Source organism: Archocentrus centrarchus, chromosome 15 (genome assembly GCF_007364275.1).
Source record: "Archocentrus centrarchus isolate MPI-CPG fArcCen1 chromosome 15, fArcCen1, whole genome shotgun sequence".
NCBI classification, from domain to species: Eukaryota; Metazoa; Chordata; class Actinopteri; order Cichliformes; family Cichlidae; genus Archocentrus; species Archocentrus centrarchus.
Genome location: NC_044360.1, coordinates 11186818 through 11330996, shown reverse-complemented (window position 1 = coordinate 11330996; position 144179 = coordinate 11186818). Strand labels below are relative to the sequence as shown.

Genomic DNA, 144179 nt, shown 5'->3' with positions numbered 1-144179 from the left:
TTTATGCTTCTGGGTTAAATCTACGCTATAGGTACGGCGTAACTGTAGACCCCTCTGAAACCCTACGACGTAATCTATGCTGTAACATACAAGTTTCTCTTTTGCTCTTTCCTCTTGTTTCTGGTGCCTCTTCTTTCCTTTTATTACTGAGCACCCTGTCTGTGTCTGTTGTTGTGTGTGTTGCAGACTAGTGCCTTTTGTGTAGTCACATTATATTCCTGTAATCACAATTTTGGTTTTTGGTTTGTTTACCTTAATTTGTTTTTTTCCACCCCTTGGGTTGCTGCTCTGCCCTAAATTTAATCTGCCCTTATCCTGTCAGCTTCTACAAGCACGTATAGTCTTACATGTGTCTCCTGGGTCAGTTCATCTTCAACCTGTTCTGTCTTCCAACTGTTCCCTGTATTTTTTTCTTTTTTTGTTCAAAATTATACTTCACCCTTGTTTTACCTGCTACAAATATATATAGTGTTTTTTTTCTCATTGATATTCATTATTGTATTTTATGTATATTCTGTTTTTTTTATTCATTGATAGCTGTATTTTATTTTACTTTATTCTATTCTATTTTATTTTGTTTATTTATTTTATATTTAACTGCTGTTCTCATTCTGTTCTTCTCTGTACTTGAGCTGCAGTAATGTGCAAATTTTCCCGTCATGGGATCATTAAAGTTTTTATCTTATCTTTTGAATTATTATTTGTTAGGCTTTATTTTTTTCTGGATTTTCCAGCTGTTACTGTGTCTTTGCCGCCTGCAATTTTTTACCTTGATTTTAGTTGTGTTTTTCCTGCATCTCTGCCAACCGCCATTTAGGATGTGAACTGAATCTTAAACCTTGACAGGTGGCCAACAGACTGTAACAGGAAAGCAGCACAAGGGCAAATGGAAAAAGTTTGAGATGAATGGAGAGTCACATTTACTTTGTTTCTGGGCATTTTTATGATCTTACTCACTAAACTACAGAGAAGAAATGTTCTTACCATAAAATTGTTAGCATGGCATCTACACTCACCAGCCAGTTCATTGCTTACTGCCATGGCGTGGGGCTGGCTTGGGGTTCCGTTGTCAGCCTTTTAGTGTTTTTTTTTTCCCCGGAAAGGTAGTTATGGGTAGTCTTTGCTCCAGCTCCGCCCTGAAGGTGAGCCTTTTCAGTTCCTGCTTCTCACCTGCTACAGCAGAGCACAGCACAGCTCAATCTGGTGATTAGTAACCAGCTTCTTAAGGACTATCTGAAGCCACAACTCTCTCCCAGATTGCTCTCAGTCAGGGTGGTAATCATGCCAATCTAAACTCTCAGTTTTGATTGTTTGCCTTGTTTTAATATATTGCCTTCTCTGTCTCAGAAGCCATGTTTACCTGAGACACCTACCTTCTGTGAGATTCTTTCCCAGAAACTCTGAGCTGGTCCACGTTCCCTGGAGAGAGAACTGTGGATACTTATCTGCAATACTCACCTGTCTGTCCACCCTCAAACACCCTAAGGAACGCTGGTCCATCCAAGTCCCCCTTGCCAGCTGTCTCTGGAAAATACCAATTAAGAACTGAATATGGTTGAGTCATCCACACTTCACCTCTGCTCTAGCTCCAACTTACCACCTGAACTGTGTCTCACAAACCCCAGTGATTCCCTGGCCCCAAGTGTTTGTTACTTTGAGTAAGCTTGTAAATAAACTTGTTGGTAATAAAGGGCATAAAGTGTGCAACAAAAATATCCCCTAGGCCTTGGAGTTGAGAGAGACTCCGAGATCTGGAATGGGAAAGATCAAGAATAGTAATTTCAGGTGGAAATCTGAGCAACTGTGATGGACCCTGTATTTGTGCATGGGATATTAACCCATGTGAAAAGAAAAGGGAAGCTGAACTTGTGAGACTTGCATGTCTCATGGATTTACTCATCAGTGTTTCCTTTCACCTTTTGTTTTGTTAAATGTTAATTGATTAATACTGCTTGTAATTATGTGAAAAATGTGAAACTGTACATAAACATTTTGTTGCCTAATTGTTATGAGGTACACATTACACACATCTGTTTGTCTAATTCAGGCTCACAAGGGAGCTGGACTTTATCCCAGCTGTCATGAGAGAAATGCAGCGTGCACCCCGAGCAGGTCGCCAGTCTGTTGCAGTAAATATAAAACAAACATTTACATTGTTTTTCATTCGTTTGTTTTTTTAATGCGTCTGCAGGAAATAGGAAAAAATTACCTACTCACTCTCTGTTGCCACCATGATCTTGAATCTTTATTATATACTGATATTTCTGTAAATATAAGAAAAGCTGCAGATGGACAGTTTTGTTTCTATTTTATATTTTTTTGTCATTTTTGTAGAATTGCAAGTGAGCCACAGGAGGTGGGAAAGATTTGAGTTGCGTGACCTGAACACATTTTCAGTTTTTAGCTGACGTTAATATTTTGACTGGTTGTGTATATGATCTGACATTGTGTGGTTTTGTGTTACTATGTCAGATCTTTTGTAAATATAATTTAGAAGATTGGGTTTTCTGCTTACAGTTCAAAAACAAGGTGAAAGGTTTTCAGAAATATGTTTTAGTAATTGTGGAAACACTAGTTCAAAGCTTTTCACCCCAAACTGTGAGCTGGAAATTCTCGCTGCTTTTGATGGATTGACTCTGCTCAAATGAGGGAAGCTTTGTTTTTATTTATTTATTTTTTTTTTTTGCACAGTTGTAGCCTTTGCACAAAGTACTCATAAATTAATTCTCGTACCCTTGCAATATAGAAGCTTATTTCCCCGAGCATGACAGGTCTCTCTTCGAGACTCACTGGTCTCCTGCGTGCTTCTAATTTAATTTGCTGTTGTCCGTAGAGTTTATAATAAGACTTCTGTCTCTGCCTTCACTTTATAACCATGAATTGTCACCAATTAAGCTAGAGTCACCCTGAGAGAAATGACTCACACATGAATTTAATTTTCTTGTCCTGGTGCAGCCTAGCTGTACCAATAAATGGGCACTGCTGTTGTGCTGTTCTTACACTTAAATCAGTCTGAATATATGGACAACATCAGCAGTTTCAGAGAAAAGAACAGTCTGTGCACATCTGAGCAAAAATTAAATTGCACCAGACCAAACATATGATAATATGTTGCAAAAAAAAAAGGCTTTTTGTAACATACTCAATGCAACTGCTTCCTGCCACCTTTCAGTATGCCTAAATTTATGGCATATACAAAAGTGCAAACTCATCCATCCATTTTCTTAACTGCTCATTCAGTTTAGGGCTGCATGGGGACTGGAAGCTGTCCCAGTTGTCATAAAAGCCAAAAGGTTGCGGAGGGGAGGGGGGGTCTTGCACCGAAAAGCAGACAACTATTCACCATTATGGCCAATTTAGACCAACAACAAAGTGTTTTTTCAGAGGATAGTGTAACATGTTCCAATAGAGAAATTGTAGCAGTAATTAAAACTTGTTGAATTCCCTTTAGTTGTTTCAGTTCCTGATTTACTGGGACAGAATAATTGAAGCCACTGAATGACTGTAATAAAGGAACCAAGTTTGCCTGCATGACATCAGTCAAGATTGCTGCTGTAAAAAAAAAAAGAGAGAAAGAAAGAAAGGAAAAAGAAAAAAGAAAAGAAAAGATTTGTGGTTTGAAGTATGTTCATGTTTTTTCTTGCTTGCACCCTTCAAAGTCCAGAAAAGTATTTTTCTTATCAAGTATCAACAGTGATGATGGAATTAACTGATAAATGATTTATGATGAGTTTCAGTGAAATAAATATACAGCACCAGAACACTGAAGAAAGTTAAGAGGGAAAAAGGAGGGAAAAGATCAGCTGGGAGAAAACCCCAGGACATACCCAGTTTTGCTGGAGAGATTACTATATGTAACAATTTTCCACTTTTAACATGTTTTGGTTTAATTTTTTTTTAGCTCTGTACATATAAACAAACTAAAAAATATATATTTTTGTTCCAGAAACGTTGCTATGGTGTCCACCACCAACTGGAAGCCTTGGTGAGACTGGCTGCAGAAAGTCGTTGAAGGTCCACAACCTTGATGCTCACTTTAACAACTTCAAGGGGAATATGTGATCATATTCAGAGTAACAAGGAGAGCACATCCACCAAGATATAATGAACTTTGAACACAGATATCAGGGATCCCTCAATGAAAACATGATGGGAGGCTACATTTGGGGGCTCATATGAAAATGATTTGTTGTACTGTATTCACGTAAATCAAGAAAAACTCTTCATTTAAGCCTTTGGTTCTTTCAAATTTATGCTTGCTGTTTTGTGGCCAAATATAGTTTTTAAAAAAGTTATTTGGGGGTAAAAATCATTCTAAAAGCAATGTTTGACAGGTATAATGGTCATTTTCTATTGTTTTACAATAAAAAAAAACAAACATTATGTGACATTGTGTTACATATCTGATCTGGCCTGGTAGCACTTTGGGATGCCCAGAGGAAAAGGAGAACATTGCTGGGGAAAGGAATGTCTGGAATACCCTGCTTAACTTGCTGTCACTGTGATCCAGCTATGTATGTATTTATGTTACCATAAGTCATATTTATTTGGTCCACATAAAACATACTCATTCAGCTTAGCGTAAGTACACATTTTTCCTTTGGTCATGAACAATATCTGGCGTTCTCCTGCAGTTGGAGAACCGCCTCTGTTTTCCAGAATAAAATTAATTAAGGATGTGGGGGGAGTTGCTCAAAGATAAAAAGCAAATAAAACAATCAAATTTCAAAAAAATTAACATTAACAGTATAGTTGTATTTAAATCTATTTATAGTTTGCACAACATTAGTTGCTTTTTATATTTTCAATGCTGTTAAATTGCCATCTTCTATTTATTCCTTCTTAGTGCTGGGGGGTTGTTAGCAGAGGTCATCTGACATCAAATGAGCAAGAGATTGGCCTTGGTATGCAGCAGGAGATGCAAAGTGGAATGTGCCAAGTGCTGCCACATCATGGGAGCTCACTAAAATTATTTATGTTAAATATGTTGTTAGTTTTATTTGACTTTTAGGTATTTGGTTACTTTGGATTTGGTTAATGTTAAGCAGCCCATTTTGAGGACATGCACTGGCATTGTAATTAAGCTGATTTCAGCCCCCTCTGATGGTCACTGTATGAAAAGAAAATGTAAAAAGAGAATGACAGAATGGCTTCATTCTTCAGCTAAGGCCAACTTCACAAAGCATGCCTTAGTTTAGTTCTTCAGAAATGCTAAGTAAAAAACAGAATCTCCATGTCTTTTATATTTTGTACTAAAATATCAGTCCACTTCAACATTTCAGTGACATTAGAGGATCTGCTGAGATTTTCCTGCTTCCCTCATTCACATAAGAGTTGTAATTCTACGTAAAAAAAAAACAAGCTGGCTCAATCTACATCTGAAATTACTGTTCTTGAGCTTTCTCATTCTTGTCTTTTCCCTCTTTTTTTTTTTTTGTCAATTGTCAACACAGCCTTGTTTACCTGCTGTGCACTCTGAACTGGCCAATATCACTTTCATAATATCATTTGCAACAAGTGTGAACAATTTTGATCTCCAGTCGTGTTTATCTTCCACCTCCTGAGGCAATTATTTTTCATCACAAGTGAATCATTGCGCAAAATGTGTTTTGGTAAGTGTGTTTCGAGTTTTCCAAAAGAAGATAATAATAATAATAAAAAATCAGATCTAAAAATTGTGTTTAACTGGCTGTTTAATTTAGACAAAAGTAGGTGAATGAATCAATAAACTGAGATACTGAGAATTCTGTTTCGAGAATGAAAGTTAGTGATTTAGCAATTCTGAAAAAAATATCAGCCACATATCAGTAATATTTATAACTGAAATGGTGTAATAATGTAATACTTTAGTCAGTAGGAGAGAAAAAAACTATCACAGCCTTTCATAACTGAGCAACAAAAAAGCTAATTCAGTTATTCAAGGTTTACAGGATGTATTGTCACCAGTTCAGTGTGAAGATGCAGTGTGAAATTGGTGGTTGATGCTACTGTAGTAAAGGGAGATGAACCGTTCTGTCTTACAGAATCACAGTTCAAAGGAAAATACCATATTTTCTAATTTATGATGCTGTTCTATTTCAAATTGCCAGTTTTTCTGCCATGACTTTAGAAAAGAGAGAGGTTTTTTTTCCCCAAAGTGCAGTGTCACACTGGCAATGAGCTATTCTTCTGTGCCAGAATGTGTATTTCTTTAAACTAATTGATCTTATCTGTTGCGCTACAAGAAGCAGTTGTGGATAAAGAGCATGCACAGGGCTTAGACACACTGATACTGCAGCAGCATGGGGGAATATAAACCAAGGATGGAAGAAACCATCTTAAAAACCTTCATGTTTTGCACAGATTATGTTTCTGCAGTGTGTCACAGAGAGGAAATGCATTTCATGTTTAAATTGTACCTATTGTGCTCAATTTCCAGCTTCATATTTTTAGTCCTGGTAGTAAAAATAATCCTTAATTATCTTATATTTCACTTCGGTGCGGGCCTTCACAGTTCATCCGATGTGGAGATTCTAAAAAGAAACTAACTAAAATAAATATAATTTCTCATTCTTGGTTGGAAATGGCAATTCCTGAAGTGCATCTCTGCATCATGCACATACATGAATCCAGATCGCAGCAGGTTACCTGTTTCTTAAATATGTTGATTACCTGCCTGTTGTTATTGGATTTAGTTTCAATCACAAGCTTTACAGAATGACTCTGATTTTGGATGCAGACACTAAATACAGAAGAGGTAATAAGGGGAAAGTGGACACAGCCAAGGAGAACAGGTGAGCTGATACACACTAATGAGACTGAGGGAACAAGGAAACTAATTCAATCCCTCAAAAGAGTTGCCTCCCCCAAATAAATAAATAAAAATGACTGGAAAGACAACAGTCCTGGGTCCGAGACCCAGGGACCCTGACAAAAGCAGTTCATCTTTGCACACCGCATCTCAGCTTCAAACTGGTCAAGAACATTTTTTTTTTATTTACTCTATAAATATACTTCTGCTACACATGTACAATGTTGATGACATTAACCTTCTGCTAATGGTTCACTGCAGAGATGATTGACGTTCCTGGCTCGTCACATTATGTATCTAGTGAGCCAAGAAAAATGATAAGTACACTTACCTACATCTTTATGATGATAATTAGATATGCCTGTCACGACACAGTTAAAGCTGCAGGGAACATCATCTGTGTGCTTGCAACATGCAACAACATAACTGGCTCATTTGTATCCAGGTTTGGCTGCGGGTCAGGACAACCACACACTGACAAATATAACCACGTAAATGGTATGTTTGTCTGCAGACTTGTATACTGCATGTGTCTTTCACTATCAGTTACTCAGATATAATCACTGTCATTTTAGTGGAGTCATTAGAGCCAATGAGGCAAATTTCATTGTCTGACTTGGCTCCATTTAGTTTGAATTGAGTCCCATAAACATATAACTCCTCTCTTCTGTTTACAGGTTTTTATTTAATTCTTCATTCCGAGCCGTTCCTGACTGTGGCTCAGTATCCCTTTGTGATGTCAAATGATAATACTGTTTACTGCTCCGTGAACTGAAAACCCTCCAGATAATGAGACATACCAACATGGGTCATCTGCTGAGACAACATCCCTTTGAATTTTCTGCTTGTGTATCCATGGAAACAACACTCTACAGTCTCCCAAACTCTTTTTGTGTTTTACTTACATGGTACATTGATTTCTGGCCAGCCTTGTGTTGGCCAGGGTGTCAAAGTGTGTGTGGCGTGATAATCATGTGTGACTTTTTTTTTTTAACACACTCCACACACACACATTCCAAGATAGTGTTTTCCCACAAAGCTTAAAGGAAGAGCTGCCAACACCTCATCTTTTTCTGACAGACGTGTTAACATGTCAGTCTGTCCTGTGGCTGATAAGGGCTGACACTGAGGAGGGATAGAAAGCGTGGTAAGAGTTCCAAAAGGTAGTTTCTTCTCCTTGCTGTCCTTTTCTCATTCCCAGGGCATTAAAAACTGAAGTACTGCCAAAGCTGGTGGCATCTCATAGATACAAGTGCCCTTTGGCATTGGTGCTATGATGCACTAGACTTATAGCAACAGTGAGAAGAGTCTTTCACTCCTGGCTTGTAAACATGGACACTTGAAGATGATCCCTTGGTGTCAAGTTCACAGAATAAGCATCATTAAGCTTCTCCTAAACCTAGCAAAGTGCCTAATTCTAACCAAACACATATCAGTGACTGCTAAGCAGTGGTCTTGAGATCTTGTTGCTTTTGAAATGATTGCTTCAAAGACAGGGACCGGGTCTGTAACCACTCACAATCAAAGCAACTTGGGTCAAGACGGCTATAAAACAACACGACACAGTCAGTATACTACCAGTTTGCAATCAAATGCTGGTAATTACATGTAATCTGTTTGTCATTCAGATTGACTGCAGCATGTTGACAATCTGTCTGCATTTTAAACTCAGACAGCAGTTATTTGCAAACCTTCATCAATCTGTCTGAGACTGATTGCAGTTGGTCCAAGTTGTATTGCGAGTGTTGGGAGGCAGGTTGCCTCCCACCAGGTTACCTGTGCATAATTGTGATCAAAAGCAGTTGCCCAGCGGTTGAATGTGCAATATCCTCAATCTTTGGGCAACCAGATGGTCACCACAACTATTTGCAATTAGTTTTTCCTAGTTGCAAGAGGTAGCACTTCTATTTTTACTCTAGTGTGACTGAAAGACAAGACAAGGATAATAGTTTTAGTATATTCTTAATAAACATGATGTGTCTCCAGTGTGTGCAGTCTCACTCACTGATAGACCCGATCCCACTGGCTAATATTATATCAGTAAAAAGATATCCAGTCAACATTAATTTCTGGTGCAAATTAGTTACATGGATTTTTTTTTAAGAAACAAGCAATATGAAGCCAACACATTCTAAATATTCCTGTATTTAGTAAATGTATAATTACTAAATACATTGTATAAATTCTAACAAGACCTCCCCTTTGCAGTTAGGAAATAAACATTATAGGATTGCAACATACGTTTTCCATTTACTGCACAAATGAAAAAGAGATAAAATGAAAAAAGCTCTCAGCAAACACCTTTTTGTTATATTTCCTCACAAATAGACCTCAAACTGTACTTAATTGCTTTGATATCTTTGAGCTAAATTGTCAGAAATTATCTTCCACCTTTGTAGAAATGATGCTAATTTTGGGCGAATTTTCAAGAAAAAGTTTGTTTTTACATTAGCGACCCAAAAGTCCACAACCAAATTACTGTGATTCATTTTCAGAGGACACAGGATAAATGGAGTTGTGTCGATAATCACAAGAGCCTATTAAAATATATTTACAAAGAATAATGGTTGTGACTTTTTTCATTATTCGAGCAGCCAAACTATTCCGATCCACTCTATGTGGAATTCATTTCTTTGTTTAACTTTTGAAATTGTGCGGTAAAAAATGAAGAAGCGTACACATACACACACAGATGCATTCAATCAGTTAAACTTTATTTTTACAGCAGCTTGGATGCGGGTTAGTGCAGTTCATAGAAGAGTGATAAGCTGATAATAAGATGGAGCAAAATGTAATAAAACAAATCAAATAGCAAACTGTGTCAAATAAAGTAAAAAGACAAAACAGAAATAAGATTACCTTTAAAATGACCTACAAGTACAATATAAGCACATCAATACACTAAAAACAATTTTTAAAAATTGTTTATTTTTAATAAATTATCTTCAGAGACAAATGTAAGCATGGATATGTAATGCTAAACCATCCTTGCTGATTCTGGCTCTGGTACAAGGTGTGTTGCTGTTTACTGTACGTGATGCAGGGTGCTGGCCAAGAGAGCATTTTCACTACTTTGCCTCTGATTACAGACCAAAGCCATCAGCTACAATTGTCAGGCGAGCAGTCATTTCGTACAAAACAACCATTACGTGGTTTTCTCAGGGACAGAAACAGAAAAAAAAAAATCAGAGAGTACTCAGAAAATAAAATGCAGACAAAAAAAGAAATGTTTCTACAAGGTCTAATAGAATGTTCCAGTCTCATACATCACAGTCATACCTGTGTGAACAAACAGCAACCCTTTTTTCAGTATAAGCACAGACATACACTTACTGTGTTCAGGGAAAACAGCTTCAGGGAATCTCTCCTAATCACCCGCACAGCCAAGGCGAAGTGATGAGGGTAATAAACCTCAAAGGACGCTGACTCATTTTATTGATGAGTGTATGCACACAGACAGACACACATACAAACAATAAACATCACTCTGCTGATTTTTAATCAGAACATTTTTGCCTGCTGATCCGAACCAGTTCAGTCACGTGGGTGCCGGGGATTTCCATCCAGTGTCCCTGAACAATTATTTGTGGATACACGTTACAGTTCCTTTCAGCAATAAAAAACATCATCATTCCTGAAACTAATGGCAGCAATAATGTCCTGGCAATGAGCTGCTTCATAACAGGCAGAATTTAATAATGTTGAGGTCAGAAATTCTCCTTCTTAAGCAGGAATCAAAACCAAGATTCTGTTGATAATGAAGGATAGGTCCCTTTGAGTCTCTGCAACACTCAGTCATATTTTCAAAAAACCAAAATTAACAAAGTTAATTCATCAGACACTGCCAAACAAAGATAAGTTTCTGTGATAGAAAAGGGTATTTACAGCAGCAAAATCCACCTCTGATAAAAGATACTTTTTGAGATAAGATGAATTAAAGTGATAAGAAACTAATGCACGACATTGTGCAAAGCTTTATAGGCACCAAGACTTTGCTTAGTGTGCTTTTGAAAGTATTCTGATGATGTACATTAATCTATTAAGCTTAAAAGTGCAATGTCAAAGTAATATTAGGCGTTATCAGCCTTTACCTTTAGAACAGCACTTATTCCTTTTGGGGGCATTTCTGCACAGTTATTCTGGTATTTTATGACTTGTCTCAGTCCCTCTGTGGATTTAGGTCATCTTTTGCTGTTCACACTTTCAGCAGTCCCAGACTGACTTCATCAGTTAAGATCAAGGGAGGCAAGGCACCTGCTGCTCTCCTTGTTCTTCTTTTCACTTTCTCATTTAAACAAGAAAATTTAAGTTGCCAGAACTCATGTTCTTAGCCAAGTCAACAATAACAGTCCCAAGATGAGAAAATTCAAAAATCTATTTAATCATGTTGTCCTGATATCTCAGCTTTTTTTTAACAGTGATTTAAGTTTATTCTCTGACAGTCGGAAATGAGTATAAACCCTGCAAATTACTACTCTTTTTCTAACCCAGACGGCTGTGCATATTTTTTTTACTGGAATTCTAATTTTTACTTTGTTTCTAGGACTTAGACAAGAAAATCAACAACAACTTCAAGTCTGCACCATCATAATGATGCAATGTCTGCCAATAGTTAGTTTAGCTTAGAAAAGCTGTTTCCTGGTGTTGCACTCCATATTTAGTCACAGACTAAATAAAAGGCCTAAGCATGTTTCCAAATATATCACACTTTTTTTGATTAATTCATTACTGAGTCACAAAAAAAGCATAATAATTTCAATTCATTTTAAAGAAATTTCTCTGATGGTTTAATGACATGTTTTCAGCACATTTGAGCTTAAATGCCATGATACAGCTCTTTTAACCACACTGAGCCTTTTGATCAGATAAAGTAGATGATTTGTAAATGGCTGAAGGCACTCAGCAGGAAATTAAAGCTCACTGCCTGTAATTTACTCCTTATTTGCTAAAAGTCTTTCTCATGGTGAGGTTTTGTACTCATAAGTCTGAGTTGATGTTCTTTCAAACTACATTTGTGATTGCTTTTCACTGAGCTGAATTCTTGCATTGTGAAGTCTGTGCGTTCTTCCTTAACAACCAGAAACTTATGTTACTAAATGCAGGTGCTTGTCATGGTCTGGGATTTCTGTTAGGGTAAGTGACACGAAAATAGCTCTTTGTGTTTTTCTCCCTGTTTTTGTGTTGTGTCTACTGTACAGTCCCGTATCTTCCCCTGGCAGTTGTTAATGTGCTGCATTTGTCCTTTTATCTGCCTCCTTGTGTCCTTGTTCCCTTTTCCTTTTACCTTCTGGATTTGTTTTTGTTTCTTTGCAGGACTTTACTTTTGTTGGGATTATAGCTAATTGGATAGTGTCTGTTTTATTCTTCTGCCTCTTTGTGTTAGAGGGTTTTTCCCCAGCCTGTGTTTGTTTCTCCTTCTTCTTTAACACTGAATGAAGTTTTTAATTCAAACTTTCTATGTAACATAACGTTCTCCTGGCTTGCATTTGGGTCACTTAAACAGAGACAAATCACAGTTGGCTTGAACTCAATCACAATTCTATAGGTATTTTACAAAGGACCTGTTACACTTATTTCCAAGGCAGCTGTAATTGGGACAGTGCATGTGCTTGAGTAGGTGCTGGAATGTATATAACACAGTCATCAGCGTAAAAGTGAAAATGTGCATTCTCTACATTCTGTGTGATGCTGTTAATATAGAGAATAAAGAGGAGTGGTCCAAGGACTGGCCCCTCTTGCACTCCTTTAGTTAAAGCATGAACTGCCTGTTTAAGATCATGCCAAAGCTTTCAATAGGATTTGAGTTCACACTTTGACTAGGCCACTCCAAAAACCTTTAATTTTGTTTTCTGAGCCATTCAGAGGTGGACTGGTTTGTTACAGATCATTGTCCTGCTGCATAATTGAAGTGCACCAGAGACCATGAGAATTCATGCTTCAATCAATTACAGCAAGTTATCCAGGTCCTGAAGCAGTAAAACAGCCGCAGACCATCACACTACCACCACCGTGACTACTGGTATGATGTTCTTTTTATGAAATGCTGTGTTAGTTTTATGTCAGATGTAACAGGACACAAACCTTTCAAAGAGTTAAACTTTTGTCTCTTCATCCCACAGAATATATTCCAAAGAATCTTGGGGATTGTTGAGATATTTTTTGACAAATGTGAGATGAGCCTTTGTGTTCTTTTTGGTCAGCAGTGGTTGGAACATGCCCAGTCTTTCTTATTGTTGAATCATGAACACTGACCTTAACTGAGGCAAGTGAGGCCTGATGTTGTTCTGGGTTCTTATGTGACCTCCTGGATGAGTCGTCAGTGCACTCTGGGAAGGTTCACCACTGTTCCAGGTTTTCTCCATTTGTAAATAATGGCTCTCACAGTGGTCCACTTAAGTCCCAAAGCCTCAGGAATGGCTTTGTAACTCTTTCCAGACTGATAGATGTCAATTTGTTTCTCAGCTGTTTCTGTAGATTGTGGCATGATGTGTTGCTTTTTAAGATCTTTTAGCCTGCTTCACTTTGTCAGACAGGTTCTGCTTAAGTAATTTCTTGCTTCACTGCAGTTACTTTTTCACATAGGGCTAAGTAGGTTTCAATAGTGTTTTCCCCAAATAAATTAAATCATCCTTTAAAAACTGTATTTTTTATTTACTTGGGTTATCTTTGTCTAATTTTAAAATTTGTTTGTGCATCTGAAACATGTAAAAGTGAGAAATATGCAACAACAACAAAAAAACCTCTAAGAAATCAGGAAGGGGCAAATACTTTTTCATAGCACTGTAGGTCTGATTCTGCCTGGTTTACTGCTGTGTATTGTGCAGAAGAGGAAAGGATGTGTAATTTTAGAATTTTTACAGAGTCCTGCAGTGCCCATAGAAGGACATTTTGTGGCCTTCCTTTCAGCTAGAAGCAATTTGGCCATTCTCCTCTGACCTCTGGCATCAACAAATAATTTTCACCCAGGGAACGGCTGCTCACTGGATATTGTCTCTATTTCAGACCATTCTCTGTAAAACCCTAGAGATGGTTGAGAAGATCAGCCATTTCTGAAATACTCAGATGAATAGTCTGATGCTCAATTTGAACTTCAGCAGGTCATCTTGGTCATGCCTACCATGTCTATACTTAAATGCATTGAGCTTCTGTCATGCAATTGGCTGATTAGATATTTGCATTGACGAGTAGTTGAACAGGTGTACCTTAAGAAGTGGGGATATATTTAACTTTATTTACACCTTTCCTTGATGAAAAAACAGCCCCACATTAAAACAACATTGGGGAATATTGCTTTATGAAAGCCAGGCCACAAAACTTCAGCACCACAGACAGCGCCATGCAAGGACTTGACTACAATGGGTCACAATATGCATTTGTAGCTTAGCCTAATAGCAGAGAGATACTGTAGGTGACAGATGTCACTATAAACCTCTGAGATTCAGACATCCTCCTAAGGCATAGGAGAGCCTGTTTCCTGACCTCCTGACCTGTGGGAGATATAGGTGTATGGGGTTAGGCCCATTCATGATTAAAATATTATTTTTCCACCTCTGAATTTAACAACCTTAACAGCACAATTTGATAAAATACCAACAAAAAGCATTGTCTGAACTTAAGAATAACAAGGCTGTTGTTATCAAAGCTGCTGATAAGGGGTGCGCTATTGTCTTTATGGACAAATGTAATTATGAGAAGGAAGTTTTTAGACTATTTGAAAATGCTTTGTTTTATGGAGTCAGTGGAGATATATATAGTAATGACACTTTTTTGTGCTTCCATGCATGAACCGACAGTCAAAATGTTTTTGTTCATGGAGAAGTACAGTTCTGACAGCTCCTGAGTGAATATTTTTCAAATCATCAAATTATCAGTAAAACCAACAACACAGAGGGCTGAGAATAGAGCTTAAAGTGCACTTTGATACCACCGTCTAACCCGTAAGCTGTGTAGTGAATCAAACTTACTAAAAAAGAAAGAAAAATTCCTTGATGCACTTATTTTATGTTCACATAAGACATCTCAAATGAAACAAATGACAGGCATTTTCACACAATATTCAAACTGTATCATTCCTATTTCAATTCTCTGAAGCCCTTTTCCAGAAGGTGAATTGCTTACCCAATTCAGTATCGGGGGCTGGAGCCTAATCCAGTTGCCATAGGGCGACAAGTGCAGTACATACTGGACACACTGCAATTCAATCAAAGTCTTTAGTAACCATTACTCATAATTCATAAAACCTTTGACATTTTATCATTTTATCAAACAACTGGCTTTTCTGGTGGCATGGTTGTGTAAAAGAAAGACTGACTGGTATATATATATGTCTTCATTTTTGCTGGTTTCCTCCCGTACAATCCATTCTTCTCACTCCTTGACGAAAGTTTATCTGCAAAGAACAAGACCATGCCATGAGAATTTCAGGCATTTTAATTGTTACCAAAAAGAGACTTCCATGATTAGTCTATTACATCCAAAGAGCCCCCTTTAACAAATACAATTTGAATCCAGTGTGGGCTCCTACACAAGTAATTTTTTTTCCCCTCATCCTCCTCTGCTTGACTCTTTGTGTGGCATCATGGCTTCAAAGAGTGCTTCAAAGTAGTGGACTGTGAGGTGAACAGAAGATAAACACAGAACTCAGTTTGAGGAGTGTGAGATGTACAATTATGGTTTGGACTGATTGGACTTTGGGGGTTTCTGTGATCCAGGGCAGCAGCTGGTTACCGGGCACAATTTAATCATTTCAAACTTCCTTCTCAAGAGATGTTTTCCACATAAAGTCGCTGATTACTTTGTTAGAATATGAAGAGGTTGTTACAGTGGATAAAGACGCAGTCCCAATGACAGCTCTCATCTGAGTGCCACCTTGGCTTAGGCTCCCGTTGGAACGTTAGTCTGTCACACTCCTGACAGCCTCGCCATGAGAGGTTTCTCACGGATGCGATTCACTGCCTCTCATCTCTCCCTCTCTCTGCTATGAGTGGGCAGACGGGACTAAGAGGAAGATCATCCCTCTGGTTTTAATTAGGCTTTTTAATTACAGAGTGAAGATGCTTTTCACACAGACTTGCACTGATGTAACACATGAGCAGAGGCGATAGCAAAGGGAGGGCGAGTGTTCAAGATCTGCCAAACTGAATTCCCACTAACTATTTGTTTTGATTGAAAGTGAAAATAGATTTCCAATGCCCTTCAAGGTATTTTTGAAAAAAAAAAAAAAAGAAACATGATTTATTGAATTTAGCCTTGGATACATTTGGGTTTATTAATTGTGTTCTGTTATATTTCGATGCTGCCTGTCATACAACCCAATTTTCAAAAGAAGATTTGGCTGCTGTTTAAAATGTAAATGCAAGGATTTGCAAAACTTTTAAATCCCATAATTAATTAGTGCAAAACACCACAGCAAATGTTGAAAATTAGTTTTGCTTTTCAATATATGCTCACTGGGGAGAGAAGAAAGAGACACACATTCTTGCAAGCACTGAAAATCCTTACACCTGCACTTTTGGAAGCAAAGACAAATGTTTCTGATATTTCTCAGAAGGTCTTTTAAGCGGATGCACTGATTTCCACTACAGAGCCACCCGAGGGCCTGAAGATTACAGCTGCTGTTGGTTTTCATCTTCATCTGTTGTGTAGAGATTTCTCTAGAAAACTCTTCCAATGTTATTATGCACTGCAGGTGAAAAAATCCCCCAATTTTTTGAACTTACACTGAGAAATGTTCTTCTTAACTTTAAATATTTGTGCACTTGATCTCAGAGTGGTGAATGCCTACCCATCTCTTCCTCTGAAGATTCAGCCTTCTCTCTTTTTATGGGCTTTCAGACACAATCACTGAGTCCCTGAGCACAAAGCAGAATGCGCAGCATTGTCTAAAGCTTTCGTGGGCTAATGTCACTGTGTTAAGAAAATATCCACCTCTTTACTTCATTAGCTCAAAGGCTTTAATGTCTCTGTAGAGCTATTGAGGGTTAACATAAGGTTTAGTAAGGTGTGAATCATGCCTGAACATACAACAGCATTATACATGTAAGGGGTCTGCATCTCAGGAATTGCAGTAATTACATATATTTCATTTCATGGATTTCAAGGATTACTGACATTTCCACAAAATGCTCTAGTTTTACTTAAAAAGAGGCTTACTCGTCAATGTGATGATTTACTCTTATTACCGTCATCCAGTCAAACTGTAATTGGTGAAAATTCTACCTTGTTTTTCAACATAAAATATAACCATTAAAAGTTAATGCACATGCTGGAGTGAGCTGTAAGTCTGACTGCTGAGGTCTGAATATGCTGCATACTCCTTAACTGTAGTGCAGATATAACAAGAGTCTGATGTGAAAAGAGGAAGAAAGAGAGGATTGTTAAATGTGCATTCTTTCACACTTCAGAACGCCTGGCCAAACATAAAATGTTATTTTAAAATAAAAAGTAATTTAAATTTTTATCTCTGCAGCCCCATTGATTTTTCTGTGTCATGCTGCAGTGGTTAACAAGAACAGTGCTGATCCTCGTGAGCTGGGGTTCTTCTCAGTGGACTTTGCGTGTTCTCCCTTCATTGGTTTCCTCCAGGTACTCTGGCTTCCTCACACAGTCCAAAGACATGCATCTGTGGCTAATTGAGGTTCTAAATTGGCCATGGATGTGAGGTAGATAAAGTCCTGGATGTAGGACTGGTTCCAGAGAAGCACCAGGTTGAGAGGAAGCATGTATGAAAATATAATTTTTAACATCTGAAAGGAATTTCCTTGTTATTGGGTAGGTGATGGTATCGTGATAATATTGTAAGATGCAGAAATAATCTCTTGCAGATCTAATTGCAGATGTAAAGTATATAAAAATATATGTACATTGGTATCTATCAGTCTGGAAAGGCTTAAAAAGCCATTTCTAAGGCTTTGTATTACATTTCTAAGGTGAACCACAGTGAGAGCCATTATCCACAACCAAAATTAATCAACGACTCATCCAGGAGGTCACAAAGTGTGTGAATTAATTCTGCAAAGAAAAGTGGGCCAAAGTTTCTCCACCATGATGCGAAAGGCAAATTGCCAGTTAATGCAAACACTTGCAGTTAATGCAAACAATTGCAGTTAATGCAAACAATTGCAGTTCTTGCTGCCAAGGGTGGCACAATCAATTACTAGGTTTAGTAAGCAGTTACATTTTCACACAGGGCCAGGTGGGTTTGGATAGATTTTTTTCTCTTAATAAATAAAGTAATCATTTAAAAACTGTTTATACTTGGGTTGTCTTTGTCTAATATTTGTTTGATGATCTGAAATATTTAAGTGTGTCAAATAAAAGTAAGAAATGAGGGGACAAATACTTTTTCATGATACTACAGATGCATTTAATATGGACGTCTTTGACGCTTCTTACGACAGGCATGATCATCCAGTTCTAAAGTTCAGCTTTCCACATAGTTTTCTCCTTGCGTGTCTCCTCTGCCACAAAGTTACATCTTATTATTTCTAAACTGAGATGATAAGAAATCAAGAACCAACCCAAAAAAGTCTGGACGTTCCGCAAAGCGCTGGGGTAAGATGTGTCAGCAAAGACCTTCAATAAAGGGCCCAAATGCACAATCTTGTCAGACCTCCCAAAAATAATTAGACCTCACCAAACATAGGAACCTACTTAAAAAAAAAAAAAAAAAAAACATTCTCAATGTTGTGTCAAATGAAATAGAGAACAAAAAATATGAAAAGATGGGAGAACATGGTTTTAAGAAAACTCATCCCAAAGAGTAAAAAGAAGGTGATATTGAACTGTAGATATTGAAAATGATTGTGAGTTCCAGGGAAAGGAGGCTGTAAAAGCTCCAATGGGTGTGGAAAGCAATTGTTAAAGCTGAGAGAGGAAAGTTTTGAAGAAATGAACAGAGGGGACTTTGGTGAGATAGAAAAAATGAGCAGAGACACAAGTGGAAAAAATGGAAAACTGTTCAGTGAAGCCAAAAGCAAGAAAGGGGAGCAACTGAGCAGTGGGTAGAAGTTACAGCAAGAGCAAATGTAAACTGGCCTAAAATGACATTATTAAATTGTATATATAAATGCAAGCACTGAGGTATTGTATTGCTTGTGCAAGAAAATCATTAAAGACCTGCTTAAAAATATTGGTTTTTGTCATTGTTGTCGATAAATGTCAAATGTATGTCCAGCGTTTAATGCCTTAAATGTCTGGAATTCAGAGAAGGTTTTTAAAGTTGTCATATTAAGGATTTTTTAACATTTGTTTTAACAGTGCTAAGGAGTTGGAGGTGTGCAACCTGCCACTTGTAGCTCACTATGGCTGCTTCTCCTCGATTCGTAACACTTTCTTGTGACACCGTCATGTGGTGAGTATCAACTTGAAGAGGGATACAGTGTGGGGTGGTGCACTCTGCCATAAACAATGGAAAATACTGGGAAGAGAAAAAAAATTGCTGATGCAGTAAATTGCGAGCCAAAACAGTGGGCAGTTCTTAAACTGTATAACTTTAAGGTGAACTTCCGCATTAATTCTTTGGACTGTGAGATCATGTATTTAAAAAAAAAAGAAAGAAAACAAGGCTAAGGTTTTTCTTTCCTTTTTCTGACCTTTGTTCATATTGCTGAAATTCATTTCTAGTTTTGAGTTTTCTCGTGAGGTTGAGGGAGGAAGATTTTTTGATGTGAAGAACATCAGGACCCGTGGACGAGTTGGGAGTGTAGAATTGTTTGGGAGGCATGAAAGAAGCCACTGAAGACCAGAGTATCAGAGGAGGTGAAACGGTAATGGGCAGGAAGGGAGGATGCAGAGGAGGATGCAATTATTATTTATTGATGTGATGTACCCTTGGTGAGATAGACATGAGAGTAACCATGGAAACTAAAAAGGGTATGAGTCACAGGAAGCAACATTCAGATGGGGAGAGGGGGTTGAAGGAGGTTTAAACTGTTATCAAAGGCTATTTAGAAAAATTCATAGAAAAAATGTTGTCATTTGAATTACTAGTAAAGAATTTATTCTCAAGATATTCAGGTCTTTTGATTCTGGTATCAAAGATATTAGATTTATTTGGGACATAAAGGTGTTTTCCTGGAAAGCTGATTTGAGTAAATTCAATCTGCCCGATGCAGCACAGCCGCTACTCTCTTTCTCTTTCAGCCCAGCTGAGCTGATGATTTCTAGTTCAACTACCGAGAAGGAATTTGATTTTGTTTATTGTGGATTTCAGACTTTAATTTTAATTTGAAACAAAACTATTTTAACTAATAATTAAGGCCCATTTTAATGTTTGGGCTCCTGGAAAACTCGGGTCTTTTGCTACAGAAATATTTCCTTTAAAAAAAATGCATATTTTATATGTTCTCTTATAACATATGTCATATACATATAACATAACATCTTCATATGTGGTTCCAAGCACAGGAAGCTAGTTAAATGAGTCATTAGGGATATAACTCGATCTCACAAAGTCCCTGAAGGAGTTTATAATCTAAATAATGTACAACAGAATGGTGTAAGAACCAACTCCTAAATTGCAAAGAGGTAACTCTGGAGAGTTTTCTGTAAGACAAAGTGCATGCTGGGAGTGTGTTTTCTGTTTTCACATGCTTCACAATTAAATAATTATTAAAATTATAGTTAAAAAAGATTACCTTATCATAAGCTTTCAGTGTTAGAAAAAGCCAGGCTTGTTTCTGATGCACTGAAATTCATAACCACACACGTGCAACCAATTGACAGGTAACAGTGTTGATGTCCAACAGGTGTAACTGTAGGGACACCTACACCTACATGTTACACCTACAGGAGCCACTCAGAGCTCTGCAGTTATTGAGTCAGCAGAGCACTGGTGACATTTAAACACCATGCACCTCAGCACTTGGTGACCCAAAATTAATTTTATGTGGTCTGCTATTTGGTGGCTGAGTTTCTTTGGTTCCTAAATGCTTCACTGTACAATAATACCACTTGCAGTTGATTGTGGAATATCTAGGAGGGAAGAAATTTCACAAATTAACTCCTTGCACCAGTGGATTACCTGTGGTATGAAACTGCATGCTAATTGGCTAACGATTTGTCAATCAGAAGTTGTTAGCCAATGAGCGCGTGGTTTTGCAGACTCCTCCTACTCATCACATTATTTTTTTACAACCAAACTGGCGATGACCGAAATAATCATTTTAAGGTCACAGTAGCTATGTCCATCTCTTATACTGTCTACAATTTCTACTCTTGGCTGTTTGATGGAATTGGGAGCAAATATCTTTACTGTGGTGTTATCAGGCGCACAGCTCTGACTGTGAGCACACAAGTCCCATCCATCTGCTGTTCACATTTTTTTTTTTATAAGGTGCAGCAAATCAGAAGGAAGCGTCCTTAAAAAAAAAAAAAAAAAAAGAGGTTTTGGCAGTGTATAAACTGAGAGGCTGCTCAAAAGAACATTATATTATAGTTTTATCATGCCCTAACCCTAATCTTAAGCAAAATGTTATTATTTGAATCATGCAACGTTATTCTGGTAATATTGGAAATAAGTATAATAGGTCCCCTTTGAAGAAAAGTAATGTAATGTGCAAAAGTCTTCAACTTTCATTTCTTTATATTTTACTAGGAAAATGGAAAATACGTGCAACAATTCATTGAAACATCTGCAAACATACATGGAAATACAGCATATAAGGCAAAAACAAAGTCTGTACAATTCTACTGAACTTGAAAGTCGATATTTGGTATGACCACCTTTATTCTTCAACACAACCTGAACTCTCTGAGGCAGCTTTCTTGTATTTTTTTCTTTTAAGTAGTCTTCAAAAATAATTCTCCAGGCTTCTTGAAGGACATTCAAAGCTCTTCTTTGGATGTTGGCTGCCTCTTGTTCCACTCGCTGTCTGATGATCCAATCTCATTGTACATCCTGTATAATGACAATACAGGCATTTTATTCTGTTCTATTCTATCCCACACTGCTTTAATAATGTTGAGGTCCGGGCTCTGGGGAGGCCAATCCATGACTGATGGTGTTGCATTGTGTGTTCTTCTATCCAGGTATGCTTTTACTGCATTGACAATGTGTCTGGGATGAAGAATTGAGCCATTAACAATCAGATGCTTTCCAGATGGTATCAACGGACTGAAATCTGATGATACATTTCTGTGCTCAGAATTCCATCAATTTTGCCAAGATCCCCAACCCCACTGGCTGAAATGCAGCCCTAAACCATGAAAGAGCCTCCACAATGTTTTACAGGTGGCTTCAGACACTGTCACTGTTGTACCTCTCTCCTGACCACCTCCATACATACTGATGAAAATTTGAACCAAAAGTTTCGAATTTGGATGCAATACCCCAAAAGACCTGTCGTCAATGATTTTTAATCCAGTTCTTGTATAATTTGGCATGCCTCAGCTTTTTCCTCCTGTTCCCCTTCCTTAAGAATGGCTTCTTGACAGCCACCCTTCCACTGAGGCCATTTCTGATGATACTTCAGTGTGTGTGTGTGTGTGTGTGTGTGTGTGTGGGGGGGGGGGGGGGGGGGGGGGGGGGGGGGTAGTTCCATTTAGTTAACAGCAGTGAATTTAATATATTGCTATTAAATCTATAAACACAGAAGACAGTTTGTATAAGACTGAGCGTATGCGCAATAAAACAACTCTTTTGTCATTATTATGCCTGCCATTACAGGATATAAAACACACCACTTCCAAGCAATGTCACACAAGCAACAGACCATCTGCGGTTTAATACTTTGTGTGTGTGTGTGTGTGTGTGTGTGTGTGTGTGTGTGTGTGTGTGTGTGTGTGTGTGTGTGTGTGTGTGTGTGTATATATATATAAAATTACATGGACAGTCACATAAAGGGTGTTTCTCTGTGTGATTCATACTTCCCATTTTGTTCACAAACTTACAGCAGCATTTCTAACCCTGTGCTCACTTTGCTAATATACCAAGAAATCAAGCATGGAACCACATTTTTTCCCAGTAATATCTGACAAGAAATCTATGTTTTTCCTTGTATTAACTCATTTGTAATAAAACTGGCATGCAATTCTAAATATTTCTCTTCTTTGTTCCAAAAATCACTCACACTTCCACTTGTAATGTATAGTTATTCACAACTGGTCTTTCAATGATATGTCACTTACATTCTCAGCTGAATTTCTAAAATAAATAATAAATTGAAGCACTGGCCCACAGCTGACCTTCACTGCTTTGTAGATGAATGGGGAGGCGCAGTGCAAAGAGAGGTGCACTCTGTATATAGAAGAGGTGACTAAAGAGGACAAGAACAAAGAGAGGAAGAAGAAAGACCATGAATACCAACAAACTGAAAGGTTCCAGATCATTTATAAATAGAGATCTCTGTTAAGTCTCCTCTGTTTGGGGTGACTTTTTCCAAGGAAACATTTAAAAGTTAGGTATTTGGAAAATATCCTCAACAAGTCGAGATGAACTTCTTAACCCTGAATAAAAAATGAGCACAGAACCGGGGGGGGGGGGTCAATTTATTTCTTGTATATGTTGCTTTTTGTCTGGGGTTCAGCGTTAGTGTGGAGTTTTCTTTGAGCAAGAGGCTCATTTATGAAAGTAGCAAACAGGCCAGAGAGGTGACTTTACTGAGTGACACTGTGGGGAAGAGGTCACAGGAGACTTGTTTTTTTAGACTCATACTCTGTGCTGTTTCTTTTGACTGTGATGTCCTATTAGGTTTTTATTGTTGTAACTAAGATGACAGACATCCTTTAACCTTAATGGAATACTTGTTTTTACCAAAACCATGATTTTTTTTTTTTTTTATCTATACACTTAAACTTTTTGTGGCGGTTCCCTGGTCCTCTAGTGTTGGCCTGCTGCCTTGTATTGTTAATAGGAGTGTGTTTAAGTTGGGCAGGAGGCATGTTGAGGTTTCAGGCCTTCCCCACCCAGATTGTCATCTCAGCTACTGGGGAATAGTCTCCACTGGTTCTGTTTAGAGACCAATTGTATGTGCTTACATCTGTTAACCAAACCCCTGCTCCTGTCCCTAGCTTACCTGCCTGCCCACTTCCAATCTGTTAGGGTCATGGAAAAATTTTGTAACTGTCCAGTTTCCCAGACTCAGATCTGAGGATTCCCTTTGGATCAGTGTATTCCCAGCACACTTGCCCACATTCCAAATTCCACTCACCTGGTTCTCCTGTGACATTTGCTGACTGTAAAATAAACTGTTAAACACATTCTGTGAATGACAACTGTCACACTTTTAGACATTTTATTCCCAGCATTAATACTCATGTAGTGTCTTGGGCAGTTGCTTTGCTTAGACAGCTTCTTGATGGCAGTTAATCATATTAGGCATATTACACAGAGTGGTACAAATCAACTCAGCTAGATCTCAGCAAGAAAGCCAGTAATCAAAATTACCAAAATGATGGTCTACAAAAAGTTGACATGGCTATAATTGAAACACAAATATTTTTTCTAAATGCAATTATTTCCAAGATGTGAAAGAAACTGTACATTACATCATTAAAATCCCATCGGATACAAAGCAGCAGTCACAATAAGCGCACACACCGTACAGTCTGTGGTGATTAAACATTAAATATTTCTTAAGCATGTACCAGCACTCACAGGCATCACCATTTCTTGCACTGCAGTGTTTTCCTTGGTAAATCTGGTTTTCAGGTTAATATCCACTTCAATAATGATGCATGGTGTGATTTAGGGAGAAGTGTTGCAGGAGAGGACAAGATGAATGGCCCAATCCAAATTCGCAGTGACAAAATTAGTCCCCATCTTCCATCAGGAAAGTGTAATCAAGGAAATTGAGACTTTTATCTCTGATTATTATCTTCCAAATTTGGTAATCAGCAATGAGCAGATGGGAAGCCTCATTGACTTGGAAAACTGCTGGCAAATATTTTCAAGTGTCTCTTGGCAGTCTCAGTGAAAGATGAATTTCAAGCACAGCTTTGCAGCAAAGAAAATAAATTATTTAATGTGGTTTTAAAGAGTTTTGACAGACAGGCTCAGAGAGTGAAGGGAACAAATATGGATCCTATGTAGAACCCCAATTCTGAAAAAGCTGGACTGCTGCGTAAATGAAAATAGAATGTGATGATTTGTAAATCTCATAAACCCATATTTCACAATAGAATGTAGAAAATGTGTCAAATATTTAAACTGAGAAAATTTAATATCCATCCATCCATCCATCCACTTATCTGGTCATGGGGGGCAGCAGCCCAGTCACCTCCTCCAGCTTATCCAAGGGAACACCGAGGTGTTCCCAGGCCAGCCGAGAAATATGATCTCTCCAGCATGTCCTGGGTCTATCCCAAGCTCTCCTTCCAGTAGGATCTGCTTGGAACACCTCACCCAAGAGGCATCCAAGAAAAAATATACCATTTAAAAAAAAATAAAAATCAGCTCATTTTGAATTTGATGACAGTAACACATCAAAATGTTGGGACAGAGTCATGTTTACCACTGTGTATCATCCCCTCTTCTTTTAACAACAGTCCATAGTGCTGGTTTAGTCCAGTGGTTGAGCAGGTGCCTGTATGCTGTGGAGCCAAATGCAGTGGCCTAGGTTCAACTGTAGCCTGAGGCCCTGTGCATATCTCTACCTGCTTTCCTGCCTCCTCTTCACTGACCTATCTGATATAGGTGAGAAAAGACCCCCCCCCCCCCAAAAAAAAAAATCAAACAGTAAATAGACAAAAAAGAAAATGGTCACAGGAAAATGACTGTCTGTGCCATCTGAGGTGTAGAAAACTTTGGTTTCTAATTTATATTTGGGTACTTATCAATCCTGCCTTTGTGAGTGGAAGAAATAATAGCTCTGAATATTTAATGAAGCTACAACTGTTGATACACAAATGTCCCTAAATGTGCAAACCCATGTCACCTTTGAGACCTGGGTATGAATTCTACTGCATCCTTGAAAAGCCAGGTCAGACAAATTCAAGGAAACACTCCTACAAACAGCTATTCGAAACAAACTAAACTTAAGCTTCTGTTCATGTTGTTACAAACATATTTGACTAGCAACCAGGAGCATCATATCATCTCATCTACAGATTGCTTAACTTAAAAGCTGCAGGATATAATAAAAGTTTGCACAAATGACCTACAGAGAGGGTTTTAGAGGGATGACACACTCCTAAATAAGCAACAACAACAACAACAAAAAAAAACCAAAACGGTCACCCAGGGAAACTACGGAAACATGAAAAACTGATCAGCAAGGCTTTTAAATCCCATGAAGAGACAAAAACACAAAAAAAATACCCGATTCTAGTGTCTGATGTACAATTCAGACTGGAAGTATTTTAATCAGGATTTGTGCTTTTGCATGTTGTGTGTTTTAAATAAAATGTCCAAAACAGCAATGAGGTCTCCCATATTATTCATTTCATATCGTCTCAGACACAAATTATAGATGAGACCTTGTTCGTTAATGTAGCACCTGTTTATTTCACAATGAATTTGCTGAAGAGACTTTTCCGTCTGTGCCACAGGCCTCCAGTTTTGAGTCTTAAGACCATATCAGTACTCAGTACCATTCTAGTACTTCTAGTAATGCTGTCGTGTGCCATACGGGCAGCAATAATTATAGTACTCTCCATAAACTGAGTAAATTATTAAATTACATTTAATCTAACCGATTAAAGAAAAAATAAACTTTCCACTCAGGAGGTTTTATATTCTGCAGTCCTTTATGTGGGTCTGAATGTGTTATCAGTGGTTCACATACCTGGCTGTTAAAAGGTTATGTGAGCTGAAAGCGGCTCTTAATTTCAGGCTGGCTGAGCACAACCAACAGTGTTTTTTAATAGCTGTGCAGACTGAGTGCATGAACCTTTTTAAGAAATGCGCCCAATTAAATGAAGAAGAATCACTGTGCGCAAGTGAGGTTTATTTCCAAACAATCAGTACAATTGAGCCGTAACTTGAAAATGACTGAGGTACATTTACGCAGAAACTCGTCTGAAATTTGTCTTTTTGTTCCTTTTTCTTTAGAAATAAGTTTAATGAAAAACATTGTAAAGCTGTTTTCCCTATCTGGGCTATCCTGTGATCATGTGCCAGCTACTTGTTTCCATCTTCATATCTTCTGTCTACCTTATTTAAACTCATCTTTGCATGATGAAAAGACTGCATCATTAAAACATAATGATAATCCTCTATACCACATAATTTTCCTGGTTATGGGTTTCAGCTTGAAAAGCTGTCCCTTTTTTGTAACTTCATGCACCAGGAGGTTCTCTGCTAATTATACCAATTAACCATCCTGTTCCACTCTCATTTTTGGACGTCAGCATGATAATATTCTCACACATAACAAAGTAATGCTTGTGTTGCCTCTGAAGAAGAGATTTTTGTTTTCAGTGAGGTTATGTATATCTGAAACCAGGCATTTTTCCGAGCTGCTGATTTATATTTTATACCATGAGCTCTATAGTGCAGAAAGTTTTTTTTGTTTGTTTGTTTGTTTTTGGAGAAAGAAAAATGACTGGTGACGGGCTAGTTGGATGATATTCTGTTCCTATTTGAAAAATACCACAGGGCTAAAGATTAAAATTTTTTCATGCAAGACTGTTGTTTAAACTTCATTTGATTATCTGTATTTAAAAAAAAAAACATACTGTAACTTTACTGTATCATACATAATAAGATAGATTATTCAGTATAATAAAGTAATAGAATAAAGATTTGTCTGTGCTTCTTTACACTCATATGATCCTTTCATTCCCTCTCTTTGCTTTTAAAGGTTTCCACAGCAGTAGTGTGGCTGTACTTCCCCTTGAATCTTACATAGTGTAATAATAGCTGCCTTGGGCCCTTCTTTTTAAAACACATGAAATGGATGTGTTCAAAGCTGAGCTGTGTCAAGAGCCACAAAGCACTTTGATTCCTGATTATGATCTAAAGCAACACTATGCCACATCCATTTGATTTAACATGTGAGATGTAAAATATCAGTAAAATTGCACCAGTGGGCTGGTTTAGCTACAGGTGCCTGGCAGTCCAGCCTCATGACAGCAGCATGCAGAGGCTCTGTAGGTGGCAATGAAATCCTGTTAAAAGGGCAATTTCCGAGGTGTCACGTTGTCTCTCTGAGATAAGATCCCTGCCAGGTAACTGAAATAGTTCTGAGTTTGAACTGGAGCCATTGCTACTTTTGCTCAAAGACTGTTTTTGTGTGTTAAAGAAAGGAAAAACATTCTTTTAAAGGCCTTTTTCCCCCATGTCACCTCAAAAATGAGCCTGTTAAACTGAAAGCATGACTAATATGAATGGAACAAATCGTTGCTGAGATTTTTAACACTGACTTATTGATCTGTTGCAGTTTTGGAGTGGTAAGTAATGTAGGTACAATCTGAGAACAAATTAAAGTACTAGAAGAATAAATGATCTGAGGCATAGGGCCACTGGTACTCAATTTTTGCAAATATGATTTATTCTGTTTATCAAGAAGGCATTGAGTGGAGTCGTGATTTGCATGTAATTTGCCAAATATGTGTTGCTTATGAACTTAAGGGAAGATCCTGTAAAATTTACACTGTAAATAATGGGAATGGGTTAGCAAAATGGGTTATTTTCAAATGCAGCCACAATATGCAACAATCAGTATTATATACATCGCATACCATACAACTTAATTATCACTGACTCTTCAGTCCTGTATTAAAAGACTCCAAAGCTCTCAGAGTGCTACACAACCTCAGGAAAAGCAAGCAGTCACAGAACCTGTGGCAAACTGTGGTGGGGTGGTTACTTCGCAGAGTTATGAAATATGTACTACCGGTACTACAATTTAAAAGGAAATTCACAAGTTTATATATTTACTCATTCTGTTACAGTAATCCTTGCATTAGACTTCACCTCAAGTGCCAAATAATTGCCATAACAACATCAAACTTAACATGCACTCACCAGCCACTTTGTTAGGTAAACCTGTTCAACTGCTTGTTAACACAAATATCTAGTCAGTCAATCCCATGGCAGCAACTTAACACATTAAGGCATGTAGAGATGGTCAAGATAACCTACTGAAGTTCAAATTAAGTATCAGAATGTGGAATCAAAGGCAATTTAAGTGACTTTGAATGTGGTATGGTTGCTTTTGCCAGACAAACTAGTCTGAGTATTTCAGAACCTGATGATCTGCTGGGATTTTCACACACAACCATCTCTAGAGTTTACAGAGAATAATCTGAAAAAGAGAAAATATCCAGTGAGGAGGCGTTCTCTGGGTGAAAATGTCATGTTGATACCACAGGTCAGAGAAGACTGGCCAAACAGCTTTGATCTGGTAGGAAGACAACAGTAACTCACCATCTCATGTTTGTCCTTTAGCTAAATTCAAAGTAATGTGTCTGCAGCCCTCAAGCTTTGTAGAACAGTCTGCTGCTTTTTTTCTGTCTCCTACACAGCCAGTGGTCAGAAAACTGTTGCACAAGCTATCATGAGAAAAAAATATGTTTAATAGTTTTCTTTTATTCACTCATAATGGACACGATCGCAGGTGAACATAATTTTTTTTATTAACTGTAATGTGATCCTTCATTTTACGAACAGTAAAATCTTACATTACTGATTTATAGACAATGCAGTGAGAGAGGTTTCTGTCTGGATCAAAGTATTACTATATTTACACTTCAGCTAAAACAATGAACAGCAACGGTCTCGTTCATTTTTTGGAACATTGTCACAATAAATATCCAGGTTTTCAACATGGTTTTCTACTCAAACTGAATAAAAAATAGAAAAGTATGTAAACAAGGAAATTAAGCAATGACGGTTTAAAAATGTAAGGGACTGTACTTGTTCATATGTTAAGAAGCATGAGCACATGTATGTACACTGCTCAAAAAAAATATAAAGGAACACTTTTTAATCAGAATGGAGCATCAAGTCAATTAAACTTCTGGGATATTGATCTAGTCAGTTAAGTACCAGAGCAAGGTTGTCAAGATTGTTAATCAGTTTCATCTGCTTTGGTGTTAATGAAATTAACAACAGGTGCACTAGAGGGGGAACAATGAGACAGCCCCCAAAGCACGAATGGTTTCGCAAGTGGAGGCCACTGACATTTTTCCCTTCTCATCGTTTCTGACTGTTTTTTCACTCGTTTAGCATTGGCTAGGGACAGACACACTGTTAGACACAGTGTTAGTGTCACTACTGGTAACATTAAGAGATACCTGGACCCTACAGAGGTTGCACAAGTAGTCCAGCTCCTCCAGGATGGCAAGGCAACAGCAATAGCACCCTGACTGGTATTAGGTATTGGGATGAAATCCCATTGTCAGACCCTACACTGGTGCAATGGGTCCTGGGTTCCTCCTGGTGCGTGACAATGCCTGGCTTCATGTGGTGAAAGTATGCAGGCAGTTCCTGGAAGATGAAGAAATTGATACCACTGACTGGCCCCCATGCCTGACCTAAAATCAACAGAACACTGGGACATTATGTTTAGGTCCATCTGATGCTGCCAGGTTACACCTGAGATTGTCCAGGGGCTCAGTAATGCCCTGGTACAGATCTGGGAAGAGATCCATCAGGACATCAACCATCATCTTTTGAGGAGCATGCCCCGACGTCGACAGGCATGCATACAAGCACAGGGGGGTGATACAAACTACTGAGTTCCATTTTGAGTTGCTGTAATGAAATTTTGGCAAAATGAACTAGCCTGCTAGATCATTTTTTTCACTATGATGAGGGTGTCTTTGAATTCAGTCCTCTGTAGGTTGATTGGTTTTCATTTCCATCCTTTCGTTCCCACCCATTCCATATCAATGTAGATATCCATCATGATTTTTTTTTTTTTTTTAAATCTGGTGCATTTTCAAAGTGTCCCTTTATTTTTCTTTGATCAGTGTATTTAAGGCGCTACATCCTTTCATTGATGTCATATACAGTGCAGTCTCTGTAAGGGTGAAACTTGTAAGACAAATTGAAGCTTTACAGTTAAGTCATGAAGAGACAGAGTATTAAGCCTTATTATCTACCATTCTCATGAAAAAAGTGTAAACTCTACACACTTGCTTGGGCAGGCTTCAGATCCATCAGTGAGGAAAAGAGCTTTAGTGAGTGCTGAATACATTAGTGAACAGGAGCCTTCGGATGTGACCAACTTGGCGAGAGGCTGCTCTCATCTTTAATGACTGTCTAATTTAGTTTTCAAGAAATATTTTTTATGCAATTTAAAAAGTCAAAATTTAGAACATACTAATATCCTCATGCCAAACTGGTGTAGGGGAGTAAGGCAGGTGAACAGTAAATAAAGTGCTTTATATACTCTAGGAAAGCTATTAGAAATTTTTAAAAATGAAGTAAGTGCTAATATCTAGTGCTAAAGAGGCCGGCTGTTCACAGAGCTCTGTGTCCAAGCACATTAATAAAGAGGCGAAGGGAAGGAAAAGATGTGTCAGAGAAAAAAGTGTACAAGCAATAGGGATAACCGCACCCTGGAGAGGATTGTGAAACAAACCCATTCAAAAATGTGGGGGAGATTCACAAAGACTGGACTGCACCTGGAGTCAGTGCTTCAAGAACCACCAGACGTATGCAAGACAGTCCTTGTCTTTGTCACAGTCCTTGTGTCAAGCCACTCTTGAACAAGAGACTGTGTCAGAAGTGTCTCACCTGGGCTAAAGACAAAAAGGACTGGACTGCTGCTGAGTGCTCCAAAGTTATGTTCTCTGATCAAAGTAAATTTTGCATTTCCTTTGGAAATCAAGGTCCCAGAGTCTGGAGGAAGAGAGGAGAGGCACATAATCCATGTTGCTTGAGGTCCAGTGTAAAGTTTCCACAGTCAGTGATGGTTTGGGGTGCCATGTCACCTGCTGGTCTTGGTCCACTGTGTTTTCTGAGGTCCAAGGTCAATGCAGCTGTCTACCAGGAAGTTTTAGAGCACTTCATGCTTCCTGCTGCTGACCAACTTTATGGAGATGCAGATTTCATTTTCCATCAGGACTTGGCACCTGCACACAGTGCCAAAGCTACCAGTATCTGCTTTAAGGACCATGTATCCCTGTTCTTAATTGGCCAGCACACTCACCTGACCTTAACCCCATAGAAAATCTATGGGGTATTGTGAAGAGGAAGATGTGATAAGTCAGACCCAACAATTCAAAAGAGCTGAAGGCCACTATCAGAGCAACCTGGGCTCTCATAACACCTGAGCAGTGCCACAGACTGATCGACTCCATGCCACGCCGCATTGTTGCAGTAATTCAGGCAAAAGGAGCCCCAACTAAATGGTGTAAGTGCTGTACATGCTCATACTTTTCAGTTGGCCAACATCCTTTTTTTTTTTTTTTTGTATTGGTCTTAAGTAATATTCTAATACTGATATTCTAATACTGAGATACTGAATTTTGGGTTTTCATTAGTTGTCAGTTATTATCATCAAAAAAAATTAAAAGAAACAAATATTTGAAATATATCAGTCTGTCTGTAATGAATGAAAATAATATACAAGTTTCACTTTTTGAATGGAATTACTAAAATAAATCAACTTTTTCATGGTATTCTAATTTTATAACCAGCACCTGTACAGTATATAGCAGTGCTGAGTATAGGAGAACATACTGGACACACAAGAGCAGTGAGAAACCACATACCTCCGCTAAGGCTGAAGATTACTGTACCTTGACATCATGCATGAACTAAGTCTCTGGAGCTAGAAAGTAATTTGGATCTGGATTAGTGGCTCCATAGTGTAACATTAACAAATTTACCTAACATGCAAAAGATCTCTGGTTTGAGACCAGGAGGAGACACAAATCCCTGGAAGGGTTGCATCAGGAAGAGCATCTGGTGTAAAAATATGTGTTAAATTAAACATGTGACTCCATCTGCTGTGGTGATCCCTTGTAAATAAAGGATCACCTGAAAGAAGCTATTACTTTATATTTATTTTCTTGAGATTATCAAGATGATGAAGAATGCATTTCAGTTTGACATGTATTTGTGACAATATGGCAGGAAATGTCTGTTTTGGTTGGGAATCCTTCCAAAAATCTCTGGATCCTGATCACAAGCCAAATCCACTCCAAAAGTTATTCACTTCTAAGTTCAGCCAAACCCCACCTCTTATAAAAATGTTCATGTAAATCAATCTGTAACCCTTTCAAAGATGCTGCTAACAACCAGACATATAAAAAAAGAAATAAACATGACCAGTCATATAAGATTGTAATGTAGTAAAAACAGACACAGATGTGGGTTCACAGACCATATACACTGATCAGCCACAACATCAAAACCACTGACATATGAGGTAAAAAAAAAAAAAAACATTATGTTATTATAATGGCAACTAGGAAGGAATGTAATATATAAGGCAGCAGTCAAACTTGATGTGTTGGAAGCAGTAAAAGTGTGTAGGGATCAAAGGAACTTCAAGGGCCAAATTTTGATGGCTTGTCAATGGGCTGACAGCTTCTCCAAAATGGCAGGGGTGCTCCTCTTACAATATGCAGGAGTTACTTCCCATATCATGTGGATGGCCAGGTATATGTGCATCTTTTAACTGGGGAAGAGATGGCAGCAGGATGCATTAAAAAGGCAATATGGTGAAGACAGTGTTCAGGGAACCCTTAACATTCATGTGGACGTTACTTTGACACCTATCACCTACCGTAATATTTGCAAGCTAAATACACCCCTTCATCACGAAGGTAATGGTAATGGCCCCTTACAGCATGACAACTGGTTTTTCAACACTATTATGTGTCTTATTCCTGAACAACTTTTACAAAGAGTTCAAGGTGGTGACCTGGCTTCTAAATTCCTCAGATTTTCAGTCTGAGCATCTGTGGGAAGTGTTGAAAGAATAAGTCTTATGCATGGAAGCCCCCAGATGTCTTGGTGGATTCAGGGCAGCTTCACAGACCCTGTTTAACAGAACATTATCCAGGTGGTGTTTGAATAGACATTTGTGGTGCTTATGTAGCAGAGTCAGTTTTTTCTTATTTTGTGTCATATCTAGAGCAGCAGGGGAGCTAGGCTAGGCTGCTCTTTGTAACTTTAGCTCTGCATTTAACACTGTACCCCTCACAAACTGGTGACTGGAGGAATGTCTCACTCCATCTGTCCCTGAATTAAATGCTTCTTGTCTGATCGCTCCCAGAGGGTGAGGGTAGGGCACTACATTTCCTCAGCCCTCCGTCTCAGCACCGGCTCCCCACAGAGCTGTGTCCTGAGCCCCCTAGCCTTCACCTTCTACACCCACAACTGCACCCCTGCCCACTCCAGCAACAGCATCATCAAATTTGTCAGTGACTCCACCATAGCGGGGCTCATCTCAGGGGATGATGAGTCTGCTTTTTTGGGATGAGGTGGAGCAGCTGTCTGGGTGGTGTAGGGATAACAACTTGATCCTTAACACCACCAAGATCAAAGAGCTGATTATTGACTGCAGGAAGAAGAAAACATTCGGTCTATTTTCATCAGCAAGGAATGTGTGGAGAGTGTCTCAGTCAGAGGAGGACTTGACCTGGAGCTCAAACACCACATCACATACTGTTTCCTTTCTATGACAGACATTTGAAAAATTTCTAAAGAAAAAAAATTTGCTCCATAGTTACACCAGATCTTTATGTCATACTCAGCTGCTTTAAATATAGTCTGATACTGTATCTGCCTCTGAAAGACAGCCTCTTTATCCTACCAAGCTCAATACCAGGAATCTAGCATTTGGGTAAATGGGCCGCAAACATTGTTCAAATATTCCTGAAAGCATGCCAGGTTATCCATGATGTGCCTATCTGCTCTGTTTGCTTGGCTTTCAAACCTTATGTACTTCTGGGTATCACTTAAGCTTGTTCGAGGTCTGGTAGCCATGGCAAGCTGTAAAACATTACAATGTAGTGATTTGAAAATTACAACAAAATAACAACCTATAATGTTTAAAAAACACACACATACATTCCAAATGTGCATATTCCAAATAACTTTCCGTTATCTTTGCCACACAGTGGGCCAGTTCCTATAAAAGAAACTATGAAAAATTATAAGAGAAGTAGACTGACAGATTCATCGAAATATTGTTATCATCTAAAATATTACAGCGGCACATATAAATATGCAGTTGGGGTCATAAATGACTCACCTGGGTCACTTGAAGTTTAATCTTCTTTCCCTCCGGTTTACATGTGCACATAATGATCTCTTAACAACCAAACAGATGCTTGCAGACTCACGTTTTGCCTAATTACTTATTGCTCACGGATAAATAAAGATGCATGGACATGTTTATGCTTTTATGTTTGTCAGATGAGAACATGCACACTTGTCTTCCAACTGTCTCTACCAGAGAATTAACTGCTGCATGCCCAAAGGTTTGCAACGACGAAGCAGAGAAGCGCTTTTGTTACTCTTGACCTTTTCGCATGCAAATCAGTGCAATCACTCTCAGCATGTGAAGAAAACAGGAGTTGATCCAGGCCTCTTCAAATCCCTATTAATGAGCCAACAGTGTCAAGGAACATTCCCATGTTCCATCTTGGCCTCCCTATCCATGACCTTTTCATAATTGTCCCTCTGGAGAACCGTAGCTCCTCATGGCTAAATACTGAGTGCATCAGATGTATAAAGATGGAGGCCTGCCAGACACTAAATCCACAATCCATCACTCCTGGTACAATTTCCATGCAGCGCTCACTTAAGTGTTACTTCTTTATGCACTCCGGGTTTTTATTTCAGGCACATAATGAGTTATTTGTCTATCCTAAGCCTATAATTGTCACTGTAGCGGCAATAATGTTTCCTGCCATTTCTGTTCACACATACAGGCAGATGCATTGCATCAAAACAGGTGCGTGTGTGTGTGTGTGCGTGTGTGTGTGTGTGTGTGTGCGCGAGAGAGAGAGAGAGAGAGAGGGAAAGAGTGAGAAAGCAGAGTTGTGGTGCCCCCCTGTGGTGGCAGTAGGAAAATATGGTTACTGCCAAAACTGAGTTTAAGTGGATTGTGGCTGCATGCTGCAGCGGCACGTTGATTGAGGGAAACATGAATTCAAATAAACAGACACTCATTCACTGACACTAACTCACAAATGTGACTTCATCTGAATGGTAAGGGCTACTGGAAAAACTACAGATTAGCACAATAAAGCCATAAATCGATTCTCTGGTTGTCCCATAACATGTTGCATGGATGAATAGAAAACTGCACTACGGCTATATATATTAAAAAGATCATATGCCTCGATTTTTGACTGAATTTCCCTTAAACATCATTTATGGCTTAGAAAAAAACCGATTTCCAACATATTGCAGAGAAGAGTTTTTGTAATCTGTCCATGCCGTCTTAATATGACATCATGGCTGAATATACTGTCGCTGTATATTTTCTGTTTTATCTTTAAAGTGCGTATTTTAAACATCTTGCTGTATGCATCTATATTTAAAGCATGTCGTGAGCCTTACACTGTGCAGACACTGTCAAAGTGCCAAATACATACGCATCGTGAAGTCAGTGTAATCTCACAGATAAGCTTTAACAGTACAGCTTACAGAAACACTGGGCTTTATATTGAGACAGAAACGTTGTTCCCATTTCTGTCTCACTGAAGTAACTGTTGCTTGCGGAAACTGTTTTAACACGTCAGGACAGTCTGTATGTGAGACCGTTTATGGTTCATTTTAATGAGTTTTTAACCTGAGGCACACTTCCTCCTGTATGAATGGGGGCCTTCTAACTTTATTGCCGACAGACTGTGACTGCCTTTCAGTAAGTGTGCTCACTTGTGTTTAGGATACTGAAAAAGTCAGTATCGCATTGTTTTTAAATCAAACAGAGTGACTTTAGTTTTGCAACAGCACAGCTGTGATAATGATCCTCTGTGACCGGGCTGTGTGCAGCCTCGGTAGTGCATCTTCTCACCAACTGCGGGCACAGAGCGGCTGTGGCAGCGCGCCTGCGCAGTGCATCCAGGGGCTCGGCGGCGTTCGGTGCTGAAGTGGGGCGGATGGCAGAAAAACAGCGGCGATGGACTTTACACCGCAGGATTCCCATTTACGATGTCGTTAAATAAACACTGGGACGTCGCGCTTTCATACCTATCGCCGTAGGACACTGACAACCCACCACAAAGGGGTAAGGTGATAATTATTCTGCGCTAAGGGTCCACACGGGCTGGCTAGCTGACGTTAGCACGGCGCTAGCTGCTGCTCAGCTGCCACCGCCTCCTCTCTCTGCGAGAGATAGCCGATCTCAGGCTGACGGCTAAAGCTAGCGAGAAGAAAGTGGGTGGTGTTTGATTTCTGTAAAATGTCTGTGCGGCTGTCAGCGCTGTGCAGCCCTCTCTCTGACTGCATTAGCCCTCGGTGGTGTCATCTGGGAGGGAATTCCCTCTGCCGGCCGGCTGGTCGGACCTGCAGCGGCTGGGCTCAGATGGTTCTTGCAGCTGCAGGAGACACCATGCAAAAACAACCCTGCCGAGCAGCTAGCCAGCAGTGCTAGTGCACAGTGGGTGAGAGCAAGGTCCGATGAGTCTGTCTATTGCACATCTGAAGATATGCACAGGCCTTCAGGGAGATGCAAAAGATTCAGTTCTTCCACAGTGCACTGCATAAACAGTCCTGTTATCTTTCTCACTCTGGAGTGCATTTTGCATGTTTTGTTTAATGTACTGCACCGTTAAGAGCTCCTGTAGGTGCACAGTTGAAGCGGCACCATCACTGCAGTTTCCCATGGGTGTTTGGAGTCAGGAGCCCAGGTTATGTTGCAACTGCATCCTGAGAGTCTTCCTGGTTAATCTCATTAGGCATGCACTTTTCATTCAGAGAGGTTTAACACGATGCAAACTGACCTATCAGCATCTGATTTTATTTGCTTCTAGGATGAAGACTCTTTTCCTTGAGGGTGTAAATAAAGCAGTGAAACTCTGTGGTACCATTGTCCACATTTAAATGATCCCGTAAGGCATTTAGTGGTATGTGGTCTCAGCTACATGTCCGCTTGATCTAGGTTTTTTAGTTTTCTGATTTAGTTAGGCCTCATTTCTTGTTTCCAATAATTGATCAGGCAGTCAAACATGTTAGTGAGACTTGAAATTTCTTATTTTGTGTGGCCAATCATCAAATTAAAAATCAAAAACTTAAATGCAGGATATTCATTTTACACTAGCTTAAAGCAGATACGAGCAACAAATATACCACAGTTAACAAGATATATATGTTTTTCTTTTGACCATTCAAATAAGCAGGAAATCATTTCAACTTTAGTATGAACTTAACACCGACAACTGTTAGTAAAACGCTGCCCTCAGGATTGTCAAATAGAGCCAGGCTGTTATATAAGTGAAACAATGACTTGCTATAAGTTTGTGTGTATGGACATATGTGTGGTGTGACATCCATTTCTTTCTTTCTTTCTTTCTTTTTTTTTTTTTTTTTTTTTTTTTTTTTTAATGGAACATGATAAAGGGGGAAAAAAACACTTGAGATAATTTAGAAATGATGTTATCACATACAGTAGTGTGTCCAGCAGAGTAGCTCTAATCCCATTTTTGTCAGGACTGTCTGCAGCACATGTAGCAGAGTAGCATTAAGGTTGAGCAAAAGGCGATGTGGAATCGAGCCATATTGGTGAAATATGTTAAATTTTACTTGTATATTGGAGCACCTGCCTAGTATTTTATACAATCCCCTTGTACTGTCAAAACAGCTCTTACCCTCATGACTGCTTGGGTTGTCTGGCAATATTGGAAGCAGATTATTTTATTTTATTTATTTTTTTATCCTGTGAATTTCACCACATGCTGTGGATGCTCAATCAAATAGTCATTTGGGGAGTGTGATAGCCAAGTCAATCTGATTGTTAAGAGTGACATAATTAGACATTTCTGGACCCAAATGCTCCTTCAGTTCTCAAAAGCATATAAGCATTTAGGTACCGATGATAGCTAAAAGAGTTTTTTTTTTTTTTTTTCTTACTCCTGGAAAGCCATCAATATACTTATTCTTCTAGATGTTACACTCAGTTGTAGCATCTAGGATTCAGTAAAATGTTTACGAGATTGAGTAAAACGTTAAAATTTAGCAGTTATCTACATGTACTATAGTCTTGGATGAAAATGAATAAGTGCCGGTGAGGTTTCGAAGGGTTAGTGAAGTTAGGCTAGTTGTCCACCATGCTGTGATTAAGCTGATATAATCACAGCAGCACTTACAAAGTATTTGAGAAGTTTTAAGTAAAACAGTTTCCAATAAAGGTAAACTTTGGAGGTCAGTCACTGAGGTATCAAACCTGCAAGTACCCGATCAGCAGAGACAAATTAACTTAATTTAAGGCTCTCCCAAGGGTGTATAAGTCAACACCATCCACAAAACAAGGTTAATAATTAATATATTGCGGCATTGTTTAAATTATGTTACCAAAGCTTTAATCTCTATACTGAAATCTCACTTATTTCTGGAGCATTAAAATACTGGTACTGTACACCATGCGTTTTTAGAAAAATTAGCTTAAAAGTGTCATACGTAAAAATAATACAAAAAAAAAAAACCCTGTACAGAAGAAGAATAAGTTCTGATTGGATGTCGTCCCCACCAAGCATTTTCATCTCGTTTTTATTCGTTAACGAACGTGGCAATTAATTGCGTTATCGTTTTTATCATTTTAGGTATTTTTTATTTAGTTATAGTCTCATTATCATCATACAAAAAAGGGTCATTGATGAAAATATTTCGTCAACGAAATTAACACCAATAGAGGGTTGATATATCAGATTGGGCTGTTTGTTGTCTATCGAAAGCCATTCCTGTGCAGTTTTGTAAGTTCGCTGTCTGGGAATGATTGAGCCATATTGGAATTTTTCCCCTCACCTAAATTGGTAGTGGCATCAGTCTCTTAACTCCAAACTGGGCTGAGCTCTGTTGTAAACATTTCCAATAGTAATTCTCTTCATTTGTAGGAAGCACAAAAATAAATTTACATTGTTGCCATCTTCCTAACAAAAACAGAAAATCTCAAAGTACAACGAACAGGCCTTCTCTTAACATGCAGTTATGCAAAATAATTTTTTCATAGACTCTTAATATACAAGGGGAAACTATTGTTTTCAAACCAGTTTTAACTGGCAAGGATGGATATTGATACTTCCCTCACTTTGGTTTTACAGCAGAACAATATTGAGACAGCATGTTGTGTCATATGGGAGAGATGGCAGTGACACATGAACCCTGATTTTTTTTTTTTTTTTTTTTTTTTTTTTTTGCTCTGTGCAGCAATTTATCTTGCTAGACATCACCGAAGAGGAAATGAGCCATGTATAGGCTGGTGGTGGTGGTGGGGGGGGTCAGATCAGAGCTGATTAGGCTGCTAACCCACGATAAATGAGGATGTTTAATGTAGTTTTAGTAAATCTTTTTAGTATTTCATTTATATATTATCTTTATCTTCATTGGGGTTTTTTTTGGGGGGGGGGGGGGGTTTACACGCTAATTGTAGACTGCAAGTTGCAGACTGTTGATAATTTGCATAAAGAGTCTCCAGTGTTGAGGTCAACACCTCTAAGCTGCTGTTATGAGTATGCACACTGTTGGGTCACTAATTCCTGCATGAAAAACATGGAGCATGAGGGCTACCTAAGAGACACAGCAGCCTTAAGGCTTCACTCAGGGATGAAATCTAGCATACATGTATGGCATTTGACATTGATTGAGTGTTGGGTTGCATTGCCAATGAGCTTAATGTTCTGCATGGGCATTATTCGCTGTTTACTGCATTTCCTAGTTGAACTAGTCTTATTCTAACCACATCCTTTAGCTTATCACAAATACAGTATTTTGGTATCAGCATCTATGTAGGTGGCTAAGAGGAAGCTGCTGCACGGAAGTGTCAAGAGAAAACGTACAGCTCTGCAGCTGATGACTGTTTTCAGTACCGATAAATATGCCAGTTTTTTTTTTTTTAACACATTAAAGATTTAGAGTTAAAAAACCTTCCACATAATAGTGGACATTTTCCAGAGGAAATGTCGTCAAATAACTTTACCTGAAACCCCAAAGATTTAAAATTTTAGATAAAGAAAACCATTCCGAATCTTAATATTTTTAAAAGCTGGGATTGTGAAATAACTTAATATAATATTTAGCTGATGACCAAAATTATTTATGATAATTTTTCAGATAGTCAACCACCTAATTAATCAGCAAGTCATTTCACCCCTGACCCCTCATAGTTTGTCCACCAGAAAGCTTTTTTCTTTTTTCCTTTAAGTTCTGCTATGTAAGGGTGTGTATTAAAGGGACAGTTCACCCCAAATTAAATGTAAATTTTTACATTTTCCTCTGGCCTGTAGTGCTGTTTATCTATCTTGATTACTTTGGTGTAAGCTGCCCAGTTTGGGAGATATCAGTTGTAGAAATGTCTGCCCTTGTCTTGAACTTAATGGAAGTAAATGTCACCTGCCTTATGGTGCTTCAACTGGCATCACATTTATAAAAAAAACAAACAAAAAACTTAACAGCAATGTCTTTTTTTAGAAATCGTAGCAACTGTTTTCTTTCCTCTGAATTACACCTGGCAGCTATACAGGATATGACAAGATATAAACTCAGCTGAGCTGAGCTGGGCTGTTAGCCAGTTTCACAGCTATTTTGGCTAGCAGGTGTAGATGATAGAAAATAGTTCTACAACGAGATTCATGAAAAACCAGATCATGATTTTTGAAAAGCGGCATTGCTGCCGAGCTTGAAAATTAAGTTCTGCTCTTTGTAACATTTGCTTTTGTCTGCTTATTTCTTATTGTCAGCGGTCATTTTCACTGAAGATAATTTTTGTGTTTCTTGATGTTTTCTTTTTTTTTTTTACAGATGCTGTACCTTCACTGCGCCCTATGCTCTCAAGTCCATAAATGACCCTTTCACCGAGTTCTGAGGGAGCTTAGGAGGTGACAGTGAGAGAAGCAGAAGTAGCAAGTGAAGTAAGGAAACAAGGGGGAGGAAGTGGTAGCATTTCACCTCAGCTCTCGTGTCCCTTTCTGTGCCAGTCGGTCAGGGATGGTGACACCAGTAACCTCTCTGCCCTGTGGTGAAAAGAACCTCCTCGCCTTGCCCTACAGACGTTCAGACAGCCCCCCAGTCAGTCACTTCGTCAACCAGCCTGCTAGCATCCAGCAACATATTACCTCATGCCATGACTGCTCTGTCTGACCTGTGTTTAGGAACTCACTGATTCATGGTAAGTTTCGTGCCTGTCCAGAGATGTTTTTTTTTGTTTGTTTGTTTGTTTTAGAAACTGAGCTTGTATCTCCAAGTTTACTGTCAGAATGAGGCTTAAGCATTGATAAAGATGTTGTTTCCTTCCACATAAAGTGTGAAATATAAAGTAAAAGTCTTAGACCACAGGGTTAACATGAAAAGTCATTTATTAATAATGAAAGTTTGCGATTGTGGTCTTGGAGGTTCAAGGACAAAACAACACCTACCAGATCTTGTAAGATAATGTCAGCATCAAAGGTGACTGTTGTTACATCTTGATTTAATAGGGGGAAATTTGTAATTGTAAGTGGAGAGTTATTTAAAGCTGTTTTATTTTAAGCGTAGAAGTGAAAGAAAGCTACACAGTGGTTACTTATATATAATCTCCCTTATATATCACTTTGTTGATAGCTGTAAATGGAAAAGATTATCTTTCAGCTTGAAAGTTTATTCATTATCATTTGAAAAGTAGAAGGTGTTAACTCAGAGCCATAAATACCTTATGTTCACATAGCTAATGGTGAGATGCTTTTTCTCACAGTTTCTCAGCAAACGTTTTACCGTCAGGGTGGCATGTTCTTTTTTTTTTTTTTTTTTTTTTTTTTTTTTTTAAAGTGGCTTGAGCCTTTTTTCCTACCACAACAAAGTCAAAATGCATGCAAGCTGTTACTTGTGTGCACTTGTGACATCATTATTTTCTTATTTTACTTTTTGCATTTGGCACCTCATCAAAGAAAATGCCGTTTGCACAAATGTGAGGTTGAGGTCTGTACAGGGTGCAAACTTATCTGCAATTTGCATGCGGCACTAATTTGTGAAACAGGACGCTAGTTCCATTTGCATTGATTTCGTGAAACACTGGCTGATAGTGAAGCAAAGTGTATGTTTGGATGGTTATTTCTGGATAATTTGACATCCTTTATTTTGATATTTTTTAGTATTTGCAAAATCTACTGCATGTATGACAGATCTTATTCTGAAGCTTTCTTTTTCATGTGTTTTTTGTTTTTTTTTCCCTTCTGATGTTATTGTTTGTATTTCCACTCCTTATTTGCATGGCATGTCAGTGCAGCCTCCTTCTCTGGCTTTGGAACAAAGGCACACCCTCACTATGGTTTGCATCTAGCAGCCTGTTTTTCCATAGGAGCCACCCAATTGCTAAACAACTGATGGCTGCTCCACTGGACATGCAACGGCATTTGCATATCAGACTCATCTTTTCAGCCGTACCTTTCATGCACGTTCATAGAATCAAATAACATGTCTGTAGACTAGAGGGAACAAAAAAAGGAGAGAATTCATTTTTGGTTTTTTTGTTCTTTTTTTTTTAATCTGGCTTTTAATAAAAAGATTTTCATTTGAAATATGGCATTACAGGTAGGAGTTCTTATTCATTAATTATACTTTAGATTGTCACACTGCATTTAATTATATCTTTAAGGCTACACCCCTCAGTGAAGTAAATCTATACTTTGGATATGATATGATATAAGAAATTTTCTCTTTGTAAACAAGTTAATTTGGAGTTGGTGGATGGTGTCATACCCGGGGAATATCGCGCTAGGGTTGGATGAAAATGTGTTTTGGTTTGAATATACTTTTTTTTTTTTTTTCCCCCTATATTCAAGCTTTAATATCTGTGGAACCATTCACCTGATCTGTTTTATAGACTATTGTGTGCATTAAATGTGAGACAAACAAAACAAAATGTCAGTCCCCTGCAAATCTGTGGTTTCTCAAGGCCTCCAAATCTGCTGTCAGAGATCAAGAATCAAGCGTCCATCGTTCTGTGTTAACTTGAGCTACGCTCCTGAGAGTCTGTGTTCATAGAGCCATACTCATAACAGCAGCCATGCCATACAATAATTTTGAGTAAATATCTGGTACTATGGCTGCCATAGTACCAGATATTTACTCAAAATTATTTTTGAATGACCTAGCTCAAGTACTTTTCTGGATAATGGAATTTTACAATACCCAATATTGATGAAACACAACACTTGATGCATTGCAGATGAGTTGCATTCATGAAGGCAGACTAACTCAGACTGAATGTAATGTGTTGGCAATCTGTCTGCAATTATAAATTAGATGGCAGTTGCAAAACTTTGCCAATCTTGATGAGGGTAATTTCAGTCCAACCAAGTTGGGCCGGAATTCTTTGGTGCGATCTTGCCTACCACGAGTCAACCTGTGCACTTGTCTTGCGGTCGAAAGTGGTCACCCAGAAGTTGAGGGTATTGCACTCTCAGCCTCTTTATTTATTTTATTTTTATTTATTTATTTTTTCCTCCTCCTATTCGCAGAGAGGTAGCTGTCCTATTTTTACTCTAGTGACACTGAGCATTAATGACTGTCCAAGATGACTTTAATTAAAGGAGAGCACAGTGTGACTACAGAGTTGCTAGGTGCACACTTTTGTTTCTTGTTGCTATATTTAGGCATCGAGAACCATGCATAAAGTAGCTGCAATCACAGTGGCAAAGAAACCTTGTTAACCCATAAGAGTTCATGCATATTTCTCTTTCAAGGGAAACTCTATTCACAATTTCAAAAAAATCTTTTTAATTACAAACTTATTCAAGCAAATGTCCTTAGCATGTGAAACTGTGACACCGGTGTCACAGTGGGTTCTGATGGGATATGTCCAAACAGAATGTTTTGATGATGATGTTTTACAAAACTATGACAAATAAGTTCTCCCTGTGCATCTCTAGAGCACCTTTTAAATAGAATGTCTAAAACTATACATTTAAATTAAAATGACAAAAAAAAATTCTGTCAATCTGTAACATTTCTTTGGTAGAACCAAATAGGTTAGTGAGCTTTAGAGCTGCATCAGTTATTTAAAAGGATTTTCTAGCTGTTTGGATAAATGATTAGTCGTAGGATTCCTTCTGGTGTTAGACAGTTTAATAAAAGAAGTGAATACCTCTGAGAATTTCTTTTTACTTTATTGACTTCAGATGTAGATTAGATTAGATTAATTGAGGAAATAACTGGCTGATTGATCAGCAATTTAATTAATTGCAAGGCGTTTCCCCAATGAGACTTGTGCATGTAAAAACTGTTTTTTTTCCTAGTGGGACACCTAATCTATTGAGCAGCATTCATTAAAATTGTATTCTCACACAGACTATTTCAATAAGACACTAGGGAAAGCTTAGCTTTACACTCTGAAAGACATTTGTCTAAATATCCATTCAAGAGCTCCAAAATGAAAATTTGCCAAAATCTGACAGAGGGATTTGGTTTTAGTCTTCAGAATCTTTAAAAGTGAGTGAAAGTCAGTTTGAAGTCATAAGGAGAATGAAGGCAAACACTGCATGTGGTGTTGCTGTAGGATATCATTGGGTTTGTTACTCAGTCCAAAACAAATGGCATGATTGAATCATTTGTACAGTGATGGTCCTGATATTGTGTTTAAATGGCTTTGGTGGTCCCTGGGTAGTTGAGTACTGTTGTGTTTTAGGCTATCGAAGCTGTCATGGAGCAAGAAGCTGTTGGACAGGTCGCCAATCTATCGCTGGGCTAACACAGAGTGTCATGTGTCATTGTCATTTTAAAGCAAAAGATATAGCAGTACATTTTTAGGTTTTCATCATGTTTCCCTGTTTAAAGTGTCATCTTCTCTCCTTGTCATTGGATTTTGCACATTGCACATGACAGATGTACAAGACCCGAGTGGGTTAATATGAATCTTCCTGAATTCGTATGCGCCTGTCTGTGTTTGTGACACACAGATCCTGTTTTTTTGTGTCCGTTGAAATTAATTTGTAATTTCTGTCAAAGGTGAGTGAAAGACCTGGCTTAATGCCAGAAACCCTGTAACGTATGAAGAAGGGAAAATCCCCTTTTCTGTCCTGGCTGAATGCTCTCCCTCATTCCCTCGCTATTTCCAGTACACACAAATCCAACTATCACACAGTTTCCATTTTTTTTCCTCCCTCTAATAGAAAATAGAAAAGGTAGACCACAGGTATAAAATGTTTAAGTGCTTTTTTTTTTTTTTTTTTGGTCATCTTGTGCACGCATTCACTGTGAAGCCCCGGAGTGTGAGTGGAGTGGAGATGAGGAAAAGGCAGGCGGCTCATATTGAGGCCCCACCCCAGGCCCCTGGACAGCCCCGACCCAACACCTGCTGCCTGTGCTGGTGTGGCTGCTGCAAGTGTCTCTGGTAAGAAAGTACAATACTTTACAATACTACAGCACTCACATGGTATTTTTCTTTTCTGTCTGTCCCATTCACATGAATATCTCATAGACAGGCCTTGAGAGAATTTTTTCATATTTGGCACAAAAGGTTCCTCCATACTGTGTGCTTTTTATCAATCTTATGAGCTAATTGCAAGTCATGTTGTGCAACATGGATGTACTAAACTTGGGTTGGATATCAAGTTTGAGGCATGTAAACTGTACAGTGATGATCCCTCCTGCATTGACCCACGCAGCTCTTATTCGCCCACTGTTTGATTTCATTACTTGGTTACAATAAATGCTGGAGAATAGAATTTAGAAACATGTTTTGCACGTTTTGCAGCCTAAACCAAAGCTAGGCCAAACAGTTGCAAATTTTACACAGCTGTCCAAGAGGATAATTTTTTAACCACAGCAGGTGTACACTGCCTGACTAACACCAAAAAAGCTGATAAATGCTACCATTTTAGCTGGTAGCATTTATCAGCTAAAATGCCAGATAGTTCCCTCAGGAGCAGGTAGAGACCGACAAAGAACTAAAACAAAGAATATTATTCATTCTTTATTCACTCTTACACCATGCACGGCCCCAGTCTCACTGCTGCAGCTTGCTGCTCTGTCACTCAGTGAACAGAGTTGTGTCTGTGCCGGGAGACTGCAGAGCAATGCTGGACTGTAGTAGGATGGACTGAAGTGTGATGATCACTGCCATAAGAGAGAGCTGGTGTGTCTATACACACTCACCGGCTTCTTTGTTCACTCTCTTGGGTACAGCTATTCCACTGCTTATTAAGCCAGTCACATTGCAGCAGCTCATGGCATTTAGTCATTTAGACATGTTCAAGGCGACCTGCTGAAGTTCAAACCGAGCATCAGAATAGGGAAGAAAGGTAATTTAAGTGACTTTGAATGTGGCAGGGTTGTTGGTGCCAGACAGGCTGGTCTGAGTATTTCAGAAATGGCTGATCTGCTGATCCCACACAAGCGTCTCTAGGGTTTACAGAAAATGATCTAAAACAGTGAAAATACCCAGTGAGTGGCAGTTCTCTAGGTAAAAATGCCTTGTTGATGCCAGAGGTTGGAGAAGAATGGCCAGATTACTCTGAGCAGATTACTTTTTTTTTTTTTTCTGTGTGGTCGTTCACATTTCCAAATATATGTGACTTGTATGTGATCTCCTGTGTGAACTGCAAACAACCTAAAAGTGTCCCGCTTGCGCAGTAGAGGATGCAATAACGTCACCCGTAGCGAGCGTGCTCAGTGTTTGTGGAAGTAAACATGGATCAGGATGCAGAATAGTGATGTTTGTTGAGTGTCAATGATGTGCAGGTTGGATGAATGCCACCTGGCTGTAAAGACTGTGTTGTTCAGACTGTCATGAAAAGATCAGATCCAGGTCGCATGAGGACAAAAAAAATTGGATTTGGGTCACTTCAGGCTGCAGTGGGAACGTAGCCAAACTCAAATAATGCAGAAGAGCTTCTCTGAACACGTAACATGTTGAACCTTCCTGTTCTTAGTGGTACCACTGAAAACTGAGAGTACAAATTTGGAAAAATGACGATTATGCTGTCTTGATTTCTGCTGCAACATTCAGATGGTAGGGTCAGAACTTGGCATAAACAATATGAATGCATGGATCCGTTTTGTCTTTGTCTCCACACCATTATACCTCCACCATGGTCTGACTCCCTGATAGGATATTTTCTTGGTGCATTTTGGGCCCTTTACTACCAACTGACCATCATATAAGTGCCACAGCTGACCATGTCCATCCCTTTATGACCACAGTGTACCCTGTTGATGGCTGCTGCCAGCAGGGTAATGCACCATGTCACAAACCTCAAATCATCTCAAACTGGTTTCTTGAACATGACAGTTAGTACACTGTACTCAAATGACCTCCACGGTCACCAGATGTCAATCCAATAGAGCACCTTTGGGATGTGGTAGAACTGGAGATTCACATCATGGATGTGCAGCTGACAAATCTGCAGCAACTGTGTGATGCTATCGTGTCACTATGGACCAAAATCTCTGAGGAATGTTTCCAGCACCCTGTTCAGTCTATGCCACGAGGCCGTTCTAGGGTGTTCTAAAGGAAAACGCGGTTTCAACCAGATACAGCAACATGTACCAAATAAAGTGTTTGGTACATCCTGAAATTGAAAACAGAGTACCTACCCAACAGACTATATAAGAGTAATTAAATATTCAGATTCAGTCCTGCCTGTAGGAGGAGACACAGAGGAAATGAGTTATGTGGGATGTTTTATAAGTTAAGGTTGAGATTTAAAACCATGTGTAGTATTTCTAGTAAAGCAGGATAGATGTTACACACAAGGACAACCAGAACAGAGACAATCATCGGCAAAGTACATACTGTTGAAAATAAATACACAATGCACTTTTTAAAAAATAGGTATATTAGAGTATTAAATAAATATAGCTGGTGCATAGTAGGACACTGACGCAGTTGCCACTGTTTTAGCTTTAAGGGTTTGAAGGGAAGCAGTGACTGATGTGTTAAAGTGTATGTTGAACTAAAGTGTTTGTTTTCTTGTTGAAAGTATGTTTTATACCACTTTCAAATACGGAGCTGGAACTATCATCTTGACTTAACATAAAAGTTAGAGAGTCCTTTCTAAAGTTTAGAGCCACCTGTCACCATTTCTAAATGTATTTCTGAGAAGCAGCAGAGTTTCCAGGATGTCACTGAGCTCAGTCAAGTATCAGTTTCTAACGTTCAGGTCAATTGTTTTATGTGGCTCTGCTTTGAGGTTTGACAAAAAAAAAAAAGAGCAAAAAATGTCAAAATTTCTGTTCATCAAAATGTGAATTTTTGTTGTTTTCAGTCCTGGGTGATTGTAAATGTAATCAGCAATTATAAAAATGTCAACTTTTGTAAATTTTGATGGGTTTTTGAGCATTTCAAAAATGTTCAATTAAAAAAAAATGTTAACTTATAATGTGCATTTGTAGAGTCTCAAATTAAAGGACCAAAATCCAATGCAACATAAAAAATAAAAATAAAAAATCAGTGTCCTGTCACGTACAGATTTCACTGTAAGTAAGAAACTTGTTGCACTGTATTGCCCATTAGCAAGGCACCAAAGCCAGGTGCTGATATGCAACTCCTACATCTGCCTTACTGTGGCTCCAGTCTTGCCTAGAGAGGAGAGTGAATGAAACATTGTTTTCAGGCAGTGAATGGTGAATGTGCTGCTTTTTTCACACCACTTCATCTGAAGTGGTGGCAGCCTGTGGACTGTGACTCCGCTGTGTTTTTTCAAAAGCTTGTGTCAGATATCCAGATTGAGCCTGGAAATTTGTCCCCAGTATCCTATATGGGGTTTTTTTTGTTTGTTTGTTTAAATTTTAGTGTCAAGGCCCAGCGGGATAATTTGTCCAGCTTATGTGACACAGCTTAGAGTTGTGTATGAGCTGCTTGTAAAGCTCTGACTGCTTTCTATGTCACTTTTTTTTTTCCCTTGCCTTCGTGCCAAGTCAAGAAGTAGAGGCATGTGTGAGTTTGTGAAATCTTGTCTACCTCTATGTCGTTTTAGCAGTTGAGTGTGTATGAAAGTATTAATTTTTTTTCTCCCAACCTCTTACCCTTTAACCCCTCCTCACCCACCCTTACACAAGGCCCTATTCTGGTAAGGGTGCTTTCTATTTCCATCCACACATCACATGCAAAACAGCTGTGAGGAACAGCCTGTATATTTAGCAGTATTGTGAGGGCGCCAGAGGGCTGTGGCTAGCTTAGCTCATTACGGCTGTACAATGGGGACTTTGACAAGATACAGCAAGAGGAAGGAAAGATCCTCCATGGTGGGGACAAAAATAGACAGCCTCAGTATGTGTTTCATTGTGGACTCAGCAAGTGTGACTGAGCTACAATAGACACAGAGGCTACGTGAGTGTTTGCATAAAGACTTTAACTGAAGCTTAATCGTTTTAAGTGAGTACAGATTAACAGCTGAGAGAGTAGAGCTGCTTTCAACATTCATGTTAACAGTTTTTTTTTTTATTGTGACGGTTGCCTTTTATTATTTTTAATAATCAGTTTTCTAAAACTCAAGGTAGTGTCTTAGTAAAAGGCTGGAAATGGAAAATTATGGACATTATATTTAATAAGGTAGTGGTTCGTGAAACTTTCTGTAACTGTCAGGCATTTGAGACTTCATAATATAACAGGGTAACATGCATTAATTGTAATGGTAAGCCGAAATTTTACTTGACATATAAAAGATCTTTAAATGTGTTACTGCATTTTGTCCATGAGCCCTGATCAGTGTAAGGCTTGTGTCGCTTTTTTTTTTTTTTTTTTTTTTTTATCTACTGTTACTAAGTCCTGGTCCTAAATTTAAACCACGTATCTTCCTTATCTACACTCAGTGGCACAGTGCAAACTTGCTTAAATGAAGGCCTGCATGAAAGTCTAACCCACGACTGAACATTAAGGCATACAGTAAACACGGCCTACATCACAGCTTCCGTTTTTAATAGTTTCAAAAATATTTCATACAGTGGCCCTTTGCTATTTTGAACAATGCATGTAGAGGGTAAAGGTAGGGGCTGTTTTGAGACAGAGGTTTAGAGAGCGTAAGATGCTGAGACACTGAAATATATCAAGAGTTTATTAACCCTGTGCTTGCTGACAATTACTGGAGCATGCTGTTAGTTCAGATATAATTGATATAAGCCCCTGGCTGCCATTTATATGCCTCCTGATGTTGTGCATTATGAAGCAATTCCCAGGTTTAACACTGTGCTTTGGTTTATTTGACAGCTGGTGTACCCATGGAACAATACACAGGATTACTAATAAATCTGGCTTTATGTAGCTGGTCAAGTAAATTTGACCATCTGATACTTATCTTGTTCACTAGCTCTTAAGAGCCTTCACGAGAGGAGAAATCAAGTTGGTTGGAAGTAATGTAGATATAGAAGAAGTGTAGCACTATTTTACTTAGATCATTTGCTTCCACATAAGATTTTAGTTAGGAGTGACCAGGATGGACAGGATTAGAAATCAGTATATCAGAGGGACACCTCAGGTTGAGCAGTTTGGAGACAAATTTGGAGAGGCAAGGTTGAGATGGTTTGGACATGTGGAGAGGAGGCATGTTGAAGATGGAGATGCCAGGTAGGAGAAAAAGAGGAAGACCACAGAGACGATTCTGTAATGAAGGAGGACATGCAGAGGATTGGTGTGACAGAACAGGATGCTGGTGATAGGGTGAGATGGAGGCGTGTGATCTGCTGTGGCTACAACTAAAGAGACCCCAAAAGAGGAGAAGGAGCTTTCGTAGGTTCACACACGACCCGAGCCTTTTCTGTGTTTTTTTTTTTTTTTTTTTTTTTTTTAAAAGAATCATGATCCCTTTGCCTTTTGAAATTAACACTTTTAATTACAATATTAGAAAAATCCACCCTGAATAAACAGTTAAGTCATTTTTACCGTTATAGGACTAGCTCCCCTGCTATCAGCAGCAGATGGTTAATACTTGTTGGGAAGCTTTTATTGCACTAAATATAACCTAATGACTTACAGTCAGCTCATGGCGTCACATGCATCTTCTGCTCCTTGAAAGGGCACATAAATTGTGTAAATAACAAATTAATCATGAATTATTTATTTTCCTTTATCTACCACACCCTATGGTATCAAAAACACTGACATGTTCATCAGTCAGTTTAATGTTGTATTCTCTATATAAATGTTAAAGAAACTTAAAATTAAATAAACTAAAAATTGACAAAAAAATATAAAGATAATGAGAATTTGTATCTTTAGATTACTCTGACTTTTGTGTCCATTTCAATTGCCAGACATATGTTGAGGCTTTTTTATTTTGGTAATCATAATAATTTCTTTCTCTAATCAAGGAATGAAGACAGAATTGAGAGGAGTGAACGACAGACCTGCACCAAGATGGACAGTATTGAAGCTACTGAAGAACAGTAAGTTAAGTCATCATTGCTCCCGTTTGTGTGCCTCTGTTAGTCTAACACAAGTGTGCATGTCGTAACTGTAGACGCCCTAGTCTAGAGGAGGTGCTGTCGTGGGCACGAAGCTTTGAGATGATGCTGCGTTCGCTGGAGGGCCGGGAGGTCTTCAGGCAGTTTCTGCGTTCTGAGTACAGCGAGGACAACCTGCTTTTCTGGTTGGCCTGTGAAGAGTTGAAAAAGGAGACAGATCCCACAGTGGTGGATGAGAAGGCCAGGATCATATATGAAGATTATGTGTCCATATTATCACCCAAAGAGGTGAGCCATCACAGAAACGCAACCAAAACACTTTAAATCAAGACTTCCACAAAATAACAAGCAGGTTTCCTCCAGGGCACTTTAGTCCTAACTGATTTCTCTAACCCATGGGTGGATTTCTGTGGTAGTCTCCAGTAATTAATCCTAATGAAACTGGTGATGCCTTACTCTTTTTCCTGTTCCACTAGATTTCCAAGGAATGCATGCGCCCATCAGGAATAAGTGTAATCACTTTACTGAGCCCCTGATAAATGTTCAGTTTATCCACTACTTTATGACCAAATGCCTGCAAAATGAATACAGTTTCCATCAGCCACACCTACACTTCCTGTAGAGTTTATTGCTAATTTGAAAATGTGACCATGACAACAAGTCACTACACTAAGACTGTAAACATAGTTCATGGCTGTGGGTTCTTATTTCTAAATTACACCATACTCTATCCAAGTGGGATGTGCTGTTGTAATTTACAACAATAAAATAGTCAGTTTAGTAGTGCGTAGATTCCCCCCTGTGCCAACAAAACAGGTCTTCACCCTGCACATGGACATGGAACTCTGGCAGGGGATCCTTTGGTTCCTGTGCGTAACGGGCTGAAGCCTCTGTGGAACAGGCCTGTTCTGGCACATTCTGCAGATGGTCGATTGGATTGGGATCTGGGGGTTTGTAGTGTTCCTCAAGTTATTCTTCAAAGTTATTTACTTCATCTATCAGTAGGGTTGTCACAATAAATTTTAAACTTGGTACAAATACCCAGGAAGATACCATTTTTTGATACCACCTGAAAAAAATAACAAAATTGAGTTTTTTTTTTTCCTTTTTTTAAAAAAAGAAAAGATTAGAACATTACTGGTCCTGGCACATATATTCTGCTGCCGTCCTGTTTGTTTCCTGTGCTTCTGGTGATTTGGCACCATATTTCCTTGGTGATCAGTGGTGGTAAGGTAGGCTGCCACTGTTTCTTTTCTAGTTGATGCAAGATTTTTCTCTGCTTCTTTCTGGGACTTTAAGAGAAACCTGACATCTTTTAGACAAATAATTATGTTATCCTGCTCAATTAAAACTGTCCAATTATGTTACAGAGAGGCAGGACTGATAACTCAACAGATAGCTAATGTGGCTATCGGGTAATTGCTAATAGTTAAATGGATAATGTTAATGTGTGCAGTGCTCAGGTAAACAGTTATAACGGTTTAATACTTTATGATCAGTAAAGGTCCCATTTCAACAACACTAAAGACCAGGACCTTATTCCAAGAAGTATGTTCAACAAACTCTGAGCTTAAAAATAAACTCGGAGTTGATCAACTCTGAGATCGACAACTCTGAGTTTTCCGTTTCAAAACAGCTGATCAGATTAAGGTGAGTCAGCTCTGAGTATGTTCACCCTGAGTTAAGCGCATGCATGAGTGGAGAAAGAAAGCCATCATCAGCGGAGCTCCGATACCACGATTCACCATGGCAATGGGTAAATAAAGAGCAGGGCATCCATTTTAATCCAGTGGAACCAGGAATATGAACGCGTGTTAGTGCTGATTATGATATTTATCTTAAAAAACAGGAGAGAAGAAAACAGTCATTTTAATCATCTTGGCCCACTCTGTCATCATCATAGACAATATAAAACTTTATAACTTTTAAAGTATGTATTTCTTTTATACCATCTTTCATTATCATTTAGCCAACTTGAATTTTGATTAGAAGCATGAACTAATTTGATATTTAAATCATATTATTCATTTGTAACCTGACAGGGTCAAAATGTAGGTGACAGAAACTGAAGATAGAAATCTGGAGAAACAGACCTGTGATATTAGTTACCCAGACAGCAAGAGACTCTGGACTGGATCTGCCTCCAAGTCTGTTTTTTATTAAATAAAAAAGCTGTTTGCTATAATTTATGAGCATTTAATTTTTTTTTCAGTAATTTTGCAGTAAATTTTTATGTACTAATGGGATTTTCTTTTCTTTTTAAATAGAGATTTTTATTATTCATGGCATTAGTGGAAAAAATGCTTAAAGAGATGAACAGAAAAACCCTTTAATGTTCCCAGTGTAAGCCTTTATAATTTTAGCTAATGTCAGCCTTCATTGATAGATGATGGCTTCCTGACAGCAAAGTTTTTTTTTTTTTTATGAATGTAAAGTTCAGAAAAGGCAAACATATCTCAATTGACTAAGCTTTTATAGAGCCGTCTATATCAGCTGTCAGCTAGATTTTAGATATTTCAGAACAGTTTTAGAAGGATGTGACATTTTAAATAAAGAATACAGATTGTGTTGGGGAAAAAGCCGCTATGAATGGATACAAAATGGATCCAGATGGGATGAGCTGGGAAATGACCAGAGCTGAAGTGGATCCAGTTTGAATCCGTGATCCTTATCCATTTTGGAGCTATCCTGCTGTGCAGTTGGACTCAGACGCAGTTTGCTTATCTGGAGCCTGTAATACCTTCGGGCAGATCCGGTTCTGGGTCGACCCACTGAGATTGATTTTAGGTCATTTTCAGTGGAAAATATGTCAAGAGTCAGACCTTTCAAAATGTTGTTTGATATAAGTTAATGACTGAGTCTCAAATCTGTGAACAACTTCTAACATGTTCAGAACAGCTTCATACAGATAAGTTTGATGGAGTAGAATTTGAGTATAATTTTTATTTATTTTTTTGGGACAGCCATACTTGGTTGTCCAATAGAACAAGTTTTGTAATTATCAGTTCTGGTGGCATCCCTATCTATCAGTGGTTTTGATGCTGTGGCTAATCAAGTGTATTGGTGCTTATTTGTTTACGACACAGAAGCATATAGTAAAGCCAATGAGCCTGTGACACTTTACTCAACAGAGGTCTATGCAGTTTCCTAATGCATAGATGAAAGAAACTTAATTTTAATCTTGATTTTTTTTTTTTTTTTTTAAACTTGTGGCTACATTAGCAACATGCTAGCTGTTGTGTCTGTATTTTGAAGAGTCCAGTTACAATTACAGCACATGACATTTTTGTTTTATTATTTTCACATCACTCTGTATGCTGTTATTGCTACCAACTGGACTGATCATAGTGGTTGCAGTCTGTTGCAACATGTGTTTACCTTTCTGGGTAGGTGGATGATTCAATGGAGAAGTTTAAATCATTAGCACATTTCTTGTGTAATGTGTCAGTAAAGCCACAGATCATCACTTCTACTTAACTTTGTTCTCCTTACCCGAGGTGAGTCTGGACTCACGGGTCAGAGAAGGAATAAACCAGAGCCTGGCAGAGCCCAGCAACCTGATGTATGAGGAGGCCCAGCTCCAGATCTACACCCTGATGCACCGGGACTCCTTCCCCCGTTTCCTCAACTCCTCTGTTTACAGAGACCTCCTGGCCAGCAGGAGGCGCACCTGCCTCGACACCTAGACCCCTCCGGCCTCCATCATTGCCATGAAACGCCAACAAGACTACTACTTAAACTTCAAATACTACTATGGTGCCAGAAGTCGGGTTTGGAAATCTCTCCCTCTTTTTTTTTTTTTGATTGAAAAGACTGAGTGACATCCGAGATAGCTTGTTGTTTTGGGGGGTTTTATTTATATTTTTTAAGCAATTTATATCCAGTTCTCCACTGGAGCTAGGTCAGCCTTTGCTGGTTGGTTATTGGTCAGTTTTAGACCATTAATGCTGGCCAGTGATTGTTTTGCTAGCAGTTTGTGCTTTTTGTTACGGTTAACTGGCCAACCCACGTATCAGCTGTCAGTTGAAATGGCCAACCTGATGGCCAGCTGTTGGTTAACTGTGGACAAAGACTCCTCAGGCGGTGGGAACAGAGAGAGAGAGAGAGAGAGAGACAAAAAGGACAAGCCCACTGTTCCTGTACTGTAATATTTTAGACCTCATGCTTTTTACCCTCACTTTGATATTCTCTGTCTTTACTCATTCTCTTTAACAACTTTTTAGTTTTTCCAAGTCTGTCCCATTCCTCTGACGTGTTTCATTTTATTTTGCTTTTCATTCCTTCACTGTCACCTATTTGTTGGTGGGATTTAGGGCATTTTTGCCCTTTTAACCAGTAGACACACTGGCTCTGCATGCAACTCTCTCTCACTATGATAGCTTGATGATATAAGCTGTGGACTGCAACTGTTTTTGAATATTAAGAGGTATTTAGGCAGGGCAGGTGGGCTGTATCTGTCTGGCTGTCTGTGTTCAGTGAAGGGAAAAAGTATACTTCTGACAATTTTAAGCTTACTTCAGTATTTTATTGAGGAGATTTCAAGGCTTCTGCAGCACGGGCAGCAGCAGCACCTACCCATTTATCCACCTGTCCATCCAATCCATCCGTCCATCCGAGCACTTTCCTTCTTTAGGATTCGTTAACTGGGAGAAGTAAGGGCTACAATTGTGGTTGGGCAGCTACATCTGTTATTACTCATGAACTTTAAACAAAAAAAAATATCTCCACTGAGAAAATCACAATGCCTTTACATGTAGGAAAAGGCAGCACAAGTGCTGCTGGAGGTTTTCTGGAAAGCAACCACAGTTTGTCCACCGATCCCTACCTCCCATTATTTGACCCTCCTTTCCCTACCTCCCTCCTCCTCCTCCCTCCAATTCAGACCATCAAGGCCTGACAAGCACAGGTGTCCAGTCTGGGGAAAAACACGGCTGGAGGGGGAAAAAAAATTACATTGAATCCAAATAAATAGTCATCTTCATTTTGAAATTCTTGAGCAGAAATGAGAGCTTACCTTTTAGTGTTTTACATTGAATTTGAGCATTATGGAGAGCCGGTTCTGCTTTAAGAACAGTAGCAGATATTGCAGGCGTTGATGTAATTAAAGGGGTTATCAAGTCCTGGCCTTTGTCTGTAAGGCTCTAGCTTTAGTTGTAGATAACAACCGAGGATTGGTTGCCTGTTATAAACAGTTACATAAACCAGGTGCCAAACATGATGTCAGAGATGCTGTGATGTTTCAAGGTACTTGTCACCAGGCTGTAGAGCCTTAGTCGTTCTGCCGTGTGGTGGTCCTTCAGTTAGCTACTGCCTGTTCAGGACACTCATTTCTTTTTGCCAGAGCTGATGAAGAGGGTTGGTATGTCATGCTACACACTCGCCTTTTCAAAAAGCCGACTTGGTTTCAGCATGCTGTAGTCAAGCAGTTAGCATGCTTGTGCTAGCAATGCCAATTCTCTGCTCTACTGCCAGCCCTTACACACACTCTGGTTTGACTTTGACAGCATGCTACAATAATGGCCATGTGTTTTTGTGACACATTTACCAGGAAAAAAAAAAACATGAAAAGTTTAAGGGGTATTGCCAAATCCCATTAATATTTTTAGTATATGAAATGCTGGGGTGTTTTTTTTTATTTGTTTGTTTTTAATGGCAAACATTTGAACATGAACTTTGTTCCGGGCCTGTGGATGTACAGTAGAAAGTGCATGAGTGCAGTATATGCTACTTTTTTAATTAACTGAGCCTCAGAGTGTATTCATCACTCAATGGATAGCTGATGTCCTAGTTTGCTTGGGTGGGTAGTGCCACATCTTAGAGTGTCAATGAAACGGTGCCATTCCTCACTGATTAATGTAGGCATCCATGTTGCTGGCTCCTTTAACTACCTAACATTCATGTGCCAAGCTTGGTCTAAATTAAATTACGATGCAGGATGCCTAGCAGGCCATTGAAGTGCAATTGGATATAGTTAAGGATGATAGATTGTTGTCAATTTGAGGCTCTGTCTCACTTCTGAAAGTTAACTAATACCTTTCAGGATATAAAGATTTAGTTTATTGCCACTGTTTCTAGACAGCAACTGCGGGTTTTGCTGGAGAAACTAAATAAATAAAAAAAATGAATTGGTTTGTCTTGCAAAACAAAAATGCAGACCCTTTGTAGGAGCCTGGGATTTTGATGTTTTCTCCAGACTTATTTTCAGATGAAACAGACAGTTAGGTGGTCACAGCAGTACAAAAGCTGTCTGTTATGAATAATGGTCCGAAAGACAGGGTGAAACTAATAATCACACCACAGTTTTGTAATGTTCCTCATTAGAAATATACTCTTGTTTAACTTTTGGCAATACAGTGCTCACATGCAGGCTACATTAATATCCATAAGGGCTTGATATTGCTTGGCTGCTTTAATGAAGAGCTGTGCATGCATGCGCCCAGATGATCATAAGCAGAGGAATACAGAGTAATTTACCAATTCTGATACTGAAGGATCAGTTTTCACTCTTACTCCTTGGAACAGTTTTATCTTTTCAGGAAGCAAAAGCATTTTAGACATTTGTATTTGGACATCTCTGGAACTTTCTTGACTCGCTCATAAAGCTCTCATGCAGACAAATCCCTCTTCTGCACAGTATGGCTATGTTTCCCCCCTTTTTTTCTGAGTCTATATAAGTAACATGAGAATGTTTCACCAAGAACCAGATAATGAAATCATGGTGCAATCAAAACAAGTTTACATTTATAAATTGTGAGATCTGTGTACCTTATGAAATAGTCGTAACAGTGGGAACTAACAGCCAGCAGGTTTAAAGCTGGCGCGAGTCTGTGCCCAGGGTTAACAGGCAGGCTCGAGTTTAAAACTGGGAGTGTTTTACAAGCAGGACAGACACAGTAGAAACCCAGGTTTTCTGCTCGCGTCCATTCCTCTTAATTTATTGTGACTTTTACACAGCGTGGAGAAGTACACGGCTGTTTATTTTTAATACCTGCATTTTAAATGTGGATTTTACAAGCAATGATGAAGATGTGAAGTGATGTAGTTGTCATCGCCGAGTTTAGATTTTTGTCTTTAAATTTCCATGGTTTCCAAGAGAAGAAGGTCTTTAAAAATGTTGCTGTGGTTTTTATTGACTAAAAATAAAAAACGGTTGAGAGCTAGAGCTGAAAGTGTCCTGATGGGATGGAGGAGGTTTGCGAAGCTTTGGCCTTACCGACATGTTTAAGTTTTTTTTCTTTGTATAAAAAAAGAAAACAAACGTCTCTGTAGGCTTTTCACTACCTCTCATGTTGGTTCATTTGTTTCACATCTAGTTTTCAATGTACAAGTTGTTTTTAGATCTACTTGAAGCCTAACACTGTAAACAAAAATGTGCACAGAAAATGACTATGTATATGACCAGAGGGGTTAAAGAGAGTTTGGCCTAGTCAACATTTATTATTTTGTTTGTTTGTATGTTTGTTTGTTTTTAATTGTGTTGAGCTGAACTAGATTTTGCATCTCTAAAGAATTCAGGAATCCACTGTCTAAGGGCTAATCCCATTTTTGCCTATGCAAATCTGTTACTGTGGGGGAGTTGGGAAAGGGCGAGCTACCGCACCTTTCACCTGTTTTAGATGGACCATGGTTTACATTGCCCTTTGCTGATATTCTTCAATCTTATTCAGCAAAAATGTACGCTTAATATACAGAGAACATAGTATATGCCTTCGTGATGATAAAGAAAAGAAACCTTGATTGAAAACAAATAAATGTGTTGTCTGACATTATGTGGCTGTGTGCTGGAGTCTTGGTAAAATAGTTGACTGGAATTCAACTTGACTGACTGTCATAAAACTGTCATTACTCAGGCTACAAGACTTGTAGCTGACCCTGTGCAGTATTTCCTGACTGAGGGAATCAATTTTATTTATTTTAGGAGCAACCACATTATGACTTTCTGTGACAAACATGCTACCCTGATGTAGACAATGAGGTAAACAAGGGACCAACAAGGTTTTGTCCTTGTCATTTTTAAAGCCTAAGACTATGTAACTTTTGGGAAACAAAGGCTATTGTTGCCACAGGTTAAAGTAGGGGTAGAACTCAACTCCTATGTCTCCTCTGGGCTCAGAATATAGCCCAGAGGTTTTTAGGGGTTTTTTTTTTCTTTTCAGGCCAGATCACATTTGGGAGAAGTTTGCCCTCGATACTTTCTGCTAGACCAGCTTGTAAAGGGTGTATTTTAACCAAACCCACAATCTTATCCCAAACCTACTTAACTACTTTGTTTTACTGCATAAAACTAACCAAATTGCAACTGGAAATAATATAAAAGTCCTAGTACAAAGACCTGAAGGCAAACCTCTCCGACTACTGACCAAATCAGGTGAGTAGTACAAGACAGAATCATGGAAATAGGATAAGGTCTTACAATGGGCCAAGCAGAGGACTTTGAACTTGGAGTAATGTGAAACCAAAGGGTTGTGAAGCACAACCATATTCCTGTGCATGACTGGTTGGTGGGACTTGGAACAGAGATGGGAGAGCTGCAGGAGGAGGGCTGATTTTTATTTATTTTTTTCCTGCAGCCCCCCCCCCCCCCCGCCTTTTTTTTTGCCCTTTTTTTTCCCCCATATTTCTGCATACTACAAATTCAGGGTTAAAGCATAAAAGATTATGTAGAAGTAGCACAAGTCAGGAAGTCAGCAGACAGACTCATTGATGTCAGTTGCACAGTAACTTTGTTAGCATTAGCTAACATTTCCACTTCACAAAGGCCTGGAGACTGCTCAGCAAAATCCCAGGCAACTTGTAGTCTCTAGGGAAAAATGTGTATTCCCCAATCAGTTGGTGAGTGGTTGCTGGCTATCACCAGACTGAAAATGCTTTCTAATTGGATAATGACTTGTGATTAACGAGTCAGTAGCCAATGGGCATACCATGGATAATCATCCTTTTTGAAACCTAGTGTGGCCAAGGTTTCCAAAAGGATGATTATCCATGGTTTGCCCATTGGCTACTGACTCGTAAGTGTGGCCAAGGTTTCCAAAATAAACTTATTTTGGATATCGAATAAAAAAACTGAGTAACTGAGCCCATAAATTCAGCAGGAAAGTGTTTAAATAAGTCAGAAAGCCATGTTCCCATAGATTTCTATAGGACCAGAATGATTGTTGCAACCACAGCTACTGCCATCTGGTGGCTTGCAGATAGAATGCAAGTTCAAGGCACTTCCACACTGGCTTCATTTTTGTCTTTGTAAGTTGCATCCATGTTTTATACCAGGGGTCGGCAACCCGTGGCTCTTTCAGGCTTAAGCTGCGGCTCTGTGCGGCTTGCGGAAGCAAATTATAAGCACCCAATTGAAGTACATTTTATTTTCGTCAGTTCGGTTTTTGTTGTAGTTCTAAATTGGAACATTATTGTGATCTTGAAATATTAAAATAAAATCATTTTATTTATTTATTTATTTATTTTCGTTTCTCAATATATGCATCACTTGCGGTTCCGGTAGCGGCTACCGGCTTCCGCTAGTATTTGCAGCTCTGTGTTTTCTTTTCCGTGGAAACCGGGTTCAAATGGCTCTTTCCGTGTTAAAGGTTGCCGACCCCTGTTTTTTACTGTCTATGGCTGAAACCACAGACAGCTGGTTTCAAAAGATGTTCCAAAAGGCACAACCTTTACTTTGAAGGCCAACGGTCACCATTTCTGATTTGTGTCGCACTTTTCAGTTTCACAACCACTTAGCAAGTAGTTGGCAAGTGTTTGCAGACAAGTCTGCATATTCCATGCAAACTATGGGCAATCCTGGCAAACTACTAAACCACTTTGCAATCAATTTCAGACACAGTAAAATCAACATCCAAAAAGCTCTCATCAAGTGGTTCAGGAATACTCATTTTTCCTTTGTGACTGGTGGTTGTCAGCTGGTCACCAACTGGTCTCTAGGCTTGTGTGATTGGGGCCTTAGTCACATCCAAACCTCTGAGTATACTGAGTGGAAAAGAGTTTTGTTTTACTGGTGAAGTAAAATTTTTATTTGCAAGAGTGAGTTTGTGTTATTTTACTCATTCAAAAGTTACATAGTCCCTCTTTTAAGGGCTTTGGAGTTGGCGCAAACCTGGAAACAAGCTAGCTGATTGAATGACAGTATCTGCCTTTTGAGGTGTGCACTGTCCACACGTTAAGTCACAGTAATTCATTCTAGCCATTAAAATAATCTAAAACCCCACTCATCATGACGTATTTCATATTTTTTATTGTGATTATCTTTGTTATTTGTCAGTGGACTCTCCACAAATGTCGTGAATTTGCAATGAAATGAGTGCAGCACCGTGTCATCAGGAAACAACAGCAACCTATTTTTCTATTCTTCAACTTACTGTTCTTTTTTGTAGCCACATCCAGTCAGACTATCACTGTGTTAATACAGTAGCATTGATGTGGAGCAGAAGTGGGTTTTGTGTTTGTTAAACATTCCACTAATGCAAAATGTTAGAGAAGGACCATTTATTCAACTCTTTTGAGACACTTTTAATGTTGAGTTCAGGTTTGATTTAGATATAAATTATTTTTGAGCTCCTGAATTGAAATGGAAGTGACAGTAGGATGGGGGTGGGGTGACGGGGGATGGGGATATATATATATATATATATATATATATATATATATATATATATATATATATATATATATATATATATATATAAAAATTTGTTTCATTTTTTCCTTTTCCCCACAGTGCATCATGGTTAAAGAAAAGTTTATCAACTGATGTTGGGTTGTGTGTTCCCTCAGTTGGATCTGGTGCCTCTTTATGCTTCACAACAGACCTCAAGATCTCGTTTTCTGTCTGTCTCACTTTCCCCTTGTTGGGCTTACACTTTGTGACATCACAGATACAACTCTGTTATAAGCAGTTAGAGCAGAGATGGGCCTATTATACAGCAAAAATCACACTGATGTTTAATTTCTCCTACCCTCGTATCGTCTCTTTCATACCTCTTCCGGAGGTGTTTGTGCTACATTTAGGAAGAGATTTTGTCTGTGCGGGTACTGCTTGAAGTTGGTTTTCAGCAGTTTTAGGCAATCACTTCTCTCTTTATTGATTTAGATGCCTAAGCCTCTTGCTTTATGTCATGCCTTTGTAGATAGATCACAGTCGTAGAGAAATGATCTGCAGGTGAAAATAAAAGAGTTTTTCAGTCACTTTACACGATTAGAAAAGTGACTTTTTTTTCTATTCAGCATGCTTTGTGCTAAATAAATGAAATAATTCAGTTATTTGCTATAAACGATACTGTATGAGTATGTATTCAAGTACTGCAGTATGCAGACAATTAAAAATATGAGAAACTCTTTTGAGAGGTTCATATTTTTCTTCTAGTATGTTTGACTATAATATTGATGGTTATGGGTACTTAATTCTTGTTTTGAGTGTCTCATGAATTGCCCGAATGACTAAATGACCCTCTTTGTATTAACAGATATCATCTGTTACTTCCACATGCATGATTTGCAGAAAGATTTTACCAGGACAGTGCTTTTTAATCAAGAGTCAAGCTCCACTTTTCACTGTTTTTCACTGGTTGCTTGACAAGTTTTAATGACTGAGATTCTGACCGCTTTATTTCGACAGGTGAAATGTGATTTTTTTTTTTTTTTTTTTTTTTTTGGTCACTAATGGTCCACAAGGTGGTCTGGGGTGAGATGTATATCTAATTTGGAACCTCGTCCTGCCACACTAAACAGATGTGACTTGCCTTTTCAGAACTGAAATGCAGAGATGAGAAAATAGTAGCCAGTGTAAGGGTGAAGTCAATAGAAAGCATCTCAGTGTCTCTAATCTTCAAGATGATGACTGCTTGCATTTGTGACTTTGAAATTTTATCACAGGAAACAGATTGTCAGTTTTTAAGTGTAGCATGTAAAGACTTTTATAGCTTCTAGTTTAAAAACAGCCCCATGTTGTAAAATAACGCTGGAGGGACTCGCCTCATCTGTCCCATAGTGAATTAAATCTGTGCTTCAAGAGAGAAAATTACAAACACTGAGCATTAGGGAATTTGTACTTTGGAAGAGATATTCAATCAAGGTTGTATTGGCATTTCTCTGCATGATAGAACAAAACAGACAAGACAGTAGATTTTAAATGAAAGAAATATTTGCATCCAGTTTAGACAATGATGTTAAAAAAAAATATCTGTAGCTGTGTAAACCTGTAGTTGAAATGTAATGAGTGTGAAAAGAAAAAAAGTTTGATATACGCTTATGTACTTTTTTGCTGAGATTTAGTTGGGATGATAGGATGAGACTGCTAGCCCAGCCGTAGATTATTAATGCTACAGTCACACTAGGGAAAACGGGGGTTGGAGACCGAGGCATGCCCAAAATTATTGCGACTTGCATGCAAAGAACTTTGCAATCTCGTTCCCTTTGAAATTATTCCTTTAACGATGGAATCCAGGTCTGTGACCGCTCACAATCAGTTGTCAAGTGACTTTGGAGCATCGAGATGGCGATAAAACGGCAATAAATCAGCAATTCCGATTGCAAGGAGGTCGCCATCCTGTTTTTCCTTTAGTGTGACTGAGCCATAAGCTAGAAATAAAAGCCCATGTAAACCTTACAATGTTTTTGTGTAGTAAGCGGCAGGCTCCAGTTTCATACCTACAGTCCTGTTTTGGTCTCATCAAGAAAAGAAAATAAGCATATTTGTTGAATGTCACACTGTTTCTTAAAGAATAAATAGCCTAAAAAATGTTGAGCTATGTAAAATAAAATAAAAAGAGGGAAAGTCAAGTTTGAATTTTCTGACAGAGTGGTAACTGCAAAGGTCCAGCGAAGTCCAGCAATGTTTCTGTGGTGGATAAAATGTGCCAAAATTATAATCTACCATCCACTTCAGTGGAAAGAGGTCAAAGGAATTGTTGAAATATAAAATGTTCTGTTGGGACTCCAAATGATCCTGATGAAACGCATTTCATGAACTTTCTTTTCATGTTGCTTTTGTGGGTTTGCGTCACTTCTGAATCATTCACGTGTAATCTAATTATCCAACATGTAACCAACAAAACCGTGTGGTAACAGGCACTGAACCTTTTTGAGATGTGACTGATGTGGATTACGAGCAACCACATCAGGTTCAAGTGAAATTGTAACTCAAAAAAAAAAAGCTTGCTACTGTTTTAAATTTTGTTTTTACTGTTTTAATTTATTGCAGTCAGAGGTTTATTTCTGTCACTGTTTGTTTTTTGTTAATCTCAAAAGACACAAAAAATGTTGTCATCAGCCTTTAACTTCATGAGGACCGTGTTTACACGGTGCTCAGTCTTGGTACATTATGATCTACGGTTCTGTCTCTGTCTTTGTTTACACAATGACATCTTGCATTAAGAGAAAACTCCAACTTATAGTAACTGCCCTTGAATATCTGTAATTTAAATCGTGCTGCTAGATAAAGAAATCTAAATGTAACAACTTATAATAAATACTTAATAGATTTTTGCCAACTGTGACTGTGTGCTTCTTTGAAGATGTGGGAAATAACCAGCAGATAAAACCAGCAACTCAGTGCATCTAAGCATGTAAACATGATCAAGACGACCTGCTGTCAAACCGTGCATCAGAGCGGGGAAGACGGGTGATTTAAGCGACTCTGAACGTGGCACGGTTGTTGGTGTGAGAGCTGGTCTTCTGGGACTTTCCCGCTGCAGTTCTCTGGGCCAAAATGGCCTGTTGATGCCAGAGGTCAGAGAAGAACCGCCAGGCTGCTTTGAGATGATAGGAAGGCAACAGTAAGTCAAATAACCACTTGTTGCAACCAAGGTATGCAGAAGAGCATCACTGAATTTGCAACATGTTAAACCTCGAAGCAGATGGGCTGTTAGCAGCATGTATTTTTACTGTATTTTCCCTTTTATTAATTGTGGTAGAAACAAATCCTCTCAAATTGGTACGAGGATGGGACTGAAGATGAGTGGAAAAAGCAGCCAATGCCCAAAGAAAATTTTTAAAGACCATCAGAAAGCCAGGAGAACTACTGCTTAGTTGTACTTTTAAAAATTACAAGAAAACCTGGCTCCTGGAATCAAACTGTAAATAAATGAAGGGTGGCTTGAGACTTTTGCACAGTACTGTAGATCTTAAAATTTAGAGAACAGCAACAAAAATTTTTAATGGCCAAGAAAGCATTTTTTTTTTCTTTTTTTCAGATTTAGGGACAGTTTAATGCTCTTTTGTGCAAAGTTATATTTATTCGTTGGCTACTCTTCACTTAAAAACCAGCCATTCAGCAGAGAACTGCAAACTCCTTGCTGGTTTAAAAATCCACTGGCACAGATCAAAGAGGCACGGTTCATAAACCAAGAGTATGGATTTACACTTGGCTTATTTTCTTCAACAATAGGGGAGCTCCATATATGGAATCATATTCCTCTCCTCACCTTAGTAAGCTCATATCCCTTCCTGTTTGCGGACTGAGAGTCTACCTTAACAGTCCACCTAAGAATGTTAAAGCTGTTTTTGAAATGTAATTTCAATCAGGTGCTAGTTGGTGTTTATAAAAAAAAAAAAAAAAAATCTGTGGGGAAAAAAAACGTTACCGACCACCCGACCCCATTCAAAACAAGGCATACATTAGTTTTTAAATGGATTATGCATCAAGTCAAATGGTGATTAACAGTGCTTCCTTTGCTGCGGGGAGATCATCTGACTAAAGGCCAAAAAGGTCAGGAATCACATGTTGGCCTCAGACAAAATGTAGCTGCCTTTTTGAAACAATTCATGATGATTTAAAGTGAAATGTTCAAACCTAATACATGGGGAAGTTTGGCATTTCTGCAGACTGGGTAAGACTAAATTTAAACATGGTGTGATGTTGAACCACACTTCCAGTAATAAATATTTCCTCCTGACACCCAGATCCAAATGAGACCTGTTTACCACAAAAAGAGGCCACCTGCTTTAAAAATGTCTTTATTCGATCCTCTGCATCAAAGACCATATTTTCAGACTTTACATTCAGACAACAGGGTGAGACCACATGCTGAGGACAGAGGAGGCAGGTTTGTGTGCATGGGTGCTCTCTCATACAATCTTTCTTATGCATGTGTGTATAACTCTTCATACAGTCCTCTCTGTATATGGGCATGAGTATGGGCACTCTCACAGATGTGTTTTCGCTCTCAGACAGTCTTTTGATCAGTTGGCTCAGGAGCTGTTGAGGCAGATGCTGAATCCTCCTGGGTCTTGTCTAATCCCTGGCTGCAGGCCTGCTCGCTTAACTGTGTTTCATCCTTCACTGTGATTGCAGCGTTGGAATTGGCCACATCTATACTCTCATATGGCTCTGATGTCCACTGAGGAAGAAAAGAAAAGAGGGGGCCAGTTGCAGGCACAGGAGAGCATTCACTGTTTATATAACACAAGTGGCATATTCTAACACAACAAGACTATCGGGCTGCAACACTGATCACACCGCTCAAAAGTGTCAAATGATGCATGATAGTCTAATTTGATTTTCATAGTTTTTTTTTTTAATTTAATGGACTACAGTAAATTTGTGTACAACGTTCACATTTTGGACTCAAGGAATACAAAAGCTAATGCAGCAACCAAAATGCAAAGAGTTCCCTCTCTATGGAGGGTGAAAGTCCTTAGAGTGCCTATAATGAAATTTGGAGATTTCTGTTTATTCACTTTCTTGCCAAGAGCAAGTTCAAGATCAAGAGAAGATCGATGCCACTCTCAGACCCAGTGGCTAATTATGAAACTACAGTCAGTAGAGGGCTTGTGTTGTTTCCTTAAAGTGGACCTATTGTGCTCATTACAAATTTCTGGACTCCACTAGATTGGCTTTGAATGAGTCACAGTTAAATAAACAAAAAAAAACCCCACATCCTTATTTATCGTTTTATGATGATCCCTAGGCACAAGGTGCCTTTGTTTTGGGGTTTTGTGCTGTACTTTGTTTTGCGGGAACTAACTGGAGAGTAACTGGCTGCGCTGAGCTACACCTGAGTCCAATGAGCTGCAGTTATGGGCTGTGTGTCTCTGTCCTGGCTCTCACACCAGCCCTCAGATGTTGGCTAGATTAGCTACTTTATGATTTCTTAGGTTTCCTTTGTTTTCAATCCACTCTGCCACTCATCCAGGCATGCCTTATACTACTTACCTGCTGACAAATATGTTCTCTTATGTTATTTTCTAGGCTACCATCTTGTTTGGTCTCCCTCTTTTGTCAGAGTCTATGACCTGTTATACGTTATACTGAGCCTTGATATAGCTCCCAGTTCTTCCAGTCTCTGATATGTATCTCCTCTCCCTTTAAGGCTAACCTTTTCAGCTCGTTTCAAACCTTCAAACAGCAGGGATGTGGCATTTCTATGGTAACTTGTTTCCTCTACTGCCATCCATAGTTCAAAATTTCTGGTTATTATCTCAACATTTTTGAAATTATTTTCCCAATTTCAAGTTATTTTCTCAGAATTTTGAGTTAGTAAGTAAATATTTTTGATATGATAACCTAAAATTTTAACTTATGGATGGCAAAAAAATTTTTTTTTTTTTCCAGGGGTGGAAACAAGCTTCCATAGACTGCTATATTCCCAACCAGAGCTGTGAGATTATGTTAAGAAAGGCCCCTCTCTTTAACATCATACAGATCCAAGAGTAGGAAAAAAACTGTCTGAAACTGATGGTTTAGAGAAGCTTGTAGCCAGACCCTTTGGCTCAGAGATTATTTGCACATGCACTGACATCATTATTTGAAACTTTAGTTATGTTTAATATGAGCATCCACCACTGTAACAGCATATATATGGCAGAAAATAAGGATGTGCACTTGTTTTTATGTATATGTATATCTAACTACTGACCTGAGTGTAAGCTGTGTTGTAAAGACCGTCTGTTTGAAGTTCCCTACCCACCTGTGTGGCTCTGCTGCTGGACCTATGTGAGGGCCCGATGGCGATGTTGACACTGGATGAGGACTGTGTATCTGTGGTGTTGCCCCCTTCTGCAGCAGACAGCCCAGAGATAACCAGGCCACTGGAGAAACTTCGCTTCCCAAACAGCAAGCTGAGTGTGGATGAAGATGAGGAGACCTGGCACCACAAGGAAAGGAAACATTGCAGTTCTTTTATAGTGGGGTATAGTAAACACTAAGGTGATCTATAGGAACATCAGAAATCTCAGTTTTTAGATTTTCCATCTGTCAGCCATGTGTTTAGGCATGCTGGCCTGCAGAAAGAGTGCACAGAGTTTCTACCTGACTGGAGCGCTGCTGATGCTGCGCTGCCTGGAGCTGTGAGCTTATGCCACCTGCTCCTGAGAGACGAGGGACCTGAAGACAGAGAAAGATCCCCTTTAGACTCTTAGAAAGGAAGCACTAAAGCATCTGCGGCTGTGAAACGTAGGCTTTTTAACAATATGTGTGTATACCTGGGAGAATATAGAAGCTATGGAGGTGTTAAAGGACAGCTGACTATTGGACAGACGCTGAACAAGGCCGTTGGTGGAGCCTGAGTCCAGGATAGGGCCAGACTGGCTGGTGACAGGGGGACGTTGACTCTGAGGCTGCACTGACCGACTGCGGTACTCTCTCCTGGCTGAAGAAGCAAAAATATGAACACTCACAAAATTAAATACAAGCTTTAACGCCGTAATGTACAAATTAAACCCATGTGACGTTTGATTTTAGGTTTTTAGTTAGTCCCATTATTTATAGATTTTATCTGTGTTTAGACTGGTTAAGCCTTGCATTAGTCACACAATGCCAGGAAAGGAAAGGGTTGAATGTGCATCCCAAGCAGGACGAGGATAACACTGATTTTTACTAAGTCAGTAAGCAGACAAACCTACTTATTATCTACAGTCATGAGAAAAACTAAGTACATCCAATGATTCAATAGCTTGTAGAACTACCTTTATCAGCAATAACTTAAAGTGATCATTTTCTGTATGATTTCAGTCATATCAGTCTCTGACGTTATTGAGAAGGAATTTTGACCCACTCATCCAAAATTCACTCACAGAGTCCTGTAAAAATTTTCTTTTTCACATGACAGTAAATACAAGCAGGTATTTTAAAACCGTAGACTTTAAAAGATGAACATAGTTTCCAGGTCTCTGAAACTCCTCTGGTTGAACAAATAAGTCTGATTGTATAGAGCGTTAGTAAAAACTTTTCTGATGAGTTTATGTTCTCAGTTGCTTGTTTCAAGTCTAATTTAATACATCATGATATTCATTTTATAAATGATGGTCATGATTACAGTCAAGAAGACAATATAACAGGGCATAATTAACAGTTGACAAGTCTCACTGTTGTTATATCCATCACTCACATGCAGTTTATTTTTTAAATGCAAAGTGATCTGGCCTTTGCAACAGTGGATGGAGGCCAGTGACAGTCTAATGACATGTTAACATAAGCTAATGGTCGTATCAGACCAAGTAAAGCTGTAACATCAAAAACCCTACAGAACTCATAACTGCTGTTAACTGCTATTGAACTCAGTTTTTAATTTGTAAGAGCTTTAAATTGTTTTAGGTTTCAAAAGTTGCATACCTTAACTTTTGCTCATGTGATCAAAACAAACAACAAACTGCTGTTAACTGTAATTTCCCCATTGTGGGATCAATAAAGTATCATCATCATCAAACAAACAAACAAAAAAAACCCACTGGATTAGGTTTGGGTCAAGGTTATAGTAGGAGACAGTACAGTATAGTACAGAATGTGTACCGGCATTGTGGTGTCTGTGGCTGTGTGTCGTCCTGGCTCTGTGCTGGCTCAGGCTGTTGGATGTGACAGAGGATGGGCGGTTGTGGCTCAGCGAGGACGACCCACCAGCACCACAGTCCACATCCTCCACGTTCATGCCACTGTTACAGCTGGTCAGGTTGTCCTTACGTACCCTGCAGAACACAAACACACAGCTCTGATTTATTTATTCATGTCTACATCACTGCAAGGGACACACACAGGCAAGGGGGCGTTCAAAAATTTAGCGAGGCTTAACTATTGGCGCTCCTAAAACCACACACACACACACTCTTCCACTCAGAGGGAAAGAGATGTTACATAACTGTGTTAGCATATGTGGTGGTGGTGGTGGTGGTGCTCCTCTTAAATTAGTTAAATGGGTTCTGGCTGAGGAGGCACGATCCATCTCCTTAGCTCCTTTTCTACTTAGTCAAATTAAGACAACACCTTTCAGTCAAAGGCGGATGAAACAGGATTAGCAATCTAATCTAATCTCAAAGGAAAACTCTGCCCCAAGAAGCTTAAGGGAGAGCTGCACAGTTGCAAAGACACACCATTAGCTGACCCACAGAGGTTAATGCACCGCCTGTACGATAAGCTCTACTGAAGGTAATCTGTGAAGGATTGAGGGAGAAACAAAAGCTGAGGCTGAAGGAAGAGAGAGCCAAGGAAGGAGGTTTCTGCAGTAGCAAAGAGTCAAAGCTTTTTGGCTGCCCTCCCACTCTGTAATCCAGCTGTCTATTTCTCTCGAATGTGCACTCCCACTGTCCCTGTACATGTATTTAAAATCACATCAAGTTGGCAGAGAAGCCTCTCCACAGCACAGATTTCCACCAAGTCAATATCTGTAAATCCACAGAGAAGCTCTCACTCAGCACGCAGCCAGAGCATTACACTGCAGTTTGCATCTTATCCAGAGTGATTTATGCTAAATGCAACCAGCTGAATAAGAGCATTAGGAAGTTGGTATAAACTGCTTTATCCCAAATTTTTGCCTTTTGTCCTGGAGAAATTAGGCCTTCTGTAACAGCTCAGTAACATATTTATCAGATTTAGTCTTTGTGACTTACAAAATGATATTAAGTAGATAATGCATTTTAGAAATGGCTTGGAGAAAACCACAGATATACTCATTTGGTGTAATAACAATACTTTGTTATATGTGCAGGCAGATTTTGTGGCAAACAGAAGCGTTATCAAGACAAACAACAATCACATTTTTGAAAACAGCGTAGGGAGACAACCGAAAACAATGAGGAAGTAAATACTATCAATGAAACGATGGTCAAACTAAAGCAAAAGACAAATTTTTGTATAAAGAGGTTCTGACACTTAGAGGCATTTGCCAGTGAATTTCAGTCCATAATATATATCAAGAGGAACATTCTCAAAAATCATAACGTACATGACACACGTGAAGAGACCGCACCATCACAAACTGAAACTGTCCACCGGGGACACGATGAGCACATTGAACATTACACTGTGTGCTACTAAAATTTACTTTTTGCTGTCTTTGCAGCAGATAATTAGCTATTCCAGGAATTAAAATCTTCTCTCCTGAAATTATTTTGTCCAAGTTTCAGACCTGAAATCAACTATGGTCTCTGAATCTAGAAGATTAGAGAAAATCTGAAAGTTTTTACTGTATGCGTGCCCTCTAAATATCCCAAATAAAGACTGTATTATTCAAGACTCCTCAGAGGCTCATGGCGCAACCAGACTGAACCCATGAGTTTTCTGTTTATCTTTAGTATGTGAAAAAAGCTAATTTTGAAGCACAGGAAGAGATTTGGAAAAGGCTGAGCCTGGAAGGCAAAGATGAAAAAAGAATAACAGACTGCACTCGACTTAAGTGGGACAAAATGTACTGACCGCAGCCATTTAGAGCAGAGCCAGGAACGAATGGCATCCAGGCTTAAAGCCCCTCCTCCGATGCTGCGCAGCGTACGGTGCGTTCCCGCGTATGATGTTGTCAGAGGTGACACATACCTAAATAAACAGGGAAGTATTGTGAGTAAGCTAAATGTTTTCACTGAAACAGATTTAGATTTTTCTGCATAATAATTTGGCACGCACATGGGGTACCCCAGCGGCTGGTCACAAGAAGAGTTGACCATGTTCCTCAGTGCTTGCTTTGAGTTCTGGATGCTGCCACGCTCCGGGTTTCGATTCCTTAGAAATATCAACTCCTGCTGTTGTCCTGCCCAGAGACCTCGCACACACTCCTTATTGATCTGGACAGCATGAAAACAATTTTTTTTTAAATGATACAGAAGTCTGAAGTCCAAACACAAGGAAGGAAAGAAGATCCAAAGCACATTTATGAACATGTTTCATCTTGTTTGTTTTGTACAAAAAAACTAAGCTTGGTGCTTGTGCAAGGATTTTGTAACATTTGGACAGCCTTAGCCTAGGCTTTCGTGAGGGTCACAGGAATGATAGTGAGTGTTCCCAAAATGTACTGTTCCTTTGTAATAATCATCATTTAATTTTAAAATGGAAACTTTAAAATGGACCTATTATACTAATTTAGTACACACACTACTTAGCTGATTAAACAAAACTTAAGAGCGTTTGTCACCATCTCAAATTATTAAGTCACTTTCTGTACCTAACCTATTCTAACCGTATGCTATAGCTGCAGCTGGAAAATTAAACTTCAGTATTCAATCTTTCACCTTGATGACTTTGAAGCTGAGGTGGCGTTTGTACAGCATGATGATCTTATACTCGTCTGTGCCGTCATCGATCATGTGTCTCAGAGTGAGCAGTGTGTCTCGGCTTGACAGCACAGCCTTACGCCAAGCGGGGTCGCTCTCGTGGCAGATTACGAGGTTGCTGCGGTAGTTTGTGATGGCTTCATACAAGATAGATGCTTCCTCGGTCTCTTCCAGACAAGTGAAGTGATCCTAAAAGAGGAGGAAAGTCATCATGAAGTCCTGAAGGAATACTTTAGGAAAATGTCTTTTCTATAATCAGAAATTTTAAATGATGCACAATTGTGTGTTTTCAGTACAGTCTGAGACAATAGGACGAAAAGCTAAATGCTCCTGCTTTACCTGATGTAATTTGAGGCTCATTCTGACAGCAGGAGCCACCACCTTCTGGAGGAGATCCAGATCAGCGAAAACCCATTCGTCCTTACTGGCTATGCGAAAGTCGCCTTTAAACAGGGTGTTGAAACCGTACAGAAATGATTCAAGGCTTTGAAGAGGAAGGCAGGGGTTTGTTGGGGGGGGTACAAACAGAGATAGAGAAAGAGGAGCTGGATTGTAATAACACATTTTAGAATATAAGCCATAATAATACTGCAGAGTCAGAGGTATGTTTGAATGATGTAGATGTTCAAAGTTTTATCCACTGGCTCCCTCTTCTGGTGTTTCTGTTTAGCACCAGGTAATATGTACTTCGTGAGACAGAAATCCAAACAATTTGTGCATGAAAGCTCAAATGCAGCAGAAACATTTTTACTGTGATATGATGACGCACGGTATGTATAATGATGCACACCTGTTTAGTCCCAGTCCCTTGACTTATCTTTACGTTGTGCATGAGGAAATGCTTTTACTTTCACTATTAACTTTCACTATTAACTAACTTTAAAGATGATAGATCATCACTATACTCCCAGGTTTTAATAATGTGTTGGACAGTTCTGAACCCAGTTTTAGTCTCCTTGATGCAGGCCAATAAGTTGATCCTTCTGAAATGGTGTAACAGCTTTTCCACAACAATGGGACATGTCTGGAAGAAGCTACTCACTGCATCAGTTAGGGTTAAATAACCTGTTGCCAGCTGAAACATATTATTATCCAGTGGAAGACTCTTGGCTATTTGCTTAGTTAAATTCGGGTGGGTTTTTTCAGGCCAAGCTGTGTGTGTGTGTGTGTGTGTGTGTGTGTGTGTGTGTGTGTGTGTGTGTGTGTGTGTGTGTGTGTGTGTTCTTTGAGTCAGACAAGTTTACCTGTTGGACATGTTGTGTGAAGCAGTGCCGAGGGATCTCCTCCCCAGGACGGAGAGAGCATAAGACAGAGTGACCAGAGGAGAGTCTTCATCACTCTCCACAGGCTGGATATAAATACAAACACAAAGATTAAGCAGCATTCAGGCCAAAGATAAAAGCAAGTACAGATTCTGTATTAGCCCACAATGCATTATGAGTGTTATATGACAATCTGTTACAGGAAATTGGAGTTTAATTGTCACCGTAGTGCACCATTTGCTTTTTCTTTACTCATGTCAGATTTGAAAACAAGTAAAATAAAGAATGATAATCAAAGAAATTCGTTAAAGCAAAGGCAAAAACATTACTGTTTCCAGTTCCTCAAATCTAAAATGTTTGCTGTTTTTTCTCTGTCTCTTCTCTTTGTATTTTACGGTTTTGTCTTGGTGTCTCATGACTATAACTGCATTAAGTTGCAGCACAGAGTAAAGTGACACTCACAAGCTGGAGTTTAATAGAACAGTCTTAAAGGGATGTACCGTCTCCATTTTTCCAGCACAGTACTGGATCCACTCCAGGTAGACGTTGCAGAAGCTGGCACGTGTCACTCCCTGCAGGCAATGCACGTAGTCTTCATCGATCTTCACACTAAAGACCTGAGGGTCGCGCTCAATGTGGTGCCACTTGGTGTAGGACTGCAGCGCCTCCTGAATGGTGACATCCTTGAGCCAGGTAGACAGTTTGGGAGAGTGGACCAAGTAGTAGATAATACTCTGAAAAGGAAACAGGGAGGAGATTAACTTAACACTCACAGAAAAAGCAAAAACAGAAGACAAGCGCCGGTGTGCACGTGCACTGCTGTCCACATCTGAAGTCACTTATTGGCATGCTGCTATTTGTAATGGTTATTAATGCATTAGATGCTGGTTTATCAGACATTTAAACAGCCCAACCTTTGTGCAGGCAACTCTTTAAGAGCCTTTTGAGATGAGTGGAATATTTAGTTTGCAGTCTGCCTCTGAACTGAGGCTGACTGAGTGCATCAGGAGTGGATGCATTATTAAAACTGTGTTGGGTTCCCTTTAATAGCAATGACTCATTTGAATTCATTTTGACATGACAAAATCTGACCTTAAGCGGTCAGAACAGTGACTGCAGGTTTCTCTGGACTCAGTCATCACTTTCTGTTGTCATAACAGAAAATATATATTTATACCAGATTAAGCTGGTTGTGTACCAGCATGCTAACTCTCGCCTGCAAAGAGGGAGAAGTAAGACATTCTTCCAAACTGAGTACATGCATCATAATGCATTTACACACCAGAGCATTAATATAGTGAAAAGATCCAGATGTAAGTAAGTAAACTTTATTTCTATATTCTAGCACTTTTAACAGATAAAATCACAAAATGCTTTACAATGTGCAAGTAAAATAGAGTCAAGTATAAGCAAGAAGTTGCAGAATGAGCAACCTTCAGCTTCTGGTTTAAACTGACTCGACTCTCGTGTGGAGGATTTTTGCTGGCAACGAGAGCTGCCTCATCAGCTACAATCTAACAGTTGTTAGTTGAAAAGCCCACAGCCTTCATTATCAGGAGTAAGACCAAGTGCCCGCTCATTGTTTTGTTTTTTGTTTTTTCCCACATTTACACTGGTTGTGGACCATGCATTTGTCCCCCAGGGTGAGACTGCCAATGCAGGATTCTGCTGTAACATCTCGAGGTGTCTAAGCAGAACACTCAGCAGAAAATGTGAGTTTTTTACCCACGGTAACTCAATCTTCACACAAAGCCTGTCTGACTTGTGTCATTTTCCTGTCTGCAAATCTGCCCATACTCAAATGAGAGCTGAAGGACCACAGTTTTAACATACTGGAGGTGATCCAGTGCACACTGTAGAGGCGAAAAATCCAAATCCAAAGACATGCAAGTAAAGATGATCTTAAAGCCAAAACTTTCACATTTAAATCAGTTACACATGTCAAACATTTTGATGCCTTGTATACACACATAGACTCTGCTCCTGGAAGTTTCAGATTGGAGTGTAAATGTACCTTCAGGTAGTAGGTGACGAGCAGCTTTCGAAGATCGTACACTTGCAGCATGGTGGCAGCATTGTTTTCACTGATGCTGTAACCCTCCAGCAGGTACTTGGTGGCCATCACTTCCCAAGCCAGCCAGCGCAGGTTAAAAGCAGCGTTGCATGACAGCATGTGAGGCAAGTGGCCCGGCTCGCAGCAGCAGCATGCATCATCTTCCTCCACGCCCTCTGTGATGGCCTCCACCTCTCTCTGCTGACAGTATGTACCTTGGAGAGACATGGAGTCATCAGTAAGACAACAAGATACTGTTGTCAGCAATGTGATGGATAGCTCTACTTTACCTCTGAACTCCAAACCCCTCAGCTGGAAGGTGACCAAACCATTGCCAATCTCTATGAGGTGGACCAGAGCATTGAGGTAGTCAGAAGCCAGAATAAAACAGTCCCCGGCACTGTAGTTGCCCCATCGGCCCAGCATGAGGTCACCACAAAGTGAATGCTGTAGTGAGCGAGTCAGGTACTCGTAAAAGATGGAGTTTAGGTTGTTGTCGTCGCAACCTGTGAAGGAAGAAGAACCAGAAAAGCAGATAAAATGTGCCTGCTGCCTTCTCTGATGCTAAAATACAAGATGCTCATTGTTTTTGGGTGAAATTAAACAAATTAAGTAATTGCAGTTAGACAGAACTCACCCGTTTCCTTGTCCACCTGGGACACCAGCCTGCTGTTGGAGTTATCGATACGCTTTGTGCTGCAAGGAACACAAAAAAAAAATTGTCAAATGGCACCACCTGTTTACAAATGATGTACTTCTATATGCTTCCACATCAGCTTGAAAATGGCTGATATAATATATCATGATATCCCATGTGGGCTGTATTACTATAAAGCTGCATATGTATTTTTTTTTACACAGTCCCCTGACACATATGGCACGAAAAACACAGTAATGCAACATCTCATGTTTGTCCTTTAGCTAAATTCAAAGTAATGTGCATATCTGCAGCCCTCAAGCTTTGTAGAGCAGTCTGCTGCTTTTTTTCTGTCTCCCACAGTGGTCAGGCAATTGTTGCACAAGCTTTCATGAAAAAATATTTTAGTTTTCTTTTATTCACTCATAATGGACACGATGGAAGGTGAACATAATTTTTCATTAACTGTAATGTGATCATTGATTTTTATGAACAGTAAAATCTTACATTACTGATTTACAGCCAAATGCAATGAGACAACATAGGTTGCTGAGATAGAACCGTCCTGATCAAATTATTACTATATCCACACTTCAGCTAACACAACGAACAGCAATGGCCTCATATATTGATATTGATCTAGCCAGAAATTATCACTAGAGGTGCACTAGAGAGGCAACAATGAGACAATCCCCATGCTGGGAATGTTTTACAGGTGGAAGCCACTGACATTTTTTTTTTTTCCACTGGTTTTGGTGAGGGTCAGTGTCACTACTGGTAGCACGAGCCAATACCAGGACCCTACAGAGAGTGCACAGGTTGTCCAACTCCTTCAGTACTCTAGGAGAGCTGAACAGGACCGTAGAAGGTCCTTAACCCATTTGAAGGAACATTATCTGCTCTTCTGTACAGGGAGGAACAGGATGAGCACTGCCAGAGCCCTAGAAAATCCAGCAGGCCACTGGTGTGAATGTCTCTGAACAATCAGAAACAGACATCATGCGTGGCCTGAGAGCCTGTGTCCTCTAGTGGGCCCTGTGCTCACTGCCCAGCATCATGGCACCTGATTGGCATTTGCCATAAAATATCAGAATTGGCAGGTCCACCACTGGCACCCTGTGCTTTTTACAGATAAGAGCAAGTCACCCTGAGCACATGTGACAGATACAAAAGGGTCTAGAGAAGCCATGGAGAACATTATGCTGCCTGTTACATCATTCCATCTGACACCACCAGGTTGCCCCTGTTCGGGAACTCAGTGATGCCCTGAGCATTATATTTCAGAACCAAACTGCTCTGCTGTACCTTTAGGTGTCATGTTGTATTGGTGTTTGGCTGAGCTTCACAGGGACAACTTGAGCAAATACTTCCTAAAATTTCAACTGACTCCAGCTGAGATGATGCTGTGAGTGATTTCAGCATTTCAGGTCTAACACTGACAGCGTCATCTAAATATAGTCACGGGTTGGGTTTGCACATCAAAGCTGTGGGAGTATTTCTGGAGTGCTTTCAGTGAGCTGAATATACACACTCTCTCACATCAATAAGTAAGAGGGAACAAAAGCACTTCATTGTGTAAGTAGCTGTGAGTGAGACACAAGGCGGGCTCAGTTCAAAAGGCTAAGATTGATTGCTCCTTCGGTAAATAAAAAACGTAGAAAATAAAACTGGACAAGGAATTCACGACACAATATTTTCTGACTAGTGAGACAACCATGTTTTACAAATGAGCTGTGGCTAGAAATCCTATATGCACTGTATTGGGTCAGAGTTTGTTACAAAATAAATTTAAAAAAAAAAAAAGAAAAATATTTTACAATAAGAGACAAATGCTTCCGTTTAAAAAAGCTATAGTTATGTGAAAAAAGACTTCCCAGAATTCTTTGTAGTCCTGTGAAAAACTAAATATATCTTTACTGCTTCCATAGTAATTAAGACTGTGAGTAGCAGCCAGGTGCTGATAATCAAACACTTGATTAATTGATCATCAGCAAATGTGAGCACCTCTATAAAAGCAGAGGTTTGCTGGTCTGGAGAGTTCAGGTGCTACAATCTTCCCAGGAGTGGAAGTCCCAGCAAATTCACCCAAAGGTCAGGGCGCACAATGCTCAGAGAAACTGCAAAAAAGTTTAGGAGTTTGAGAGACTGACTGCACATTCACTCAATTTTCTTCATCAGGGCCTTACTTGTAGTTCCGCTCCCAGAATTTAATGGGCCGTGGATAAGAGGAAATGAAGATGGCACTGCCCAGGAAGGGGGCCAGCGGGGTGTAGAAAACTGTGGTGAGCAGAGTCTGGAGCAGCAGCATGGCTGAGTCTGGACACACGCGCGCACACACCGGTCAAGGAAAGGAAAAAAACACGTGCTGATGCACTTTCACACGTACACACATGCAGGTCTTAGAGAAAGGATACGAGGCACAGCAAATGGCTGAGCAAAGGCATGAAAGGCGCTGCCCCAGGCGATCTGCCAGGGAGCGACGTAAACCAGGATGAAATGGAGTTTCAGCAACAGCTCGCGCATCTGGACAGAAAGAGAAGCACACAGTCAGTCCTCTGAGAGCCAAACAGCAGTGACTGTATTAAACGGATGCTAAATCATTATTTAACGCACCAACTGCATATGCAGTCTAATTATTCTGCACGGCTCATGAGACGCACATATTAACAAAAACACAAAAGGTAAGTCTGTTAATGGTGTCATATTTCAGCAACACTTTATTTGGTTTCTGTCAGCAGTAGCTTAAAAAAGACAAAATATACATGTGTAAAATGAAAATATGTTTTTGTTGCTCTCAATCAGTTTAAAGTTACCATTTTTATTAAGGATCCCTTTTAAAAGGGTTGCCAACAATTTTAAGCCTACGGCCAAGACATTCAGTCTTTTAATCATTATATTTTCTCAGACCAAGCACCCTCTGTGATGACCAACTAAGCTGTGGCATAAACTTAGTGAGTAAATTACCAGGTAGGATTTGAGTCCTAACTATTATGTACAACACCAGAAAATTAACATCAGCTAGGATGCCCCCCCTCCCTTCTCTGTGACTTTGCTTCTGCTCTCATGAGTATCTGCTTATTTCTATACCCACAAACTATTATATGTTGGAGATAACTGTATTTCAGCCTGCTGCATTCTCTCATGTTGTCCAGAGTTAAAGCACCAGGAAGAATTTTTTTTTTAGTTTCTATCAAATCAAATCCTCTATTCAGACCAAAACTAAAATTAAATCATGCAGTATAGAGCTTCCCCTAGTAAAGTCAGACCTGATTAGTATCACCCCACACACACACACACACACACACACACACACACACACACACACACACACACACACACACACACACACACACACACACAGTCTCCGGGAATCATCATTCTTTTACCTTGTGGAATACAATAGACATGATGAAGAAGTCCAGCAGGAAGCTCTCAGAGGCACGCGGACAGTCAAAGTGGAAGAAAATGAGTGTAAAGAGCAGAGTGAGGAACTGGAAGCTGGGGTCGCAGAAGGATGAACGCAGGAGCTTCAGTCCGGCAACTGTCGTCAGGAGAACATCACAGCTGGAGGAGGCACAAACAACAGATTAAAACCCACTTCCTTCTTTGAGCCCCCCATGGTGGGCCTTATACTACAAATCAAGTTCAATATACCCAGGATATCTTTTTATCTGGATAAACTAATCCTCACTTCGGCAAGCAGGATAAGCAGGTTATCTACTCGCCAAGTTTACTAAATATTTCCTCTGATTGTTCACGTGAAAGAAGTGACGCGGGCAGCATCTCACTAATCACAAATATGGTTAAGTGCACAGGCAACAGAGCAACTGATTTTACAAAAGAAAATAAAAGTATACTATTGGAAGAATATGAAAAGTTTGAGCACATAATACAGACTGCTGCAGACAGAGCAGTATATGAGTGTGTGTGAGAGGGACATCACTGTACAGTAGTTTAGCACTAAAACCACTGCATTAATGTGTATGTACTGGAAAAGATCTATTATATTAATAAAGTTTAGCCTATTTGAAACCAGGAAGGAAAGCCAGGAAAAACGCAGTGTTTAAGTAAACAGACCTGTCAATATCGCCACTCTATCATCAAGACACAGGAGAATTTGATGGACTATAATCAAGCATTTCATTAAATGAAAAAAAGACCGCTTTCATTATTTTAAGCTGCAGCCTCAGCAGTGTTTAATGGTCAGCGAGCAAATAAAGAATAAATATAAAACAGAATTCAAATGTAGGCTTAATCTAAGTGCAAATGTGATATAAAGTCATCAAGTACAAATAGGTGCTCTGTTTTAGGGTTGTATATTAAAGTCTGTTGTAAAACTCAAAGAATAAATTTGCATCTAAGAATCTATATTTATTACTGCTGCTCATCAGGGACCCTCCCACCATCTATACACAGAGGCATCTTCCAGGAATGGTGACACTATTTTCCAGAGAAGTGTTTGGTCAGTAGGCGGCAGTTTCATAACTGCTGATCTCTAATCTCTAACAGAACCTGCTCCAGAGCAGGCTATGTTTGCAGCATAAGTTATGATGGTGATATACCCCGGTAAAAAGCCAATCACCTTCATAGTACAGAAAAATCAGGGTTATCCCTGAAGTTACCTGGATAATACAAAATCCTGCTTCATAGTACAGTTATATTTGTTATTTTAAAAAAAAAAACACATTTTGGCACACCTACTACTACAAAGAGTAACATCAAGTTTGGTAGTCACAGTTGAGAGTTATTAGAAAAGCTTCAATACCACTACCATCAGTGATTCATTGTTCTATGGCTGCTATTTATTCTCTTATCTGTAGTTTTGATGAGGCAGAATTGTCAAACAAATTGCCAGTATCTGTTGCTGTTTTTCAAATTACACTCTGGACTGATAATAAGCAAAAAGAGGCTTATTATTATATTTATTGCATTTGAGAAGCCACACTCTGCCACGTTTTGCAAAGCCACGTTCTGAACAGTCACACATCACGTGCATTCAGCGAGTGTCTCCTTAAAGCTGTGCTCTTTTCTCAACAGCAACTTAGTGACTGCCTGCGTGAGACCTTTGTAAACTGCAGCTACAAAAACACAGGTTACACTAGAAAATAATGATAATTAAAATCCTGAATCTTGAACCTTAAATGCGATGCTGTGTGTTTTTTGTGGTCCACTTACTGGATTCCCAGCTTCTTGCGGTGACTGAGGGCAAAGCCGTCATTAGTGAGTGCGCTCAGCACGATGGCGGGGTACACCACGTATTTCTCAAAGCACAGCAGCCCCACGTACAAACGCTCAAACCACATAAGCACTGCGTCTTCTGTAACACAAGAAAGATGAAAAACCATGAACAGATCAGAAGCATGAGTTTCTAGAACACAGAGGGAGCTCGTGCAGGGTTTCTACAAGCATATTTTTCAAGTTGTTACTCAGCACAGGAAGCCATATTGATATGTCAAAATATTGATGAAAAGAAAATGCTAAATCTTAACCTGGAAATAATATAAGTTTATACAAATTGCACCAATTTATTTAGCAGGGAGGAAATATTTTACTGGAAAAAAGTCAGAGTCTCAGAGTCTGACCTGCTGGTGGAGCTACAGGAAAATCCATCCACACCAACTCATTTCCCAAAAACATAAGGGCAAAGCAATCCAGCAGTTGTGTAGATATTTCAGAATGGACTGACCAACAGAAACAGCAAACCTTTAAATTTCACTCCAAAAATGTCTGAATATTAAAAAATAAATAAATAAAATCAGCATGATGGTCTATCACAGGTCGATTGTAGCACCTTAATGACTAAAACCTTTTTGGATGCTTCTGTGACTTTCTAGTCTTACCCAAGCCTATCACTAATTCTTCTTCTTTTCCTAATATAATAATAATAATAATAATAATAACTAGTAATGTTGCTAAAATGTGATCTATATAGTCATATAGATAACTGCTGAAACACGAATCCACTTTTTTTTTCTTCCAGACTTGATTACTGTAATGTCCTCTTATATTCTAGTTTAATTACACAAAATGTTGGATACTATAGTAAGAGGTTAAAAAGGAGAGTTCATTTTATAGTTAAATAACACAAAAAAGCTTCTTTCAGCTGCTCCTGTGCCCTGGAAATGTTTAATTTGTTTATTTATCACATGAAAACAGAAAGCCCAGTTTGCAGAACGATATTCTAAATGTTGGAGGTAATGTGGGTTGGCATATATTCTGGGAATGCCCAATGATGAGGCCTATTTAGGCAGAAATTCATAACGCGTTAAAAAGCATCCTTAATACTGATCTACCTCTGCAGTTTCTTCAAACTCCCTCTGATAAACTCCTCATTAATTTGTGTGCGCACTTTATCTCTCCGAAAATATACAAAGTTCCCATATTCTGTAAAAACCCACGGACAGGGGCGCCAGGGTGGCTCAGGGGGTGAGCAGGCAACTGTGTATGCCGCATGGCAGTGCGGTCGGCTCAGGTTCGAGCCTCGGCCTGTCGCTCTTTACCACATGTCTTCCTTGTTTCTCCTCCCACATTCCTGTCTCTCTCCACTGTGAAAAACTGTCAATAAAGCTGTGAAAAGGCCAAATAAAAATATTTTTTTAAAAAAACCCCATGGACGAATGAGGGCAGGACATTATGCAGGTTCCGTTATTTGCTTTGTAAACATAAACTGCTGTCTGAAAATAAAGAGTTTAAAAAAAAAAAAAAGCATAAAACAATACCTTCAGCTGCTCCCTTATTCACCAGAGGTCGCCACAGTAAGGAGCTCCACATTGGATTTGGCAGGTTTTTCGTGCCAGATGATCCTTGCTGATGCAACTCCAGAGTGACTTATGTCTCAAAATGTGTTTGGGTAATTTGCTTTTGCTTTTCAAAAGAATGGTTTGTAAAGCTGTTTTTTATTTATTTATTTTTTTTTATCTTTTTTACACTCTTACACTCACTGCCTGCTCAGGTTAACGCTGATTGGCAACTTATATTGCCATGCCTTGACTCAGCTAATTGTGTCATATAGACCAGCATGCCCATTTGCTCTCCTGATGCTGATATATTTCCCTAATGTAGTATTATCTCCAGAGTGGCCTCCCATTACATAATAAAGAAGCAAATTCCGACTTTAAAGAGACTGAAAACCTACCTTTATTTAATTCATTACGAGCCATTACTCATTCATTACTCTTGGGTCCACCAGGTTTCCACTTAGCTGATATTTTTTAATGTGGTTGTCATATTATTTCCTCTGTGCATGATTTATCCCATGTACTTGCTTTAATTATTACATAGTGGGACCATGCTGCATGCATGATGAGTCTGCAGTTTTATAACTGATTGACTGCAGTTACTCTAACTGTACAGCCTTGGTGTTTGAGTGCACATACTCAATTATTAACTGTATACAGTAGGCATGCTGACCTCTGGGTTCAAACTGGTAGTACTCCTTGGTCTTGAGGACTGGATGGGAGATCCACAACCAAGGGTGATGCTTCCTCAGCTGGGGGATCAGGTAGTGGGTTACAAACCCCACGGTGCCCGCCAGAGCATATAGCACTATGGTCACAAAGGGCTGCACACAGGTATATAAAAACAAAAAATAAAGTTCTAGAGGTAGTAGAAGAGATCAAAAGTAGAATGCAGTGTATAAAGGAGAAAACGAGTTGGGCCACCTTGAGAGACAGAAACACGGTACTTGCGGTGATGGCGAAGGTCAGGATGTAGGCAACAGAGCACACAATGACATCCGACAGCAGAATCTCTTTCTGCAGAGCACAAGAGGGACAGACAGCTGCAATCATTCATAATCCACATGAAAATGCATATCCGGCTCATTTAGGTATGTGATTATTTCTGACTATCTGCGCTGAGCCGTCAGTTTGTGGAGATCAAAGGCGCGGCAGCATGGGAAGAGTTAAGAGCTTTACAATCTCCATTAATACTGTAAAAGGCGATGCGAGGTTTGCGTTCTCTGATGCATAATTCTCTTTAATCACACACGGTGATCGGCACAAATGCTGATTCATTATTTTCACGTTCACACAGTATACACATAGTATAAATTCAGTTTAAATTCAGAGTTAATGAGTACTGACAATGCTGTGAGGTTGTGCTGTAATAACCTGAACCTCACCATCCTTCACTGATATGACGGTAAATATTGTTACCATGGAATTCTGCAGTTTCTCAGGCAGAGGATCTTTAATGTTCGTATCACCCTCCTCCTCTTCATCACTCTCCACAAGAGCAGGCATTATCTTTGACTTGATCAGAGATCTGTAAATAAGTATTTTACATGGGCAAAATGGGAGCTTAGTCATGACCGATAACAATAGGCAGATAATAACAGAATTTATTTATTTTTAACAGCTTGAAATAAAACTTCTGCAGAATCAAAGTAAAGGTTGAGTGATAGTTATTTTAGTATCAGCATTTTTTCATCTGAGTCTTCAACCATCTATATTATTTTTAAAGCACAAGAGGGGGTTTGCATGCAACTATTGCACATGCGTACACACACCCACACACACCGTGATACTTACACAAGTACAGAAGGGTCGCTGCTCTGTCGGCTGAGGTGATAGGAGAGCACCACTAAAAGGCCACAGAAACCAGAGAACAGGGCTGGTGTGTGCTGCTCATCCCATGGCTCCTGTAAGCAAAAGCAAAAACATACACAAACATGCACATAGAAACATGAATATGTGTGACATGCACTTCTTTTTTTTTTTTAAAGCTGTTACTTTAAAAAAAAAAAGAAAAGTTTCAAAAGTTTCTCCCCCCAGATACAGTCCTGTAGTTACTGTCAAGGATGACTAGCAGCACTTTTTGTATTTTACTGAAGCTCATTTTAGTTCCATCAGTAAAAATCCCTGTACCTGAACTACACGATTCCCCCTACTCCTTTAACCAAGGGGGTGACCATGAGCACAAAATGAGTTCAACAGTAAAGGAAAAAGGACCAAAGATGATAACAAAATTTACATCCTGTAAGTGCTCTTTCTGTTTTGTTTCCTACCTTGAGAGCGCCGAAACAAAAGCCATAAAGCAGAGACAGAGCAATCAGACTGCGCAAGATACTGTAGATCGCAGAAATAAGACTGGTAGCAGCTGAGAGACACAAATTAGAGAGTTTAAAAATACATGCAGCACTTCTAAACACCAGCAAACTAAACTCAGGAGATTCTGATTTACTCAAAGCCCCTTAAAACTGTTCTTTCAATTTCCTTCTTACTTTGTACGAGTGTTTTAATGCATAAAGACAGAATACTGAGTCAGGTTTCATGCATCAGTCAAGATTTAACAACACGATAATCTGATTATAACTGTCAATCAAATCTGATTAAATTATGGCTACACAATGAAGCACGGCAGATTTTTTTTAAGTGTTAAAACTCCTAATAAATACACATGTAGGCATCAAACCAGAGTAACAAATACACAGAAGCAGCCAAAAGTTACAGTTTATAGTATAAATATTTCTAGGATCTGGATTAACTGACACAAGCAATGCTGAAATCAAGAGGTTAGAAACCTGTTCCTCCAAAAAAGTGCATGTCGATTTGCTCCAGCAGGTAGATGGTGAAGGTGTTGATCTGAGGGAAAAGGCCCACAAGGAAGGTGACTGGGAAGCAGTAGGTAAAACCTGTTTAATGCATAAAACAAAAGACATTTCTGAGTATTTGTCAAGGAAAAAAAATATTTATATAAAATAAAAAGTATAAAGAATAAAAATATAAATGTGTGCTGCGTAAAAGCAACTGCAGGAAGGTCTGCATGTTTTCTCCTGTTATTTATCCCTACCCACTAGGAGGTCTCGTAAGAAGCGCAGTACATCATAACAGACGATGGTGACTCCATACAGGGTAGAGATGGGCAGGTCCTTCCTCCTCAGCAGCTGCTCCAGCAGCCAGATCAGAGCACAGAAAATGCAGAAGTAGGCTGCTCGGCTGTAGGCCACCAGTTGGTTGTGACCCTGGAGATGCAGAAGGATGCCACATGAAAAGATTCACCCTGATTTCCATCACAGCAAAATAAGACTTACACCTAAACAGTGCTAGCAGCAGTTGTGCTAGGCTGCATCCCTATATTTCTTAAACTTTCCTGTGTTTTCACAGTAACATAGCAACTATCACAGTGTCAAATAGGTCAGATCCTCTGTAGTCACACTCCAGGTTCATCAGTCAAAACACAGCAAAATTATTCATATGGAAAAAAGGAACTGTTTTGAAACTCATAATATGTCATATGTCAGACTGCGACAGTGAAGAGGAAGAGCAGTTACACGCACAGACAACATGGATGCAGTGTTTTCAAATTGTTGGTAATTATCATACAGCCTAATTTTTATTTTTTCCAGGACTTTTTCCACTAACAAAGAAATAAACTTACATGCGTTGGTGAAGCTGCATCTGGTTGAACACTCTGCAAAACAAGCCCATAAAAGGCAGTATATTAAAAACAGCAACGGTAATACCAACTTTAGTCAGATAACATCCATCCATTTTCTGTTGCTTATCTGGGTCTGGGTCATGGGGGTAGCAGTCTAAGCAGAGAGGCCCAGACCTCCCTCTCCCCAGCCACCTCATCTAGCTTTTCCAGGGGGACACCACCAGTCTGACCACCAGATGCTCACTGATGAGCTCCTCCACCGGGCCTGGCTTCAGGGTGAGGCCTCGGTATCCTCAATCCCAGCAAGGTAACACTGCCCACTGTTATTTTTTTTCCATTTGTTTGTATGTTTTAAACCTTGTTGATTCTTATGTACAGCACTTTGTGTCAGCTGTGGTTGTTTTAAAGTGCTTTTATAAATAAAGACGGTAGGGTGTGGCATCACCAGGACACACAAACCCTCCACCACAATAACAGGCAGAGAACCAGCTGGCAGAGGTGCAGACACATGGCAGTAACATGTCTAAAGGAAGAATGGCCAATTTGCAGCTTAAATGGATTCCCAAATTGGGATGGTGTGTTTGGTTTATGATGTGATACAGTAGTTGGTGTGTGTCTATAAAGCAGTTGACTGACTAAATTAGTGTGCACACTTTGCTCCATTTCAACAGAGAGGAAGTGAGTGGGCGCAAACAGGAACTGGCAGGACTGAAGTCAGTTTTACTTTTTGTCTATATTTGGTCCCCATGGCTCATATTTTGACCTCACACGTTATTCCTTAAATTCAGCACAAGCTGAACTTTTTAATGAGGTGACAACTTGGTGTTGGGTTTTCCCCTCACAGTTTGATTTAACTGCTAAATATTCAAGTATACAGTATGTTCATTCAGCCACTTGTGACTGAGTGAATAATAGCTCAAGACTACAATAAACCAACATGCAATTTACTACCTTAAAGACAGTTTGTAATTTGCTTTACCTTCAGTAATGAGTAGTGGCAGCTGGCGATGACCAGGCAGAACTGGAAGATCCAGAAGTCTTTGAAGCACCCATGGTTGAGAAGCACAAAACCCAGAAAGGAAACCAGGAAGGCCATGAAGACTGCAACTAGATTCTCCAGAACTTCCTGGTTTCTATTTAAAAAAAAAAAGAAAAAAAAAGCAGCACATGCAAACGTTAGAGACAGGTCACAACAGAGCTTCTAATACCTTATAAGGAAAAGCACCATGACATGACATGGTGTTTAATGCAAAGTAATGCAGCAGTTTTATTCAGTTTCACAGAAAATATCAAAGCCCATCTGTAAAATTTTGAACCTAAACCACATTTTATTTTCAAAGTGTAAACAGAAGAGTCAGGTTTTGTCTGTTACCTGTCCAAAAGGGCAAGCAGGGTGAGTCGGTCATATAAGATGTTGATCCACTTCCCAGGAAACAGTTTGAGTTTGTAGTAAATTTTCCTGCTTGGCTTCTCCTGAGTGGACGTCTCTGAAGAGTCATCCAAAGAGTCCTCTTCCTGGCACACACACACAGGCACACAGACATAAGCAACTTACACCTGCATCAATTCAACTGCAACCATGTAGAAAACAAAAACAGTCTGCTGTTAGAAACCTACATAATCCCCCATTATTCAAAATGCAGTCTTTGTAATGAAGCCGATCGCACATAAAGAGGTGCAGTCCTGATTCATTCATAATCATTTGATGTTTCAGTTTCAATCTAGGCATTAATCCACACTCGTCTGGATCCAGATGTGATTCACGACTGATCTTATGGCTACTACTACAGCCTGACAAAGAGAAAACATTAATTGGGGTTAGCAATTAGTTGATTAATCAGGAATTAACAAGCAGAAATGCCAACTGAAAAAAAGGTATTATTCTAATGTACAGTCTGGAAATAATTATTTGATCTCCTGCTAAAGTTGTAAGATTCCTTACTTCTAAAAAATGAACAGTCTCTAATTTTTATAGTAGTTTTATATTAATGGAGAATGAGAATATCAATGGATTTGCATTTCACTGAGTGAAATAAGTATTTGATCCCCAAGCAAAATATGACTTAGTACTGGGCAGTTTGGAAGACCCATCCATGACCATCCTCGGTGTTCTGGCTTTGTACAGCATTAAATTTGTCTTTTTGATTTTACGTTCTGTCTCCCGAGTCTCCCACACAGACATACCTTGACAATATCAAAACTGAGTTATTCAGAATTGGCTAAATTAGATGTTATTCTCATAAAATCACAAGGTCTTATAGGTGCATACAGTGCCAGTCAAAAGTTTGGACACACTCACCCATTCCTGTAAATGCTACAAATGGATCACTTTAGCCCGTTGGTAGGTGGGTGCTAGGCAGTGGTTTGTATTTAATCCTTTCATATCAGATATAGTAGCTCATAGATAATACTGGTTTGCAAAGTTTTAAAAAAAAATGTAAAAAGGAGATCGACACCTGGAAGATCTCAGGGTGCGTCCTTCGTGGCCGAAGCCTGTGTGCAGGGATGATGCGTCGCTGGAAAGGGCAGTCACTGTGACCGCCAACCAGGGCGTCCTGACACTCTGAGTTGGAGGAAGTTGACAGCAGGTCACTGAAGACACGTAAACAAACACAGTGGAGGCTGTGAGTATGTGGAATAAACCTGATTATACAGTCAGAGATTATAGTTTAGGAGAGGCCGGAAATAAGCACCGAGGTAAGATGATGTTAAGATAAGCTCTTGGAAGCAGTTCAAAACAATATGCAGGTAAAGAAAAATGGAGAAAAAAATTGTCACAAGAGATAATTTGTTGTAGGAATGATGAACGGATGATGAAGAGGGGCATGAGAGGAGCGTGAAATGAAGATATAACAGCAGTACCACATGTTGCCGGTAATGAGCTCTGCTCCGAGCGGCAGGTTGAGAGCTCTCTCTGCATACAGCTTACGAGGCCTGTCTCCTGGTGATACAAACAGACACAATGAACTAGTCAGACACGTTCTGTTTTGATAATATTAGCTGATGTGCGGGATTTGTTTAGCATTGCAGCCATCTGAGACTGAAGGGCTGAAAATCTTGAAGCCATTCCAGGAAAATGTCATATAATCTACAAAATGCTATCAGCTGCTGGAAATGCCTCCCACGCACACACAGTGTACTTGCATAGAAGATCATAATATTATTAGACCACCCCAGATACTGACTGAGCTTATTAACAGCACATGGTTTTTGATTGTGAGTACATGAAGCTTAGTTATCTCCTGCACAAAATACATTAAATTTCCAAGAACTAACAGAAAGATAAGGCACTCTAAACAAGGCTAGCTGCTTACGGTGAACAGTATGAAAGGTGTAGGCCTCTTCTTTGTTGGTAGCCTCTGGTCTGCAGATGACCTGCAGCATGGAGCTCTCAGATTGAGACGTTTGCGAGGGAAGGGAATCATAATCTGGATCCTTTTCTCTGTCTGTCTGTGGACTGCAGACAAGAACCAAAATTAGCTGGAGATCCTGTATGCTATTAGATTATATAAGTGCTATAAATATGTGCTTATGTGTGTGAAATCAGCTGAACATTTTTACAGAAACATGTGAATCTAAAGTCACGCTTACCTGTCAGGAGAGACTATTGGGATCTGTGTAGGCGGTATAGCCTGTAGTGTGTTGGTAGGCAGACTGGTGGGTGGTTTGGGTCTCTCTGGTTTGTTGTTGGTGTTGGTCTCTGATACTGTTTCATCTGGTCTGGAAAGTGCACTTTGATTCTCTGTACATGAAGAAAATGGAAACATTTTTAAATCAAATGAACATTTTCTACCTTTAAAATGAAACCCTAACTATCTAGCTATAGTCACCTTCCTCTGCAGTTTCTACTTCCTCTTTGCGCTCTGACTTCACCTCTTCCTGTGTACCGCCACCTCCCCCTCTGGTACTCAGGGATCCCAACAAGGAAACAAACTCCAAGAAGTTTGATTCGTTGGGAATCTGACCCTCCTTTGCCTCCAGGTCTGATTTGGAACTGGTCATGGTAGTCTGATAGGAAGTGAGAAATATTTGTGTGTTTTATGGGTGATCATTCCCAAAACGGACACAGAAATACAAAAGGTAAAAACTACCAACGTACTGTGTTGTGTGAGCGGTCTGAAAGAAGAACCGCATCTTTCCCGCTGTCCATGCTCAGCCCTCGGATGTGAGTCCTCCCACCAGGTCCGTAGCGGCCCAGAGTTTGGGGCAGACGCAGGAACCCTTTTGAGTCCACATTTGGTTCCAGAGGGTCTGTGTCATCTGGGTGGGAGTGGACATCAATACCTGACGAGCTGTTATCATTTGTCAGCTGTGGGCTCGGTGTGCTGTCGGCGGTGATTTGCAGACAGAGAGGTTTCTGCTCTGGATCTGGACAATCAAGTGTGGTCGACTCAGAGCTGGTGGTTTCTCTGCACAAGTGAAACTCTTCACTTTGGCTTGTAGTCATTTGCTGTTTCGGGGTGGGGTCATCCTCTGAGCAAGTCACTTCCTCTCCCCCTTCCGGCTTCTGATTCTCCTCTTCAGGGGAGTCGAAGGTGATGACAGGGATCTTGATGTGACTTTCTCCTGCATCCTTCTGAGCCTTGCAGGGCACACAGAGACATGTCACTTGTACTTTCCCGTGAATGTAACAACACCTCTGACATAAATCAGGCCATTATTTGACAAACCTTCACACCGCCAGCACCACAGAGAAACTGAACACTATAACACACACAGAATACAAAATCTAGGATTTCACATACATTTGTAGGCTTACAAATACATCTACTTAACCAGTGCTGTCAAATTCTGCTGTGCTTTGCATCTCATATAGACATGTTCAATCTTTATTAAGCTCTAGTACAGGCAATGAGATTGCAGCTAACAGCCAAACAAATATAAAAGGAATAGTAAAGACAAGACATTACACAATTTTAAAGTAAATAAAAGAATAAACAGATGCAATAAACACATAAAAAGCATATCGATCCTGTATAAATTTTTTTATAATAGTCTGACTTAATTGGGAACAAATTATACTGCTTACTCCTGTCTTTGGTGAGTCTACAGCATGAACCCGAGAGCACTGAAGGAGCTTGGTTTAAGCTCTGTTTCCTTCCTGTGAGTGTTTCACTATGTCAGACAAGTGTATGTTTTATATATATTATATTTCACAGTGAGATTAGCAAAACAACAGATTATGGTGAAGGCCATCATTGGTCCTATTTAGGATTTATAAACCAGTTCCATCAAGGTCCTATACTTTCCTTTTTGCACAACAGTTCTATATTTATATCAAAGTGCAATCTAAATGGTAAATGGACTGGTTCTCATATAGTGCTTTTCTACTCTACATGAGCAGAAAATACAGCATGTCTCATTCACCCATTCACACAAGGGCTTTCTACATCTAAGTGCTTTCTATCATTTGTGTGCGCACACACACGCACGCGCGCACACACACACACACACACACACACACACACACACACACACACACACACACACACACACACACACACACTCTAATGAACACATCAAGTGCAACTTGGGGTTTAGTATCTTGCCCAAGGATACTCTGTCATGCAGGCTGGTGCAGCCAGGAATTGAACCACCAACCTTTAGTGAGCTGGAGACTACAGTACAGCCGACAGGGGACTCACAATGACTTGCTTGTTCATTCATTTGTGTATAAAATGCACTGCCAGGTCAAAAGAAGTTAACACCTGGATTTAACTAAGCAAACAGGTAAGAGTCTTCCACTGGATAATTGCTCCTGTGATTAATACACATTGGGTGGAAACAGGTTATTTAACCCTAATACCCTGAAACAGTGCCTACCTTCTTATTTCTTAAACATGCCAGAAGACATATCCCATTGTCATGGAAAAATGTTGCACCATTTCAGAAGGGTCAAATTAGTGGCCTTCATCAAGCTTCACTATGGAGATTACTGAACCTACTAATACTGGGTTAAGAACTGTCCAACACATAATTAAAACCTGGGAGGATAGTGGTGAGCCATCATCTTCGAGGAAGATGTGTGGTCAGAAAAACATCTTCAGTGATCATGCACAGAGATTACTTAAACATTTGGTGAAATCACTTTGTAAAAAATAAACTCAGGACTATGTTTAATAGTGAAAGTAAGAGCCTTTCCACTTCCACTGGCTTGAAACAATGCAAAGAGAACTCGAGGGATTGGAACTAAATAGCTGTATATTTCCTCAAAAAATGAGGTCAGCTGACTCCCTGAATATAATGAATGACCAGGTTTTTCCATCAATTTATTTTTTTTCCTTGTTACCCCTTGATGCCACTTCCTCTTTTGCTTTCGCAGCTGTTTTTCCTGCCTTGCTACTTATTTGTCTTCTCCTGCCACCATTTTTTCTCCTGACTTTAGTTCAGCTCAAGTGAAATCTGTTATCATGGTTCTTTTCAGCTGACCAAAAATGTATTTTAACATCTATGAGAGATCCTGTGGGTTCTAAAGATAGAAAATATTGCTGAAGTTGAATAAAAAAAAAACTGCCTGTGACATTTAGAATGTTTCCATTTGATCATATGATGAGGCCATCATGATGCAATACCATTGGGTAGTGGAATAACATAATTTTAACATTATAAAAGCTATGTAAACAGGAGCAACATAAGGAAAATAATTACATGTTTAGAAGTGTTTCAGGGAGAGCACTGAATTGATTCTGACCTGTGCATTCTCCAAAAGGCTCTGCTTGACGCTCTCCTCCAACTGAGCAGCAGTCTGAGGGTCACAGCTCATGGTGATGATGATCTTAACTGTGTCACTTTCATCTAAGTGAGCTGGCACAGGCCCAGGGCCAGAGTTGTCTACCAGAACCACCTCAATCTCATCAGAACAGTATGTTTCCTCCACTGGCTCAGCCTACCGGGCAACACCAGAGACAGGAGGAAGCCACGATGAACAAAATAATCATAATAGTCATGCCCTTCAAATTCAAAATGATTAAGCATGTCTTACGTTTGCAAGGCCTACCTGTACAGGAGATTCTGGGATATCAATGATATGCTCCTGGTCCTCCCGGGGAGTCTCCAGTGAGTTGTTGTTGGCATCTGAGGGCTCTTTATGACCTTCACACTCCTCCTCGCTCTCATCTTCACTTCCCTTGGATGGAGGCAAACCTTCATCAGCTATTTCCATGTCTGCAGTCTCTTTATCCTCAGAGTCTTTTTCCTCGATTCTGTCTTGTTCAGAGTCTTTCTCCGCTGTCCTTTCCTGCTCCGATTGGTCAATCTCTGTCAAAGAGCTCTTAATGTCTATCCCTTCTTTCGCAGCTGCAGTTTCAAGTATTTCTGTATCAATTTTCTCTGTCGCACCTGCAGATTCAGACTGGATCTCCTCTCTTTCGGCTCGAGATGGGGGCCTCTGCTGGGCCTGCAGCAGGGGGGCCGCCTGGTCTGGATTGGGGCTATAGAGATCATCCGGAGATGGCTCTGGGCTTGGCTGCAAGCCTCCCTCCACAGGCCTCTCCTCTGCAGCAGTTTTGCCCTGCTCTGGAATGAAACGAAATGCAAATTCAATTTGTTGATTTAAAGTAGAATATTAAAATCCTGCAATGGAAATAGTCATTTTTGGCTGTAGCAATAACTCACACAATACAAACTATTAGTTTAGATAAATATCATCCCATTGGGGGAAAATGAACTGCAGGAGGTGTAGATCTATCCTTCCACTATTAAAAACAGAAAGCATCATTTTTACACAATCATCTGATGCAGTGCACCCAAGGATTTTGATTCCTTTTTTTAATCAGCTGACTGGGCTCTGACTAATCACCAGTGCATTAGGTCATAAATTTACTGAAAGCAGTCAGCTGGTCTTGTTGGCTGGCTGCTACTCCTGTGATGTCTTTTCTTGGGAGGAAGTTGTCAGTCTGGATTGTGTAAGAAGCATTAGGGAAAAGGAAGAGTTTTCTTTGAGGGACAGACTCATTTTGACAATATGCTAAACAAGAAATGTGTCAGTTACAGTGAACTGGTTGTGAAAGTTAAATGTTGAACTGCACTTTTGGCTGACTTACTGCATCTTGTCTTCACTCAGTTTTTGCTTGCTTATCTCTTAGTCATTTGTCTCTTGTTTGAGCCATTTTTTAACATTCCACATAACCACAAGGTAGTCCTGTTTCTAAAAACTGCTCTGTGTGTAATTCATTTGTACCTTGGTGCCAGACTTATTAAAGTTTCTGTAGGTTAAGCTAATGTCAGCTGCAAAAAAAAAAAAAAAAAAAAAAAACCTCTACAGATTGAAATGCAAATGAAATAAAATCTTGATGGCCCCATTTATGGTTCCACTATTCAAAAATACAAAATAAATCTACAGTTTTGATCATAAGTTTACATATACTCAACATAAATTCAAACTTGTGCACCCCATTCTTGATTTTTAAAGTCATTAAAGATGTATGCTGCACAATCATTTCCCCCTCCAAAAAGAACAGTTCAAATAAATCATTAAAATCCCCAAATTACCATTATATTCGTGCCCATGATGACTGTATGTAAACTCAACTGTACACGGTTATCCCTATCAGTCATTTTAAAGCAGAGCTGTTTTCACCTTTCTAAAAATTTAACCCTTTTGACACCACATCCTGATCTAGAACCTGATACTAATGAACCTCAGCTCACTTGGATCAGTGCAAGACAAGAAAACCAATCAATCTGAAAATGTGTCTTGTTAATTAAAAATCACAATTTAGTACATCCTTTAGTAATAAACTAATTCAGTCTTGAAATGACATCAATCTAACATCTACATTTCAGTAATGTTTCACAGAATCATTAAAATATAAGTTAGAATATAATACAGGTGAAAGACACAGAAGGGCCCACGTCTAACACCTCTCTCCAAGATATTGAAGAGTGCTCTCTATATAAAGTTATGCCTATCATAATTTTGCTCTTATATCAGTTTAATACAAGTTACACTGTTTTACAAAAATAACACTGGCTTCATTTAATACCAGCCACCCTAACCTCAGGCTAACTCAGGGCTAAGGTCCACGTTTCTGTAAAATAGTAAAACCTGCTGAGTACAGCCCTTTATTGACAAAAAAAAGAGGAAATCCTGGCACATAATTTCTGTTTTAAGAGAAACTATAATGAGGCATTGACAATGTTGTCACACAGATTAATTTGTACAATACACTCAGTCTGACTAGTGAATCAATAGAAGTACTTCAATCTGAAGAAGTACTGCAGAAAGAAGCTACAGCATCTCAACCCTGCCATTTTTCCCTATAAAATGTCTTAACAGTTGCTCAGACTACCAATTTATCAGGTTTGATTTAGCTAAAAATCTCCTCTCATCTTGCTCTGTATGGAGGCATCTGCATTTGTGATGGTTTTCCTTTAATAGTTAATTGTTTTATCTTAGATCAGCATTACCTTCCACAGTCTTTAGCTCATCTGACTTTGAGCAGTCCTGTATGGAAGAGAATTCAAAAGGTCTGGATTAAAATTTAGACATAACGCAGTATCATCTCGCTGTCAGGTGTTAATATTTAAACCTTTTCTCACCACCCCAATCAGTCCCGGGTCAGTTTCAGTCTGTTTCACGGTCACCTGGATCACTGAACTGGGACGCTTCCGAGCCAATGTAGTCATGGCAACACTGTCAGGGACTGTGCTGCTCTTCCTGACGGACAAAGACAAGAGATGAAAAGAGAAGTAGTTGAGTAAAAATGTGAATAATGTAGCACCCGCTGAATTGCTGGGGTTGCCAGGACGTAAAGCAGGGATGCAAAATTTCAGAAATGTAAGAAAGGGCAAGACCATGAAGCACCATGTTTGTGATACACAGTATATTAAAATCAAGAGAATCGTCAGAAAAAAAGGAAGAGACTTTTGAGATTTTCACCACAGGGACCAGGGTCTAAATTAAGTTCCAATGGTAATATTTTACCCATTTGCAGCATTTGGACTCAGCATAAAATCCCTTTGCAAGAGTGTCGTCCTTAGTATGCGAACTTTCTTTTCCTTTGCAGTAAGCTCCACAAGCATATGACTTTCACACAATCCAGCATCCTTGCTGCCCACAATTCAGATCCAGAGCTCTTTTGATCTTTTTCTAAGAAGGGATGTTTTGCTGCCTCACGGCAGACCATTTGGGAACTGCTTTAAGGTGTACTACAGAAATAGTTGATTACTGTTTGTAAGCACAATATCACACCTTTCTCTCTCACTCCTGGTTCAGTGAGCAAGACAAAGAGAGTGGTGGCTGAGCAAGCTAAAAGGTGAATGAACAGAGTAAGCAGCATTAGTGAGAACAAAGCAGTGAATCACAGAAATAAAATGTTATTTTCTGATTTTTTTTTCACAGTGGGTATTGTTCTAAAACACAAATAAATTTGCCCACACCTCCGCACAACCCTGCGGGAAGGTGCCACATTGACAGATTTGTCTGAACGTAACTGAAGATCAGGCTTCTTCCTGTCCATTGTGGCTGTGCTGCCCAGTGTGTGTGTGTGTGTGTGTGTGTGTGTGTGTGTGTGTGTGTGTGTGTATGCCACCTGTCAAACAAACACACAGACTCATAGCTCTGACATCTCTGAAGAGAGGCGGAGACAGCTGAGATGTAACCTGGTCACTATGATTTTATAAAGGCCCACATATAAAAGCCATAAAACAAGCCATCGCTACATCAGTGGAATGATTTAACTAATATATAACAGTCTGAACAAAACTTTGGAGTTCCATCCATCCATCCATTTTTTCCGCTTATCCTTTTCAAGGAAAAAAAGTTCCTGGAAGTGAGATTTCCAGGAGGTAATCTGGGTAAAAAAGGTGGCGACTGAAAAGATGTGAGAACTGGTTTGGAGTTTATAGTTGACACTGCTTAACAGACACAGAGATGTAGAGATAGATGTCTATGGAAGTAATTATGTCAATGCACCGTTTTCAGAGATAGTCAGATTTTAAATGCTAGGACTCAGTGACTCATACTGATAAGGAAGTAGAAAAAATACTTGTGTTTGGATTTCCCCTTTCATCTCACCACAATTAAATGAAACACATTCGTACAGAGAGCAAGATTTTCTTGTCTCTGTGCAGATCAAGTGTGTCACAGTGGAGGGGCCGGCTGAAGATCACTGACCTCTCCTCATTAGCTCGCTCACTCACCAAAGCCGTACTTTGAGTCTTTGAAACAAAATAGAAAGAGTGTATCCCACTTTGAGACACTTGATCACGAAAGTAATCCAATCTCACAGAGAGGGAGAAAAATACAGAGACACATAAAGAGCGAGAGAGAGAATGAGAGGGCTAAAATGGAGACTGATGCTTTGCTATGTTTAGTATTGATGGCATTATTTTTAAAATTAGGTCTCAAACCTAAATGTATAATTTTATGTTAATAATTAAGCTGTATCATTAGGGATTTAGTCCTCTGGCCTAGATTTTGTAATGGCTATCTGGGTAGGGGAGCAGCTCAAGGCAAAAGAAAAATAATCTGTTAATAATTTGTTTTTTAGTATGTATTTTCAGCTACTTCAGATTTATCCCACTGACTCTGTTTTCGGTTTTTACCTGATGCTGGCAGGCAAGCGGGAGTCTGAGGCATTACTTTTCTTCTCCTGAGCCTTGCTGAGGTCAGAGAGGCTGCTGCGGACCACTGCCTCACCCTCGTCGAACATCAAGTGCAGCCGATAGTTGGCGAGCTTGATAAGGATGAAGAAGACAGTAATGGAGGAGCAGTAGATGCTCAGAGCCATTGTAGTAGGAGGCAAGGCCTGTGGAGAAGAAAGGAAGATAAGAGCCTAGTCATATTCAAATCAGCACTTCCTGAGACTCCTGACTCCGCCAGGCCAGTGTTTGATTTACTGTAATGCTTCACGCTTTATATGGTGACAGCCTCAGTGAACCACAAGATCTGATTTTGATATATTGGTTGATTAATAAAGTTTACTGGTCCATGGGGGAGAAATTGCCCATAGTACAGAACAGGAATATCAAAGACAAAGTATCATATCAATCATGAATTATAATGTTCTGGAGAGCGTTCTTGCTGTTTTGGATGCCCACAGGTGCAGATTTACAGCTTAAATTTACAGCCCAGCAGCATTTGTGCTATGGTCCCTCAACCGCCTTTCCTCATTTTTCCTGTGCTGTATACGACCTTCACAGAAAATGCTAAAAAACTTGAAATTTGAAACACCTTCCCCCAGAAAGCTTGTGTTGTTTCTGCAGGGGAAGCAGTGGATGTTTTCACACAGTCTGGAAACTGTCAGCGACAACAATTTAATATAGAATCGGTGCCAAAATGCTAAATCCCTGAGGTGTCACTCACACATCACAATCTGCTACTGTGCCTTAATAACTAAAATATGTGATTGGGTAATTCTGAACAGATGTAATCTGCGATATCTTTATGAAACTGCTCCAAAAATGTACTCAGTCATAAGCAATAAAAATAAGCTGCCATTGTACTGTTTGCACAATCAAATCACGTTCACCCTTTCAGTACCTGTACTGTTTTGCTATCGTACCTCTTGTTCACCAAGTAGGTGGAGTCAGCATTATCCTTACTCTATCACAGCTAAGGTTAATGTGTTTGACCTATAGGTAAGCTGCATGGCAGGAGCACAAATGTCACTGAGGATGTCCCCTGAAATAAGGAGTGGTTAAATTTGATTGTATGCTTTAGTAGAGGTTGGGCAGTAAGTGTCAGGAATTCGTTTAACTACTGTAGGCTTTCTTCTTCCATATCTGTCACTATATAGCATGAGGCATCATGAGGTATCATCAGTCAGTGTATTGTCATTGGGGGCAATGCAGCCTGTGTTGCACCTTTATCAAAAGCCATGGCATAAAAATATCAGTGGAACACATTTCGAACTCTAACACTGTCACATCCAGGAGCAGCCATGCCTTCATTCACTGCATGCGGGAGAAAAATACTGCGACAGTGCCCTTTTCTCTGGCCTAGTCCATCAGCTGCAACTACATGGTGCCTGATATTACATTCTCCTAGAGCTTTTGACTGTTTTGTTTCCAAGAAAGGATGAACAGGAGCATTATTACAATGTGGGCACCTTACACCCCACACACGGCCTTGAACGTCACGTTCCTTAATAATGAAAAAAAAAAACTCACCAGATGGAGAGACAAGGGCAACATCAGGAGAAATATCCACAGATAGAGGTGGCATGAGTTGTTGAATTTGTTCTGGTCCGGGTCGTGGTACCAGCCCCCGGTCAAAGATGCCCAGACTCCCTGACGCAGGGTCTGCACAACCTGGGAGCCCATCTCCCCTCCTCTCCCCTCCTCTCCGTTCAGGTTGGACTGACTGATGATGGTGCTGCTGCTAGGCTACAATGAAATGATCTCCTCTATCTAATCATGCATGCTACTGTCGCTACGCCTCCATGTTGGCGCGATGCAGCTCGACTCCTGAGCTTTTTCTTTCATGCCTCGGTCATCCTCAGCGTTGTCCTCTCGTCTGCCTTTTTCCATCTCAGTGTCGATGCGTGCATTGCTGCTGCTGCTGCCGCGGTCCTCATCACCCTGTCCTGTTCGTCCCTCTGCTTCCTCCCTCTCCTCTCAAGCTCCCCTGTACAGATGCGCAGCTCTGACCACCCCCCTCCCTTCTTTCTCACTCCTCCTCTCTGCATATCCATCCTTTCCCATTATGCGAGTTCCACCTTCAATCAAACACTTTGTATCATGCAACCAAGCCACGTTGTACACAGCTTATTACATACGCGCTGAGCAAATACAATGTCTTTGTATCCTATGTACAGTCTGTCAATTGTGTACTGTATTAAAAGGTTATGGAGCTTATGTTTAGAGATAATGTGCAGGGCTGCAGGCGTGCAAGCTTCATTCAATGTATGCATATTATTATATTATATTATATTATATTATATTATATTATATTATATTATATTATATTATTGTGCGTATATGCGTGTGGGCGCGTCATTATGTAGCCCACTATCCCTATGATTTCCCTGAAGGCGCGCTCTCCTCACGCATTCCTACAGTGGCTCCTCCCCCCACCCCCCTGCTGCTACTGCTTTGGTCACGTGATAGGTTGTCCACCAATGAGAGCGCGGCGCAGCCAGCAGCGAGCGCAACAGCCGTGTCCCCAGATCGTCGGTCCAGCCAATGCTGGGTCCGACTCCGTCTGCAGGCGACGGCAGCGGGGGGCTTGTTTTGATTAAAGTTGACGGATTTTCTTTTTTCCATTTCAGATTTTATTCCCTGTATTGTTGCGTGGAAGTACAGGATATTTATTGTGGACCCTGAATGCTTAACCATTGGCTGTTTTCCCCATATCGCCGAAGGAGAAATAAACTTGGGAATTAACCGATCTCGAAGTGGAGAGGAGCAACTTTTCCAACAGGCTGACCTATGCTAAGCTAACCCGCTAAGCCAGAAGTCTGGAATGCAGTTGAAATTCAGGTTAAAAGTCCACAAAAGAGCACGCGAACTGTACAATTCGGTATTCGGTGATTATATTAGATTTCCTTTAGCCTCTCACGGTGAAAGCTGCCCCGCGGAGCCTCTCTGTTTGGCCGGAACGGACGGTGCAGGTGCACCTCTTGCGGCACCTGCGAAAACTTGGTAACTTGAGAGCTAACTTTAGCCTGTTCGCGTTAGCATTAAGCAGAATCAGATAGTGTTTTGTGATAAGTTGGATTTAAATTGTGTTGACAATTATTTGTTAACTTCTTTCGCTATATTGCTATTAAGCGTCAGCCCAAAAAGTGGCATCAGTTAACCCGTGTCTCGACTATCTTAGCCAACCTCACTAGCTAGTTACTGACCCCTCACACTTGTACCGGAGTGGCGACGTGGATACAGACGCGCTCTCCCACAGGACTTTGGACACAGTTTGACTCCGGCGTGGACCGCGCAAGGATACCCCCTCTGGTTTCATCGGATAGTCTCGTAGATGTGACAGCATGAGGATTTCAAAAAGTTGCATTTTACCTTTTTAAAGTTTTCATTTTGTCTGAAAAGCGCTGCACCCTATGGTGCCGCTACGGCCACCGAGAAATGGATGTCTCGCAGGCCGCTTTCCCAAACGGTGAAGGGCGGCCGGGCGGCGGTGGGACCGGGGAACATGCCTGGACAGAATCCCCCTCAGTTCGGGCTTGGGCTCACTCTGCTCCGCTGTGCCCGACTCGATCCCTGTGGACAGCTGCTTATGACTACGAGGCGAGCGGCGAGGACGAGCTCAGCCTCAGGCGAGGGGATGTGGTAGAGGTCCTATCCAAGGACGCTGCTATCTCCGGTGACGAGGGATGGTGGACAGGCAAAATCAACCACCGGGTAGGGATTTTTCCTTCCAATTATGTCACCTATCAGCCCGCTATATATCGTCTACCTGCTACAAGTGGGTCGGCGGGGGTACCAGAGCGAGTCCCGACCTCGCCCGTCCAGATCCCCTTTAGTGAACTCGTGTTAGAGGAGATCATTGGCGTGGGTGGATTTGGCAAAGTTTACCGGGGCACATGGAAAGATCAAGAGGTCGCCGTGAAGGCGGCTCGACAGGACCCAGATGAAGACATAACGGCCACCGCCGCCAGTGTTAAACAAGAAGCTAAGCTTTTCTCCATGCTGCAGCACCCCAACATTATTAAACTGGAAGGGGTGTGTTTGGAGGAGCCCAACCTGTGCCTGGTCATGGAGTATGCCCGAGGCGGGACTCTGAATCGGGCGTTGACCGGAAGGCGTATCCCTCCACACATCCTGGTCAACTGGGCTGTGCAGATTGCACGAGGGATGCACTATCTTCACGAGGAGGCCGTGGTACCCATTATTCATCGTGACCTGAAGTCTAGCAACAGTAAGCAAAGATCGAAGTGTGTGTGTGTGTGTAAGACCTTTAGAAGGTCCTTGTGGGAACTGCAGGAGGACCTCCTGCACTTGCAGCACTTCATCCTTGAGTCATTTGTAGCTTAGGTGTTAACTGATTCTTTTAAACTCTTTTAAATCACGTGTTTTTCATGTCTCCATGTCCCAAAATATATCTCAACTCTGTTTGGCAACTTCACATGTACCAACCTGCCACACAGATAATGATAGTTTAATGTATTCTTAGTAACATGGGGTATTGGGAAATGTTTACTTTATACTTAGAGGTTATTTGGAAACACAGCGTTGTTACTGCAATATGAGGTTGCCTGTTCTCCACACCTTTCACCACAGCTGGTATAGTGCTGCCATGTTCTTATGACTTCTTACAGTTTAAAACTGTGTAAGAAGTTTGGGCTGTATGAAGTGGTTGTGGGGGATGCTATTAAGAGGATGTGAATTTAAGTCAGTTTGCTCAGCTGGGCTGCTCCCTCAGCACTCACCCTTCATCACACAGACACACACACTTTCCCAGCCCCCTCTCAACCAGCAGGTGAAATACTGTTCAAATAAATTCAGTGATTTAACAAACATATTAGGTAGACACAGTCTGTCTACAGTATCAGGCCACATGCTTCATCAACACCTGGCAGTGAAAAAGATCTGAAATAAAGGCCTTGTTTAGGTCTAATAATGAAGATATCCTTTACTTATGGATTTTCAACAGGAAATATCTATAACTGCTATAAGCATTTGTTAGGGAAAAGATTCTTGAGTAGGTCTCACTTTTGAGAGTCTTTGTAACATAACAGCTCATTTAGCTGAGCTTGGTTCAGTGTAGTGGGTCAAATTGTGCCAGTCCCTCCATGGACTGGTAATTGACAGCAGGCCAGAGAACTTTCCCAGGACTGAATAATGAATGGACAGGTCTCGACGAGAAAAAGGGTCTGACTCACATACCCACTAACACAGGCTGTTCACTTCAACTCACGTGTGTTTATGTGTGTAATACGACTCCAAACACTTTTTCTCCCTTTTGTGACTGGAGACTCTTATCAATCCTGGGCCATGTGGGGAACAGCTCTGGTGCAATAATGGCTGTTGATCTCCAGCTGTGGGAGGCGGTGTGCAAAACCTGTGAAATGTACACATACCAGGCCCTCCATGATCACTGGGTCAGGACATGTGATTGGATTTTAAAAAGGATTGTGTTGCACAGATGCACAAGGTCCCATGCATGTAGATTACATGATCAGAACATTTCTAACTTGCAACATGACATGTATATGTTATGTTATTAAGGCTTCTGATAGTGCAAGCATAACAAAAGTCTATGTTTTTCCAATTACTGGTGTTAATATATATATTTTAACAGATTTTTGTTAAACTGCTTCATATAAAATGTGCTCATTTTAGTCTTTCTACAGTCACTGCTGTGGTCAGTAGCACATTCGATGTGAAGCAGCTCCAGGGAGCTTGCACAGCTGCGGTTCAGAATTATATTAGCCGATATCACTGAAGTTGCAGTAAACATCACAATCCTCTCTGCTGATGTTTCAAACACACAGTCTTGTGATCTACTTCATTGGTCACAGGCATGCAGAGTTTCCCAGTTACAGGAATGCTTGAGTAATGTAGTATTTTGCAGTGGCATGCTGCAAAGGCAAACGTTTAGGGAAGGGGCAAAAGAAAGAAAAACTTTAATAATGTGCTCGAACTGAAGCACTTGTCTGTTCAAGGAAACTTTTTAAAAAGTAGAAAGAATACATAAACACTGAGAAATTGTAGAATAATAATTTACCAATGTGTAAGACAGCTTTCCTACCAGAATATGTTTTTAATATAAACAATTAAAAGTATCCGAGCTGTTTTAAATGCAGTTTTGAAACTGTAATCATAAATTGGCTCCAAATATCAGCTATCGGTCTCCTTTATTACTAACAATCAGCGTCGACACTGGATCACTAATAAAAATGACATTAAACCTTATACTAATAATTTAGATTATAACTGTAAAAATCTAAAAAGCCACTAACATTTGCAGCTGTCACTAAACAGTTATCACATTATTTTTGAAGTGTGTTTGGGGATGATGTTGATGTGTTTTTGTGCATGTGACACACCTGATGAAATGTTATCAACAGTGTAGAGGAGCCCCACCCTACAAGCAGTCTTATTTAGGATGAAGCTTTGTGTTAATTATAGGGCAGATGGAGAGAAAGGATTTAACTGCTGTTTAGACTGTTTGAGCTAATCGGATGTTTGGTGAACATACACAAACAAACTCCACCAAACAGGCACAGTACTGCTAGCACAACTTTGTATGTTTGTCCTGCCACTCCACTGTGACCTAGACATAGCACTGGCTTTTAGTAAAGAACAGTTTAAACTAAAATTAGGAGAGACTGATCAGTGTCCTTCAGCAATGCTAATCTCTGATGCACGTTTTTCTGAATTCATTCAAGAGCACAATGACCAAAAATTATGCCTACAGTAGATGTAGGTTCAGAAGTCTGAACATCTGTAGTCAATATACAGTTTTATCTAAATAAACTGAGAATAGAAGAAGCTGTATGTGTTTGCTCAGAAGCAGGGCAGCGAGTTCCCAAATGACACTCTCCTAAACACAAACAGGAAAATGGCACCCTGGGGCGTGTTGGGTTGTTTTCCCAGTTAAAAAAAAAAAAAAGAAAAAAAATGGAGATGTAGCTTTGGAAAGTTGTTGCATCTACTAGTGGGGCCTGTTGTCTGTTTGCTTTGGCATTATCTGTGCTTAGGTCAAACAGAAAAGCATAGAAAATGTTACACTGAACCACATTAATGCCATCTGATATTTGTTATGCTGTTTTTGCTAGCTTTAGTAAGTTGCTTTTAATTGTTGTATTTTGAGATGTTGATTTTTAGATACTTTGTCTTTTGTTCTGTCAGACTGTTTCATTGTCTCCTCTCAGTTTGAACCAGGACTTACACAAACATACATACACTAAACTTTTCCAACTTCACTCAAGTCCTCTGCCTGTCATTTATCAACTTGCAATGTACACATGCTCCACACAGGCAAACATACAGCTATTTGATCAATGATTAGCCTGTAAAGTAATATGTTGGAAGTCAGCAAGATTTGCCCAATCTCCTTTGTGTTTTTCAACCTAATCTGTAAAATCCCAGCCTGCAGGGAGGAATGTTGCTAATGAGGATAAAAGCTTAACATACGTTTACACAATGGACTGGTCAAGCAGCGGTTGCTAGGCTACTGTGGCCAGAAGAATGGCTAGGACTCGGAGGGTCTCAAAGCCCTCGTTTTGTTTTGTTCCGTTCATATTTAATCTCCCAGAGAGCAGCGGTACTCTTTTATTGCCACAAACTGAGGGGGTTTCCCTTGTTACTTCGTTATTTTCCTCCTTCCTTCTCTTGCTCCATTCTGCTCCCACTTGCCACTTATTTTTCATGGCTGCATTTTGAGGCAACACATTTTTTTTAAGTTTAAAAGGATGATCCATAACATTTAAGCATCAAGTTCTTGGAGAGAATAAAGTTTTTATTTAGCTAAATGCAGGCCCATGTCTTTGAGCACCAAAGCTGCTTTTTCATCTCAAAAAAAAAAAATAAATGTTTGTTGTGGTGACATTCATAGAGTTTACTATGAAACAGCTGCATCTGCATTGGAAATTTTCCAGAGTAGCTCTGTATTGGGCATGCAGCTTTGCATGTTTAGGGTTTGTAAATGTAACTGTAATTTATACTTTGTCCCCCAAATACAGTTTTTTTTGTTTGTTTGTTTGTTTGTTTGTTTTTTTATCTGGATGAAAATGGGCCTCTGGGGGTTGACTACACATCTACTCAATATTGGTCTGTGCACTGTCAAGACATTAAATCTGCTGTACATTTTTTTTCCATTTTTTATTATCTGATAAATAAAAAAACAAGTCTAACCCATACCCCAATTAACAAAACAGAATTTTTAGAAGACATCACAATGGTGGTCCTTGGGGCTCTGGTTTTGTCTAATCAGAAAATTTTGATACAAAAAAACATAAATCTTATGTCCAGTTTGAAGAAATTTGAAGAATGCCCAAGGATGCAGACTGTGTGTGTTTGTAGGATAAGTTTAGATAAATTTATGGTTAATTTTGGTCTTCTGGGGATTTGCTGTTTTCAGTTTTCCTTTGCTTACTTTTAGTATTATACATTACATCCATCCAGCCCCTCGCTTGTTTTTTCCAGTCCACAACTTTGACTAAAATTGTTCTCAGGTTTGGACTGGTGGCCACAAAGCAGCAGATATGAGCAGGAAGTCGCACAGAAACCTGGCCCTGAGCCAGCATGCATAATCATTGGAGTTTCACGCACATCTTTGTACAAGCAGTAGTATGCGAGGAATGTGTGCTTGAAAGCCACTGAAACTGATAGAGTTCGTTTGGAGCGTGTGCAACAGCATCCTCCCATCAGTCTCAACCTATTGTTAGACATGAACATGCTGTCTCTGTGTTCCCCTCCCGCTCCCTGTTTCTCCACGCACTCATCTTCTGTAGCTCAGCGAAAACCTGACAGATGCCACAGAAATGCTGGAAGGATTTCCTTTCAGGCCTGTACACTGAAAGTAGCACAACTGTAGTAGCCAGTGAAGAATTTTGAATACTCAACACTACTGAAGGATAATATTGTGACAGCAACCAGACCTCAGTGCTTAGCCTTGTGCATGACCAGTGACTGTTATTTCCACTGCTCCATGTGTAGCACACATAAATTATAGTCTTCTCAGTAGCTTCTAAGTGGCTGATAAAAATGCCTTAACAAATTTGGATTCAAGCAGAAAGTGAATACTGTAACAAATTTACCAGGCTTAATAAAAATATCCTTGTAATAATATCCTGTTTAAAAGACTGAACACAAAGGTTAATCTGCCTTGACTGTGTTTTTACTGCAGCTACAAATAGATTTGTAAAAACTACAAAAGTAGAAAGTAGTGATTCACCCATCACATGTTTTCTTTTCCTCATACCCAAACTAAGATGATTGATTTATCATCTTGGTGCAATGTTAGGTATGATAACTTTAAATAGCACTTGCTATCTTCCCTTTAAACCATCCTATTTTTCTAGGAACAACATTGAAGAACCTGCCTAGACCCTGTTTTTCTTTATTAAGTCACAATGAGTCACAGCACAAAGCAAAAACCGGCTGGTAGTAGCTCAGAAACTGTGTCCCTGGGGATAATCTTTTTTTCCAACACTAATTTTTCTGTTGTCTTACTCTACTTCTGGAAGAAGTAGAATATAAGGGAAAAGTTACCAATGCTTGACTAGGTGGTGCAAGGGAACTTTTCTCTGGCTTCCCACAATTACCCCTGGTGACACATAGACAGTTACTGCCTGTATTTTCTCTGACAAAGAGAATGGGCAGAGGGGAGAGAGGAGGAGTTGAGATGCTTTCACTGTGTTTTTTATGACCTCTCCCTGACTGCACCTATTGTTGCAGGGCTGGGTGAAAAGGAAAAGCTGAGAAGAGCTGCCTTCCAAATCAACCAATCCCCTCCATTTTCCTCTGTAGCTCACTAGCACATTGATAGATGCTTGTGCAGCCAAAATAGATAAATAAATGTATACTTCAAACATTTGATATGTTTAAATTAGCCTATTTAAAGGTTACTTCAAACTTTTACAGACCCAAAGGAGGAGAGGAAGAGGATAGACAAAGAGCAAGTGGCCCAGGGAGATGTGACCATGATAGATGGATTTAACCAGCCATTAGCCCTGATCCTTTTCCCATCAACCAGAATGCCTGGGGGCACTCTCCTTTCCACCAGCATAGACAGACTAGTCACTGAATATTTAGGAGGCTTGTTTCTGCTTACTACAGGAAACCCCCTTGTGCTCATGCTTAGTCAGTTGGCACGGTTACGAAAATACTGCCATATCAAGTTAGGTGACAGCACTATAAACTCTTGCAGCTACCATGGATGATATAAATATTTTTACTAGTGCATCAATATGTGGTTTCTGTTTAATACCACTTCTAAAAAGTGGTATTAAATTTTTAGTATTATGAGAAGCACTTTCACTTTAAAGTGAGTGCTTCTCTTAAAACTTTTCATAGTTTATTTTGATTTTCTTTTTTTTTTCTGGAATTTAAATAGTGCTTTTTCTACTTTGCTGCAGAAGTTTTGAGGTACCTACTTAATGCCCAAAGTGACGATGATAAATCAGGTTAACACCTTTTTGCTTAAAAATGATGAAAACCATGATTACAATTAAACATTTTGAAATATCTGTACAGTTAAAGGAAACATTAGCATACAGACAAATAAATCCATTAAATAAAGTGTTTTTGTACCACCTCTGTTTGTTTGCAACTTTGCTCAGAATTGCTGGTTTGTTGTTGGCTATATGAATTAGATGTTTGTATTATGTTCATGTGCAGGAAATGTTATAGGTACAGATGCTAAGTTGTACTTAACAGGTAAATGCTATGCAAATATTCCTTAAAATGCACTAAAAACACTAAGCTGTGCTATCTTCCAAAACAGTTTTTCATTTATAATTAGTTTGCTGCACAGTTGCCATTGCCGAGTATTTTAGAGTTATTTTGAGTTCATTAGAGGGAGGAGAAATGGTCATATGTCCAAAAAGTGTATTATTTTGTTTTTACCCTGAGGGGGAGAAAGCAATAGGAAGAAGCGTGGGACCTGCTTTGAAGACAGCAGCCCTGCTTCTGATCTTCCCACTGAAAGATGGGTCTGCCTCAAGATCCACTGTTGGGGAGGGGAATTAAATGGGGTTTGGACTGAGGGTGGGGTCTGCCTTGGAGGCATATCCATCTCCAGTTGCACTGAGCTGTTGTCAGCTTCAAAACATTTTCCTTTCAAAAGAATGAGGGAAAAAAAGCATCAGACAAAGCAAATAACATACATTCTGAGTTTTAACCTTCTAAGAAGGACCTTTGCCAGGCTGATAACAAGTTCATATTGTAAAATTGTTCATCTTGTAAATTGGTGTTCAAGGAAATAAAAAGGACAGTATCTAATCCATTTAATTTTTTTATTACATCACGGCCAATTACTTATGACACCCAACAGTAATAATAGTATGATTGCAGATTACACACATCAACATTTCCAGATGTCAACATTACTTTATTGAGGAAAAGGGTAATAGTGATTGATATAAGTGCAAGCCCTCTGTTAAACAGGAGGTCCACCTTACTAATGTTTACAGGTTTGATTTAGATTCGTAAATTCAAATAAGTTTTCAGTGCTGCTTATATCTAGGAAGAAAACAAATAAGTTAACAGAATAAGTTAGGCAACTTTGCTCATAGAAATGACCCTAGTATACCAGCAAAGTTTTCAGTTTTCATAAGCTGGTGCTATTTCTACTGGCATCTAATAGTGTTTAAGCATGTGTAGTTCTTCAAATTCACTGAAATGACCTAGTAAACAGTGAACAATGCAGTTTAAAAATTAAGTTGCTATTACTTTACCAACCTGTTTACAAAGATCCTTTCAGAAAAGCCTTAGTTGGTCATTAGGAACTAAATCCACCAATTTCATGCATTAGAGCAGGTGTAAGGGCTTTGCATGTGCTAACTTCATATTTAGCCAGATTTATCTTTCCAGTAAAAAGCTGGTTTGCCCTGGGGCTTGACTTTAAGGATGATCCTTACAAGAAATCCCACTGAGTATCTGCAGTTCTCAAGCTACTTTTCCATATAATGAAAAAATAGTATAATTTTCATCAGTCTTAAACTAGTGCAGTGTTTATACCAGGGCTGTGCCATATCATCTGCGATAATGCCAGTATTAATTTTTCACGATATAAGTGTCATATCATGATATGGTTGCGATAGCAACCTCATGCATTCACCTGCCCTAGTTGGCACAACAGTGAGACAAGTCCACACACCTGAGCGCAAGAGCCTCACATAGGCCTTCAATGACAATTTAGTAGTACCTAAAGAAGGAGCTACTTCAACATCCTCCAACAAAGAACAATACTTTGCAAAATATAGAAGGAAACTTCTCACTCAAGGTGAAAACGACAAACTTGTTTCACCACTTGATGCAAAAACATACCACTGAGTACAATCAGTCTATGAAGGAGGAAATGCTATCAGCTGGTGATGTGCAACACAGTTGTAACTTGGTGGAAAAGCAGGTCTTTAAGCAGCTGGTTAAAAACAAAACTAACAGAGTTATTGTTATTGCAGATGAGTTACTTGGTTAAGTTACTTTAGTTAAATTCCCTTTATTTACCTACACTTACTAATGGTCCTGCATGCAAGCATTGATCAAACCTTTTTTTTTGGGGGGGGGGGGTGTAGTATCTGAAAAATATAGCAAGTTTTCTTGAAATACCATGATGTAATTTTGTGGTTATAGTTCCCACCCCTAATTTACAGAAATATTTTAATCAAATAAAATTGTGCTTTTACGCAACTTTCTCCAATAGGGAAGGCAAGGCAAGACAAAATAACTCATAACTGGGGTGAAGAGGTGAGTCATTATAGTCAGACAACATCATGTAGTCTTGTCCATACTCATTTATCTCACCGTTACTAATTTTACTATCAAATAAAGTATCTCACAAGTTCATAGGGTAAGGCAGTACTATCCACCTACCGTAACGCATACTGTGTGTGTATGAAGAGGAAGAACGTAGACCATACTAGGGATGGGTCTTTCAGATGAAAACTATTCAGCTTTCATGGAAGAGTGTCCCAAACCAGAACCTTTCTCAAATAACAATGCATAGTTGTTTCAGACTTGTGGCATGCTAGCTGATGCAGTTGTTGTTGTTTTTGAAGAAATTCCAAATGAAACTTTGTGACTTTGATTTGATATATTTCTGTTGTTTGTATAGGACAGGGGTGCCCAAACTTGCGGGCCACTTCCGTCCACGCCCCCTTCTGGTCCCCGAATTGATGTCAAAAATAACATACAATTTGGCCCTTTAAGTTACTTTTTTTGACATTTCGCTTAACCCTTTTAATTGGAGGGGAAGGCCAAATGTCAAAAAAGTAACTTAAAGGGCCAAATTGTATGTTATTTTTGACATCAATTCGTGGACCGGAAGTAGGGGGTGGGGCCTGAGCAGCCCGCGGGCAGAGTTTGGGCACCCCTGGTATAGGACCATATAATCTCACACGTTTTACCAGACACCTGGACATTCGCAATAGAAAGTGCACCAAATATACACATTCCTTCAATAATTTATTTAAGGAATATATGTGTGTGCAAACACAGATGTATGTTCCCCCCTGCATGTTCCCCACTAATATAATTCTGCTTCAGTAATACAACAAAATGTGTTTATATGAAAATATACCTTCACCAGGGCATAAAAGCAGCTAAGGCTTACGTAGCATATTTTGAACATTAGTACAGCTTTAAATTTTTCCTATGTAGACATTCAACAGATAGTTGTAGTTGTGTGCCTGTATATGTGAGCATAGTACTTTAACATGGCAATAATTAACAAATTAAATAATTGTGTAGAATCAGCCAAAATAAAAATCAGCTAAGAAAATTGGAATGGATCTCTACATTAAAATGCAACACAAGGTGTCCTGAAGCAAAATTTGCTGTGTTGCATTTGTATATGTTTGCATAGGTCAGCAGCGGGATTTCCCATGAACTCAAAAAATCATTAAGATAAAAAAATAAAGCAGCAAGAGAAGCACAGACAATGGCTACAGTGGGCATTTTTTGTTGTTGTTCTCACTTGGTTTCACTTCACTACAATGTAGCTTCGTATTTATTATCAGTTCTGTGGTCTCCAGAGCAGGGGCTAAGCTAAAGAGCCAACAACGGTGCAAACATGATCAAGAGTAGCCTAGAGAGTGGTTGTCAGTAAACCGCTACAACATATATGTCTCCAAAGCTGTACTGAACTCTGTGTAGGACCAACGCATAACTGTGCTGGTTCCTGGTCAGGTTTGAAGTCTTCTTGCATTTCAGTAAAAGTAACTGTTGGTAAAGGTTTATTAGCTTCAAGTCTGTATAATAATGCTAATAGATTAAAATGGCTGTCTTGGTTTTTGTGGCATAACGTCAGCATGGAGTCATGTTGACAGGAGCTAGGTCTTTTATCAGATATTTCTAGGGGGCTGACACTAAAGTATCATGGAGCCACAAAGAAGGTATTTGGCATGATATTCTATAGGCCAATAAGTTCAGAAAAGTTTGTCCCAAAGCCACTGTTTTCCTTGACTGTGAAACTAATCCATGATAAGTCATTATAAACCTACAGACCATGCTGGGAGGAATCTATGGAATCACTCAGAGAGGAGTTGACAACAGGAAGTAGTAGTAGTAGTATCACTGCTTTAGTGAAACCTGTTTGTAATGGAATTCCCATTGTTGTAGCCTGGGTAGAGGATCCCCTCTGAGCCTGAGGCTAGTAATAGCACCAATAACCTCTTATTAGTGGAACCCCATGAGAGTCTCACTACAGTTAAATTCCTGCAAAATCATTTATGCTGGCTAAAAATACTTGTGCATGCCTAAAATAATTTTAACTATGCCCCTTCTATAAATGGCTTCAATGACAAAGTAGTCTAGAAGTAGGAATTGGTCCATATGTTTCTCAAGTTCATTGGATAAAAACTAAATAGATTATTTTTATTATTTTTTCCCCCAGATTCCTAGTTTAAGTGTTACTAGGGGTATAACAATTCTGAAACCAAGACCTCAAAATGTGATGCAAACTAAGCATGGGCATTTCAAGCAAAGATACTCTTTGGCTGTTCTCTGAAGATTCCCCATCCCAAACTACTCTCAAATGACCATGCATAGTTGTAGCTGACATGTGACATACTAGCTTTACATGGTGGAGTTTACACTGGACCTTATTTTCTTTCTTCCTTCCTTTTTTTTTTTTTTGAAGGTGTTCCACAGGACACTTTTTGATGGAAGACCAGTCCTGTGTGTACATTAGCAGCTAATCTCACTGCAACACCAGCAGTTTCCCAGACTGATCTGATAGTATTTTTGTTGTTTAATGCTGTTTGGCAAACAGCTTGTCAGTGTGTTTCTGACACTTCCTGGTAGTAGTTGGACATTGGAACTTAATTGATGCTTTAAACAAGGGTAAATGTATATTGTAACATAATGGCTATTCAGATATTCAAAAATCATGACCATCTTTGATACAGATATGCAGTAATCATACTGTAGTTCAGTCTTCCTGTACCATAGTAACTGTCTAGAGCTGTTCATGTCTAAAGCCTTGTGAAAGCTGTAATGTTTAAAGTTCATTCATTCATTTGCAACATCAGTGTTTACATCACAGCATGTTGTATTGAAGCTTGTAATATTAAATATGTTTCTGAAAGTACTGGGATTCTTGATTGCCAGACTAAAAAGTAAAACAAAGATGAGCAGCAAATCCTGATAGATTAAAATCTGTCCATTTTATGTGAAAATGGGAATTGAAAGATTTATCAGGTGAAGAAATCTGTGATAATTTTTTTTTCTGTCTGGTGTCCAGTCGACCAGTCCTTTCAGGTGTAGCTGCTTGTCAGCAACCGTGACCACAGTAATATTACAGAACAATATAACACAACAGTATAATCAAATTTACATTAGCCTTAATAGGAAGTGCATATAAAAGTCTTAAAAGTTAAATGTGGCGTAAATGATGGGCAAAAAAGAGGCATTTATTAATGGTTAATTCACTATGAGTGATGATGCAAGTTTTTTGCATGGTGCAGTTACATACAAAGTGAAGTGCAATGAAGTGAAACGATGCAAATTTGCACCAGGTGACATGAATAAAGGCAAGTCTGTGTTTGAGTTAAAATATTAAACTTGGGTGGGAAATTAGCTTCATTTGCATTAGGAAAACCCAGCAGCTGGGATTCTCCCATAGACTGGATTCCTGCTGATGCCAATCAGAAGGGGAGGATAAGCCTATTGACCTTATTTGAGGGCAGCGGGAGCTATCCAGTTCAAGAAATGGTTTGGAGAAAAGTAAGCAAATTTGTAGAACTTTTTGTTAAGTTATGAAAATATCTTGTAACTAGATTCCTGCCATCAGCTGTACTTTTCTGCATCCCATTAGCTGTTGGGTGAAAATTTGCGAGTTTCCAATCTGCGTGTATTCACACAAGTAATGCTAGGCCTTACTTTGTTTTGTGTTTAGTGTGAACTAGGGCTGCAACTAAAGATTATTTTGGTAGTCGACTAATCTGTCAATTATTTTATCAATTAGTCAATGATTATTTAAATCTTACCTCACCTGTTCAAGCCTGCCCACTTGTGAATATCACCTGGTTGTCTCTTCTCATAACTAAAATAATGAACTATAAAAATAGGAGTTTGAAACTGATCAAATGTATTTTTAACATTAATGTGACATCACAATAAATATCAAACAATGCATGTTAAAATGAATGCAATTTCTATTTTGAAATGAAAATATCCATCCACCCATTGTGTTCCGCTTGAGCCCCCCCCCCATGTGCAAATAAGTGAATAAAAATGGCCTCTGTCCAAAAGTTCAAATAAGGCTTCAAATTAAATCAAAAAAAATTTTCTGTCCAAAACAACTGAAAAGTTTACAGACGATTCAGTTCATTAAGAGGTTTACTGTTCAGAATGAATGCTAATATTAGTGCGAAAAAAATATAGAAAATAGAGATGACATAGCTTGTCTTTCACTCACTAGCTAACTTAACTGGAATAGTCCAGCTTATGCTGCATTTCCATTAGTACCCACTCAGCACGACTCGACTTGACTCAGCATGGTTTGTAGGCATTATCATTTTTATTTATTTATATATATATATATATATATATATATATATATATATATATATATATATATAGATATATATATTATTTTTTTTTTTTTTTTAAGTACCCACTCAACCGTGCCATTTTTAAAACCCGACAGCAAGAAAATGGAGGCGTGCAATGCACAGGGAGGCTTGGCTGAGTGCCTAGACTGGCAGTTCGCAGCAGTAGTTTTGCAACAAGAGAGTCATCTGAAACGCACACACAACATAGTTATTTTAATGTTTAACAATGATAACCAGCCATTAAAACATTGTACAGGGGACTTATGCATGATAACGATAGTAAACTGGCTTTAGTTGTGTTAGCTTGCCTCTCATCCATTGTTGTGTTGTTTTGAGTCGCATACAAATTACGTCAAGCAACTACTGTCCATGTTGCTATATCGACTCCACCCACATTGAGGTGGTACTCACTTGCAATGGAAATAAAACAAGACTGTGGCCAGCTGTGTCGAGTCGACCTTCGCTGAGTAGGTACTAATGTAAACGCGGCATTAGTCACAGCTCCAGGGTGCCGGAGTGATGCTTCCGTGGAAGGAAAGCTCTGCTTTGCACAGTCTGCATTCAAATTTATTTTTGTTTTCTGTTTAATGCTCCCACACTTTTGACAGTCTGTCTCGTTTTTCTTTCATTTTCTCCACCCTCCTCTCTGTTCCACCATTGTTATGTTTCACAAGTTCACGAGTACGCAAGTCCGCACATTGAGATACGGCCATGGTGTTCTGTTACTTTCTTCTTCGTTAATACTGTTATTGGCAGACAATGGAGGCAATGCTGCCCCCATATCTTCCTGTGGTGTATTGCAGTTACAAAGTCACACGTGTATGTGGTTTCAGAATATGACGCATCGACATTAAAATTCCACGTTGACTAATTTTGGTTGTCGACGCCGTCCATTATGCCGACAAATCGTTGCAGCCCTAGTGTGAACACATCACAATAATGAAATGCTTTTTAACTCTGTACTATTCATGCATAAAAATGCTTGAAAAACATACTTTATTACATTAGATTTTAAAATATCAGTCACTGAAAAAGTAAACAGTTTAGGTATAAAAACCACAGAGCTATAGAGCTATAAAAAATTACAGTTTATCTGTAGCCCACTAAAATTGTATGGTCATTTGAGTTTTCCCAAGGTCTCTAAGCCTAACATTATCTGTTTTCCATATAATCCTTTCCACAGCTCCTACATATTTCAGTAGATCTGGTCCAAGTTTGACACATTTGCTGTTTAGTTGTATCAGTGTATACTTAACAACAGTTGAATATTTGTATGCTTTATCAGTAAACCATGCTACTTGAGCCTGACATGGTAATAAAATTAGATTGCAAGTGTAATATAGGTGCATTTTTTCTCTATGACTGTGTGGGAAAAAAACACAAAAAGGACGCGCGTGTGTGTGTGTGTTGGCATGTCTTGGTTGTGTACTGAAATGTGGGAGTAAGTCCAAGGTCATCAAGTGATAATGGCACAAATAGTGTAACTGCTTCATTTGAGTGCTCCCAAACATTACAAAGCTTTTGTTAACAAAGAGGCTGTAAACCGGGTAACATTTTCAAGTGTACGTTGTGTCACAGTCAGACTAGACACACAATTGCCTTGATGTGTTTTTAAACACTTCTACTATGTATCTTTATCATGATGTCCTTTTTCCCATGGAAATATTGCCAGAGAGTGTAGGCAGCAGCAGTACTTTATCCATGGATTAGGGGTGTGCGATATATATCGTCAACAATAATATCTTAATTTCCATGTTAACGTTGCGCGAGCTGACTGGGGGGGGAAAAAAAACAATAGAAACGCCTCGACTCCACACGTTCACTGCTTCATGTATAGACTGCTGCGCGCGCACATTGAGAGTGCCCATACTGTGTGCTAGCATAGCTGTCTAAACAACACACTTAAAGCTGGAAATGAGTGAACACACTGCACCAGAGAAAGAAATTCAGATATCGCCAGCCTCGCAGTCTATCACCTTAGATTTAATTCCTAGGCGAGGATTATCTTCACTCACAACAACACAATCCGATTCCCATTCCGGGCCGTTCTGTGTGGAGTTTGCATGTTCTCCCCGTGCCTGTGTGGGTTTCTTTCAGGTACTCTGGTGTCCTCCCACAGTCCAAAGACATGCATCTTTGGTTGATCGCTCACTCTAAATTGCCCGTAGGTGTGAATGTGTGCGTGAGTGCGTGTTGGCCATGCGATGGACTGGTGACCTGTCCATGGTGTACACTGCTTTCGCACGATGACACCCCGCCCCAACACACACACACAAAGCACAAACACATTTTTTACAAATACATTTTTAAATAATCCAAAATATCATTTATTATTGTTATCGACAAAATTACAGAAAATATCGAGATATCATTTTTTTGTCAATATCACACAACCCTACCATGGATATATCAGGCTGTTTTTCTTAGCGGTAAACTCAGACAGCCTCTGTCAAACCAACTAAAGGGACATTTAGACTCTTGGGTTTTAGCTTCCCTATTGTTTGTTCAGTAGTACACAGCTGATAGGACATGTTCAAATTGACTTGCAGTGTAAATAATGAAATGGGACAGTTTGTAATGTAAGCAGATTTTGGCAAAAACAAACATGGAAAATAATGCCAAGAGCATCAAAGAATCAAAGTGTCCATTTTGGCTACAGCAGTTCATGGAAAAGGATGCTTCTTGATGTCTGAGGTATAATAGTTGGAAGTTGGGCAGGTTCATTCTTGTTGAAATGAAACAATTAACATTAGAAGTTACTACGCAGTCATCACATGGTTTTCTGTGGCACAGGTTCAGGAAGCCTAAATGCTGCATAGTGTAGGCCCTGTCTGCATGTACACAGATATTTTGGAAAATTAAGCTTTTTCTGTGCATTTTCACTGAACATTAAGCTGCTGAAAAATTTGGTTGAAAACTTGTTGAAGAAAATTCAGTTTCTTTATTCATATGTGCGCAGGGAAAGCAAAGGTTGGCTTGCAACATCAGAAATGTGTGCCTTTATCTCTTTTTTTCTTTTTTATATATATATCAGACTATGTTTCATTTTATTGTATGTAGGTTTCTGACATTTTTCCATGATGAGAGTTATATCATCTATTGCTTTCTGCATGCTCTTGACAGTGCTGGACACTTCTTTGCATTTTCACTTGGATGGAGAAATTTTGTAAAACAGTGATTATGAGGACAGGATTGTTGTTTGTATGTTTGGCATGTTTAACTTTTACTCTAGTTTTTAAAAATGTTATTTATTTATTTATGCACTTTCAAAAATAACATTCAACACTGCTGCTTACTGTCAATCTGTTTCACCCTGAGTGTCTCTAAAGTTTGAGCAAAAAAGACATTTGAAGATGATTAGGTTACAATAATATACCCTGCTCAAAAAATTAAAAGAACACTTTAAAAACACATATCTCAACAGGGGGGAATGATGCTGGATATCTATACTAATATGAGCTGGGTAATGTGTTAGGAACAAAAGGATGCCACATCGTTTGATGGAAATGAAAATGGTCAACCTACAGTGGGCTGAATTCAAAGACATCCTAAAAATCAAAGTGGAAAAAATGATGCAGCAAGCTAGTCCACTTTGTTGACATTTCCTTGCAGCAACTCATAATGATACTCAGTAGTTTGTATGGCCCCCATGTGTTTGTATGCATGCCTCACAACATCAGGACATGCTCCCAATGAGATGGCGGACGATGTCCTGGAGGATCTCCTCTCAGATCCTGACCACGGCATCACTGGGCTCCTGGGCACTCTGAGGTCCAACCTGGCAGCGTTGGAGAGACCAAAACATAATGTCCCTAGTGGTGTTCTATTGGATTTAGGTCAAGTGAGCGTGGGGACCAGTTGTGCACCAGGAGGAAACCTGGACCCACTGCACCAGTGTAGTGTCTAACAATTAGTACAAGGATTTCGTCACAATACCTTATGGTAGTCAGGATACTGTTGCCTTGCTTGTAGAGGTCTGTGCGTCCCTCCATGTCCCTCCCCAGACCATCACCAAACCAGTCATGCTGAATGACGTTACGGGCAGCATAACATTCTAAACAGCTTCTCCAGACCTTTTCACATCTGTGCTCAGGGTGAACCTGCTCTAATCTGTGAAAAGCATAGGGCGCCAGTGCTGGACCTGCCAATTCCGGTAAATATTCTGGCAAATGTTAATCAGGCTCCACAGTGCCGGGCAGTGAGCATAGAGCCCACTAGAGGACATTGGGACCTCAGGCCACCCTCATAAAGTCTGTTTCTGATTGTTTGGTCAGAGACGTTCACACCAGTGGCTCATCCTGGAGCAGATACTGGTCCTGCTGATGGGTTAAGGACCATCTACGGCACTGTCCAGCTTTCCTCGAATAACTGCCTATCTTCTGGAATCTCCTCCATGCTCTTGAGACTTTGCTGGGAGACACAGCAAACCTGCTGGCAATGGCATGTATTGATGTGCCACCCTGGAGGAGTTGAACTACCTTTTCAATCTCTGTAGGGTCCAGGTGTCGCCTCATGCTACCAGTAGTGACACTGATCCTAGCCAAATGCAAACATAGTGTAAAAACAGTCAGAAAAGATGAGGAGGGGGAAATCTCAGTCGCCTCCATCTGTAAAACCATTCCTGTTTAGGGGATTGTCTTATTGTTCCCCCTCTAGTGCACCTGTTGTTAATTTCATTTTCACCAAAGCAGCTGAAACTGATTAGCAACCTCCTCTGCTACTTAACTGTTCCTAAAGTTTTTTTTTCTTTTTTGAGCAATGTACTTCTGTGTAGATATTTGTGAAAATGTGATACAAAAAAAGAGAATCCAAAATTACCAAAAATTCCTGAATCCAGATCCAGGTCTAGTCCCTTTAAGATGGGCCAAGCCACATCAACCAGAGAATTATATGGTAACGTGTGGCATTTGGTTGCTGAGGAACAGGTAAAAGTTGTGTGAGAGAGAGAGAGTGATATTGATATTGATAGTGAGTCTTGAAATTTGAGAGATTTTAGCATGTTTGGAGTGTATAGTTTGTGTGTAGTGTGTTTATTGTGTTGTGCAGTCATGGACAAGCCAGATGCTAGCCAAAAAGCCACCAAAAGGCAGACTGAAATGTAAATGCTGTCTCCAGGTGTACAACAGGAGGAGTGATACACCTGGAAGTGTCAGGCCTGTGATGTGCCTGTCTGTCTTGTGATGGGCAGGGACTGTTTTTTTTTTTTTTTTGGAGTGGCACAAATAATTTGCGTGGCCTTTTATTGTTACTCCTGATTGCATTGCCTGCATTTTATTATAAATAGTTGTATTATAACTTTGTTCCTTGCTAAATTTTTACATAAGATTTTGAAAATTGCAACTTATTTGTATTTTAAGTTATAAACATAGTTTGTTAAACATGTTTTTGGTTTTTGCAGTAAAGGAAAAAATTAACTTTTCTCTTTATTTTACTCGGATTTAATTTTTTTTGTGTGAATTTATGTCCGATGTGTTAATACAGTGTGTCAGAATGGAAAAAAATAACTGTATAGTCACACGTGTGATGTTGTGCTGAAAAGATTTATACCAAACCAGGCAAGGTAAACAGTTTTTTAGGTGAAATATAAAGGAAAATTCAAAAGTAGTCTCACATATGGCAAAATTCATCTCATATTCGGTATACAGGTGTGGAGGGCCAAGAACTAGTGCCAAACCAAACCATACATCATCCAGACAAATGGTTGATGGAAATGATGCAGTGTTTACTGATGCAGTTAGATATTGTTTAGCCAAGTACATGATGCCAACCCAAATGCTGGTATAGGAGGGTTTTTAACTGAATAAAAAGCTCAAACCAAGATACAGCATCACAGGTAGAAAATACTTTTCAATTTAAAACTTTATTAGGTGACAGTGTTGTGCAGGTTCCTTAAGAGTTACAGGGTTATGTTATTTTAGTTATTATTGTTATTATGAAACTAAAGTGTTAAGCGGTTATAAATTTACTTAAAATTTCCAGGGAAAATACTATCTAGGCTATTTTTGTTACATTTGACTTCTGCTGTGTCACTGTATATAATGCTATGTCACTGCTGTCACTATATCACTAACTTCTGCTTTCACCTTGTGGCAGCAGGTTCACACTTTGAATTTCATCAGTGGAAGTAGCTCACTGGAACATGTCCATTTTGTTTGCACTAATAAATGCTGCTACCTGTGAGCTGCAATCACTGATAAAATGTTCACTATTTTTTTCTGTATTGTCATAAATATCATTCTTGAAATATCGGCATTTAATTTTGAGGCTGCATCACTCACTGCTATATAGAAGCCTGTTTTTAACACAAAAATGCAACAGAATGGAACAATTCAAATCTTCTGTTGTCTTGCAAAGATGTCGTTTTGAAATTTAAAAGAGTTCAAAATCACATCAACATTTACTTAAACCAAACCGATCCTGTTGTAGTATTTTAAAGAGCTTGAAAAACACATTTATCTTTCTTAAACTAATTCAGGTGTTGTCATTATACATGGACTGGTTTGTCCTCATACAGAATCATTCACAGAAAAAAAAGTGTGTGTTTGCACATCTTCATTTTCTGTGTTTATTTATTTTCTTTAATCCAGATCATGATTGAGGGTCTTGGCTTCACCATGGCAGGGCTCTCAGGCCTGGTGTAGTGTTACCAGCAGATTTGGGGGGGGGGGGTTCCTGCTCTCTTTAATATGTTCAACAGTTTTAGGACCTGAGGACAGGTGCTTTGTGGCGCTGTCAGCCTTCTGTTTCTACAGTAATAAATGACCATCATAACGCTGTTGGCCCTTTTAAATATCGGCTATCATCTCCACACCTGCACGGTTGTCCTTTTCTCTGTCTCTCACTCTTTGTATCTCCCTTTCTTTCATCCCCCTTTATTCTCATCCCCCTCACATCTGTCACTTTCATCTCAGTCCTGTCTTTCCACTTTTCCTTTTCTCTTAATTACACATAGCTTGTTATGCATTTTCTCTCTTGTATTTTTATCCTACGTTTTTGCATTAATCCCCCTAAAATCCATTCTTTTCCTTTTCAGTTTTATTACTTGAAAAAATTGAGAATGATGACATTGGGAGAAAGACCTTGAAGATCACAGATTTTGGCCTAGCCAGGGAGTGGCACAAAACCACAAAAATGTCAGCGGCAGGCACTTACTCCTGGATGGCACCGGAGGTCATTAAGTCATCTCTGTTCTCCAAAGGCAGTGATGTCTGGAGGTATGAAAATGACATTATGCCAGCATTGGTCCTCAAAACTAGATCAAAGTATCTACTTTTTCTCATTTGTCTGACATTGCTCTTTCATTTGTCATTTCTTTACTTTCTTTTCATCTCCTTTGTCCTCAAACAGTTACGGTGTCTTGCTCTGGGAGCTGTTAACTGGGGAGGTGCCATACCGTGGGATAGATGGCTTAGCTGTTGCTTACGGCGTGGCAGTTAATAAGTTAACCCTACCAATCCCCTCTACTTGCCCTGAACCCTTTGCTAAACTCATGGAAGGTAAGTATGAGCAAATCTCAGTGGAGTTAAAGCTTTATTTTTCACAAATGTATGTGATAAGGAATTATTACATTAATGGCAGTAATATATAAGACAAATATAAAGACACATCAATCAAAAACACACAACAATCAAAGATATTAGAAATATGAAGCTCTAAAGTCTTTCTGAGAAATCAGTACCTGTAAGAAACACTTTGTTTCTTTACTTTGAGCTTGTACAGTCTTTACAGGAATACCAAAAACAGTGCTGTAGTGTACTTTTTTTTTTTTTTAACATCAGGACATAAAATTGTTTACACCGACATCCATAACATCCATACAAGAAGTGGCATGTGGCATAATACACATCAAAAGAAAGGCAAATTTAAGATGCACTAAATATTGGACTTTAAGTTAAATCAAATTTCATGTACAGATTTGTATATGTTCACATGTTTTAGTGGCAAGCTGATTTTCCCCAAATCTGTGACAAATGCTGATGCAACTGACTAACTTTTTATCAGAGATTCTCACTTTGCATCCACAGACGCAGTATGTAGATGACTTGGTCACAGTGGTTTTGAGTCCATCTTTACATTTGCATTTTATTTGTCCAGATTGCTGGGACCAGGACCCCCATGTGCGTCCCTCCTTTTCCTGCATACTGGAGCAGCTTTCAGCCATCGAAGAGGCGGTGATGGCCACTATGCCTCAGGACTCCTTCCACAGCATGCAGGACGACTGGCGTGTGGAGATCCAGGAGATGTTTGATGAGCTCAGGACCAAAGAGAAGGTAGAGCAGTGGGAGGAGACTTTTTTTTGAACACTGATAACATCAGTATGTTGAAGTCACTGAATACAATACCATCCTGGCAGCTGGTTAAACACATGAAAGTATGTTTAATTTCCAGCAACCTCTCCTCTGTGTCACAGTGTGGGAAGTTATACCCACACTGTGTGACACAGAGGAGTATGAAAAAAGACCAGCTATTTATCTTTCTTCACTGTATGAGTGTTAATAACGATACACGTAGGCTAATCTACCATTTAGTCTAACCGTGCTGTATAGCTCTGGACAGTTTTTATGGACTAAAATGTTTAATTGGTTACTTTCAGTGGATAAGGTTTAATCACACGTTTAACAATTGAGTCATTAATGCTGAGGCGCTTTAGTGGACTTCCCCTTGTTAAAACCTTAATCTGCTTCCTGTATAAGTCTACCGTTGCTGCCTTAAAGTGGGGGGTTAATTAGTGTTTAGTGAAACAGCAGGATCAGCACACAGAGCTGAGTTAATGAATGGTGAACTGAGTTACACACATAATACAAAAGTGCACAGGTGGGGTTTTAAGAGTTTTAATTTGTGCCTATTTTTGTGTTGTAGATTTATGTCTGCTTTGTTCTAGTTTTTCCACTTTTGCTAATCCCTCGTTTGAGCTTGAGGTTTTTTTTATGTTTTGTTTTGTTTTTTTATTCTATAATCCCTAAAATTAAACGCTTAACTGTGCAGCTGGTAATCTGTGTTGCCTCACCATACTTTATAACATTTGTCCACTATGTAAAGCTGTGAGAGAAAACCTAATTTAGCTTTGAGCTTTAACTCACATTTTCCCATCATAAATTTTATGAGATTAGTTGTGAATTAGTCCCTTCATAAACAGATTTCCTGTAAAACTCTCACAGTAATCTGTGTCTAGGTGGGTGGCTGAAGGGGTTTGACTGTAAAGCTGCTTTATGAAAGTCATCCAGTAAGGATTATTATTACTCAACTGAGAGCAATTCAAGGGAAAAGACAGGGAATAAAGAATGCGTAAGCAATGGGAGGAGACTTCATTGTTTAGCTGTATAACACTACCTGAAACAGAAGGCTCCTGAAACAGCTTATTATTAGTGAATTATTTAATTATACCTACTCCTGCCTGTTTTAAAGATTTCCATGCTCAAAAAATAGTGTCTGAATCCTTTACCAGGGTAAATGTAACACAGATGCATGACTGTAAGAGTAGTACTGAATATTGATTTAGGGTGAGTGAGGTACATCCTTTCTGGATCTCTAAGGTATTCTTACTTATTCTAGTTTCAGCCTTTAAATGTTGACTGTTCATTAAAAGAATAGTAGTAAAAGTAGTTTATTTACTTTTGCACTCTTTATAAGAACTAAGTACAACTTGCAATACACAGCAGAATCAGATACAGTTATTCACTTTTTAAAAAATTATTATTCCAATGCAGTTTTGTTAATCAGTTATTTAAAACTTGCCATCTGCATAACCTGTAACCCATCAACAGAATAGTCAGAGTTCAGGATGTGTTTGATGGCAAATGTAGACTTGAGTAGCTCCGCACTTGAAGTTTTGTTTGTATTTTTAAATTGGTACATTTCTGGCAGACCTTGCTAACTCCAGTGACTCACTATAGAGCCACAAAACACTTAATGTATACACTTTCATATATTCAGTGTTCCCTTTGAAAAGAAGGTGTCTCAAGGGTGTCATCATGTGGATGATATTTATATATATATATATATAGATAGATATATGTGTATGTATATATGTATGTATGTATGTATAAAATCTTAATAACTGCTTCTTCTAGGAGCTACGTTCCAGAGAAGAGGAGCTGACGCGAGCCGCCCTCCAGCAGAAGTCTCAGGAGGAGTTGCTGAAGCGTCGGGAGCAGCAGTTGGCAGAGCGCGAGATCAACGTGCTGGAGAGAGAGCTCAATATTCTCATTTTCCAGCTCAACAAAGACAAGCCCAACGTGAAGAAGAGGAAAGGCAAATTTAAACGTTCCCGCCTTAAATTGAAGGATGGGAACCGCATCAGCCTACCCTCGGGTGAGCACGGCTTAAACTAAGATACTGGACTTGTTTCATTTTTGTATTTGTGGTAGAAAGCAACTTGGAATCTCCATGGACATGATTTATCCATGGGAATGTTATGTGGGAATGGTGTGTTTGCCACAGTGCATTTAAATATTACTACAAAAAGTGAAAGAAAATCAGTTTTTGACAATTAGTTTGTCATACATTTATATCTGTAACAAAATAAAAAGTTTAAAACATAATGTATTTTCCAAACTTTTAGTAAATTTACAATAGAGCAGTATTTAAACCAGGGTTAAATGATCCATCTGGCCTGGTTTCCTGGGCTTTTCAGAAAAAATAAGCCAACTAACGTGTCTGGATTAAATGACCATTCTGACATTGTTGTGTTTGCAACATTTGCACTGTGTTGAAAGTTTAAGTATACATGTTGGACTGTAATCACTCAAACAGTAACTCCTCTGGGATTGTAATAACTGTTATACTCGTCTGGTATATTCTAGACTTCCAACATAAGATCACCGTGCAGGCGTCACCTTCCATGGACAAAAGGCGGAGCCTTCATAGTACCAGCTCCTCTCCTCCCAGCAGCCCTACACTCATCCCCCGTCTACGAGCCATTCAGCGTAAGTTCAGTTTGTGGGTTTTTAAATTTTTTTTGCATGTTAAAGCTTTTCTAATTGCCTCAGGTTGTCTTAGCTGTGCTTACTGTCCTGCCTGGAGTCCAGTCTGCTCATCTAAGTGTGAAAAGACTGAAGAAATCACATCAGCTCTTTGAGAGCTTCATGGGAACTGGGAACATGGGGACAGTGTCATTCACAATGTCTAGAGCTATGTGAACAAAAGAGGCACAAGCAGTCAGCCAGTTGTTTGAACAGTTTGATAAAGATGTTAGTCACGCGCCAACGCCCTTGCAATAACTGCACAAATTCCTCTTGTGCATTTATGGTAGATGGTTGATATACAGATAGGAGGCACAAAACAGTCAGAGTACTTTTGTATACAGATTCATGTGTTTAAAACTGCTCTTAATTGACACTTGGAGCTACAAGAGTAGACAGAAGGACTGTACTATCCAAGAGGGTGGTGTGTTTTAACAGCCTGTATTTAGTCCACATAGAAATGTAGAAATATGCATAAATACACACTAGATGAGGAATCATGTGTTGGCAGTTGTGTACACTGATTTACAGTCTTATTTACATGGACACATATTTCCAAATGTGTTTTCTTGCACATTTTAAGTCAGTTGTATTTACACAGCCCGCAAATTTAATTCATACACAGACAAACATGCACACACTTACGGCTCCTGTGGCTGAAGAACTCAAGTCTTGCTGAAGTACTTCGCCTTCTCTTTTACAGTGTTAAATGCTCTGTTTCACAGTGCTCGTGTTGGTTGGCTGTAACATGTACGTTTCCCTCCTCAGTGACATCCCACAGGCCGAGGGACAGTTTGTATGTTTACCAACAGGATGTTGATTTGACCAACGAGGTGTCAGCCTGCTCTGGGTTCAGGAGGAAAGGCAAGAGAATGGCTTCACTCATGCAGTCTGGGTGTTGCTAATAGCACTGAGCTGCGTGTGACGTGTTGCTAACTTGTAAAAATGGGGGCACTCACCCTGAAAATCAAACAAATGAGCTACAAGGTTTGTTCTGCAGACATGGGCCAGTCAGCTGTTGATCTTTTTGGGTTTTTTTTTCTTAATCATGTTTTAATATGCAGCTCAAAATGAAGTCAGTGGCAGCTTCTTCTTTTTTTTTTGGCCCTTGTCTGCTGCTGTGACATAATTGGTGAATGTTTCTTTTGCTGACATCTTTATAACAACTTCACAACAACAACCCAACACCCGTAAGAGGATCTTATAACAACATTGGTATTGGTTGCTGTTGTATTTCTGTTTGGCTGTCATCTGTCATCTGTTTTCTGGTATGAAAGGTTAAATAGTCACTCTGAATCAGATATTCATGAAAATAAAAGAGTTGTGAACCATCCAGTGTAGGATCACTTTTAAAGATCCCTCAACCTTTAAATGAGAATACTCAGGAGTTTGGTGGTTACTTAGACTTTGATGATGATCCTTTTGGGGATTACTATGAGGATTTTACAGATGACAGAATACCTTTTAACAATCCTACTAACATTTCTACTCCATATTCCCTGTGAGGACTGTCTTTTGGCCAACAGCATCTTGCAGCAGCTGGTTTATTTGCTCCTTTTGTTTGTTTTTGTTTATTTGTAAAACTTAACAATCCCTGCATTTACAGTTACTCAAGATGAGAGCAACCGTACATGGGGCCGCAGCTCCCTCTTCAGGCCAGAGGAGTTTGATGATGTGAAAAAGGGAATCAAGAAGAAAGGAAGAACCTGGGGACCCAGTTCAGTACAGAGCAAAGAAAGGCCTGCTGCCACTCAGAGGTAAACCCAGGGCAATCATTTTTCACTCTCACACTGTGTATTTGAAGACTGGCCACCAGTTCAAAACTACATGTCTACATGCTTGTCTGTATATTTTGCTAGTGCATCTTAAGCCTTTCTTAGGGCCTTTTTACATAGAAAGTGGCATGTGCTGTGCTGCACTCATAAACCCATCTGTGCAGTAACGGTGTCCTGCTGTATCGAGTAAAGCGCAGTGCAAGCACACCAGCACGGTGTGGGAACAGTGTGATGTACACTTTGTGTGACCAATAGAAAAGTGGAGTGACAGGGAGCCAGCACATATAGTACACGTGAAGAGCATGAGCAAAGGCAAAAATGCCATAGTAGAGGCAGAGCGCTGCAAATTTTGGGCCCTTTGTTGAACCTAGCAGTCAGCGCAGCACATGGCACTTTCTTTGTGAAAGGGCCCTTAGTTAACAGGAGCATCTGTGCGGCCAGATGTCTGAACAGTTAAAATGCAGTTTTAGAATGTTTTATATATATCTGTTTCTCATGTCTGCACTGGCACACTTTTTTTTTTTTTTTTTTTTTAATTTGTTTATTTGTTTTGTTTTAAGAGTGCGTCCTCTGTCAGATGGCAGCAACCCCTGGTCTACTAGCCTGGTGAAGTCCCAGAAATCTGTCCCCCTTGCTGCCCTGTTTGCTGAACAAGGTGAGCTAAAAGAAAATTGTCATGCTGTGCATGCTGAGTGCACATAAAGGTTGCTTGGATTTTTAGGGAGAAATCATTTATTAATGTATTATTTGCACTTCTGTGTTTTGAACAGGGACCAGTAAAGATGAAGCTTTTTCCCAGGAATGTCCTGACAGCAGTTCCAAACCAAAGCAGCTCAAGTTCCCCAACCAGGTGTACATCGATCTACCTCTGTGGAGGGATGAGCAGCAGCAGCCTCAGAGCCCTGGTGGAAATTGCGGGACAGGAGATGCTGGAATAGTAGGTCAGGGTGGCCAACCAGAGACTCCAGATGACCCATACACCACCACGTCCACCTCATCCACCTCAACCACCCCACAGCTCACGCCCACAAACAGCCTGAAAAGGACATCAGCTCGGCGCAAGACGGACGCTGTGCTTTATGGTTGTGGTTCGCTGCTGGCTTCGGTTCTGCTTGGTTATGACATCAGGGAGGCCCTCAAAAACTCAGCTCCTGGGGAAGACTGTGAGCCCCCGAAAGAAGAGAAAGAGAAGAAGAAGAAAGAGGGCCTGTTTCAGCGTGCAACACGGTTCCGCCGCAGCACCTCACCGCCAAGCGGTCGCTCCCGCAAAGACGAGGCAACATCAAACCACAGCTCCCCCCAATCTGTCAATCTTATTTCCATGTCAGCCATCATGGAATACAACTCCACCAAGTGTCTCTTACAGTCTGAGGCAGAGATATCGGAGTCTAACCCTGTGAAGACTGAGCATATAGCTGTCAATCATCACACAGAGCCAGCCAGACACAGCCCAGCAGCATTTACAGAAGGCCAGAGTAACAAGACTGCAGCTAAAACACAGACACCAGTGCAAACCCAAAGCCAGCCTCCAGAGAAGAGCAACCACAACCCAGCAGCACGTCTACGCAGAAAGAAATACACCACCAACCACAACAGTGAGTAACACAAAGCAGGAATGTGGGAAGTAAATTTGTAGTTTTAAAATGATTTCCACTCTTGAAATGTATCCCCGTTTGTTCACAGCCAATGGCCCACCTGCTCTGCCTCCTCCGGCCTCACAAAAGAAGCAGGAGAAACAAGAGAAAGAGAAATATGGAGGGCCAGAAAAGCCCGTTGGTGGAGAGGCCTTCACAAGACCACGACCAGTGTCACTAAGGGCCAAACCCCACACCTGGGCTCTGCTGCGAGGACGCAACAAGAGCTACTCCCTGGGTCACTATTCTGGAGAAAAGACGGTGCAGAACCTAAACATGATGCTGTCCTCAGAGGTAGGGATGGGCTGCTCCCTGCTGGACATGGACACTGAGGGCCAGAAACGAGACTGCACTGTGCCGCTCTGCCGCATTCAAAGTTCCCCGGCACGGCCCTCTGTCTTTGAGCTGGACAAAGAGTTCCTCTCTTAGGGGTCTCAAGAAGCAATCTGCTGGTGGTTAAAGCTCATTCCACACAACCTAGAGTGTTCCAAAACATGCACACACATAATTTATAGCCTAGAACTCCTGGAGGGTTTAGAACCAGGCTGTTTTTGGTTCCATCTATTAAGGTTCTGTATAGAACTAGAGAAATCAGCTTTGTTGTAGTTCAAGAACATAGTTATCAGTGTTCTAGAGTACAACAGAGTTTGAGACTTCTAGAAAGCACCTGAGTCGAAGGAGTTCTAGATTTACTGAGAGCGGCCTTCCACACTGCCTTGTTTCATGTTAGAACACACGCAGGGTTCTGAAGCCCAGGCAGAACTTTCCAGAGATGGATCAGCAGCTCTTCCTGTGATCCACTCGGTGCTCGACTGCCACCTTTGTTTTCCCCCCTCACCCTTTGCTCCCTTTGTCACCCCCCTTCCTTTCTCGTTCTATCGGTGCAGCTAAACGTTGACCGCTGCTGCAGCTTTCTCAACACAGTACCCTCACCTTTTTATTTATATATATATTTTTATAGGTAATTTAATATGAAGAGACTTGACCTTACCTTAGAAACCAACAGGACATACATTCCATGTCAGTTTCGAAGCTGTGTGATCACGCTTTTAGATTTTTTTTTTTTTTGACATAAGAATCATGCATGCATGTACCCTTAAAATGTTGAACAAAAAAAAATTATATTATGCTTTGTTTGTAAATATTTCTTTTAATCCATTATTGACCTAATGCTGGCAGTTTTTTTTTCTTTTGTATTGCATTAATGCTGTTTTATGACCGAGTCAGCAATGCTGCAGTACAGTTTGTGTTCTTGGGCAACAGTTTTGGGATTTTGGAACATTACATGGAATAGTCAACAAATGTACCTGTTAATTTGTGTTCATGGAAGTTTTCTTTTTTTTTTTTCTTTTTTTGTCTTGCCTACATGCACAGAACCATCTACCACATAGTCTGAGGGGAGTTTATGATGAAGCAACACAGGATTTGTGTTTTCCTGGTTTAGACTTAGACCAAAAAAACCTACTTGAAAAAACAGATTGTGGTTTGGGTTCAAATAAAACAACTGGCCCGTGTATAAAAGCTCTGTTACACTTACTTTTGAAACACATCAGTTTCAAAGTTGTGCTTACTATCATGTATCAATCGCTCTCCATGCACACAAAAACAGATCACATTTTTTGGACTATTGCACGTGTTGCCATGAGACCATGCTGTCTCAGGGTAGGTTGTATACTGGATCATAGTAGGGATGCATGTATGTTTCCACCCAGAATGCCCTGAATATTTTAGAGATGCGGGTAGAAAACTGGAAGCCCTACAAAGGAGAAATCTTCTCATTTAAAAGTTGTGGTCATGTGTTGATAATATGGAAGAGTATTTATAGATGTTTGTTTTTTGTTTTGTTTTGTTTTCTTCATTTGGCACACTGCAGCAGAGCGGGGGATCACATCAGCCATGAATGTTCATGTGAGGGGGAAAACCCAAATAAATTTATAGTCCAGTCCCCCGCCCTCCGATGACCGCATGATTTTCTAGGATTTCTTCAAAGCCCATAAGTGTCTACACAAGAGAGTGTTTACTTTAAAACACTGTTAAGAGCATGAACTGCACAAAATTGCAATACCTGTACTGTAAACCTGATGAATCTGTGCCTTCAGCTGTGTCATTTAAAAGCTCAGTCACTCACTGTCACAGAAATCAGCCCCAGTTTGGTTGGTTTGGTTCTCTGATAGCGCTGTTACATGTAACTGCTTTAATGTTTAGTTGAGTTTTGGTTTTGTTTTCTTCTCTTTGTTTACTTTTTATATAACATTAAACTAAAGGTTTCTCCATTTAGAAATCATCCATGTTGTCACGTGCAGGAAGGTCTGGAGACGTTTGAATTTGGCTGCAGAGTCGAGACACAGTTTGTCTTTCACGATCATGCTGTAAACGTGGTTTTCCTCATTATTCACAAAGGGCTTTGAATGTTGATTTACTCAACGCATTTTTTTCCAGACTTGTGTGAACTTGACAATATGCAGACCTGATAATGAAGGATATGTACTGGACCTAACTCCATCCTTAATTGTTTACTGTTGATGCCCCCCCCCCCCCCCCCCCCCCGCCCCCCCCAAAAAAATTAAATAAAAAAAGTGGCCCACTTGTGAAGAACTCAAGGACTCATTTACAAAAAGATATGAATTTCCAAATGGTGTAAATATAACTGATTCCTGTTGTGTATCTCACTGTGGCATTTTATGATTTCCCATGTTGCTGTATTTTATGACCACTGACTTTCAGAGCAGCTCCAAACACTGTAAAGGCCTTATTCATCCTAACGCTGTTAAAGGTGCAAGACAGTTTATGAATTAAGAGCATCTTTCAATCCCAGCATGCTTTGGTACAATAATACTGCAGTCTCAAAACATTCCCGTACACACATTCCAGTGCATTTGACAAACTGCAGCAATAACATTTGTGAATCCAGACACCAGCTTGGCACATTCAGGCTGTGTGGCTACAGGACCAAATTCAGCTCTACCAGCACTAAGGCCTCTCTATCTTCAGGACCAAAACCACTAAAAAAAATGAACTAGCTGCTAGAAAGGAGTTTTCACAAAGAAGGCGACTCCGTATGAAAAACTCCTCAAAGTATCGTCAGTATGAAGTGCTTATCGCCCTTCTGATTGAATGACTTCCTGTTAAATGCAACACTTCCTTTAAAATCGCTGAACACGTGTCATGCTGACTGTGTCAGATTGAGCTTAGAGTGCATCTGTTTCAGTGAGCGCTGTTTATCATTACAGTATTTGTCATTTCATGCCTGATTGATCAAGAGTATCAAGTTTATCAATATTTTCAATAAAGTCTAAGTCAAGACTAATGTGGCTGGTTTGTGTCTTTTGTTCCTGACAGTCAGAATTATTTCACATTATTTTGGGTGGTTTTTTTTTTTAAAGGTGAACAAAGGATTCAGATGGCTAATCATAAAGCCAAACATTGAATCCCATTCAGATTTTATGGGGGAGGTCTGTAGTGAAGCTTGTTTCCACCAATGGAAAAAGATGTTTCAAAGGTGTTTGAAACATCTTTTGATGTTTCAAAGAGTTGACTTACTCAAACTTATGAGAAAATAATGAGAGATAACCCCACATTTTGACTTGATTCTCACAACAACAACAAAAAAAGTTATTTTCCAGCAGTGGAAACAAACTTCCATAGGTTTGGGATGGGCTGTATGTGGAAGAAAACCTTCATTCTGCAATTGAAGAAATTTGTGACGTGTATAAAAGCTTTGAGTGCTCATGTAGCGAAGAAAAGTGCTATATACAGTAAGAACCAGTCCATGTACCATTTATTATTGCCTGGAGGTAGTCTCTGATAAGCCCTGCTCTGTGGGGGCAAGCGTTGTCCTGTGGAGCAGCCACAATAACCTGGTGCTGAACACAGAAAAGACAGTGGACTTTAGGAAGAGCCCTCCAGCCCTGCCAGCACTCACCATCCTGGACAGAACTGTGATGGCAGTGGAGTCTTACAGGTTCCTGGGCACAACAATTACCAGGGACCTGAAGTGGGACAGCAACATCAGCTCCATCATCAAGAGAGCCCAGCAGAGGATGTACTTCCTGCGTCAGCTGAGGAAGTTCAAACTACCCCAGGAGCTGATGGTGCGATTCTACACAGCCATCATAGCGTCTGTCATCACCACATCCATCTCAGTGTGGGGCAGCTCAGCTTCCAAGCATGACCTCCACAGACTGTAGCGTATTATCAGGTCTGCAGAGAGGACAATTGGGGTTACGTTGCCTACACTGCTGAACCTGCACGCCTCTAGAACCAGGAGGCCCGCAGAGAAGATCTTCACTGGCCCGTCTCACCCCGGACACCATCTGTTTCAGCTCCTCCCCTCGGGTCGGCGTTTCAGCCAGATGAGGATCAGGACATCCAGGCTACAAAGGAGCTTCTTCCCACAAGCCATCACTCCCTTGAACAGTTAATTATCACACAAACAATATTTCAGTTTTAAACTGCACCTTTACAGACACTCTTATATAGTATCAAGTCCAACTCCACCCTCTGGTCTCCTGCCATATTATCCCACTGGACCTAACTGTTACCTCACTGACCCCTTCTGTGCCACTAGACACCCTTTAACTGCTGTTGCACTCAGCATTTTAACTTTAGACCTCTACTTCCCACAATATAAGGTTTATAGGTATGACATGTGTGTGTGCTTGAGTGAGTGAGGTAGTAATTGCAGGTTATGGTTTATTTATTTTACTCCTTATTTATTTTATCTTATGTGAAAGTCTGATACTGTGCGCTGTGAGCTCCTATAACCAAAATCCAATTCCTTGTATGCGAAGCATACCTTGGCCAATAAAGTTTGATTAAAAGGATTAAAGGAAAAAGGACAGAGTTCAGAAACTGGACACGTTTGCAGACTGTAGAGATACAGGATTGCTGCTGCAATGCAGAATCTCATCTCTGCATTGCAATTGCCTCCAATGATGACAAGCCTGATTGTCAGCACCTGGGGTACTAAAACCTCAGAATTTCCTAACACCAACAGTGGGCTTAGTATTCCATTAAAGAGGATTTTATCTGTTGATATTTTTTGGATTTCTGGTAATCTTACCAAAGGTGGAGCTTAAACCAGCGTAGAAATTAGAACACTTTTAGAGCCAATCTGGATCCAGGGTAGAGCGCAAATAGTGTATGCATCAAAGTTTTAAACTTGGGAGCCATTATTTTGATGTTCTCAACTAATCAGGAGATTTCATTCAAGCATGGTGTGGAGGGAACTTTGAGCCTTATGCAGTTTCTGATGCAAACTGATCCCATTTTTCTCAAGATCACTGATCAGATATACGAGCTCAAAGAGGCTCCAGTGTTTTCCTGCCCAAACGGGTCCAACATGGGCCCGTTTGGGCCCAAAAGCACTTAGTGCCAAAGCTGCTGTTTCAGGACATTGCATAGCTTTAAAAAACCCCAAAAACTATATATACATGGCCACACACATAGGGACCAGTATGCCTTTGTAGGAAAGAAAGTACAAAGAGAAGGAGATTGTTGACAGTTAAAAAAAAAACTGCAAAGCACCGCCGGCTTTATTGCTTGTTTTAGGTTTCAACTACAAAAAAAAGGTTCTCGTGTACAGCACAGAGATCAGTTTCAACAATGTCTGTGGCTTTTATTTGTAGTGTGATACATTTGAGACAATACATTCTTTTAGTTTTCTCTGAAAGAAGTGCTCACTGATCTTCACTGCTTCACTGCATGTGGCTGCACTGGAGAGGAAACATACATAAGCTGACTGATTTATGGGGGAAAAAACACTCGCCTGTAACCATCTTTGACTACCCATTAGTTATAATATTGACATAAAAATAAACTCAAGATCAAGATCCGCTAACATGGGGGTGGTTCTTGAGTTGAATTTTGCCATGAATGGAAAAAATGTTTCAGTTTTTTTTTAAAAAAATACTCTTCCAGTCAAAGTGAAAGTTTGCCTACACTTTGACTGACACGGCCGTCGAGGTAGTGTTGGACGATTAAAGCTGAAGGGATGGATGACGCTGTGTCTGCGAAAAAGGAGAGAAGTGTTTGAAAATTAGTGAAAGATTCAGTTCTGTTTCATCCCTCTAAAAGATCTAAAAATAGTGAAAAGCGTGGGGTGAGCTGAGGTAATTATAGTCATTGTGAAGAGACTCTCATGCTGGGATTTCTCCTCCAGGAGGTTCACTTTTCCTCCCTCCTCCTATCTCAAAGCCTCGGGCGATTGTTATGTGACAAATGATACTTGACGTCTCATTCGATGATCTTCTGTTGCAGCAGCATTGTTGGTGGCACCTTTCACTCGTCAACAATGCTCCCCAACTCGTGACAAAAACAGACACTTGTAACAGTTTCTCACGGATATAGCGGCTTTCTGCTAAAGCAGGAATCCGCATCTGTCTTTACTTTGAACTCCAACAGGTAAGAAACAAGAAATGGGTCAGGGAATGTCTCTACCCTGCCAGTGGTATAACATGATGATATATGATACGATGATATGATATGAGTGAGTGTTTTCATACCTGTGTCATCAGGGGGTGGTGATACATTTCACAGAGCTCCGGGTGCTGCTCTTGCCCTGCAGAGGTAGGATGGTCTGGGCTTGGAGGCAGTATTTTGCTTTGTGGCTCAGTTCCTTCAGAGTCAGCTTGTGAGAACAGCACTCCATCTCTAACACCTCCTAAAGGAGAGAGGGAGAGAGAGTCAGTCTCCACCAAATCTCGCAAACGTGCGCAGCGATGGACGACTGGAAGCAACAGGTGGTGCAGTTTGACAGAAAATTCAAGAAGTACTGGAGAACAAAATACAAGTTGTTTTGTTCTTCTTTTTGTTGTTGTTGTTCTTGTTTTGTTAATCATCTTCTGATGCTCTTCCTCTTTTTGCTTCCCTATTTTGTAATGGTGCCTCATTTCCACTGTACCCTTTAAATTTTACCATTTACAGCACTTCTAGGTTCTAGGTTCTAGGCTCCAGGAGAAAAAAAAAATCATAGAAGCTACTATGACGTCCATCCACTCAAAGTGAGTATTTGCAGATCTTTTTGAGTTTTATATCACATACTGCATGTTTCTGGTGGTGGGGGGTGTGGGGGGTGGGACAAAATAGGACTTTAAAAAATAGTGAGGGGCACTTTTAGCATCTGGGCCGCAGTGGATTGCATGTTTGTTTTTTTTGACATTTTACAGACAAATTGACAATGAATAGTTTTCTAATGTTTCCAGACAAGGTTCCTAGAAAAAAGGATGTAATCTGGAGCCTATCATATGGAAAATGTAGTGATTAATGAATTTTTTTCTATTCTTAAATGTTAAAACATGTGCTTGCCTTTAGGCAAATTAGTGATTTTTACATGTTCAGCTGGCATGGCATACACTGGCTTACACCTGCAATTAATTGCAATTCATTTATTGTGAGTGCATAAATGGAACACAGTTTTTCATGTAATTATAGTCAGAATGCAGTGCAATTAATGTTTGAGTCTAAAATAAACCCAGCCTAGTCAGTGTGGAGGTGGAGGCACAGCCATGTGTGTGTGTGTGTGTGTGTGTGTGTGTGTGTGTGTGTGTGTGTGTGTGTGTGTGTGTGTGTGTGTGTGTGCGTATGTTTATAATACCTTGTGGGGACAATTTTCCTGACATATACTACGTTGTGGGGACCAATTGCTCCTTGTGGGGACAAGGTTCCAGTCCCCACAAGGGGAAACCCTGTTTTTGGGTCAGGGGTCAGAGTTAGGGCTAAGGTATGAATTGAGTTTAGGTTAGGGTTAGGGTTAGGTATGTGATGGTTAGGGTTAGGAAAAGGGTAAAGGTAAGGTTTAGGCTGTAGAAATGAATGGAAGTCAATGGAAATTCCCCACAAAGATAGCAAAACACACTTGTGTGTGTGTGTGTGTGTGTGTGTGTGTGTGTGTGTGTGTGTGTGTGTGTGTGTGTGTGTGTGTGTGTGTGTGTGTGTGTGCATACTTCTTCTCCACTGGGGTGTTTTAAGTAGATCTTGTAGTACAGGCTGCTGTGTAGCTTCTGGACCAGCGGTCTGGGGTGCTTCACTCGGATCACAATGGCTGGTTTTTCGGTTACATTCAGCCTCAGAACAGGGGGGCTGATTTTGGCTGCAGAGAAACACATTTCATTGTGTTTAATTGGCGAGTGGTGAACATAGAGCTGTGAAAGTGTGAATCAACGCAGAGAAAAAAGAGAGGAAGCAGTGCAGAGTGCTGCTGTTTTTAACTTAAAGAAGGAAGTCTAAAGAAATCATGTGATAGTGATGAGATTGTGAGACAATGCAACCTGAACTTTGAAACTTTTATACAACATTGCTGTAGTTTTTTAAGGCAGTAATGGGCAATTGATGTTGACTAAGATTATTGATACTTGAATACCAGCTCCTGGTGTTTGTGTGTTGTTGCATCAGTTTGGGGAAGTGAGAACACAAGGAAAGAGGATGCAAATGATGACAAGGAGGAGTTGAGTAAAGACTCACTGTCCCAGCGTGGGCTGAATCTGGATGAGAGGGCCCAGGCTGATTTGCTGCTGGTGGGCACAGACAAAGCATGAACTCTGGCATAGTACCACTCCCTGGGATTGGAGGTCACATTGCTGAGGTCACAGTGGTGCTTCTGGATCCCCTGACAGCTGTGCATGTCCATCCACTCAGGCTCACCATAGCTGAGAGAGTGGAAAGAAACACAGAGAGTGGTTATTTCACTCTGTGCAACCTACCGACGGTTCTAATGAGGGTGCTGGAAGGATGCTAGCACAGTACACAAATGTGTAGAAATGTTTGACCCTCCAATATCCTTTAGTTCGTGTTTAGGTTAAGCAGTCACATCTTTTCCAGAAGTCACTGGAGTGAGATTACTCCTTGACAGGAAGTTAGAATTTTGGAATAATATCACTCTACTGGAATGTCTCCAACTCTGCAGCAACACTAAAAGTATTTAAAGCAAATCACAGTAAGTTGTGAAACTAGACTCATAAAGCTAGTTTTCACAAATAAATAAGTTATGATGAGTTTGTTTTTAAAAGACTGTTGAATGATTAAAGGACACATTGGTGCACTATACAGATATAAGGACTGTGCCAAATCTCGTAATCTTTGAATTCAGGGGTTTTCAGTCCATGTGGATAAAACCAAGCACCGAGCCATGTAGTCCGCCTTTACAAACATTTGGGAAAGAATGGCCTGTGTTACTTTAATCGGATGGTACTGCTGCAACAAGTTAGTTCATGAAATCACTTCTCTCCTAGATATTTCACCATCAACTCTAAGTGGCATTATTGCAGAATGGAACTACAGCAACTGAGCAGCAGCCCATGTAAAGTTACGAAACACGTTCACCAAGTGCTGAGTCACATAGTGCACTTCAAACCTTCTCTGGCACTAACATCAGCACAAAAACTGCACCAGGAGCTTCACAGCATGTTTTTCCATGGCCACGCAGCTCCTGTAGGTGCAATGTGTAGATGGGCCAGTACTTTGATCCATATAGTGCAAATAAAGTAATTCAGTCAGCTCCATCTCAACTTACTGCAACAGTGAAATACTTCATATGTTAATACATCAGGAATAATGATACAATAATAAGATACATAACACTGAAAAGGGTCTATTTGCTGCCCAGTGAATGCTTTTTCTTTGATATTCTGGTGTATTTTTATTTATGTAAAAATGTAGGACTATTACTGCTGCATGTGTGCGTGTGTGTACTCTCACATCTTCCATTGGACGTAATACTCCAGAAAGTTGCTGTTGGTGGGTGGAGTCCAGATCAGGATGTTTTTATAGTCCACCGAGTCAAACTTCACCTGGGTGGGTCGAGCGAGCATCTCTGGAAATGTGGAAAAATAATTAAGCTCAGACTGGGTTTTTGAGAAGATAATATTCATATTATACAGAAATATTGTATATATACACACACATGCATACAAAGAACAGCAGAACAGTAAACATAGTAAAGGTCGGTGACAACACATTTAGACTTGATTGCATAATATCCATGAAGGCTCTGAAATTCAGAATTTAATAGGAGAGTTTTCAGAGCTTTTTGAGAAAAGCTGTATGGATTTTGTCTATGGAGAAAGATGCTTTTAGCCTTTTTTTGAAAAATCAACAGTGGCTTCTGTCCAAATTTAACACATCACAGTTAATTATCAATCAAAACAGGAGGAATAAAACAGTTTAAACCAGTTTATCATCTTCCTTTTTGGAATTTTTCTCCTTTTAACCTGACCAGGTAAGAGTTAGTGAAACAGCAGAGTTGATGCAGATTATGCGATAAGTTCTCTTACTGGTTTGTTTTTCTATCAATAAATGTAAAGTTACACTTCTCTGCTTTATTATAACCTCCCCCCACTTATTCAGATTTTGGTGAAGCAGATGTAAATCATCCTAACCTCAGAATCAAGAATGACCCTAAACTACATGTCTCACAACATAAACATAAATACTAAGAGGTTACCTTGTGCTGTTACACAGATGCCCAGGTTGCCCAGCAGCATGGTCCCAATCAGGAGAGAAGTCATGATGTTGATGCAGTTTGTGGACGACTGATTGGCAAACGCCACTCTGGACCGATGCTGTTGGAAACACCCGCCTTTTACATGCCATCAACTTCCCCTGCTGAATTCCGTTTATGGCATTTTTGTCATAACGAGGGCACTGAGGTAAAGTTACTTGTTGGCACAGAGTAAGACATGTGGTCTTTGTACTGGATGTTGTGCAGAAGTACAAATCACACAAAAGGATCCATAACAAAAAAGTGGTAGATCACATTACTTGTGTGCCACCCTAATGTGTACTATAGTATTGGATGTCAGCAGATGACTTTGCTGGATCATTCCTGCCCAAGTGAGAGTTTTAAAACACAAAGCTCTTACAATAAAGCAGTAAACCTGAGAATACTGTAGGCTTCAGTCACCCTTAATTCTTTATGTCTTGCCAGGAAAATAGGTGCAGTGATTTACTGAAACACCTGCAAACATAAACAAAAATGCCAAATATATTGGGGTGATATGGCACTATGAGGTTTTTGAGATAAGATGGTGCCTGATTATAAAATGTTATGGTCAACAGTATCAAAAGCTGCACTGAGGTCCAACAGGACAAGTACAGAGATGAGTCCACTGTCAGAGGCTCTAAGAAGATCATTTGTAACCTTCACTAATGCTGTTTCTGTACTGTGATGAATTCTGAAACCTGACTGAAACTCTTCAAATAAACCGTTCCTCTGCAGATGATCAGTGAGCTGTTTTACAACTACTCTTTCAAGAATCTTTGAGAGAAAAGGAAGGTTGGAGATTGGCCTATAATTAGCTAAGACAGCTGGGTCAAGTGATGGCTTTTTAAGTAGAGGTTTAATTACAGCCACCTTGAAGGTCTGTGGTACATAGCCAACTAATAAAGACTGATTGATCATTTTTAAGATTGAAGCATCAATCAGACACTTTCGAGATGGTGTCAGTGTATCAAAATCTGATGACACTTTTCAGCATTTATATTATCATCAATTTTGACAAGATCTCCAACACCAAATGATGACGGCGCCTCCACCATGTGTACTCAAGACTTTGCTCTGTGAATTCTGTGCAGATGTAGGCTGTTCCTGCTGAAAAGCCTTTTTCTTGGTTCTCGTTAGTTCAGGGGGATTACCACACTGCCTCATTTTGGGTTGACCCAGTTATAAGCAGTGCTAATTCTTGTGTAGCAATTTATTGTGTTACATGATGTTTCTCGTGCATTACCTGCCACTTTTCATCACACTTCATGTTTCCACGTTCTGTTCATGATTTGATATTGTTACCAGCAAGTATTTATAGCAGCTGTTATTGGGTTACACAGAACAACTGAAATTAAGTCCGGACTTTGCAAATTACAGTTTATATTTGAGATTATTATAGCTGGACTTCATCTCTTCTTGTGTGTCATAATTTAGCACAAGGACATACTTTACAGTATCTGTATGATACAAAAACAAAAAGACAACAAACTTGCCAAGTGAGGTAAGCATGTATTTGGATGCTGGCTGCCTTTTGTTCCGTTCTCTGTCTGATGATCGCACACTGCTTCAATAATATTGAGGTTCGGGGCCCAGTCCATTGTGAGTTTTTCTATCCAGGCATGCTTTTATTGTATTGGCAGTATGTCTGGGATCATTGTCATGTTGAAAAATGAAGCTGTTGCCAATCAGAGACTTTCTAGATGGTATCGGTGGATCAAAATGGCTCCTGTGTTTTTAATTCCATCAATTTTAATAATATCTCCAACACCACTGGCTGAACACAGCCCCAAACCTCCACCGTGTTTTACAGATAGCTGTAGACACGTACTGCTGTACCTCTCTCCTGACCTCCTCTGTACACACTGACAACAATTTGAAACAAAATATTCAATTTTGGATTGATAACTTCTTAAGACCTGTTGCCACTGATTTTCACTCCAGTTCTTGTGTAATCTGACATACCTCAGCCTTTTCTTCCTGATTCCCTTCCTTAAGAAGGGCTTCTTGACAGCCACCCTTCCACTGAGACCATTTCTAATGAGGCTTCAGTGAACAGTAGATGGATCCACTGAAGGACCAGATGCATCTCTCAGGCCTTGTGTCAGGTCTTTGCTGGATTTGTTTGTGACTTTCAAATACTGATCATCTACTGTAGATAGGTTTTTATGCCTGTCGCTTCTTTTGTTCTCTGTCCAGTTTCCTCACATTTTTTAAGCACCGACTGCACACCGTGTTGATACGCCAGTTTTTCAGCTAATAGCTCTTTGTGAATCACTTTGTTGGTGCAAAAGTGCAATTGTATGTCTGTCAAATTGTGTTATTTTTGGCATTTGTTGTGCATTCATTGAAGAAATGGGAACAAATTATGTGGTTTTGCAGCGGGCTGCTTGTAACGAAGTGTCTAAAGACAGAATTTAAAAACTGGTTCTTTGCTAAGTTGTGGTTCATCCCTTGAGTTACATGCATTTTTTTTATGCTTGAATGATTAAGTGTTAGGTGGGTCAACAAACAAAAAAATGAACCTCTGAAAATGATCAAGACTGGACTAAAAATGAGTGAAAACATGGTCAATTCCCAACCTTCAGAGAGACTAGAGAACTATTGCCCACCTTTTAAAAAAAGAATTACAAGAAAGTCTGGCAAAATATAAATAAATGGGGGTGAGTCAAGACACTTGCACAGCACTGTATGCCACAAAATGAAACCATAATTATCATTCTCAACATGGAAACACCTCT

At 39.7% G+C, this 144179-nt stretch overlaps 4 protein-coding genes across 6 annotated transcripts; 2 read left to right on the top strand and 2 right to left on the bottom strand.

The window, feature by feature from the left end:
• The first annotated feature begins 36696 nt into the window (after positions 1-36696).
• Positions 36697-60703, top strand: rgs17 (regulator of G protein signaling 17). 2 transcript variants are annotated; one of them, XM_030748782.1, is made up of 7 exons: positions 36697-36873; positions 41598-41707; positions 41846-41964; positions 46031-46161; positions 52077-52151; positions 52226-52457; positions 55667-60703. In XM_030748782.1, the coding sequence occupies exons 3-7, from the start codon at positions 41962-41964 to the stop codon at positions 55853-55855; spliced, it is 630 nt and encodes a 209-aa protein (XP_030604642.1). In that variant the 5' UTR covers positions 36697-36873; positions 41598-41707; positions 41846-41961; the 3' UTR covers positions 55856-60703. The 2 variants fall into 2 exon arrangements, with proteins under 2 accessions (XP_030604642.1, XP_030604641.1); XM_030748781.1 differs by lacking the exons at positions 36697-36873; positions 41598-41707 and having other exon boundaries at positions 41716-41964.
• A 6439-nt stretch (positions 60704-67142) lies between these two features.
• pcnx2 (pecanex 2) lies at positions 67143-101501 on the bottom strand. The gene is made up of 40 exons (XM_030748687.1): positions 101089-101501; positions 99523-99725; positions 97516-97633; positions 97384-97420; positions 94973-95490; positions 94667-94861; positions 92075-92557; positions 91806-91983; positions 91567-91717; positions 91290-91432; positions 90838-90916; positions 90432-90567; positions 89348-89490; positions 88955-89108; positions 87976-88008; positions 87388-87559; positions 87119-87229; positions 86603-86694; positions 86127-86236; positions 85752-85860; positions 85257-85349; positions 85006-85156; positions 82771-82912; positions 80982-81159; positions 80010-80118; positions 79782-79911; positions 77596-77654; positions 77249-77464; positions 76920-77173; positions 75406-75639; positions 74888-74991; positions 73983-74127; positions 73602-73832; positions 73000-73157; positions 72796-72912; positions 70900-71072; positions 69594-69760; positions 69421-69495; positions 69080-69256; positions 67143-67510 (listed from the first exon to the last, which is right to left on the bottom strand). Exons 1-40 carry the CDS (start codon positions 101239-101241, stop codon positions 67337-67339), a joined length of 6405 nt encoding a protein of 2134 aa, XP_030604547.1. The 5' UTR covers positions 101242-101501; the 3' UTR covers positions 67143-67336.
• A 598-nt stretch (positions 101502-102099) lies between these two features.
• On the top strand, positions 102100-133463 carry map3k21 (mitogen-activated protein kinase kinase kinase 21). 2 transcript variants are annotated; one of them, XM_030748576.1, is made up of 11 exons: positions 102100-103789; positions 123628-123808; positions 123942-124090; positions 124689-124864; positions 126665-126905; positions 127397-127519; positions 128324-128419; positions 129162-129312; positions 129891-129985; positions 130101-130925; positions 131014-133463. In XM_030748576.1, exons 1-11 carry the CDS (start codon positions 102997-102999, stop codon positions 131391-131393), a joined length of 3210 nt encoding a protein of 1069 aa, XP_030604436.1. In that variant the 5' UTR covers positions 102100-102996; the 3' UTR covers positions 131394-133463. The 2 variants fall into 2 exon arrangements, with proteins under 2 accessions (XP_030604436.1, XP_030604437.1); XM_030748577.1 differs by lacking the exon at positions 128324-128419.
• Positions 133464-136580: 3117 nt separating this feature from the next.
• Positions 136581-141501, bottom strand: il22ra2 (interleukin 22 receptor, alpha 2). Its single transcript, XM_030748747.1, has 6 exons — positions 141403-141501; positions 140658-140772; positions 139425-139609; positions 138908-139053; positions 137468-137625; positions 136581-136972 (listed from the first exon to the last, which is right to left on the bottom strand). The coding sequence occupies exons 1-5, from the start codon at positions 141464-141466 to the stop codon at positions 137476-137478; spliced, it is 660 nt and encodes a 219-aa protein (XP_030604607.1). The 5' UTR covers positions 141467-141501; the 3' UTR covers positions 136581-136972; positions 137468-137475.
• Between the last annotated feature and the right edge of the window lie 2678 nt (positions 141502-144179).

Bases quoted from the DNA above. Each gene is read 5' to 3' on its own strand.
- pcnx2 (XM_030748687.1), bottom strand. From the start codon at position 101,241: ATGGGCTCCCAGGTTGTGCAGACCCTGCGTCAGGGAGTCTGGGCATCT. The intron at 97,634-99,522 runs GTAAAAACCGAA...TTTGTCCGTCAG, and splicing joins CGCTTGCCTGCCAGCATCAG to GAAGAGCAGCACAGTCCCTG. The intron at 85,157-85,256 runs GTGGCCCAACTC...ACCTGTGTGCAG, and splicing joins CCGTGTTTCTGTCTCTCAAG to CCCTTTGTGACCATAGTGCT.
- map3k21 (XM_030748576.1), top strand. From the start codon at position 102,997: ATGGATGTCTCGCAGGCCGCTTTCCCAAACGGTGAAGGGCGGCCGGGC. The intron at 103,790-123,627 runs GTAAGCAAAGAT...TTTCCTTTTCAG, and splicing joins TGACCTGAAGTCTAGCAACA to TTTTATTACTTGAAAAAATT. The intron at 124,091-124,688 runs GTAAGTATGAGC...TTATTTGTCCAG, and splicing joins CTTTGCTAAACTCATGGAAG to ATTGCTGGGACCAGGACCCC.
- il22ra2 (XM_030748747.1), bottom strand. From the start codon at position 141,466: ATGACTTCTCTCCTGATTGGGACCATGCTGCTGGGCAACCTGGGCATC. The intron at 139,610-140,657 runs GTGAGAGTACAC...CCACTCTCTCAG, and splicing joins TATTACGTCCAATGGAAGAT to CTATGGTGAGCCTGAGTGGA. The intron at 139,054-139,424 runs GTGAGTCTTTAC...GTTTCTCTGCAG, and splicing joins ATTCAGCCCACGCTGGGACA to CCAAAATCAGCCCCCCTGTT.
- rgs17 (XM_030748782.1), top strand. The intron at 46,162-52,076 runs GTAAGAAAGTAC...TCTCTAATCAAG, and splicing joins GGCTGCTGCAAGTGTCTCTG to GAATGAAGACAGAATTGAGA. The intron at 52,152-52,225 runs GTAAGTTAAGTC...TCGTAACTGTAG, and splicing joins ATTGAAGCTACTGAAGAACA to ACGCCCTAGTCTAGAGGAGG.